The sequence below is a fragment of the Apium graveolens genome, chromosome 11, assembly GCF_009905375.1.
Source record: "Apium graveolens cultivar Ventura chromosome 11, ASM990537v1, whole genome shotgun sequence".
Taxonomy (NCBI): domain Eukaryota; kingdom Viridiplantae; phylum Streptophyta; class Magnoliopsida; order Apiales; family Apiaceae; genus Apium; species Apium graveolens.
This window is the reverse complement of record NC_133657.1, coordinates 160,488,770-160,632,948: the sequence shown is the minus strand read 5'-3', so window position 1 is coordinate 160,632,948 and position 144,179 is coordinate 160,488,770. Positions and strand designations below refer to the sequence as shown.

At 34.4% G+C, this 144,179-nt stretch overlaps 5 protein-coding genes and 1 pseudogene across 8 annotated transcripts; 3 read left to right on the top strand and 3 right to left on the bottom strand.

Annotated features, from left to right (window-relative positions):
- Positions 1-18,640: 18,640 nt before the first annotated feature.
- On the bottom strand, positions 18,641-20,167 carry LOC141696061 (exocyst complex component EXO70H1-like). Its single transcript, XM_074500249.1, has one exon. It carries the CDS (start codon positions 20,165-20,167, stop codon positions 18,641-18,643), a length of 1,527 nt encoding a protein of 508 aa, XP_074356350.1.
- LOC141698317 (UDP-galactose/UDP-glucose transporter 5B-like) lies at positions 20,141-33,250 on the bottom strand. 4 transcript variants are annotated; one of them, XM_074503000.1, is made up of 12 exons: positions 32,974-33,250; positions 32,155-32,268; positions 31,858-31,950; positions 31,605-31,670; positions 29,580-29,678; positions 29,030-29,109; positions 27,920-28,032; positions 27,545-27,633; positions 27,292-27,378; positions 27,124-27,192; positions 26,892-26,996; positions 20,141-20,396 (listed from the first exon to the last, which is right to left on the bottom strand). In XM_074503000.1, the coding sequence occupies exons 1-12, from the start codon at positions 33,079-33,081 to the stop codon at positions 20,274-20,276; spliced, it is 1,146 nt and encodes a 381-aa protein (XP_074359101.1). In that variant the 5' UTR covers positions 33,082-33,250; the 3' UTR covers positions 20,141-20,273. The 4 variants fall into 4 exon arrangements, with proteins under 4 accessions (XP_074359101.1, XP_074359102.1, XP_074359104.1 ...); XM_074503001.1 differs by lacking the exon at positions 20,141-20,396 and adding an exon at positions 21,532-21,561 and having other exon boundaries at positions 32,974-33,248; XM_074503003.1 differs by lacking the exon at positions 20,141-20,396 and adding an exon at positions 22,393-22,608 and having other exon boundaries at positions 32,974-33,248.
- A 40,542-nt stretch (positions 33,251-73,792) lies between these two features.
- Positions 73,793-75,379, top strand: LOC141696060 (pyrophosphate-energized vacuolar membrane proton pump 1-like; annotated as a pseudogene).
- Positions 75,380-75,723: 344 nt separating this feature from the next.
- On the top strand, positions 75,724-77,767 carry LOC141696059 (RAF-like serine/threonine-protein kinase 20). The gene is made up of 5 exons (XM_074500248.1): positions 75,724-75,767; positions 75,851-76,012; positions 76,106-76,253; positions 77,193-77,372; positions 77,648-77,767. The coding sequence occupies exons 1-5, from the start codon at positions 75,724-75,726 to the stop codon at positions 77,765-77,767; spliced, it is 654 nt and encodes a 217-aa protein (XP_074356349.1).
- A 30,133-nt stretch (positions 77,768-107,900) lies between these two features.
- On the top strand, positions 107,901-116,962 carry LOC141696677 (ABC transporter B family member 20-like). The gene is made up of 11 exons (XM_074500790.1): positions 107,901-108,630; positions 109,721-109,775; positions 109,871-110,046; positions 110,158-110,358; positions 110,689-110,948; positions 111,049-111,359; positions 111,445-111,668; positions 111,756-112,096; positions 112,702-113,483; positions 113,608-113,849; positions 115,415-116,962. The coding sequence occupies exons 1-11, from the start codon at positions 108,250-108,252 to the stop codon at positions 116,645-116,647; spliced, it is 4,206 nt and encodes a 1,401-aa protein (XP_074356891.1). The 5' UTR covers positions 107,901-108,249; the 3' UTR covers positions 116,648-116,962.
- A 56-nt stretch (positions 116,963-117,018) lies between these two features.
- LOC141696678 (uncharacterized) lies at positions 117,019-121,092 on the bottom strand. Its single transcript, XM_074500791.1, has 2 exons — positions 120,957-121,092; positions 117,019-120,061 (listed from the first exon to the last, which is right to left on the bottom strand). Exons 1-2 carry the CDS (start codon positions 120,993-120,995, stop codon positions 119,174-119,176), a joined length of 927 nt encoding a protein of 308 aa, XP_074356892.1. The 5' UTR covers positions 120,996-121,092; the 3' UTR covers positions 117,019-119,173.
- Positions 121,093-144,179: the final 23,087 nt, after the last annotated feature.

Here is a 144,179-nt window from a genome sequence, read left to right as displayed (position 1 = left end):
CCCGACGGATGAGAAATATCCATCGAGTTAGTAATTTAACTATCCGATGGATGACTGTTGTTAGGCACATCCGTCGGGATACAATCACTACTCGACGGATGAACAATATCAATCGAGTGAGTAAGAATGAATGAGTTTGGAGTGGAGATTATTATGGACTCTGTGCAGATTGATGAAAATTTTGGCACAGATGTCTCGACAGTCTCAGAAAGAAATGGCAAGTGAGCCAACAAATTATCTATAAGATGATGCTCACTTGCATGGATTTTTGGCTTCTCCAACAGAGTTAAAAATGGAGAATATGGTTGTGATGTTTAAATCATGTCAACATCCAAAGAGTATGTGGGAGAATTTGGTGTTTGAGGTGTTTCAATTTGTACTGATTTTGGCTGTGACTCCACATTTGTTGGAGCCACATCAATTTGACTTTGAGATGGTGCAGTGACTGGGTCTTTAGCTCCAGTTTGCACTGTGTGTGTACCCTGTGCATCCCCAAGGGTTTTAGTTTCTTCTTTCTTGTGTAGGTTTGTGGTGAACTTGTCCCTACCCCTTTGTTATGTGCTCCTGGTTGAGAGCTGTTTCAATAGTTACATCCTTTTGGGAGGATGAAACTAGAATTGAGCTTTTATCCTTATTAACAACCACAGTTTGTTGGGAAACTGTGGTGTGGCTTGGTTTGGGTACACTATGCTCACCATCCTTATCCTTAGGGCTTCTTTGATTTTCACCATGTCCCTCACCTGTCTTTCCCACCTTCACACTCCCCTCTTTGTGTTTAGTAGATTTTACAACTGGCATCTTTTGAGAGACACCAGAGGGGACTTTTTTTGTCTTTGGTTTTGAAACTTTGGTTTTGGTAGCTTGGGTAGGCATCTGTCTGGTCATTGACATAGATGCCCTGCTACACTAGAAGGCAAAGAAGTGTTTGAGGTTGGAAGAGTAGGGACAGTTGAAATTACCCTCACTTACCTGAGGTACCTCCATTAATGGAAAGTAGAAGAGTGGCACCTCTTTGTGGTGATCTGCTCTATTGAGATCTGTAATAATTCTTCTCTCTTGAACCCAACAGTTTAACTTATTGGTTGGGTTCTCAAGCACAATGTCCTCAGAGAGGTGGTTAGCAAGCATCATGAAAATCTAGCATAATAAACACTCTTACCCCTCTTATTAAGCTCTCCTAACTTAAACCCTAACTCAAACAAGACTAGATCACTAAAATTGAAGTATTTATCAGTTACTAGCATGTAAAGCATGTTGAGCATGGAGATATTATAGAATCAAAATTGCTAATTTTTCCAGAAAATACTTTAGTAACTACATCACACAGGAAACTCCATTCTTTCCTAAGACCCAATCTCCTAATTTCACTTAATTTAGAGATGGTGGATGAATAACCCATGGAGTTTAACATGTTAACAATATCAGTGTCTGTGTGTGGGGTATAGACAGTATTATCAGGAATCCTAAAGCATGCTTTAACAATGTCATTATTAACACAGAATTCCTTATCTTTATTAGTGAAAGTGATGGTCTTGTCAGTTGAGTTGTACACTGCAGTCTTCCATATTTCCTCCACAACCACACAGTAGATAGTGGTAGACTCTAGTATGGCATATTTGAGCTTACAGCCTTGCACAAAATCCATCATTTGTGGTAGTCGCCAGACTGTTGAATCCCCTTGTTCACGAGAGCCGTGAAATTGTTCTTCTCTTAGATGAAGCCAGTTTGAGACATGATTTTGACGACTGGTGCCATTGTTAGAGAGTAAAAATTGCAGAGAGAGAGGGTAATTGCTTTTGAGAAAGAAAGAAGTTAGAGCAGATGGATTGAGAATGATAAAAGAAAAGAAATAAAAATGAATTCTGCTTTTATACCTTAAAAGAAAACTGTCAAAAATAATAAATTAACCAATAAAAATTTCCCAAAATAGCTGTTAAAATAAAATAAACTGTAAAAATCCATCAATTATCCGTCGTGTTATGTTTATAAACTGTAAGTATACTCGATGGATAATGTTCAAAAAATTAACGTCTAGGATTTAGACAATTCGACGGATGAGGATAAACAGTTATCCGTCGAGTTATAAAAATTCCAGAAAAATAATTGATTTTATTAACAAATTGTATTCCGACGGATGATCGAACTCGATGGATAATGATCATCCGTCAGGATGTAAATTTTGACTTAGCCAAAACTTCATCCAGGACTGAAAATTAATTAAATTTCTGGCTGTTTTACAACTTGCAAAATATCTGAAAAGATTCAAGAGTAATTAAGCATACCTAACTCACTTACCAACCTTGAAAAGGTGGATTCATCCAGTGGCTTGGTAAATATATCTGCAAATTGTTTTCACTTGGAACAAAATATAGTTCCACAGTACCATTCATTACATGTTCCCTTATAAAGTGGTACATGATGTCTATGTGCTTTGTTCTTGAATATTGTACTGGATTCTCAGTGATGGCAATTGCACTTGTGTTGTCATAGAAAATAGGAATTCTTTCCACTTGCAGACCATAGTCTAGCAATTGGTTTCTCATCCACAAAATCTGTGCACAGCAACTGCCAGTAGCAATATATTCAACTTCTGCTGTAGAAGTAGAAACTGAATTTTGTTTTTTACTGAACCAGGACACAAGCTTGTTTCCTAGAAATTGACAGGTTCCTGTTGTACTTTTTCTATCAATTCTACAACATGCATAATCTGCATCTGAATAACCAGTTAAATCAAAACCAGGATCTCTAGGGTACCAAATGCCAAGTTTTGGTGTACCTTTGAGATATCTGAAAACTCTCTTAATAGCAATTAAATGAGATTCTCTAGGGTCAGCCTGAAATCTAGCACAAAGACATGTAGCAAACATTATATCTGGCCTACTAGCTGTTAAATATATAAGTGATCCAACCATGCCTCTATAACTTGAAATATCCATAGACTTTTCAGTAGTGTTTAATTCAAGTTTAGTTGCAGTGGTCATGGGAGTTTTTGCAGATGTGCAATCCATTAGTTCAAACTTCTTTAAAAGATCAAAAATGTATTTAGTTTAACTAATGAATATTCCATCACTAACTTGCTTAACTTGCAAACCAAGAAAGTAAGTTAGTTCTCCCATCATGCTCATTTCATACTTACTTTGCATCAATTTGGCAAACTTTTTGCAAAGTTTTTCATCTATAGAGCTAAAAATAATGTCATCTACATAAATTTGAACAAGTATTCTAGAGCCATTAACATTTCTAAAGAATAAAATTTTGTCTACAGTACCTCTAATGAAGTGATTCTCTAAAAGAAACTTTGAAAAAGTGTCATACCATGCTCTAGGTGCTTGCTTTAATCCATAGAGCGCTTTCAAAAGATAGTACACATGATCAGGTAGATTTGGATCTTCAAAACCAGGAGGCTGATTGACATAGACTTCCTCCTTCAAATCTCCATTTAGAAAAGCACTCTTGACATCCATTTGATAGACCTTGTAATTGGCATGGGCTGCATAGGCTAAGATGATTTTGATGGCTTCAATTCTTGCAACAGGAGTAAAGGTTTCATCAAAATATATTCCTTCTTGTTGACAGTAGCCCTTAGAAACCAATCTAGCTTTGTTCCTGACTACTATGCCATTTTCATCCATCTTGTTTCTGAATACCCATTTGGTGTCTATTGGATTCTTCCTTTAGGCTTGGGTACCAGCTTTCAAACATTGTTCCTTTCAAATTGGTTTAGCTCCTACTGCATAGCTAAAATCCAATCAGGATCCAACATAGCTTCTTCTACCTTCTTTGGTTCTTCCTTAGATAGGAAACTGCTATATAGACATTCTTCTTGAGTTGCTCTCCTTGTTTGAACTCTAGAAGATACATCACCAATGATGAGCTCAAAGGGGTGATCCTTTTTCCATTTTCTTTATTGAGGTAGATTAGCTCTAGATGAAGAGGCCTCATTGTTGTCTTGATGTGTGATTGAGTTTTGATTATTAGAAACTCCCCCTGAGTTTGTAAATCTATGATTTGAGAAAGAGGAACTTTCTGTAAGTGATATATTCTGACTTTCACCTTCTTTTGATGACCCGATGGATGGTGTATTTGAGTTCCGATGGATGAAGCTGATTGTCTCCCGATGGATGATGCAGATTGTCTGTCGACGGATGAAGCATTTTGTAACTCGATGGATGTTGAGTTATTAGCTTTATTGGTTATATATTTTTCTGCACTATTCTTAGTTGTAGTTTCTTGATCACTTTCATCATCACTGTCATCACTAACCATCTCCATATTGTCGAATTTGAGGCTCTCATGGTAATCTCCATCTTGTAGTCCTTCAATCTTTTTATCATCAAACACAACATGTATTGATTTCATAACAATGTTGGTTCTCAGATTGTAGACTCTGTATGCTTTACCAACAGCATATCCAACAAAAATTCCTTCATCTGCTTTAGCATCAAACTTCCCATTTTGATCAGTTTGATTTTTAGAGATATAACATTTGCAGCCAAAGATATGAATAAAATTTAGAGTTGGCTTCTTGTTCTTGAACAATTGTTAGGGAGTCATGCATTGTGCTTGATTAACCAAAGAAATATTCTGAGTTGCATGCAGTATTTACAGCTTCAGCCCAGAAGTATGTTGGTAACTTTGATTATTCAATCATTGTCCTTGCAGCTTCAATAAGTGATATGTTCTTTATTTCTACTACTCCATTTTGTTGTGGAGTTCTTGCTTTTGAAAACTCATGCATAATCCCATTCTCTTCACAGAATGCTCTCATAAAAGAATTCTTGAACTCACTTCCATTGTCACTCCTAATTCTTCTAACTTTGAAATCAGGATGATTGTTGACTTGCCTTATGTGATTGATGATGATTTCACTAGCCTCATCTTTAGACTTTAGGAAATATATCCAAGAAAAATTTGAGAAATCATCTACAATTACTAGGCAAAATCTTTTCATTGAGATGGACAACGCATTGACTGGTCCAAATAAATCCATGTGTAGCAGTTGCAAAGGTTCTTCAATTGTTGAATCAAGCTTCTTTCTGAATGATGATTTGATTTGCTTCCACTTTTGGCAAGCATCACACAGTCCATCCTTAGAAAAATCCACTTGAGGAATTCCTCTAACCAGTTCTTTCTTTACCAGCTCATTCATGGTCTTGAAGTTCAAATGGGATAGCTTCTTGTGCCATAGCCAACTTTCATCTTGACTTGCTTTACAGAGAAGACAAATAACAGATTCTGCATTTGATGAGTTGAAGTCAGCTAGGTACACATTTCATTTTCTCACTCCAGTGAGAACCACTTTGTTGCTCCTCTTGTTTGTCACAACACAGGCTTCTGTATTGAAGGTTACTGAATTGCCTTTGTCACAAAGTTGGATGATACTCAACAAATTGTGCTTGAGACCATCCACTAAGGAAACCTCCTCAATTATGACATTGTCTTTTGAAATCAAGCCATATCCCACAGTATAACCCTTGCTGTCATCTCCAAAAGTATTACTTGGGTCAGCTCTTTCCTTGAACTCTGTGAGCAGGGTAGAATCTCCAGTCATGTGTCTTGAACAGCCACTATCCAAGTACCACAGATTCTTTATGTTTCCCTACACACATTAAAATCAAATCAAGTTGATTTTGTTACCCAAGTTTCCTTGGGTCCATCCTTGTTAGCTTTCTTTTTTTGTTTCTTAGGTTTGATCTCATTTGACTTGGGGATAACAGATTCATCTTTAGTTATCTGAGTTGGACCTTTGAAACTATTCATTAAAACAGAATTAGCATGCACATTTTGATTTACAGGAAATGGCATGCTATTTGCAAACATGTTATTCCAGTAGGGCATGCTAAGTGGCATTTGAGGCATACTAAATACAGCATAATGAGGATTAGGTGCAAATGGCATGTTAGCAAATTATGCATTCATATTCTGTGCAGACATAGCATTCATAAGCATAGAAGGCATATCACTCATGTTGGGAAAAGAAGGTGGTACTGTCATGGAAGTAGGCATGGCAATTTTACAATTAACAGGCAGATGATTAACACTTCCACACTTAACACGGATTTTTCTTGGAGCATACTTATCAGGTGTGTAGTGTTATGTTTTTTAATCCCTACTTTCCCAATTCTATTGTTTTTTTTTTTAGCCTCTGTTTTAACCTCAATCTTTTCTAGTCTGTCATTCAATTGCTTGATGGACAGATGACCAACATTCACTTTCTTCTCCTTCTTTACTTGGCTTGATTCTTCTGAAATAAAGTTTTTGAAAACTGGTCCATATTTTTCATTTAACTTGGCAAGTTTGACTTTACTCACAGGTTTGCTCACAGCCGACGGATGAGGATTTATGTCACTCGATGGATAACCTTTTTGATTATCCGACGGATGACTCTCATCATCCATCGAGTCTACATCTTTTAGCAATCCTTTAACCAAATTGGATTCCAGCTTCTCTTTACTCTTTTTCCAGGCTGCATCACAGAAAGACTCAATTCCTTGAACTTTGGTGATTTGAGCATGGACATCTCTAGATGATTCCCATGCCTTAATCACCTCCTGTTCACGATCAAGCCGTTTCTTCAAAATTTCTTCTTTCTTCAAGGACTCAGTTAATTCCTCCTTAGCAATCTTACATTCTATTCTCAATTTTTCAAATTCAATATACTGAGACTCTAGCACATTATTCCTCTCACTTAAAAACAAATTGTTTTCTTTTATTTTAGCATTTTCCTTAGTGAGGGACTTAAGTGTAACACGCAAATGATATAATTCTTTAGACATGTCATTTATTGCATCATTACACTCAGCTTTAGATAAATGTGCAAGGTTAGTGGTGATTACCTGATTACTTGATGAACCTGTCTCTGTTTCATCAGACGTAGCCATTAGGGCTAGATTGACATAGCTGATATCTTCATCCTCATCCAGACCATCTGCTGCCCAGTCATTTTCTTGTGTAATAAAAGCTCTTTCCTTTTGTTTGAGAAACTCAAAAAACTTCTGTTTATAATCCACAGGCTCAAACTTCTTCTTGCTGGAATCTGACTTTCTACACTCACTGGCAAAGTGCCCTGCCAAGCCATATTTGAAACACTTGAATTTTGATTTATCCACCATGTTTCTATTTGGATTAGTTGCTCCAAAGTTCTTCTTGAACTTGATCTTGGAAAATATTCTGTAAATAAATGCAAGATGTTTATCAATATCATCCATATCATCTTGGCTCAAAGAATCTTCATTTTCTGCTACCAGCCCCTTGCCCTTGTTTTCACAGACCTTTGAAGTAGACTCAATAGCTTCTATCTTCATCTCCTTCTCTTTCTCAAACTCAGCAACCAGTGCAATGGACCCTCCTTTCTTTCTCCCTTTCTCCATTCTTTCATCTTGCTCTATTTCAAGCTCATAAGTCTTTAGAATGCCATACAGTCTCTCTAGTGTAAACTCCTTGTATTCTTGTGAATTTCTCAAGGAGATTGTCATTGGTTTCCATTCTTTTGGAAGGGATCTCAGGAATTTGATCTTAGAATATTTGGTTTGGTAGACTCTTCCATGCAGCTTCGGAACATTTAGTAGCTTTTGAAATCTACTGAAGATATCAGTGAGAGTTTCACCTTCTTCACATTGGAAATGCTCATATTGCTGAATCAGTAACTGCATCTTGCTTTCTCTAACTTGTTCAGTGACATCACAAATTATTTGAATGGTGTCCCAAACCTCCTTGGCTGTCTTGCAATTGATGATGTTGTCAAACATGTCACTATCAACTCCATTGAATAAAATATCATGGCCTTCTTGTCTTTCCTAACTTGTTCAATATCAGGATCTGACCATTCATGCCTTGGCTTGGGAACTGATGGCTCATTTCCAGTTGTAGCTCTCATTGGTACATGAGGACCTCTCTCTATGCAATCCACATAGGCCTCATCTTGAGAAAGTAAATAAAGATGCATCTTTACCTTTCAGTGATGGTAATTATCTTTGTCCAGAAAAGGAATCTTGACACCAACATCCTTCTTGTTCATCTTGTTGTTTGTAGTGATCTTTAAACTCTTTGTGCTTCAAGAGCTTGCTCTGATACCAATTGTTAGTCCCTAACAATGCAGTAAAAATTACAGAAGGGGGGTTGAATGTAATTCTAGTAAACTTTTTCTTGAACTATAAAATGTTCTAACTCAAACTATGTATATATATATGTATTTTGATTTGCAAGGTGCAGAATAACAAGTTAAGTGAATCAAAAACACAAAGTAATAAAAACACAAGCTTTTAAAACTTTCTGGTGGATTTAAAAGTATCCACCAGATATATATATATATATATATATCGATTTAAGAACTCTGTGAATATATATATATATATCGATTTAAGAACTCTGTGAAGAACAAGTTGTCTCACAGCTGCTTTACAAGTGAACAAACAAACTACAGAGAAATTTTTAACAGTTACATCATTTTCTATTTCTCTTCTAAAAGTGTTTGCTTGGTTGTTTGTTTCACTAGCTACACTTGGTTCATATATCACCAAGTTTACATGGTAATAAGACAGGATAATAAAACAAAACTATCGAGTCAAACTCCATGCTGCTTCACTATTCTATTCCAGCATCTTTGAAAATCTTCTTAACTTGCATGAAAGTGGTAATGCTTTTTTGTTCTCCCACATTCCTTTTGTAAACACCCAACGCATGTGATTGTCTTGTCACTGTCAACAGATGTTTGAATTGATTATCCGTCGGGTACATGCTTGTCATCCGTCGGGTTTCCTAGTTGATCATTCATCGGGTAGCTTTGTTGATCATCCGTCGGGTAGCTATTTGACACTTGACTTCCTATATTTATAGTTAATCAGCCTATTCTGCATATCTAATAATAGTCAACATGGCTCATATGCTACTGCAGGATCTATACAAAGTTGTCCACAAAAATGTGTTACAATACTTATTGTTACATAAGTTACTCACTCGATGGATTTCAAGTCATCATCCGTCGGGACTATATCTGATCATTCGTCGAGTGCTACATTTTTCACTAATTTAAATCTACTAAGGTGTTTTGTTAATGTAATCATCAAGTTTACAACATATTCCCAACAAAAGCAGCAAGGTTTCCTCTAGGAAACTAATCTCTGATGCAAACAAATCTTCTATTCAAAAGAAGACAAGTTCTGAAGTTGCTCAAACTCAAAATCTGATAGAAAGTACTGATAATCAAAATCTGATATCAAGTTCTGATGTTCTGATTCAAGAAGGAAGTAAAGACTCTCAGAAGTTTTTGCAAATTCTGAAGCTCAAAGGAAAGGAGACTACTGTCTACTACAAAGATCCCAAGATTCAGACAATTGATGAAGAGATTGCTAGAAGATTATTTCTGAAACATAATCCTGGAATGGATTTAGAAAATCTCAAGGAGGAAGAAGCTAGATTTAAAGCTGAAAAGACAAATCTAAAGTCTAAAGCTTCTGTTGCAAAGAAACATCCAAGGCCTAAGGAAAAAGGCACTGTGATCAAGGAGAAATCAAATACTGAGGCATCTAAGCCCAAGATTAGATCACAAATTGAGATTGATCCCAAAGATAAAGGAAAGGGAAAAATTGATGAACCAATAAAGCCACATGAGATAAAAATTCCTCAAATCCTTATGAAACTTGTGTGCAAACTGGTTCAAGTTCATGATAATACTCTTGTTGAAGATGAAGATGTTCAAACTCTGAAAAGAAGGAAGATAACTGAAGAATCCAAGACAACCTCTGACAAGGATCAAGTTGTTCAGAGTGAAGAACAGCAAGCTACAGAAGAAACAGCAAGTTCTGATAAAGTCATCAAGACATCAACCTCTGACATAGCTCAAGTTGATTTAGACAAGATGAAAGTAGCTGACAAAAAGAAACTCCTATGGAAAAATGTCAAATCATTAGATCCAAAGAAAAGCCAATTGTTGTCTGATTTCATGACTATTGGGTTAAATGCTAGAGAACCAAGAGACAGAGCAGGCTAGGTTCTGATGAAGCTAAGATCAAGACAGGAGTTGAAGTTGCTACTATAGATCCATTTCTATTGACTGACAGACCTCTTGAAGATGTTATACAGAAACACCTTGATAAGGTTATCTCTGTTCAAGTGGTACTGGATGCTCATGACAAGAATAATGTCAAAGAAAATCTGATTCTATTTTTTGACGATGGAAGGACATATCAGATGTCAGAATCAGATGTGCTGAACAAATCCCTGAAAGAACTTTAATTCTTTCATTATCTTTTAGAGATAAAGTCTAATATTACCAGGAGATGGTCAAATTTCATATCGAAGACTATAAGAGATAAAGCAAGAATTTATGGTTCAAGGGTTACAGAATTCATTCCTAATATAGTTGAAGATGATGGAAGTGAAATTCCAATGAAGAAGGATTCTGTTAAACTTGAAGTGATACTGAAAGAGAAATGTCTATGCTACAATGAAGATTCTTCTCATCCAAGGACAATAAGACTGGGTGATGGTTTAGAAAGAAACCATATCTCTGCACTAAGAACTGCAATCTACCAGATTGGAAGTCAGGGTGAAGAGTTGAAGCAAGTCAAGACTACACTATCTCAAGTCCTGAGGAATAAAGAAGAAAAGCTGATATCAAACTTTATCAAGAATCACTTTGGATTCAGATTGACTCAGTGAGATTGGTAAAAGCTACAAGGACTGTAAGTTGTAGTTAGTTATATAGTTAAACTCTTATTGCATTTGTACTTAAATGTTTTTGACATCATCAAATCTATTAACTTGTATATTTTGCATAATTTACAAGTTGGGGGAGATTGTTAGATATATTTGAGATGTCATGTCTAATATGATTTGTGTTTAGTTTTCAGAACTTAACAACAGGACATATCAGGACTTACTTGAAATCAGGACTTACTGAAGTCAGAGCTTAATATCAGAACTTAAGATACATATCAGTACTTAAGTGCGGGAAGACTATCAGATAAGGAATGCGGTTGATTTACAGGAGAAGATCGAGACTAAAACAGTAGAAGATATTCATGGAAAGAGTTAGAGGACTAGAAGACTTGTACAAGATATCCGATTGATATCTTCTATTGACTGACAGACCTCTTGAAGTTGTTACACAAAAACACCTTGATAAGGTTATCTCTGTTCAAGTGGTACTGGATGCTCATGACAAGAATAATGTCAAAGAAAATCTGATTCTATTTTTTGAAGATGGAAGGACATATCAGATGTCAGAATCAGATGTGTTGAACAAATCCCTGAAAGAACTTTAATTCTTTCATTATCTTTTAGAGATAAAGTCTAATATTACCAGGAGATGGTCAAATTTCATATCGAAGACTATAAGAGATAAAGCAAGAATTTATGGTTCAAGGGTTACATAATTCATTCCTAACATAGTTGAAGATGATGGAAGTGAAATTCCAATGAAGAAGGATTCTGCTAAACTTGAAGTGATACTGAAAGAGAATTGTCTATGCTACAATGAAGATTCTTCTCATCCAAGGACAATAAGACTGGGTGATGGTTTAGAAAGAAACCATATCTCTGCACTAAGGACTGCAATCTACCAGATTAGAAGTCAGGGTGAAGAGTTGAAGCAAGTCAAGACTACACTATCTCAAGTCCTGAGGAATAAAGAAGAAAAGCTGATATCAAACTTTATCAAGAATCACTTTGGATTCAGATTGACTCAGTGAGATTGGTAAAAGCTACAAGGACTGTAAGTTGTAGTTAGCTATATAGTTAAACTCTTATTGCATTTGTACTTAAATGTTTTTGACATCATCAAATCTATTAACTTGTATATTTTGCATAATTTACAAGTTGGGGGAGATTGTTAGATATATTTGAGATGTCATGTCTAATATGATTTGTGTTTAGTTTTCAGAACTTAACAACTGGACATATCAGGACTTACTGAAATCAGGACTTACTGAAGTCAGAGCTTTATATCAGAACTTAAGATACATATCAGTACTTAAGTGCGGGAAGACTATCAGATAAGGAATGCGGCTGATTTGCAGGAGAAGATCGAGACTAAAACAGTAGAAGATATGCATGGAAAGAGTTAGAGGACTAGAAGACTTGTACAAGATATCCGATTGATATATTTTAGGAGACAGAATTATATTCCATATCAATTAGAATATATCTTATAACTGTGTATTATATAAACACAGTTTAGGATTTACACTATATGTGTTATCATTATCGAGAAGATTATACATTGTAACCTAGCAACTCTTAGTGATATTTGTTCATCACTGAGAGAGAACAACAGTTCATATTGTAACAGAGTTTATTGAAGATACTTGATATTTGTAACATACTTGTGTTGAAATCGATTTGATTGTATAAACACTGTATTCAACCCCCTTCTACAGTGTTGTGTGACCTAACAAGGGTTACAATGATGCTAGCTTCCAGACAGACAGAGATGATTCGGTATCTCAGTCAGGTTTTGTGTTTTACCTTAATGGAGGTGTTGTAAGCTGGAAGAGTTCAAAGCAAGAGACAGTAACTGATTCTACAATGGAAACTGGGTATATTGCTGCTAGTGAAGCAGCCAAAGAGGCTGTTTAAATACAGAAATTCATAACGGGGCTTAGTGTTGTTCCATCAATCACAGATCCGGTTAATTGGCTAAACAACCAAGGGCCCATTCCAGAGCAAAGCATATACTTAAAAGATATCACCTTCTTCGAGAGATTATTGAGAGAGGAGATATACATATATGTAAAGTGCATACTGATGATAATGTTGCAGATCCACTGACTAAAGCATTGTTGTAGCAGAAGCATGACGGTCATACTAGTTCTATGGATATTAGATACATGGGTAATTGGCTCCAGTGCAAGTGGTAAATTGTTAGTGTTTGTGCCCTAGAGACAATACTATTATGTTTTGTTTATGATATTTGGATTATTGATATTTATGTTCTATTGCTTATTCTTTTAAATAATTTATTAAGTCTTAATTTATTATGATATAAATATTAGATTAATAAATGTCCTTGGAATATGATATGAATTCTATATCTCTAAGTATGTGACTTAGAAATGAGATTATGTGAATAGTATCGATATTCCCAAATATCCATAGTCGGGTATTATTATTAAGGGACAATAATGTTGTATTAAGACTGGTGTGTTTGTTGACTGATGATCACATCTCATTGATCATAGGTATAGTGATACTAAAGTCGAAAACATAGGCAGATGTAAAAATACATGATGCTGCATAGAACCAATGTGAGATTCTATATGTATGTTGTGTAATAAGTAATTCTTACAGTGATAATGATGTAATGGTCCTTCGACTTGAAATCATTATATTTCTATACGATGATTAATATACTTTGATTACATAAAAAAGTTGCCTTTGACCGGGTATGAAATCATTATATTTCTATATGAATGATCTAGAAAGGATTTAACCCTCCTAATTATTGGAGAGATATTATTGGCCTCTTGTGTGAGCTAGACTATGAAATGCGTGGCGCCGCGCTCAAATGTTGATTTGAAATGATAGTCTACTCATTGATCACGAAAACTTGGATTAAACCATGAAGAGGATGACACATAATATGCCTCGAGTTTAATCTATAATATTTGGTTAAAGGGATTATATTACTTCATACATTATTAATGAAATATTTAATCGATCACCGATTTAATTATTATTACTTGGGTAACAATGATGTATTAATAGATGTTACTCATTGTTTATAATTTAAATATGAGATACTTAAATTATTGCCAACGTAATAATAACCTATAGGGTCCCACAAAGAAAGCATGGAGGAATATTCAATTTAAATTCGTATATGAATTAAAAAAGAAAATTTAAATTATTTATTATTAATTAAGTTGGACTTAATTAATGGGATAAATGAATTTCGAATTTGTATATTATTAAATCCAAAATTCAATTGTTATTTAATAATTGAGTTCAACTTAATTATTAAATAAATAGAATTTCAGATTTTAATAAACTCTAACTTGGACTAGGGTTAGGACTGTTTTTTGTCTCTCTATATAAACATCCTTAAGGCTAAAATGAGGGTTACATTTTTATTAGATAAAAAACATAAAACCCTAGCAGGTAAAGGTGAGAGAGAGGGGGGGGAACAGGTCCATTCTTGGTGCTAGTACACGCCTCCTCCGTACCAGCTTTCGTGTGGATACCTCTACGGCGTAGATCGTTAAGGTGGGATACGTCGTGTTCGGTTAAAACTAGGATCTCCTTTTGACAACCATAATCGTAAAACTCTTTAAGGTAAATATCTCATCCATGAATTAAATATTATTTTTCGCATGGATCCTGCGGTGGGTTTCGGCTTATTCTATTTTTACGATTTTATTTATTATTTTCGCTGTGTTTTATGCCTCGAAACCCAACATGTGCTTCGTCTACTGTGAAGAGTCTAAAACAATCTAGTTGAGCTCTTATGTGTCTTGATGTTTTAGGAAAATTAGAAATTGCATCGACTTGATAAATTGTGTTTATTATAGAAAATGGATTCCTCTTTCATTCAATTGCTCAATAATGGGGTACATAATGAAGAGTGCGTTTAGAATCGCCTCCATTATCCCAAGCACAAGATGTAACAAATTAAAAAGGCAAAGGGTCGGTCAAAAATTTCACGATTCAAGAAAAAATGTTAATTATATCCGCCTGGAAAAATGTGAGTTTGGATTCAATACAAGGAAACAATCAAACACAACAAACATATTGGAGTAGAATAACAAGCTACTTCAACGAGCACAAATATTCACAAGTGAACGAACCTCAAACTCTCTATGTAATCGTTGGTAATCAATACAACTTTGTGTGAGAAAATTTCATGGGTTTTATAATCAAATAGATGGAAGAAATCAAAGTGGAATCGGTGAACAAGACAAGTACTTGTACGTGTATAAATTTCTGCAGTTTATCAATTTGTTTGCAGCGTTGTTTTTGTCAAATTCTGCAGCATTCTATTGAAAATTTCTGCAACTATTCAATGGTTTGCAGCAGTTTATCATTTTTACGCATTAATCGAATAATATTTGACAAAGTGTTTGCAAGTATAATAAATTTTGATTGAATCCTATCTAAAATTTACAAGTAGTGATATATATAATATGAAAAAATGGATGTTTAAAATATAGCTGTTGGAATTATAGTCGTTGGAATTATAAATGTTGAAATTATAGTCGTCGGAACTATAGTCGTTTAAATTTAAATGTGAAATAAAATTGATAAAATATTGATTTTGAATTATAGATAACTAATATGAAGAATACCATTGGAGACACACACCTTTTTGATTATCTATAATTTAAAAAACCATTATTATACATTATTTTAGATAACCAAGAGAACGTGGTTGGAGTTGCTCTAACTCATCAACTTATATTTTTGTCTCTTTCTTAATTATACTTTTGGCACCTTTCTTATCAAACTTTAGAGATCAAATTATTCATATACAAGTATAATTTAAAATAGATACGATGGTACATGTCTTTTTTAGGACATATAACCTTATTTCACTTTAAGAGGATATCAAAAATTAGGAAAAATACCCCAAATGTCACTATTTTTAGCTTAAATGACTCTCAATGTCACTAGACATTTCTGAAAATTTGAACCCAAATGTCACTTCTATAACATGGTCCCGTGTTACGTTTTCAAACGAAATGAAAAACGCAAAATTGGTTCACGTTTTCAACTTTTTCTTCTTCTTTTTTTGTTTTTTCTTCAACTTATTTCATTACTTTAAGTCATGTTTGGAGACTTTAAACAACACATGATGTTACGTTTTTAACAATAAAACACAAATTAAAAATAGGTTTTCAATTATTTTTAATTAATATTTATTTTCATACCTTTTTATTGGCTTTCAAAAACATTATAATTTAAAAAAAAAAAATCAAGCGTGGGTCCTATTTTAACAATTTTTAATTCTTTTGGGTTCGATAATCCCCCTTCAGTTTTTAAAAATATTAAAAAATTGAATAAAAACACGTCTAATTTAATAATTTTTAACATTTTAGGGTTCATCAATTCTATTTTGGGTTATAAAAATATTTAAAAAAATTAATAAAAGATACACCGATTTGGGGTTTAGGATTTAGGGTTTGGGGAGCCTAAACCCTAATTTTATCTCGGTTCCTAAATCCTAAGAACCAAACTCTAATTATTAACAATTTTTAATATTTTAACTTTCACCGATTCTCAATTTATGTTTTAAAAATATTAAAATATTTAAAAATATTATTTAAATAAGAACAAACCCCCCCCCCTATAATAACGTGTTGAATTTTGAAAAATAGCAATATCTAGTATTTTTGGTAAAAAAAAATGAAAAACGGGAGTATATCTCGTGTTTCTCTTCAAAACGAAACATGAGATAACATTTTATCATAAAAATAAAAAAAATGTCATTTGAGATATTTTTTTCGAAAGTGACGTTTAGATCATTCTCCCCAAAAAGTGACATTTGGTATCCACATCCCAAAAATGATTTAAAAAATTGACTATTTTAATTAAAAATTCTATTTTAATAAATAGTTAACAAAGATATCATGTCAAATCATGTCATATAACATTTTATCGCTCTTTTTATCATCCGATATGCTCTGAGCGTCGAGTGGTGATTTCCTAAGAATATGCCTCAAAACTCAAAAGCATGCACAAGTTGAATATCATTATATCAATACATTAATTGTCGTTTTATTGTTATTAATTTATGTATTCTTTATGTTTGAAATTGTTTTTAATTGTGTAATTAAATTAAATAAATTTCAATTACTTCATTACGAGAAAAAAAGAAAATCCCATTTTTCATAGTTTCAAATTGACGTACTTTTGTTATAAATATAAATGAGAATTAAATATGAAGAAATATCAATGAAACAAGTTTTTATAACTAATATATACAAAAAATAAAGAGATCAATGTAATTAATATTAAAAAAATAAAAATGTAACCTAAATACAATTTTTAACATAAACTTGATTATTTATGAGCATGTTTAAATAGGGATTTCAAATTGAATACATGACTAGGACTTGATACTAAATTCGTTCGTAAATAATTTTCAAACCATTGCTTAATTAAAAATTATTTTGTGAGTTTCGCGTATTCTGTAAAATTGTCAAAATTTGATTTCTCGAAATCAAGATAGAACCGCAAAAAAATCAAACGAATCAACAATAAAATATCAAAATTAATCTAATATAAATTTAATTCAGCATAAAATAAAATTAATTAATCTCATTCTACATGGGCTTATCATGGGCTTGTATTACCACTGCCTCAGGCTACGACTTGCAAGTGGGCTGTTGGATATATATTTTACAAATGAAAATTATTGTAATAATTATATGGGCTGGGCTAAAATTACTCTTTTGTATGTTGTTAAGGTTCATAATTTTGCACTTATTGTGGAGCGTGGAGTCCTGATCGTCAAAATCGGTTAAGAATTAACCAACTTAATGAGAAATATTTGAAATAATAATAAATGATATATTAATATTTTTAAAATATTTAATATATTAATCTTATTTGGTAGTGAAATATACAATTTATAAGTAACATATAGGGACTGATCGAATACTGAAAATAATTCGGTAATTTTTAAAAAAATTAGACGAAGGGTAATCGGAAATTTTTGAAAAGTTGAAAATTTTATCAGTTAGAGTGTTTAATAATGCTAAATTGCTAACGTGTTGTAATAAGCGCTTTTTTCTATATGCTTTATTATTTATTTTAGTTATGTAGTTTATTTTAACTTTTTTAAATTATATTAGATCCAATTCTAATTCTTGTATTGTATTAATGTACTTTTTGGAAACGATATAGTGTTAATTTTTGTATTTGCAAGAAATAGAGTACTTCAAATGTGACAATTTTACCTGATTATCAAATAATTTTAATTCGTTCATGCTAGTTATATATAGGGTATTATTAGTTGTAGTCATTTAATAGACAAAAAAAATAGTACATTACTCTTCTTCTTCTTCTAATTTAGGTGAGATGAAAAATATTTTTTCTTTTCGCGTTAATTTCACATAATTTAGATTTTCATTATTGAACACGAAGGTGGCAGCTAGATTGTTATTGCTGGATGCATCAATTGGAGACTTGGAGATGATCTAAAAAGTAATATTTTCAAAAGTTAGAAATGTGTTTTTGTTCCCTCCCTGCGGCCCGGTCAATATTTTACGTTTGATTTGAACACGGAACTTAACAAATATGTATAAAATAACAAAAAAGAGATTAGGAGATAGTGAAGTAAAAGTAGTGTGAAAAGTTAGGAAAAGTGGGAAAGTGATGGGATTCATTGACTATTTTTGATAAATTTTGAAATATAAAGAATTTGATATGACATTTTATAAAAAAAACTGTAAAGAAATAATTGGGATAACTGGGATGGAGAGAGGGAGTATTTGAATTAACAGACGACCAACAATATCGATCTTGCCATGGAAGTCTGTCAATTTGTACTAGCAACGAAGTTGTGGAATCAATTTTTATTATTAATTAATCTAATATATTACAATTCCTGGACTTTGCTATAGTCAAATTATCTGATATTACAACAAAACAAGAAGCTATATATTTTCAGTGTAGCGGTCAAAAGCCGAGCAAAAGATCCTCTTCAACGACGTCGTAGTTCCCTTGCCGCCAAAGAAGTATTTGAGGATCCACTCTCCCCTCCTCCGGTCCCGGAAAGCAAACCAGACAAACAATTTTCCAAATCTTCCGGGGCATATTTAATATTTGACACAATGCCGACTTCTCTTTCGAAAAACTGCCTATTCTTCTCATAAAATTCCTTGTACGCAGGAACAATTCGGTTTTTAATCGATATTTTAATCTCGTCCCGAAGTTCTGGATCCGTCACCCTCCACTTATATTGCTTCCGAAACAATTCTTCGAAACCCGAGTTAAACAAATCAAAACATTTCTTCGCCACATCAGGTGAAATATTATCGGTTGGTTTTTCGGGCAACATTTTGATCAATTTACTCCAACTCATCCTCTCAAAATTTGATGCATATCGCTGTACTTTACTTTGATGTTTCAGAAGCCATTCATCGCCGAACAAAGCCTTAAGATTTGAATTTTGAACTTTCGAAACAACGTAGTTTAAGTTGTTTGCTAAAAAAAGATATGACAGAGAGACATCTTTGTAAAGTTGTGAAATGCTGTCGAGCTTACATAACAAAACGAGTATAATCCACGCAAAACGCAAAGAAATCGCAGATGAATTTTCAATGGCAGAGAAATAAGACTCTGGCATCGAAGACTCTGTGATCAAATGTTCCTCGACGATTATTTCTGGTAATATATTACTATAATCTGCGAGGAGAACAAAATAGTTCATGACGTAACGAGTTAAAGGATGTACACTGCCACCTTGAAGTATCTTTTGCGTAGTGTGCTTTTGAATTGCCAATTCGAATTCGGATAATGTAACACGGATAGCATCACCGAGTACTGATAGCGACGAGGCTGCTTGCGATAGGACGGCTGAAGTTGAATTGAAAGAGAAGATAGATACAATGTCTTCCATGTGATTTGAAACAGCGTCGTAGAGATCAAGTAGTCCGAAGATTTTCTCCGGAGATTTTTTACATTTTGCTACATTTTCCGGGAATGAAAACAGCATAAGTCCTCCAGATGCTGAAATTTCTGCAAAACATGATTCCCTAGTTGTGTCAGACGCCGCGAAGATGTGATCACAGAGGATTCTTTCTCCGTGAAACAGAATTTTTGTCGATACTTTTACTGCGTTAAGCCATTGTTTGATCTTGAGCTTAATCAGCTGCGAATCAAATTTTTGGATTTGGGAGGAACTCAGACTCTCAACTCCTAGGTAATATAGTGTCTCATCGACTACAGATTTTCGAATAACTTTGTAAATCTTGGCACATTCTTTTCCATGACCATGTGAAATCATACAGTCCGAAATTGTTTTTAAATCAACCATTGCTGCATCAAATTGATTGTCAGATTCCGAAACATCTTTATCCAAACTTGATGATGCGGAATGTAGGAAGTCTCTATGAGCTGATAAGATAATGTAGAACTCCTTTTGGAGCCTTTTCATTGCAATTTGCATGAGATTTTGAGCGTGGATGAGTTTGTTGGAGCTGTGATTCTCCGATATAAAGTACTTCATAGCGAACTGTAAGTCCTTGACAGACTTGAGAAACGCTTTAGATTCACCGCGATCATCGTAAAACAGAGGGTATGCTTTTGCTTGTGATAATGAGTCAGTGTTCCATTTAGCGATAACCAATGCTGCCAATTCCATGTTTTCGTCGATTATGGAAGAGCAAAAGGTGGTACGAGTTGGCATTGATGGAGATTTCGGTGCAGAAAACCAATTCTTCATGATCATTCGTCTCCTATCCAAAGATACTTGTAGTATGTGAGTTGTGGAGTTTATGAAGTTGAGGATAGAGAGGGCGAGGAAGAGGCACACTGTATACTTGGTTGTGTGTTTCACATTTTTGTTTGGGTACGGTTGAACGCGGATACAAGGAAAGGTTAGGAAAACAAGTGAAGTGGAGAAGGAATAGCAGGAGATTTGTGTGTGTTTCTTTTGAAATTCAACACTTTTTTTTAACTAGTGTCAACTTCTAACTAGGATTTTAGTATCTTTCTTTTGTATTTCATAGCATATATATTCACATTGTCTCTGAAAATATCGATCAAAATTTGATTAGTACAGGGAGAGCGTTTGAATCTCGCTTTTAAGTTTTACACATCCAAAACAAGGAAGAGAGAAATTATGATAGATTTTCTTCGATTTATAATTTATTTCATCTAAGCTTATAGTAGGCTATGAAGTGTGATACTATAATTGAAAAATTGACCTTGGAGCAGGCTAAGAAAGAGGACAATTCCCGAACTTGAACTATTTACGACAATTTTGGACACGACACGAAACAACACGAAAATTTAGTATTTGCCCTTTTAGTATACGACAAAAAAATACACGACCAAGAGTTAGTGTTGGTTTTGTATTTTTCCTTCAAGTACACGATACGACATGAAAAATACGACATAAATAAATATTATAATAAAATTTTAATATTTATAATAAATATATGTATATTTATAGTAGATATATGCATATTTATATTTAAAACAATTACCTAATTTTATAATATGTATATAAATGTAATCTAAATATATATTTTTAATATTTTTCGTAAAATTTTTACCTAAAAACTCGTATTTTTATTTATTTTTCTATTTATTTTAATTAATACTAATATTCGATTTTACACAATAAATACGATACGAAACGAAAGTACACAAATATGAATATACACAAATATATTTGACCTTCAAGTACACAAAATACGAAAATACACGACATAAAAGTATGTGACACGAACAAATTGTCACGACGTCTAATGTGAACTAAGTAAATGTATGTCAGAGTGAGTAACCTACCGGTCTGTATTGGTAAGTGTTATCCATTAATGGTTTTGATCAGTTGTTATCGACTTTTTTCTCAAGTCTTCCACTTCTGTAATAACTTCATTTTTAAGAATTTCTGACCTGCGATATGCAAGTTGTATACTTGTAGTGTTATATGCACAGATTAACACAGGTTAATGGTCTAGCAATCCAACACAGATACATAATTTTGTTACCAAAATAGCATTCTTATAACTGTTTTTCTTATCAACACGATAAATACAAATTTTCATGAATTCAGTTTATTTTGATTAATATAATTAATTTAAATGTTAATACACCCCTGTTGTATTCATATAAATTTTATCAATAAAAATAAGTTAAACTCATGATAATTTATGGTTATTATGTGTCCATAGAAAACCCGTATAACGAAATTAACATGATTAAAATGGAAACAGGGATTTTGTGACAGATAAAACGCCAAGCATGATATTCCGTTAGTATTATTTGTTAGCTAATTGAAATTTAAACGTCTTGTGAATTTTCAAAATTATAGTATATCATACTTGAGCGCTGCTAATTTACGTAATGCATTTCAATGTACTCCAACTAACAACAATGATCAACTAAAGTATATATTTTATGCATATGTATTAAAAAAATTGGCCTGTTTGTGACATAAATTAGACTTACCTCTGAGAATTTTGATTATCCATTCTTTTTGATGCATGATATGATTGAGAGTTTAGACTATATCAAAATAACGTGTGTTTCTTAAAAAAATTGATTTGTTGTTGTGATGATGGAAATATGATGCCCTATTCACTCAACTGAGAGTAGTATTCAATAATACTAACACTAGCAAACACATCGCCATCTAATAGAAAAGTAAAACTATAAGCTTGCAACTATACGAAACTATCAAGTAGCAAAAAATTAATTGTTAGGGTGTTGCAGTTTCTCTTATAATATCAGTTTTCTTAACCGGATTTTCTTTCGACAAGTACAGAGAGGGATGTGGCTTCATACATATTTGGTACATTGCAATTAACTCTTAAATCTATGAGGCAGGTAGAAAAAACAGTTTTGTATCCGACCGAGTGTCATGAAAAGATGGATATGAAACCGCCCAAGTCTAGCCTCCGCCCCACTAGTATTATTATAAGCTATCCTCGTATGTGGTCACTAAAGCAAAAAACAAGAAGAAAAATGATTCCGAGATTCATAGTATATTAGACACCATTTATATTCTTTAAGCAATTTTAAGACATTATATTACGTTCATGTACGCTACAATTACGCGTTGCTTTTTAAGACATTAAATTAATAAAGGCCCCAATTGTCACTTTTGCTTTCTGAATAATTGGTCTCAAATGTCACTCAAAAACGGAGTTTTGGGTGAAGTTTTTGTTATTAATGAAAAACGCAATTTCGTTTCTGTTTTCAATTTTTTTAAAAAAAATAAATTTGAAAACACAACTTCAATTCGTGTTTATGGGGGCAAAACGCAATCTCAGAATGAGTTTTTCATATTAACTCATTTTGGATCTGCGATTTGAATTATTTTTTTTTGCATTCTGAGAAAAACTCGGTTTGAAACTGCGTTTTTACGAAAAACTCATTTTAAAACGCCGTTTTTATATCCATAAACTCAAGACGAGACTGCGTTTTTTACCGAAACAATTTCTGAAATTGCGTTTTTAGCAAAAACTCGGTTTGAAATCACATTTTTCAAGAAAAACACGAAACGAAACTGCGTTTTCCTTTTATTTAAAAAATAAATTATGGAAAAACTCAATACGAGACTGCGTTTTTCGTCTATTTTTAAAAACTTCACCCGAAACGCCGTTTTCAAGTGACATTTGGGGCCAATAATTCAAAAAGTGATATTGAGGGTCATTTGACTCCAAATATTGACATTTGGGGCCAACACCCTTAATTTTTATGTTTAAAAAGTAATTTAACATTTATAACACATTGTGATTCACGGTTATTTCAAATGAATATTATTTCAATATTTTGTTTCTTAAATTTTTCAAATGAATCTGTGTGGATGTATCTTCTTTCGTTTTGTTTATTATATATACTAACCTATAACCCATTACCATTCATGGTTATTTCAAATGAATTTTATTTCAATATTTTGTTTCTTAAATTTTTTATGCCTGAATAAATATAATCGAATATATATAGAGAAAGAGTGTTAAAGATCTATTGAGTGCACTATTTCATTGGAATTCTTGAAGTCCGTATATATTCTGCAAGTAAAATATAGCTTAAAATATTGGAAAACATATTATTTTTCGACAAACATCACTATCCTATTAAAAATTTTGTAGATTGCATATATTTCACAAGCAGAACATTGCAAAATATATTATTTTATAAAATATGTTTAGTTTGCAGAACATAAATATTCATGTTGCAGAACATGCATAGAACATACATATTATATATGAGATTTGCATGATTTTGTTGAATTTGTGCTATTTGTGTAACATGTTTTGTAAAATAAAACATTTTACAATATATTTTATTTGTAAAACGTAAATGCATTCCGAGAACTCCGACAAAAAGGTGGTATCCATAGAACTCGGCCCAATATATATATATATATATATATCATTAAATTTGAAAACAATTATTAGGCATTTGAAAATAGTTAATTAAATTTTTAAAACAATTATAATCATTAAATTTTGTTTTAAATAAATAAGTTCATAAATAATCAACTAAATAAATCTTGAAATATATAAATCACGTCCAAGTAAATAGCTCATGTGTTTAAATTAGAATATTTTAATTTTGAATCATTCAAATTGTTGGTGAGATTCTATTCTTATAAACTAGTATGGATATTATAAATATAGAAAAAAATACGTAATTACGTAGGTCTGGTGTTCTTAAAAGAGCAAATTGGTCCTAAGCGGCTGGAGACCTTCTAGCGCTTAACTATGTTTAGTTTATTTTATTTTAGCTCAGATAAATAATATATTTTTATTTAAACCATGACAAATAGTATGCATGGATTATAATTATTTTGTGAATATTAATATATTAATAAGAGTGTTTTAAGTTAAATATAATTATGACCGGAAGACTACCACCGACAAAATTTCCAATTTTATATCAACCGAATCCAAAAAATTATATTTATTTAGTTTGCTTTTAATTTTCTCTTAACTTGGCTTAAAAATTATTTTGTATCAGCCCCGGATGAGCATGAGCAGTATATATTATTTGTTTTAACTTGATGTCATTATTACGACCAACAAATTATCTTTCAAATTTTAGTTTTGTTTTAGCGTGGTTCATTAGTATAATTTTTTTTACCGTATCCCTAGTATTTATTATTTTGTTTTAGTCGAATAAATAAATTTCAATTAAGAATATTTAGTTTTTTTTAATGTTAACCTATATTCAACAGTATAATTTTGTTTAAGTACGGATGAATAGAGTATAATACTTTATTTTATTCTAGCGCCATTATACCTAACATCGAAGTACTTTTTGATTTTAATTTTGTTTTGAACCAGTTCAATAGTATTTTTTTTACCCAGGTGAATAGCATATATAATTTGTTTTGACCCGAGCCATTATACAAATTTTCAATATTTCAATATTTCATCTTTAATATAATTCACTATTTATTTATTTTTATTTAATTTAACCCGGATCAATATTATATTTTTATTAGGCATCAGCTACCGACAAATGACTGATGAGTGATGACTGAAAATTAGCTCAATAGGTAAAAGATTTTATCCAATAACAATTTTTTACACGTTTTTATACCAATAAACAGAAGTCGATTCCAAATAGAAGAACAAATATAAGCCAGTTCCAATCTGAATTAGTTTAATACTATATTATTTGACAATTGAGTAAATCTAGTAATTCCCTAAGTAAATCTAGTAAATTACCTAGTACGAATAATTAGATAATTTCAACAAATACCAACCGACTAATTACCAAACTTGTAATATTTTCGTTAATTAAAATATAGTATAGATAGATTGTATATAGATTTAGATTTCCGATTGATTTTATACTAATCCACAACCTAACACTTTCACCTGATATTAGCACAAAAGGAATTCTTGATCACACAACTTAAGGATTTTTTTCATACTAGTTCTAGACTTTTAGGTGCCGTTTTGGCTTTTAAAACGTTGGAATTAAAAAAATATGCACACAACTTAATTTCAAGAAATCTATGTTTCCGGTTCATGTTCATTTTCATTTTTAACGGAAATAAATTCACAAACAGCCTCCCACTCTCCGTTTCTGGAGAGTTTGTCTTATAAAATAAATAAATTTGCAGAGTAGAAAATGAAATATGCATACATGGTCATTCTGTTTAACAACGAAGCAACTTACAGCAATATACGATAGTTTTTACATTTATTTCCGTGCTTAGTTTCGTTTATATGGTTATTATGGTTCAGTCTGGGCCTCTGGCTATTAAAATTTTGAAGGTCCCACTTTGACACTTTCGGGTTTTTTGGTGGTTTGACTTGTCAGTTCTTCAGGTTAAATCTCTACCATAATATCTAGAACAGTCGAGCCCTTCAAGTTCCAGGGTTCTCAAGTAAAGACGAGCCAGACAACTAGAACACTCACACAAATTTATATTCCTCTTAAACAAATAATACTCTGCAATGGAATAGCAGAACCTGTCTCACACTATTCTTTTTTTTTTAAATTCATTTTATCCCCTATTTAAACACTCATACACCCATCTTGTCCTTGACAAGGTTCGAACCCTCAACGTCTCGTAAAGGGAGCGTGGGAAATACCGCTAGACAAAGAGGTGTTGGTGACTCGCACTATTCTTTAAAGCATAAACTTACAAAGTAGTTCAAGTCAATACCTACATAACAGCCTTCACTTTGTCAGGTAATACAGTCTGCTATTTCTACCACTACAGGATTTACGTCAACTGGCAAAATTAGAGAACCATCTTTGAGTGGGAAGAATAATGCTGTGTACGATATTTTGGGACAAATGAACTTGAAACATCAACATGTTCATTATAATCATGTAATAAAATTACTTCTATAAAAGTTTAGCCTTCGTCAGTAACAGAATTATATTAAAAGTTGGTGATGACAAATTATATTAGAAGTTATTACAAATCTTGGTAAAGTTCTATAATTAGGAATACACTAATCTACATTTTCCTATTAGACGGATAATTCAACAAAAGAACAAGACGAAAACAAAACAACTCTGTGTTTACTAGGTATACTTTCATCTTTCCTCGGGAAAAAAAGGGTGAAAGACTGGTTAGCTAAGTTATAAAGGGAGTATGAAGCACATGTTGCTGTTTGAGGAGTAAGAATAAAACTACACCTCGCACCGCCTTGCAAAAATGTCATTGCTCACAGGCAAAACTCATCCAAGCAACCATGTATGACAGAGAAGGAAAACTCACCAAACAAGGCTATGTTGGGTTATGAACTCACCTTTAAAGGAACAGACTCCGCACTTTCCTCGTCTTTTAAGGGTAAAGGTGTTCTAGGCTTATCTTTCAGAAACGCTCTTGCATAAAGGGTAGCAAAGACAATAACCTAGTAATAAATGAATAGAAACGACTATGAGTTGCATTTTTGATATTGAGAAATAAAACCAGCTATGCGAAATACTATATATATACTAATATATATTACTGAAAGGAATTAAGATTAATTCACTTACAGCACCGATAAACTGCTCCCAGCTTAATGGATGACCAAACCACAAACATGAAAGCAAAATGCTGACCAACTAAACGAGATCAAAGAAAATGAGAGAGCAGCACAGATTAGACTCCTGATCTACAAAGCTAAGAAACCAGACTCTTGATCATTTGACTAATGACATTACCTGTCTTGTGGTCATTATGGTAGCAAATGTAAGTGCGCCGAATGTGCGGATTGTATAAGATATGAAGAATTGACTAGCTGTTGCTACCTGCAAGAAGCTTTCCATTAGCTGTTCCCTTCCAAATTGTATAGATGCATTTATTTACAGTATCATCTATCATAGATGAAGAAAGGAACAAAAAAGATGATATAAAAGATTTTTGCAACAATTTACACATTAAACTTCCTAAAGATTAGTTTCAAAGATGACTTACAGTTGATAAAAATGCAATGTCCAAGAAACAGTCATTATGACGGTAAACAAAATCAACTGCCATTATAAGATGGTTCTGTAAAATAAGACCTACCAACAACCAGGGAAAAAAATTAATTATCATTTCATGCCCATATGAGGTGCACCACGTATGTGTAGAAGCAATAAGAGGACAGGGACTGGGCTGACATTCTCTACAGGGTAAATAATGAAGGAGTAACTTCGTGAAATAAATTATATATTATAACCAAATCAAGGGTACGAGTCAAGTAACCGTATCTCAATTGCCATATTCCTTAATAAATGAAAGAAGCCATTAGCATATTATAAGCGATACATTTGGAACTTGATAACATTAAAATACAAGGGGACAAACCGATGAAGCTGAGTATGCAAGAACATAGTGTTGTATAGAATATCTGATTGTGTATTTCCATATCATAGCCCTTGAATAGTTTATCTTGAAACGTGCTAGTAAACCCGTCAAGCCTGAACAATTGAATATAAGGATACAGTTAAGGCCATGGACAGCATCTGAAATGTGATACTAAAGTCATCAAGCTTGTAATTAGCAAGTAAAGAACACAATTGTAATATTAGTAGGATTCTGCAGCACCAAAACTTCTAAATGTTCACATTTGAAATTTCAGAAGATTCAGACTCCCATAGAACACTCGTATATACCACGGCAACGTCTCACGAAAAAATTACATATAGTTGTCATAATATTAAGGAACTACAAGTATGGTAGCACAAAGAAAATTTGCCCTTCAACAAAAGTGACATAGGGAAAGTAGTGACTGAAACAGAGAAGGGGTAAAAAATATTACGAGTGTGTGTATATAACAATCTCTTAGTGGCTTACTTGCTTCAATATTGGACATCTCTCAGAAGATTAAATATTTGGTGTTATAGATATAAAAATATAGCAGTTTTTCTTTTTCAAGATTAACTGCCAGAATAAATTGCTAATTTTGTTTAAAACCTGGGTGTATGGACTGAATTAGGATTAAGATTACTTACAATTAAGGTGAGACTTCTTTATGAAAAGTAACATGTGTTTCTATAAACATGTACAGAATTTGATGCTGCACCAAATGTCACAGCATTTTTAATCACAAAAGAAACTAGAAATTGCAACAAGCACCACTTGTTGGTTTACCATAACAAGTAAAAATTTATATTATTCTTGTTCCTGGAAGCCCGACAAACTTCAGATAGACAGATAACTTTGCTCCAGTCAGAGAGTGATGAATACTAGGTGGTTGAGGAGCTTTCAGAGTTAAATCATTCTACGTGGACACTTAAGCATATATGTTCTGAACAGCCTATGCTTATTAAAATTTAAGTTGGAGAAGAGCCTCTAGTACTCTGGGGGGGGATTAACCAGACTAACCTTTGTGCAGCTAAAATAATTCAATACAGAGGCATATATAAAAGGGAGGAGAGCTTCCCGACAAAAAAAGGGAGAGCTTTTGGTATATACCCAAGATAACCGGCCATCAAGGAAACGCCCCAAACTGTGCTTTCTCTTCCGCTTCTGTCAGGGCTTATATCACCAGCTGCCTATAAGCAAATCACTTCAAATCAATATCATGTACAAGCTAGTGAAGACCATCGACATGACTTGTAGCATGTATCATCCAACTAAAACATACCTGCTAAAGAATTATAAGAACGACCTAGACCTTTTAAACTCAACTCAGAAATTTTGATTTTTAAAGTAGTAAATTTAGCTGAAATGCAATTTCAGATAGATAAAAGGTAGAAGATTCAAGGGAGGGGAAATACGAGATAGATTAAAATGAGTATGATCAAGGTTGATAAGGAAGTAAAAATCCATATTTAGTCCTAATTCAAGAGAAACCTAAATATCAAGTCTAATGCTAAAATATATAAATAAAATATCAGGTAAATGTTCAGAAATGGCCCTCGATCGTGAAAATATGAGTTGTAGCTTGTAACAAAGCATAAACAGATAGACAGCAAAACAGTAAAACCAATATTACTATAAAGTAAAGGCAAATAAATTATACCGGATATAGAATGAATAATGCACACCCAAGGGTAACTAGCAACGCGAACAAATATTCTTGTCCCTTGTATTTCTTTTGCATAATGACAGTGCTCCAAACCTGGATAATTGGGAAGAGAATAATGAGTTAGTAGTTGACTGGATAATCAGAAAGATAACTCAAAAAGTAGGTAAAGTTAGAATATTGATTATTTCAGCAAGGTTCAAAGATACCCTAGAGATAACTTGGAAAAGAATATAGGTAATTATTCATGTTGCATGGCAGCTGACAAAGGTACAGCACAGGTTGCTTTACATTAGAATCAGCAAGCAGTACAGATGTAGTTCTGAGCAAGGCACAGGCTTGGTTTATCAAGATATGAAACTTCTTTATATTAAAAATTATAGTTAAATAGCTTTTGTTTGTTGCAGTTATATATTATCTAAAATTTTAATAGGCTTTCTATGTAAATTCACAGACAAAGATAACATGTTTTAACTCTAATAGGATACTAATGTAACTGATGGATTTTATTTCTAACAGAATTCTAATTAAAAGGATAGTATTATTGTACATGTACATGTACATACATACAGATATATATATATATACACACACACACACATAATGTTAACCAAAAACTGTACCGCAGACCAACTACGAAAGATCTAATCTGCAGCCTTAATAGCATAGTACATATGGACTATTCATGTCAATCTGATAAGAATGATAAAAAAACGTAAGCAAGTAAATACGAGCAAAGCAATGTTGACCTCCACATCAATACATAATACCATAATCTTAGTATCATTAATAGCTCTTGTATACGTAATGTTGGATAACGCAAAAGTAATGCTTCACTACAGAAAGAAGCCATGGCCAGTCCTTGACTTTTCGACAATAAGTAACTTTATATGCTTAACAAAAACAGAATTGTGAGTTTATGAGCCAGTTGAAAATATTTACGAAATAGTTTAGATGCTTTAAAATACATAATCAGTTTTAAGTGAGAACAAGATTTTTCTCGTAATATATATACACATGTGTGTGTGTGTGTGAAACAAAAAAACAATAGGGCCTATGCATCAAATATAGGACAATACGACGGGATTTCTCCAATAAAATAGAGGCAAGCATGGAACAATAATCAAATAGTTGACAGAACCGATCCTCCATTACACTGTTTATCAGAGTCCTGAAATGAATGGTTATGCATTGTCATATTGTGCTTCTTCACTACCTGTTCTGTATGTGTTTTTGTTTGCTCAAATCTCCTCTTTATGCATATACATTTTCTCTTTTCAGTACAAAGAAACAGTTATGACTACATTTAAGATATATGAGGTAAAAGTTGTAAAAAGGGAATATCACTTCATCAGGAGATGACAAATAAGCAAAGTTAGGATCTAGGAATGCTTCAAAAGAGTGGTGGTTCTTTTGTCTATGCTGGTTAAGCTCCTCGAAAACATATGATTTACCTTTAACATCTAATTGCAGTTAGATCAAACGTGCAAATGAACTCTAAATTAACAAGAGTATAGCACAGAGTGATGTTAAAACAGTAGGGGGTGAAAGATGGGTCCGATATATAAGTATAGCGAAAAACTTATATATTCAGCAGAGCTAATAGAATATTGACATTTACAAAAAAAAAATCCCAGATATAGAACAAAGAGGTAAAAAAAAGTTACAAATTTGCTATTGGTGGGCTGTAAACATGCATGATTGTAATAGGTTGTCAAGCACAATATTCCAGTCTTAACCGGAATACTATAGATTTGTAGATCAAATTCAGTATGACTACAATTAATGAAGCTAACCTTCTTAAAGCTTTACTTTTAGGGTAAGCATAGTAGATGTCCGAGCTAGAGGTGGTAACATATTACTAGAACAGAAGGTAGATATCATACCAGGTCAAGAAAAACTATTAGTAACAAAGAAATATATTGAGAGAATAGCGACATGCAGAATAAACCAACCTATCCTACAATGAGATCTTTAGATGGGTCTAACAGTAAGATAACCAAAACAATTATTGTAACCTACCATTACGGGTATCATTTTAGCACACTTAGCCAATGTCTGGACAGGAAAGCTGACATATTTGAGAGCCTGAACAAGCATTAGTAAAGAATGTCAATGCAAACAGATATTTGTAGCTTTCCAACTATCATCTATAACAATATACTGAAATAAAAAATAAAGTGTTACACTATGCTTCCAAGGAACTACATTTGAAAAGTACATATATAACAAATGGTGAAAATTAACAAAAGGTCTGAAATTGATGATAGCTTACCTCATACTGACATGTTGTTGTTAATATGTTGGATACTGATACAACACAATACTTATATACTGGTGCAACAGGGTCCAGGGTCTTTTTACTCGCCTAACAATAACAGTCCACAGATTCAGTTAATAGGATGTTGAAACCTTCCATGAATATCTATTAGTATTGTATAAAAGAAAAGTATCATTCTACTATGTGAACATACTGAAGTACCATGCTTACTATGAATATGGAACACAAGCAAGTAAGCAACCATATATCGTATTGTGCCTTCTGAAAATGCATGACTTAGTAACAACTTACTAATAAAGTGCCTGCAGATACTGCGGATGTCATAATGCGATTGCAGAATACAAGAAATAATGAGTGTATGAAATATTCTTTGTTGGGTCCATATGGAACTCTCATGATCTTCTCCTGCAATAGAGAAAAAGCAATTTTTATTTCTACAAATCCAAGAATGACCAAAATTCATCAAATCTAGAACTCCATCTCCCATAAAATCTTTAAGAGCCTACGGGGAGAGTTGATAAAATCACCAAGTACTGAAGATAGTCAAGGATGAGCCGAACAGAATACATTACATCACTACGATCCACCACCTAAAATATACATCATACTTCGACGATACCATAACTGAGGTGCAGATTATGAGAAAAGACTTGAAGTTAGATACACTACTGCTGTGTATCGTATTCAATCAAACACATTAACATTGTCAACATAAACAATCCAACACAACGAAACTACAATACTTAACCCTAATTAACTACTAGATCCGATCCAAATTTATCATTAATCGAATAAATAACAAATCTTTGCGTTCCACGTCTTTCTTACACACAAGTACCAAAATCGCATAAAGCTAATCCCTTTTTGTTTTCCCCATTAACGAGAACCAGATAATACGAAATGGGAATTTGTAATGTCGATTTCATGTACATTCAAGTACACAGTTAGAGAACACCTGAACAATAACATTATTTTGAACAAATAGAAAAATGCACTAAAAATTTGATATTTGATTTCTTAAAACATTTCAACACAGTAATTTAGCTAAAAAAATGTACAATGAACAATTTACGAAAATGAGAGAGAGAGAGAGAGAGAGAGAGAGAGTACCTGTAAAAGGCCATAAATGACAAGAGTGGACATGATTCCGGTGACGGCGAAAGCCCCTTTTAAGAAAATCCGATCTTTACCGGCGGGAGTTGACGGTGGTAGTGCCATGTAACATAAACTCCTCCGCCGCCAAACGATCAGATGAATAGAAGTGGGGAGAGTGCGGACTTAAAAAGAGGGAAACAAAGAAAGGAGATTTCAAGAAATATATGACAATGACAAACAAACGCTGTCTTGTCTTTTGACAAAACACTACTGTGGGAATTTACAATGTGGTCTCCCCTCTTGTTTTGATATTTCATTTTTTCTAAAGAATTTAAGAAATAATGATAAAAATAACTTTTTTTTTGGGACTAAGTGACAAAAATACTTATTTTCAATATTTTGGTCATTTTTACTAATCAAATACCAATTCTTAGATTGGGTATCTCAAAAAAAAAAATTAAAATACTCAATCTGAGAAAGCGTATTTCATATACCCAATCTCAGAAAGCGTATTTCAACTTTAAAAAAAAAAGAAATTAGTTGAAATACCCGGTCTGACATTGGGTAATCGAGCATATAACTAATCTGAGAATGGGTAATCGGGCGTATACCCAATTTGAGAAATCGTATTCTAAATACATAATCTTAGAAAGGGTATTCCGTCGGTATTTTTGACCGCATTTCTCAAATTTGGAATTTTGGTCACAAATTTCAAAATTGTATTTTTACCTATCATCCAGAATTTGAAAGTGAACCTAAGTAATGCTGAATTACAACTTTAACCTACATACAGTAGTTTTCAACGTTACTGCGCAGTATCCCTTTGATTTATCAACAACATGAATAATATATATCCTTTTGATTTATCAGGAACAATAGTCTGCTTTATCTTTTCATACTTTTCCATAAACAAACTCATTTGACATTTAAATTTCATATTTAATAATGTGAATACACGTGATTTTTAGTCTAAAATATTGGTGATACTTTTATAAATGTACTTAATTTTCTGTTATAACAGTAAGTACGATACTGCCCTCATATTTTTAAATGCGCTTTTTTTTTTAACTTGGAAAATTAAGGTGAGATAATCTCAGCAAAATTATTCTTTTTAATAATTAATAAGCTATAAATGTTTTATAATTCTACATATAAACAAAAACAAAAATAAGCACAATAGATTTGAAAACTTATACTTAACTTTTAAAGAAATATATATTGAAATTTATTTAATTATGCTTAAACATAATGTTATTTATTTCAGAATATGAAATTATTTTACTTTTAGTAAACATATGATAATAAATTATATCATATTCATATTTTTCACATAATTATATAAACAAATTAAGCTCTTTCTAGTCTCAAATTAATTATCATATTATACAAATATTATGATAATTATAATGTACTTTCAAAAAAGTAAAATTTTTGTTTTGAATAAAATGTTTATTTTTTTTCTATTCAATTTATATGTATTCTGAATCCTTTTATTAAAGAATTAAATATTTTTCTAAGAAAATTTGATAATGTCCAAGATTTTAGGATAATATAAAAGAGAATAAGTTATATATATATATATTCCGTGCAATGCACATTTTTTTAATATTAATAATCATGTGAATTTATGATATTTTAAATTTGTAAAGATTAAGTTTTATTTTAATATATCTGAATTATGTCAAACTTTATTTTTATGGTAAAACTTTAAATTTATCCATCTTAATTTTATTATAAATACAAAAGAAATTAATATAAACTTTTATTTAAAGATAATTGAATATACAAATAAAACGAGTTACAATAAAATGAATATATAAATTAAAAATGTAAAATCAAATGGGTGAAAACCAAAATATCAATTATCATGTCAATCAGTACCTAAATACCCCTAGGCAGGCAGGAGGTTTCACCCGAAATACCCCTGAGATGCGTTTCAAGCACAACTGTATATCACTCTCATGCCTCATCATGGGTCGGTTTGATTTGGTTTTCGAGAAAAATCGGAATCGCAATCATATATCTTCGGTTTCTAAAATCAAAAATCGCAATCGTTGCTACGGTTTTGGTTTAAAAAAATTCCGGTTCGGTTATAATCGGCTCGGTTCAGTTATAAAACCGACAAAATATAAAATGAAAAGTAATATTTAAACGAGACAAATGAGATTTTCTTAATTATTGTTTTCATTTTTAAAATGAGAATCTAGTATGATGATGTTGCAGATTGCTTTCAAGGCGGTCGGTATAAGGTTCACCAAGTTGGATTTCAAAGGTATAATGCACAATTGAGAACAAATAATATCTAGAGTCATAGTGCATTGCAAAACAACCAATAAAATGAGTCACATAATTAGTTAGTTCTAACTAAAAATATAACTTACACAAATCCAACGGTACAACAACTTACACAAACAAATTTGACCCAGTTATACACGAACTACGACCCAATTTCTATTTACAAGTTGAAATAACAGTAAACGTAATTCTTCAAATTTTTAAATTTATTTATTAATATTGATTATATTATATAACATTTAATTAATATTTAATAACCAATTAAGTTCGATTTTTATCGGTTCGGTTGAGACGTAAAACCGAAACTCAACCATTCAAATCAGATCGTTTTTTATTTTCCAATTTTTGTTTCAAATCGGGTTTTGTCGATTTTTCCCGGTTTCGATTCGATTTTTTACTCAACCCTAAACATATCAATGTATTGCGCCTCCTTCTCAATTGTATTTCTTGCCACGCCATCTATGGAAGCATCATCATGCATTTTTCGCTTTTCACAATTTTAGATATTACGCTTGTACAGGAGAAGTAGCAATTTGTTGCACCTTTATAAGAGAAGTAGTACATTGTTACGCCCACGGCGAAAACATATCATCCGGATATGTCGGGAAATTGAGATTCCTAAAAAATTGAGAAATTATTATAAATAAAGAAATAGCAGGTCACTCTGTAATTATCTCAAAAATTACATCATATTGCTACCATCTGCTTCCCTATAGTAGATGTATATTGCTGCTTACGGGTTATGATACAATCCCAAAATACAACCAAAGAAATTAATCCAATTAGTTATGTAAAGCATAATGTAACATAATATATAACCAAGGAACTATAACTCAACATGAAATAAAAATAGATAAATAATATTAAACTGTGAAGCACAAGAACCTTGAAGATGAAGACTGGATAAATACAAATAATCAAAAGATGAAATTAATACTCTAAGTCTGTAACCAGGTCATGGGAAGAAGTTCATTAATATGTTCAAGCCTCCATAAAGAATAAAATGTCAAAGGACTTCTAGTGTTAGTGAAATGATTTGATTTGAAGTATTAAAGGTCAAGGGTTCAAGATTATAAAAGAAAATGAATTAAATCAATTCAGTGTTAGTTGTTTGTGAACCAGACAAGTGCACCAAGCATCAACACATCAGAAGGGAATTAAAGAACTCAGAGATCTGGATAAGCCATTATACTTATCGAGATGTTAGTTCTCTATACAAAAAAACTGGAGATCTCGATATGAACCTCAAGTACAGAATGCAGACAAGTTAAATATTCAAAATTATCAATCAACAAACGATCTAATCACTTAGATTGAAAAGTCAACAAAAATAGCTTGAAGAGTGCAAGATCAAAGGTCAAGATTAACTAATAAAGGAAAGTCACAGACCTACACGATTTTGCAAAAATTCCCTAAGCCATAAATGGAAAGCTTTAGAGATAACTTAAAGTAGGGTTTATTACATCTTATTGAATGTTGTGTAAACCTGTGTTTACTAATCTATAAAATTAACACCGGTCCTTTATTTTAGATGTAACAAATAGATCTATATTTTCTTATACTCTTTCAAGACAGAAGATGAGTTCTTTACTTACATAGAACCCATAAATTTGTAGCAAGACATACTTAATTTTTAATACAAAGTTAAGTGAGTTTTGAAAATACTGTTTTTGTTGTGCATGCTTTATTAACTCTGTTAAACACAATATTTCTACAAGTTAGATTGTTTTGTTCACCATATCCAAATAGTTTGAAAAAGCCAAATATTAAAGAAAATACATTCACCCCCCTCTCTATGTTGCACTCAATATCTAACACCTATGTAGAAAATTAGAGATATCGACAAGTCATTATACATATAGAGAACTGGAGACCTCGACAAGTCAGTAACACATGTAGAAAATTCAAGATATCGATAAGTCATTATACTTATCAATATGTGACATCTCTACAGAATAAAAAGAGACCTCGACAAACTATCTTACAATTCAAAATACAAACAAATTGAAGATTCAAGATTATCAGTCAACAAACAATTCTATCACTGAATTGGAAAAACTATAAATGCAACTTAAAGAATACAAGATCAAGGGTTAAAATTTACTGGATAAAGGATGGTCACAGACCTAATAGATTCTACACATATTTGCTAATACTATAAATGGAAATAGACGAAGTAAGTGTACAAACTATGTTAGTACATTTTGGTACAAATTTTGTAAACCTTTGATATTGGTCTATAAAGCATGCACAGGTTCTTTGTTTAGAAGTAACAAACTAATCTATGAAAAATCTTGTATTCTCTCTCAAGAATTGTAGCCGAGTTCTTATCTTTAAGAATACAGAATTTGTAGCAAAACAAATTTGATTATTATAATCAAGTGAGTTTTTGATAATTTATTTGTGTGTTTGCAATTAAATATTTTATCACTACGAGTTCATATCTGTTTTGTTCAAATATAAGCCAAATACTTTTAGAAGTAATTAAAATTCAAGAAAACACATTCACTCCCTCCCCTTATGTGTCGTATTTCACTGCACTTAATATCTAACAATTAAGATCATGAGCAATCATTTTTACGGGCATTTTTTTTATAAAATTATTAATAATTGTATTTACATTGATATTCTTCAATCTTTCTTATATTCAATCTTTATTTGTACATCGATCATTATTTCAAGTACTTTTCAACGATTTAATTTTAAAAATTTGCTTTTAGCTGATGCAACACATAAAATACAAATAATGAAGCAATTGCAATATTTAAGAAAAAGCTAAGAATTATTATCTATATATTACACCAACATATATATAAAAATAGTGAGATATTTTAATCATGAGTTGAAATGACTAATGTGCCCTTAAATATAAAATTTATTAAAAAGATTTGTCGTCGGTAAGAATCAAAACTAAGTCATGCAATTACTTTATACTATATTATACCACCAAGCCACTCAACAACATATGTTTCTAATCATACACATATTAAATGTGCTTGTGTGTCTTAAATAAGTAAATATTTAATGTTATATATATATATATCAGCATTCTTATCTCTCAGGTGAGAAGGGTCATCAATGAAGTGGCGTGTTATGACTAAAATGAGTTGTGCTACTGATCCTTGGATAGGGTTTCCTTGTTCATCTAAAATGGGTTTTCCCGCTTCATCTTCCCTAATGGAATTTAGGATTTCAAGATAATTTTCAGGGGTAAGGTGATAGTCCCACCAACCTTTTAATTGGCCAGAGAACCTTGCTATGAGTAATTCAGCTATAGCTTTATATGGGGTTCCTATTTGGGTTGTATAAGCATTGGCTGCCATGGTCATTTATTGTAAATGATTTAGAATGTTATATTCAGACATTCCGTCTATATTCCATTCATAAACAGAGGATGCATTGAATTTAGACTGGGTTAAAATTTCAGGTATATTTTCAACTCCAATGTCTGGGGCTGTGAATTTTGGAATCATTTATCGGAGGTCATGAACTTGGGATATTTCATTTATGAAAGCATCTTCATCTGAGTCATGATGTATGACATTCAGTTGTTTAGATGAAACACTGTCAGCAGCTATTTGGATTATGGAAGAGGAAACTTCAAGTCTGCTAAGATGGTCTTTGATGGCTTTAACGAATTATGGTCTATTTGTTTGAATTTGTTGTTGGTTTTGTCTAGAAACTTGTTATGGCTTAAATATGGGTTCTTGGTTACTAATACTTTTGGGGAAATCTATTGTTTTTTGAATCCGGTCTTCTATTCGGTTTAGTTGACGTCCTATGCTATTTAGGTGGGTGTTTGTATAATTAACAGCAAGGATTGTATTCCTAGTATTTTTTAGTATGTCATCATCTGGTCTCTTGATGGGGTGTGCCTCAATTTTTTCATTATGAACAGTTAGTATGACATTTCTAAAAGGTGGATGGTGTGATTCTATAATTCCGTTGCTTATTTCCCATTGTTTCTATTTTTGGCTCATGCTTTGAGTGATGGGGTTTAGGTAATTTGTGAATGGAAAGAATAAGTTTTGGTCAGAGGAGTAAATTTCCAACCAATCAAAGAATAACATTTGGATTTTATTTTGGTTGAGAAATTCATAATAAATTTCTTGAAGTTGTGTCTTTTGTTCTTTGAAGTTGGTAAAAAACCAATTTCTTTTTTCAGTCTTTTGGGGATAGTAGAACTCTTCACGGAGAAAAGTTTTATTAATTTGAAATTCTATTTCAATCACATTTAGCTCACTTGGCATTCCCATATTCTCAGTTATAGCAGAGAAGGTTGGGGATGTTGGTGATGAAGGGGAAACCGTGTTTTGGTTTGGTGGTAATTGACTTTGTTTATAGAAAGGGTGAGGTATATTGGAAGAATAATCCACACCACCCATAGAGGTATTGGGTATATCTGATGTATAGTATCTTGGTCTTGAGGAAGTGTTAATGATAGAAGGGATTTGAGAAATCCTTCCTAAATTTAAGGTTCTTGAGGAAGCATCAGAATATCGAGAACTAATAAAAGGGGCTCGGGATGATCGATCAAATGCAAGAGTGACTCTTCCATTGTCATCTTGGTGAACTTGGTGTATTTGTGTGTTTGGTTCTAATCTTTCCGGTAATCTAGGGCTAGCTACCCCTTCTAAAACCCAGTCAGTGGGAAGGGAAATGTCATGCCATTTTATGGATCGAGGAATAACTGTGTTAGACCTTGAAAGGTCAGTTTGAAGAAGGATGATTTCTCCTTTGACGAAAACATTTTTATGCCCATCATCACCAATGGACATTATAGCTTTGTAATGAATTCGAAAGATTAAAGAAACCGGAATTGATCCTTCTAACATTTTATAGTTGTGAGTTTTAACTTGGAGTGTCATGTTATGGATAACATTCCTGTCTTTAAGATAAATGGATAAATTTGGATAGCAACTAAGAAGAGATGGGTCTGTTACATAGACTTGATTCTGTGGAACTTAATAGAGAGTCACTGAACTCAAGGAATCTAGCATCTCTTAAAATGGCTAATATTGAGGTGTCTAATCCTTCTTTGGTTAAGGGCTTAATTCCTACTTGGACTAGACCTATATGGATGTAATTGTATGATTTTGCTAGTTTTGCTAGGGAACTTTTGGTGAGAAGGTGAATTGTTTCGAATGATTTTGATAGGTGTATATCCCTTTCTTCGGTTTTGATGGAAGAACTTGAACTATACCATTTTGTATCATAAACTTGGCTTTTTGGAGATTTTTGGGATGTCCCAACGCTCTATTGCTTTTTGTACGTTTTCGAATTTGGTTTCCTCACTATGTGTAATATTTCTTGAGTCTGACGTACTAGTGGAAGAGTTGAAAGAGATGTAGTTCTGCAGAATACAGAATCCATGTTCTAGGTTCAAAAAAGACGTAGGCTAAGCTTTTGCTTACAATTCTAGAGAAAGCGGGTTTACTGCCTTCTATGGACTTATAACCGATAAACTAGGCAAAATGACTCTGCAAGGGCTTAACTACAAAAGTTAAGAACTAAGAACAGAGAAACAATAGGCAACAATATTACAACTCCCTGATGGCTCTGATACCAGTAATATTAGCCATTTTAAGAGATGCTAGATTCCTTAAGTTCAATAACTCTCTGTTAAGTTCCATAGAATCAAGTCTATGTAACATACCCATCTCTTTTAGTTGCTATCTAAATTTATCCATTTCTCTTAAAGACAGGAATGTTATCCATAGTATGACACTCCAAGTTAAAACTCACAACTATAAAATATTAGAAGGATCAATTCCGGTTGCTTTAATCTTTCGAATTCATTACAAAGCAATAATGTCAATTGGTGATGATGGGCATAAAAATGCTTTCGTCAAAGGAGAAACCATCCTTCTTCAAACTGACCTTTCAAGGTCTAACACAGTTATTCCTCGATCCATAAAATGGCATGACATTTCCCTTCCCACTGAATGGGTTTTAGAAGGGGTAGCTCACCCTAGATTACCGGAAAGATTAGAACCAAACACATAAATACACCAAGTTCACCAAGATGACAATGAAAGAGTCACTCTTGCATTTGATCGATCATCCCGAGCCCCTTTTATTAGTTCTCGATATTCTGATGCTTCCTCACGAACCTTAAATTTAGGAAGGATTTCTCAAATCCCTTCTATCATTAACACTTCCTCAAGACCAAGATACTCTACATCTGATATACCCAATACCTCTATGGGTGGTGTGAATTATTCTTCCAATATACCTCACCCTTTCTATAAACAAAGTCAATTACCACCAAACCAAAACACGGTTTTCCCTTCATCACCAACATCCCCAACCTTCTCTGCTATAAGAGAGAATATGGGAATTTCAAGTGAGCTAAATGTGATTGAAATAGAATTTCAAATCAATAAAACTTTTCTCCGTGAAGAGTTCTACTCTCCCCAAAATACTGAAAAAAGAACTTGGTTTTTACCAACTTCAAAGAACAAAAGACACAACTTCAAGAAATTTCTTATGAATTTCTCAACCAAAACAAAATCCAAATGTTATTCTTTGATTGGTTGGAAATTTACTCCTCTGACCAAAACTTATTCTTCCCATTCACAAATTACCTAAACCCCATCACTCGAAGCATGAGCCAAAAACAGAAACAATGGGAAACAAGCAGCGGAACTATAGAATCACACCATCCACCTTTTAGAAATGTCACACTAACAGTTCATAGTGAAAAAATCGAGGCACAACCCATCAAAAGACTAGATGACGACATACTAAAAAATACTAGGAATACAATCCTTGTTGTTAATTACACAAACACCCACCTAAATAGCATATGACGTCAACTAAACCGAATAGAAGACCGGATTCAAAAAATAATAGATTTCCCCAAAAGTATTAATAACCAAGAACCCATATTTGAGCCATACCAAGTTTCTAGACAAAGCCAACAACAAATTCAAACAAATAGACCAGAATTCGTTAAAGCCATCAAAGACCATCTTAGCAGACTTGAAGCTTCCTCTTCCATAACCCAAATAGATGCTGACAGTGTTTCATCTAAACAACTGAATGTCATACATCATGACTCAGATGAAGATGCTTTTATAAATGAAATACCCCAAGTTCATGACCTCCGACAAATGATTCCAAAATTCACAGCCCCAAACATTGGAGTTGAAAATAGACCTGAAATTTTAACCTAGTCTAAATTCAATGCATCCTCTGTTTATGAATGAAATATAGACGGAATGTCTGAATATAACATTCTAAATCATTTACAACAAATGACCATGGCAACCAATGCTTATATTGAAGGGTTTCGATCACATACACGGAACGGAACACAGTAAATAAAAACGTGAAAAATCAAAACTTTCGAAACCCACCGCAGGATCCATGCGAAAAATATATATATTTAATTCGTAGATCAGATTGTTTATGTTGTGTATATGTTGTGTACTTGATGATTTTTTTTAAAAAAAAAGAAAGAACTCGCTTAACTCGCTAGGCCTCATGAACAAAACACCTTGGTAAATTTTACTTAGTGAAATTATGTAGCACTCGACGGATAAGATTTATAGTCCCGACGGATGACTCATTATAGTCCCGACGGATGATGACTTATTATCCATCGAGTGAGTAGCTTATGTAACAATAAGTCTGTAGCACATTTCTGCATACACCATTGTATAGATTCTGTAAGTAGTATTCAAGTCATGTTGACTTTAACTAGATATGCAGAGTAGGTTGATTAATTGTACATAGATGATGTCTTGTAATTCTGCATAAATGAAATGAAGTCAAGTGCCAGATTGCTACCCGACGGATAAACTACAATGAAGTCGACGAATGATCAACTAGACAACCCGACGGATGATCAATAACTCGACGGATGATCATGAACCCGACAGATAAAGAATTCAAATATCTGTTGACAGTGACAACACAGTCACATGCGTCGAGTGGATGCAAATGGAATGTGGTAGCCTATTCAACTGGGTTTTTGAGAATAAAGAAGCATTTCCATTTCCATGCTATTATGAAGATATTCAAAGATGCTGGAATAGAGTAATGAAGTAGCATTGTAATAGACTAGATACTTTTTGTTTTATTATCCTGTCTCATTACTTTATAATCTTGGTGATATATAAACCAAGAAGTAGCAACTAAGAAACTATCGAACTAAGAAACAAGCAGAGAAATATTTATAAGCAGAATTCTTAGCATTTCTCTGTACTCTTAGTTGTTCAATTGTTGTAAGCAGCTGTGAGCATTTTGCACACAGGGTTCTCTCGATATATAATATATATCTCTGGTGGAATCATTCAAATCCACCAGAAAGTTTTAAAGACTCATGTTTTTAATTACTTGTGATTTGATTCATTTAAGTAACTATTCCGCATTGTGCTAGTCAATTCACACTTATATATATATTCGAGTTTAAACATTTTTATTTCAAGAAAAAGTTTCAAGAATTCCATTCAACCCCCTTCTGTAATTCTTGTCATATTGTTAAGGGACTAACAATTTACCTTATGAAGCTTTACAAATTGGTTGACTAATGGAGATCCAAGCTTTTTCAATCACCACGCATCCCACTCTCGCGATTTACGCTCTATCGGTATCCACACGAATGCTTGAACTCAAGGATTGGATGTGTACCAGCACAAACTCGTTTCTTCTCGTTCGCTCCATCTTCTCTCTTGGTGGCTAGGGTTTTAGTAAAAGTCTTTTTTCTTATATCAAAATCAGCCACACAAGAGATATTATATAGAGAGTAAAAAAACGGATTATAACTCTTAACTAATTAGGAGTTATTATTAATTCGAAAATCCTATTTGTATTATAATTAAGTCTCACTTAATTATTTAACAAATAAATTTCATAATTAATATTAGTAAATTCGAATATCAATATTTATCTAATTAATTAAGTCATACTTAATTAATATTATAAATAATTCGAATTACTTTAATTTAATTTAAATCCAATTTAAATTAAATACTCCTTCAAGCATTCGTTGTGTGTGACCCTATAGGTTATTATTACGTTGGCAACGAATTTTAAATCTAATTTAAAATCGTAAACAATGAGCGGCATCTAGTAATACATCATTGCTACCCAAGTAATAATAATTGAATCGGTGATCGATTAAACCTTTTGTGAATAATGTACAATATAATATAATCCCTTTAATCAAATATTATAGATTAAATTAGAGGCATGTAATGTGTCATCCTCATCATAGTTTAATCCAAGTTTCCTTGATCAATGAGTAGACTATCATATCAACATTTGAGCGTGGCCACGCATTTCATAGTCTAGCTCACACAAGAGGCCAATAATATTTCTCCTAAAATAGGAGGGTTAAATCCCATCTAGATCATTCATATTTCTCATACGATTCATAATATACCCAATGTCCACTTTTATCATTACCCGGTCAAGAATAACTTTTAATGGAATCAATGTATATTAATTCTCGTATAGAAATATAATGACTTCAGGTCTAAGGACCATTACATCATTATCACTGTGAGAATTACTTATGACACAACAGACATGTAGAATCTCACATTGGGCCTGTCCAGCACCATGTACATATACATCTGCCTGTGTTTTTTACTTTAGTGTCACTATACCTATGATCAATGAGATGTGATCATCAGTCAACAAACACACCAGTCTTAATACATTATTATTGTCCCTTAATAATAATACTCGACTAGGGACCTTTAGGAATATTGATACTATTCTCATAATCTCATTTCTAAGTCACGTACTTAGAGATATAGAATTGCATATCATATTCCAAGGACATTTATTAATCTAACATTTATATCGCAGTAAATTAAGAATTAATAAATTATAAATAGAATAATCGATAGAACATAAACATTAATAATCCTAATGTCTTAAACTAAAACATCACAGTGTTGTCTCTAGGGCACAAACACTAACAAACTCCCACTTACACTAGAGCCAATCATCCATGTATCTAATACTCATGGAACTAGTATGACCATCGTACTTCTGCTGCGACAAAGCCTTAGTCAGTGGGTCTGCAACACTGTCATTACTATGCACTTTACATTTATATCTCCTTGTTTATTAATCTCATTAATAAGGTGATATCACCTAAGGACATGCCTAAACAGTCTCTTTGGATGTTTCAAAAAATATCAATATATTCGACATCCTTTATAGAATCTTCAATGTTCTTGCTGTGAACTATTCCATCTAACAACACTTATATTTAGACAAAACACAAACCAGACATAGACACATAATCATCCTTGTCTATCCAGAAATTAGGTTAAGAAACTAGTATCAGTGTAACCCTTTACAACCGGTTCCCTATCTTCTCCATACACCAAAAATAAATCTTTAGTCCTCTTTCAGTACTTAAGAATATTCTTGAAAATTATCCAGTGACCTTCACCTGGATTAGACTGGTATCTACTCGTCATGCTCAAAGCATACGAAACATCAGGATAAATATATATCATTATACACATTATAGATCCAATTGCTAAAGCAGATGGAGCTTTCTCAAAAAGCCCTTGTCATCTAATGATTTAGGGGGCAATTATCTTTTGAGATCACTATCCCAGGAGACATCGAAACATATCCTTTCTTTATCTCCTGCATCCTAAAATGATGCAATATTTTATCAATGTATGTACTCCGACTAGGTCGATTAATCTCCTTGATCTATCTCTATAGATCTTGATCCCTAATATATAGGCAGCATCACCTAAGTCCTTTGTAACGACCGGGAAATTTACGTTGTATTATATCATATTTATAATAAAATATGTGTATTAATATGTCATTTATGTGTGATTATCTGTTAAACCCTAATTGTTATGTGTTACGTGTATTCTGTATCATTGCTGTATTTTTAAGGTATTTTTCAGATGTTCTATATTGTATTCATAGGTTTCATTTCAAACGTTTTACGACCCACACGATGATTTTAAAGCCGGTATTTCAAATAAAATAATGGGCCTTATTTTTCATCAAACGGCTTTTACAATGGCAATATTCTGAACATCTAGATATTTTATAAATTTTCTCGTTTTACGAAAAATGACTTTTCCGGGCCCTATTGGGTGTTAAAAACCCCACAAAAATCACTTTTTTATTCTTATAAAATTATAGGACTTTTATTTATACCATTTCTTTGTATTTTTGAATTATTCACATTTTTTGGGATTTTTTGGCATATATATTGTATATATAAAATATTTATAAATTAAATTTTAATACCCAAAAATTATGAAAATTAGGGCCAAATATTTTTATTAGGAGTGTAATTAGACCCTTAATTTTTTTAGGGGTATTATTTTACATAGTATAAATAGTTGATTTTTCAGTAAATAATTATTAATTAATTATAAAAAAATCAGAAATTCAGTTGAAAATTCAGAAAGGGGGATTAGGGTTCTTGGAGTTCTTGGAATCAAAGCCAATTTTCATAGTGATTCTGTGCACCGATTTTATCATGTAAGTAATGGTTGTGAAACTCTTTCAATTTCCTATTCGTTTCTGTAAATAATTTTAGTGTTTGATTGTTCGAGTTTTAATTCGTATTTTCGGGAATTTAATTCGAAGTCGGGTTTTGAGTTTGAGATGAGATTCTGTGATTACGAACGTAAAGATCGTTGAATCCTCGTTCTAACGACACCGGTTTTGTCGAGTTTGGCTTCGGGTTTTGTCTCGCCGGAAAAATGGCGACGCCGCCGCTGTTGTCGGTGGTTTAGGCGACGGGGACGGATGAAACGAAGGAGGAACACGACAGGGGAGGCCTGAGAACGAAAGGGAACGAAGCAGCAGAAGAAACGAGGCCGATTGATTGCCGTTTTTGCTTCGTCGGAAGTTTCCGCCGGGCCGGAATCTGGGCAACGACCGGCTGTTCTTCCCGACCCGATTGGGTTGGGGACGACCCGGTTTTTAACCCGGTTTCGACCCGGGTTTGATTCTAAAAACCCTAATCTGAAAATCTGTTATGTGTTTCTGATATTTTTAATATTTATTCTATTTTCTAAAATCAGAAAATTAGTTTTAAAATTTTTAATAATTAATTAAAAATCAGTTTTAAATTCTGAAAAATTATATTATTAATTTCTGAATTATTTTATTAAATTATAAATTCGAATTTAATTATTTAATTAATTATTTAATTATTTATCTAATTATTTATTAGGTATCTAGTTAATTAATAATTAGGTAATTAATTAGTAATTAGGTAATTAATTAAAGATTAAATAATACGATTAATAATCTAATAATTAGTTAATTTTGCGAATAGTAATTCGATAATGAGAATTATTATTCGAGCGTTAGTTATTCGAATAATATTGCAGTAATTATTTGTATCGTATAATTAAATACCGATAATTAGTTGGTTAATGAATCATTTAAATTCCAATAATAATATATTAGTTCGGTAGTATTCGAGAATAGTGCGTAGCTCGTATTTATATGAGTGATTAATCGTTGAGTTGGTTTATAATTCGAGTAATTCGTAGTTATTAAATAAATAACGTATCAGTTAATTAAATCGATTGATTATTTGTAAATAATCGATCTAATCAAATAAATAACGATGAGTTGTAAATATTTGTAATAAATTGTGATTAATCCTAATAATTAGGGATTAATTATTTTAAATTAGTAAATAATTATCTATTAATTATTTATTAGTTATTTATTTATTAAATATTTAAAAATTGATTAATTATTTCGATAATTAGTCACATAATTTTCAATAAATCATAACTTCTTCATTTTAACTCCAAAATTTATAAAAAAAATATTTTTGACTTTGATTTTTCTTAAACAATTATTTAAAAATTATTTTGGGATTTAAAAATTAGCAATAATTAGTTATATTGAATAATAAATTGAATTATCAGTGTTTAATTGATAATAATTCAACCGTTAGTCCGATTTGAGCGAAACGAAAGCCTGTTAACTCAGAAAAATGAATTCTTTTCACAAAAAATAATATGAAGACCTAATTTCTTCTCGAAATTAGTTGATTTTATTGATTGGTTGATTATCAGTCGAAATGCGTGCCTAGACGAGTTCGAAAAATTTCAGAAAAATGGGAAATGAAGCAGAAGGTGATCAACGGAGCAATCAGCGAGTCGATTTCGATTCTAAAAATTATTTTAACTATAAAAACGATTATGTGCTTATGTGCTTATGTGTATTATGTGGTTAATCGAGTCTTACTTGCTTATATGTAATATTCGAGTTGGTTATAAGCGTATGGGTAGATAGTAGGAACAAAATGAAGTCGATTTAAGGTGCAACCGAAGTACAAAATGAATTAACCAGTCTATTTTGCTAACAGAAACTAAGCCCGCAAGGCAGGTCAAGTAGGGGATAGACGGAAGTGATTTAATTACAGTAAGTCACTCAGAAGGCAAGTTTCTCCCCTATTCTATATTCCAGAATAGTGATATTCTCTTCAGATTCTTATTATATTTGTATTACTTTAATTCCTTTATTCATATCTCAGTTCGATTCTTGAATTATTCTTTTCATTTGAATTTATTATTCATATTTCGATTGTTACTCACAATTATTGATATATATTCTGATGATTAGAATATATCAAAGTATACCGATTGTTCCGGTTGCTATTCCAGGGACTGGATAACATTACTTGTGGGGATTAAGTTTACTTAATCCTAAGGACCGGGACATAACCGGATCCTTGAGATGGGCCGTAGTGCCTGGGTGCCCGACGGGATCTATATAGTGAGATATAGATCTGTACTGTATCCTGGCTGATCAGCAGGGTATAGCTGCGAACTTGAGTCCAGTGTAGTTCGTTTGTATTCGCCAACAATGGCCTTCTTTTGATTCTTATGAGGTTATATCTTTGCAGATATACCTGGGATACGGATTCAGTTATATTACTTTAACATTGTGTATGTTTTGTAGACTTGTTGAGCAATTTTGGCTCACCACTTTTTGTTGTTATTCACCTTATTGTTTCAGTTAAGAAGAAATATGAAACCCGTCAGGACACGAGTGGTAAAGAAGCGGGTCAAGCCTCGAGATCCTCTTATACCCAAGGTGTTGATCCCAATCCAGGAAGAAAGCTTTGAGTTGCCCGAGCAGGTGGAGTGTTGATAGTTAGTATGTGTGTTTGAATAAAAGCTGAACTTAGTTTAAAATGAATTAGACAATGGGTTGTAATAGAGAAAGTTTGTGAGATTTTGAATGTTGGTTTGTAATAAAAGTAGTTAGTGGTTCTTGTTTTCATACTTCAACCTAAAAAGGTCCTGGTAGTTGTTAAGGGGTTTAGTTTCATTTCTTTATTATTTATTAATAAGCTTGTACAGGTTTGGTGAGTAGCTCGTAACCCCTAGACTTATACCCCGGGTTTGGAGGGTGTTACAGTTTGGCATCAGAGCTGTAGGTTTGGTCCCTGAAAACAAGAACATTAGGATTAAGATAGGATAGGGAGATCACATAAGATAGGGATAGTCAGATTAGGAAAGATAGTGTTAGGATTTGGGTCAGATTAGAATAGGAAAGTATAAATCTTAGAATTTTTTAGTGACCTTTTCTTTTCTTTGGTATATTATCAGATGGCATCTTCTGGTTATTCTGCATCTTCCGAGAGGACAGTCACTGGACCAGCAGTACCAGACATACCTCCAGTATCTGAGCATATATTTCCTCCTCTACCACCTCCACCACCATTGCCACAAGAGCCGGTACCCCCAGTTCAGGGGATAGTTCATGACCCCATAGAGATGTTTGATCTTTTTGAGTTCTTCGAGCTGATAGTTCCTTTACCTATTGAGCATCAATTTATACCGGGTATTGAGCATGAGTTACCACCACCACCATTGTTACCTCCTTTACCAGTGCATGCCCCAGAGCCAGACATAGTTCAGATGATTCCAGTCGAGGGAATGGGAGAGCATGATGTGGATCTACAGCTAGGCTTACCACATCCGGGTGCAGGTATTCCGCGGGTTCCTTCCTAGGAGTCAGTAGGTTAGGTTGCTCAGCCGCACATGGTACCATACCATGAGTATAGAGTTATGAGGGATGATATGGAGTAATGGCGGGCACAGTGTCGTGAGATTATGCATCTGTTTGAGCAGAGGGACAGAGGACCGTTAGCGGCCCTACAACCGGATTATTATATGAGACAGCGATTGCAGTCAGTGTTGATGAGCGCTACTTGGGAGCTGGATGATTTGACTCATGATGGACCTCCTTCTTTTGCAGAGTTCTACAGGGTTTTCCGCTTGGCACAGACTTTGGTCCAGGCACTTAGAGAGGAGCTTAGGCGTATTCCGCTTGGGTTCTGAGACAGGGATAGTTGAGATAGTGACTTCAGAGTATAGATGTATATAGAGGCAGCATAGTATAACCTAGTGAGTAGTGTGTATGTGTGTACTAGTAGTTTAACCTGTAGTAGGATTTTGACCTGTAGTGGTAGTATGACTTGTAGCCCCGATGACTTCCAGCGGAGTGAGACTTTTTGTATCAAGCATTTACACCTGAGGCTGGTGTTATATATATATAAACTGAACTTTTCAAATTTCTTTTATTTAAATTTCAGTCTTTACAGTTTTACAGCATTTACTTTCACTTTATTGCTTTACAGTCTTTTATACTATAATTCCTGTTGAAAAAAAAACAACAAACAAACAAAAACAGAAAAGGACAACCATGATTGTTTAACTACTTACATTTCTAGTTTTTATATTCAGCAATTGTTTTATTTATATAAATCATGTTATTAATACCGGATAAATTGTTTTCTTACATACTGTCAATTGTTTATTAAACTGTTAAATAAATATCATCTGTTTTATTATCAGAAGAAGATGGCACCAAAAAGAAAGACTAGGGCTGAGACCTCTAACAACAATTCCGAAGGTCAGATTAATGAAACCATAAACCAAATGTTCCATCTGATGCAACAACAGATGGTAATGATGAAGCGGCAGATGCAGCATCAGCAATAACAGATTCAACAACAGATGTTACAACAGCCACCTCGTCCTGAGCCTCAATTACCACCAGCATTACCTGTTGTTTCTTTTAAGCAGTTTCAGTCGGTTAAACCTCCAGAATTTGATGGGTCTACTAATCCTATTAAAGCTACCACCTGGTTAAAGGAAATAGAGAAAGCTTTTGTACTAGTGAAGGTAGGTGAGGACCAGAAGACTGATTTTGCTAGTTACTTGTTGAAAGAAGAAGCAAATTATTGGTGGGAATCTAAAAAGGCTTTAGAGGGTGAAGATGGTATTGCTTGGGATAGGTTTAAAGAGTTATGTTTAGAAAAGCATTTTCCTCGCTACGTAAGGAATTAGATGCAGATAAAGTTTTTAGAGCTGAAGCAGGGAAGTATGTCTGTAACAGAATATGAAGCCAAATTCAATGAATTGGCTAGGTTTGTTCCGGAACAGGTAGACACTGAAGAGAAACGAGTGCATAGATTTCAAGAGGGATTACGACCATGGATACACGGACAAGTTGCAGTTTTTGAATTAACAACATATACGGCTGTAGTTCAGAAAGCTTTGATCATCGAAGGGGAAAGTGAAAGGTCTCAACGAGACAGAGGACAGGGAAGTTTCCAAGACCGTTCCAACAGGAAGCCGGGATTTTAAGCCCGAACAAATCTGAATTTCAAAAGGATAGGACAGGGTACACAAAAAGCAGGTAATCGTTTCCAAGTCTCCAACCAGCAGGGAATTGTTAAAGTTCCAGTGCCGTATTGCAAAACTTATGGACGTAAGCATACCGACGTATGTATTAAAGCAGACGTGACATGTTTCAAATGCAAGCAGAAAGGGCACTACTCTAACGAATGTCCGACAGGAAAAATAGCAGAAATTACTTGCTATCAATGCGGAAAGAAAGGGCATATCGCTAGGAATTGTAAAGGACCAGCAATGGTAGCCAGTATTCTGAAAATATTGGCATTACCTCCGCCACCACCGCCAAATCAACCCAGAGCAAGGACTTTTAACATGACCATGAAAGAAGCAGTACAAAATCCAAGTGTGATTGCAGGTACGCTTTTGGTGAACTCCGTAGATTCAAAATTATTAATTGATTCTGGAGCTACTCGTTCATTTATTTCTGAAGAATTTCTTGATAAGTTACATTGCGAAATTGAATGGTTGGGCGAGACGTTAATTATAAAATTAGCGAATGACGACCAAGTTCCGGTAGATCGAGTATGTCTTGCATGTGATGTAGAAGTAGCCGGACATTATTTTTCTGTAGACTTAATTCCTTTTAAGCTAGGAGAATTCGATATCATTTTGGGAATGGATTGGTTAGCATGTCATAAGGCTCAGATAGATTGCGCAAATAAGAAAGTTGAATTGCGAACTGCGGAAAATGCAACGGTTATATTCAAGGGCGAAAAGTAGCAGAATAAATTTCTCACTGCAGTGCAGACCAAACGATTGCTTCGACAAGGATGTGAGGCGTACATAGCTTACGTGTTAGATACTGAAAAAGGAAGTCCTAAAATAGAAGACATTTCAGTTGTATGTGAATTTCTGAACGTCTTTCCAGGCGAGCTTCCAGGGTTACCGCCAGATCGAGAAATCGAGTTCACGATTGATTTAGCACCAGACACAGAACCAGTTTCGAAAGCTCCGTATCGAATGGCTCCAGTCAAGATGAAAGAATTGTCAACGCAACTGCAAGATCTTCTAGACCGAGGCATTATACGACCTAGTGTATCCCCATGGGGTGCACCAGTGTTATTTGTGAAGAAGAAAGACGGCAGCATGCGATTGTGCATTGACTATAGGGAATTGAATAAACTCACTATTAAGAACAAGTATCCTTTACCGAGAATCGACGATTTGTTCGATCAGCTAAATGGAGCTGCATGGTTTTCGAAGATAGATTTGCGATCAGGCTATCATCAATTGAAGATTAAAGCTGAAGATATTCCAAAGACTGCGTTTCGTACGAGATATGGGCATTACGAGTTTTGGTAATGACATTCGGCTTGACAAACGCACCAGCTGCATTCATGAATTTGATGAACAGGATATTCAAGAAATATTTGGACAAGTTCGTGATTGTATTCATTGATGACATCTTGATTTACTCCAAGACAGAAGAAGAGCATGCAGAACACTTGAGGATAGTTTTGGAAATTCTAAGAAAAGAGCAGATATACGCAAAATTCTCAAAATGTGAATTCTGGTTAAGGGAAGTACAATTTCTAGGGCATATCATCAGTAGAGAAGGCATCCAAGTTGATCAGCAAAGATTGAAGCTGTGTTGAATTGGGAAAGACCAAAGACGCCGACAGAAGTTCGAAGTTTCTTGGGATTGGCAGGATATTATCGAAGATTTGTCAAAGATTTTGCGAAAATAGCAACGCCGCTGACCAAGTTAACCCGAAAAAGTGAAAAGTTTGAATAGAATGATAAGTGTGAAGAAAGTTTTCAAGAGTTAAAGAATCGGTTGGTGACCGCACCAGTACTTGTACTGCCAGACGAGCAAGGAAATTTCGTCATATACAGTGACGCTTCGTATCGCGGACTAGGATGTGTATTGATGCAACACGGTAACGTCATTGCATATGCTTCGAGACAACTTAAACCTCATGAACAGAAATATCCTACGCATGATCTAGAATTAGCAGCTATCGTATTTGCATTGAAGCTTTGAAGACATTAACTCTACGGTGAAAAATGCGAAATCTACACGGATCATAAAAGTCTGAAGTATATCTTTACGCAAAAGGAACTGAACATGCGACAACGTCGATGGCTGGAATTGATTAAAGATTATGATGTCACAATCAGTTATCATCCAGGAAAAGCAAATGTTGTAGCGGATGCGCTAAGCAGAAAAGAAAGATTGAATCGGTTAACTTCATGCGAAGAATTGATTAAGGAATTCGACAAATTGGAAATCGAGATTCGTATTCCCAATGAATCTGCAGGAACTATATACGCTATGACTTTCCAACCGGAGTTGCTAGAAAAGATTCGCCGTTGTCAAGATGAAGTGATGAGTCAAGATGACGACCTGACGGGAGAAGAGATCACAAATCACAAAGATAATGAAGGAATTTTACGCTTTGCATCGAGAATCTGGATCCCTAACGTGGCAGAATTAAAAGAAGAAATAATACGAGATGCGCACAATTCGAAGTATTTCATTCATCCAAGAAGCACAAAAATGTATCATGATTTGAAGGAAAACTTTTGGTGGCCCAATATGAAGAAGGAGATAGCAAAATGGGTGAGTAAATGCTACACCTGCCAGCGAGTTAAAGCGGAATATCAACGTCCGAGCGGATTATTACACCGTTAGACATTCCAGAATGGAAATGGGAACATCTAGCGCTAGATTTCGTAGTAGGACTGCCAAGGACTAAGGCAAATCATGATGCGATATGGGTAATCATTGACAGACTTACGAAGTCGGCACATTTTCTACCAATTAATGAAAGATTTTTGCTCGACAAATTAGTGCACATGTATCTCAAGGAAATTGTGATGCGACATGGAGTTCCAATATCTATCGTGTCTGATCGAGATCCCCATTTCAATTCAAGATTTTGGAGACAATTTCAAGAATGTCTTGGAACTAAATTAAACATGAGTACCGCTTATCATCCGCAAACCGATGGGAAAAGTGAAAGAACTATCCAAACGATTGAAGACATGCTACGAGTTTGTGCGATCGATTTTGAAGGCAGTTGGGATGAGCATCTACCCCTAGTGGAATTTTCTTATAATAACAGCTATCACGCCAGTATTGGAATGCCACCGTATGAAGCACTATATGGGAGAAAATGCAGATCACCAGTGCATTGGGATGAAGTTGGAGAACGTAAAATTTTGGGTCCAGAATTAATTCAGCAAATGAAAGAAAAGATTGAACTTATTCGGAAATGACTCGATGCAGCGCAAAACAGGCAACGCAAATATGCAGACCAAGCAAGGAAGGATATGGACTATCAGGAAGGGGAACACGTATTACTTAAAATATCGCCATGGAAAGGATTGACCAGATTTGGCAATAAGGGTAAATTGAAGCCACGATACGTCGGGCCATTTGAGATTTTGAAGAAAGTAGGAAAGCTTGCATACGAATTAGCGTTACCGCCTCATATGCAACATATTCACAATGTGTTTCACGTGTCAATGCTTAAGCGATATAATCTTGATTCTAGACATGTAATAGAATATGAACCGATAGATATCCAACCAGATTTGTCTTTTGTAGAGCATCCGGTAAGAACTTTAGATCGGCGAGAGAAAGTGTTGAGAAATAAGTCTGTATATTTAGTGCGAGTGTTGTGGAGAAACCCAGTGGTTGAAAAATCAACCTGGGAACTTGAAAGTGAAATGTTAGAGAAATACCCTCAATTGTTTGCGTAAAAGATTCTGAGGACAGAATCCTATTAAGGGGGGGATAATGTAATGACCGGGAAATTTACGTTGTATTATATCATATTTATAATAAAATATGTGTATTAATATGTCATTTATATGTGATTATCTGTTAAACCCTAATTGTTATGTGTTACGCGTATTCTGTATCATTGCTGTATTTTTAAGGTATTTTTCAGATGTTCTATATTGTATTCATAGGTTTCATTTCAAACGTTTTACGACCCACACGATGATTTTAAAGCCAGTATTTCAAATAAAATAATGGGCCTTATTTTTCATCAAACGGCTTTTACAATCGCAATATTCTGAACATCTAGATATTTTATAAATTTTCTCGTTTTACAAAAAATGACTTTTACGGGCCCTATTGGGTGTTAAAAACCCCACAAAAATCACATTTTTATTTTTATAAAATTATAGGACTTTTATTTATACCATTTCTTTGTGTTTTTGAATTATTCACAATTTTTGGGAATTTTTGGCATATATATTGTATATATAAAATATTTATAAATTAAATTTTAATACCCAAAAATTATGAAAATTGAGGGCCAAATATTTTTATTAGGAGTGTAATTAGACCCTTAATTTTTTTAGGGGTATTATTTTACATAGTATAAATAGTTGATTTTTCAGTAAATAATTATTAATTAATTATAAAAAAAATCAGAAATTCAGCTGAAAATTCAGAAAGGGGGATTAGGGTTCTTGGAGTTCTTGGAATCAAAGCCAATTTTCATAGTGATTTTGTGCACCGATTTGATCATGTAAGTAATGGTTGTGAAGCTCTTTCAATTTCCTATTCATTTTTGTAAATAATTTTAGTGTTTGATTGTTCGAGTTTTAATTCGTATTTTCGGGAATTTAATTCGAAGTCGGGTTTTGACTTTGAGATTTTGTTGGTTGATTCTGTGATTACGAACGTAAAGATCGTTGAATCCTCGTTCGAACGACACCGGTTTTGTCGAGTTTGGCTTCGGGTTTTGTCTCGCCGGAAAAACGGCGACGCCACCGCTGTTGTCGGTGGTTTAGGCGACAGGGACGAATGAAACGAAGGAGGAACACGACAGTGGAGGCCTGGGAACGAAAGGGAACGAAGCAGCAGAAGAAACGAGGCCGATTGATTGCCGTTTTTGCTTCGTCGGAAGTTTCCGCCGGGCCGGAATCTGGGCAACGGCCGGCTGTTCTTCCCGACCCGATTGGGTTGGGGACAACCCGGTTTCTAACCCGGTTTCGACCCGGGTTTGATTCTAAAAACCCTAATCTGAAAATCTGTTATGTGTTTCTGATATTTTTAATATTTATTCTATTTTCTAAAATCAGAAAATTAGTTTTAAAAATTCTAATAATTAATTAAAAATCAGTTTTAAATTCTGAAAAATAATATTATTAATTTCTGAATTATTTTATTAAATTATAAATTCGAATTTAATTATTTATTTAATTATTTAATTAATTATTTAATTAATTATTAGTTATCTAATTAATTATTAATTAGGTAATTAATTAGTAATTAGGTAATTAATTAAAGATTAAATAATACAATTAATAATCTAATAATTAGTTAATTTTGTCAATAGTAATTCGATAATGGGAATTATTATTCGAGCGTTAGTTATTCTAATAATATTGCAGTAATTATTTGTATCGTATAATTAAATACCGATAATTAATTGGTTAACGAATCGTTTAAATTCCAATAATAATATATTAGTTCGGTAGTATTCGAGAATAGTGCGTAGCACGTATTTATACGAGTGATTAATCGTTGAGTTGGTTTATAATTCGAGTAATTCGTAGTTATTAGATAAATAGCGTATCAGTTTATTAAATCGATTGATTATTTGTAAATAATCGATCTAATCAAATAAATAACGATGAGTTGTAAATATTTGTAATAAATTGTGATTAATCCTAATAATTAGGGATTAAATATTTTAAATTAGTAAATAATTATCTATTTATTATTTATTAGTTATTTATTTATTAAATATTTAAAAAATGATTAATTATTTCGATAATTAGTCACATAATTTTCAATCAATCATAACTTATTCATTTTAACTCGAAAAATTATAGAAAAATTATTTTTGATTTTGATTTTTCTTAAATAATTATTTAAAAATTATTTTGGTATTTAAAAATTAGCAATAATTAGTTATATTGAATAATAAATTGAATTATCACTGTTTAATTGATAATAATTCAACCGTTAGTCTGATTTGAGCGAAACGAAAGAATGTTAACTCAGAAAAATGAATTCTTTTCTCTAAAAATAATATGAAGACCTAATTTCTTCTCGAAATTAGTTGATTTTATTGATTGCTTGATTATCAGTCGAAATGCGTGCCGAGACGAGTTCGAAAAATTTCGAAAAAATGGAAAATGAAGCAGAAGTTGATCAACGGAGTAATCAGCGAGTCGATTTCGATTCTAAAAATTATTTTAACTATAAAAACGATTATGTGCTTATGTGCTTATGTGTATTATGTGGTTAATCGAGTCTTACTTGCTTATATGTAATATTCGAGTTGGTTATAAGCGTATGGGTAGATAGTAGGAACAAAATGAAGTTGATTTAAGGTGCAACTGAAGTACAAAATGAATTAACCATTATATTTTGCTAACAGAAACTAAGCCCGCAAGGCAGGTCAAGTAGGGGATAGAAGGAAGTGATTTAATTGCAGTAAGTCGCTCAGAAGGCAAGTTTCTCCCCTATTCCATTTTCCAGAATAGTGTTATTCTCTTAAGATTCTTATTACATTTGTATTACTTTAATTCCTTTATCATATCTCAGTACGATTCTTGAATTATTCTTTTCATTTGAATTTATTATTCATATTTCGATTGTTACTCACAATTATTGATATATATTCTGATGATTAGAATATATCAAAGTATATCGATTGTTCCGGTTGCTATTCCAGGGACTGAATAACATTACTTGTGGGGATTAAGTTTACTTAATCCTAAGGACCGGGACATAACCAGATCTTTGAGATGGGCCGTAGTGCCTGGGTGCCCGACGGGATCTATATAGTGAGATATAGATCTGCACTGTATCCTGGCTGATCAGCAGGGTATAGCTGTGAACTTGAGTCCAGTGTAGTTCGTTTGTATTCGCCAACAATGGCCTTCTTTTGATTCTTATGAGGTTATATCTTTGCAGATATACATGGGATACAGATTCAGTTATATTACTTTAACATTATGTATATTTTGTAGACTTGTTGAGCAATTTTGGCTCACCACTTTTTGTTGTTATTCACCTTATTATTTCAGTTAAGAAGGAATATGAAACCCGTCAGGACACGAGTGGTAAAGAAGCGGGTCAAGCCTCGGGATCCTCTTATACCCAAGGTGTTGATCCCAATCCAGGAAGAAAGTTTTGAGTTGCCCGAGCAGGTGGAGTGTTGATAGTTAGTATGTGTGTTTGAATAAAAGCTGAACTTAGTTTAAAATGAATTAGACAATGGGTTGTAATAAAGAAAGTTTGTGAGATTTTGAATGTTGGTTTGTAATAAAAGTAGTTAGTGGTTCTTGTTTTCATACTTCAACCTAAAAAGGTCCTGGTAGTTGTTAAGGGGTTTAGTTTCATTTCTTTATTATTTATTAATAAGCTTGTACAGGTTTGGTGAGTAGCTCGTAACCCCCAGACTTATACCCCGGGTTTGGAGGGCGTTACATCCTTCATCGAGAAACTATTTCCCAACTAAGTCCTAACAGCCTGTAGAGAAGGTATGTCATTCCCTATTCATCTACATATAGTACTAGGAATGCCACGTGGCTCCCACTAACCTTCTTGTAAACACATGGTTCATCTTCATTTTGAATAAAGCCAAATTCTTTGACTGTTTCATCAAAATGACGATTCCATCTCCTTGAGGCTTGCTGCAATCCATAAATAGATCGAAGCAACTTACATACCATCTTAGCAAACTTGGGATCGACAAAACCCTCAGGTTGTATCATGTATACATCCTCTTCAAGGCTCTCATTTAAGAAAGCGGTTTTGTCATCCATTTGCCAAATCTCATAGTTATAGTAAGCAGCTATTGCTAGAAAAATCCTGATGGACTTGACCATAACAATTGGTGAAAAGGTCTCATTACAGTCTATACCATGAAGTCGTTTGAAACCTTTTGCCACCAGTCGCGCTTTATAGGTCTGTACTTTACCATCCATGTCAATTTTCTTCTTGAAAACCCACTTGCACCCTATAGGTTTTACCCCTTTAGGTGGATCAACTAAAGTCCATACTTTATTTTATACATGGATTCTATTTCGGATTTCATGGCCTCTAGCCATCTCTCGGAGTCTGGACTGTTCATAGCATCTTGGTAGGTAAGAGACTCATCATTATCTATGAGCATTACATCATCATCTTGAGTCAAGAGAAATCCATAATATATCTCTGGCTTATGACGAACCCTAGTAGATCTACGAACAACTTGTGTTTTCGGAGCATGAACATCTTGATGTACTTCCTGCCCATTTTCCATCTCTGGTTCAATATTATTTTGTACAACTCGATCTTCATCGAGATCTATAGTCCTCCCACTAATTTTCTTTGAAAGTAACTCTCTTTCAAGAAATACAGCGGTTCGAGCAACCAACACTTTGTTCTCGGTAGGATTATAGAAACTATACTTTTAGTTTCTTCAGGATATCCCACTAAATATCATCTATCTAATTTTGGTCCAAGCTTGTCAGAGGCTAAATATTTTACAAACGCTTCACGTCCCCAAATTTTCATAAATGACATGCTATGACGTTTATCAGTCCATATCTCATACGGAGTATTTTGAACCACTTTAGTCGGAACTTGGTTAAGTGTATATGCAGCCGTTTCTAGAGCATAACCCTAGAAACTGAATGGAAGATCCGCTTGACTTATCATCGATCGCACTATGTCCAACAAGGTATGATTTCTTCTCTAAGAATCTCTATTCCATTGAGGTGTTCCAGAAAGAGTAAGTTATAATACACTATCACACTCCTTCAAGAAACTCTTGAAATTGAGGTTTAAGTATTCTCCTCCACGATTTGATCGTAAAACTTTTCCCTTGTTTTCTTTTCTACTTCGGCCTTATATTCTTTGAACATTTCAAAAGAATCGGATTTGTTCTTCATAAGAACCACATATCCATATCTACTGAAATCATCAGTAAATGTTATGAAGTAGTATAAGCCCCCTTACCATCATACGCATTCGACCACATACATCATTATGTATAAGTCATAATCGTTCGGTGGCCCTTTCACCTGATCAGGTAAAAGAAGCTTTAGTCATTTTGCCAATGAGACAAAGTTCGCATCTTCCGTATGATTCAAAATCAAACTTATCCAAGTATTCATCTATATGTAACTCAGAATTGCGTTTCTCATTAATATGGCTTAACGACAATGCTAGAGGAATGTTTGATTTAATTCAACTTAGACATTATAAATTGTTAACTAATTGTGCAACATTATAAGTCTTATCATTAAAATAGAATAAACAACTATTGTTTATTTATTAAAATGAAAACCTTTCTTGTCCTGACAAGAAATTGACTTAATGTATCCGCTAAAGTCAGGCACGTAATAACAATTTATCAAGTTCTCAATCTCGCCTTATGGGCAACATTAGGTATCGAGTTCCTTCAACTAGAGCAACAACTTTTGCTCCAATTCTAACCCTATACCTGAAGCTTGACCATTGCTAGTCTTCTTCTTTAGATCTTCCAAATAAGCTCGACAATTTAACTTCCAATCATCTGGTTATTTCCACAAGCATGACAATCATCTCTTTTAGCAACACCACTATCAGGCTTCAAAAGCCCTTTTAGATTGGACTTTGGTTTGGCACTGAATGAGATCAAATCTTTACCTTGCCTGTCCACTTTCCTTCCCATTTGAATTCCATAAGTACATCATCAATATGGACGTAATTCATGCCTTTACCGTGTTATTTTCAGCAGTTCTAAACATGCTTAACAACTCAGTGAGTGTTCTGTCTATCTCATTCCTTTTGTTCTTAACAAACTAAGAATAGAAGTTGTTCAAAGATTGTTTGATCAAATCAAGCTGAGTCTCTAGACTATTCTTTAAACCCAAAATATCAAGGTACATATACCTATCATCTTTAGAATATATGGTCCAACTGGATATCATTCTTCCATTTATGCAAAAGTATGGTGCCTTATTATTGTCAAATCTTTCTGACGAGTCTATCCTTCAAACATCCTTTGAAGGTGCTCAATCATATCATAAGCATTATTATTCTCTTGTTTCTGACGAGTCTATCCTTCAAACATCCTTTGAAGGTGCTCAATCATATCATAAGCATTATTATTCTCTTATTGCTTCTAAAGCTCAGCACTCATAATTACAAGCATGAGACATGAAACATCAGTTGCATAATAAATTTGCTTCTCGTAAGCATTTTGTTCAGCACATATTTCATTCTCAGCTAGAAGAAATAAATGAGGGGTTTGAGTGACATCCTTGAACCTGAGGACAATCCTCAAGTTCCCGTGTCAATTGAGGAAATTATTTCATGTCAGCTTGTCCTTCTCAGGGACTATTATATAGAGAAGTTATTTGTGTTATTTGTCATTTGATATCTACAATATTAAAGTGCATAAAATGACTTAGTCTACAGATGATCATTAAATTATGTTCAAGTGATTATTCATATATATATATACAATATATATCTCCCACTATTTTTATCAAATCAATAGCCCTAACTATTAATTCGGAAAGAACATCTTCTATATCCTTTCCAGTGAGCCAAGATCCATATTTCACTATGTGTTAGGTCAGCTTTGGCTTTTCTCCTAAAACATGATTATTTAGGTAGATAACATTTGTCAATTATATCAACAATAAAACTCTTGGATAGCTTGGTGGAACAACATTTGTTCATATTTATCTAATAAATCTCACCAAACTCTATGCCTCTAAGTTCACAATCCTATTGTGGTAACTTAGTTAAGTCAAACCCAATAGTCAAAAAGTGTCAATATACTTCAACACATCTCTCACGATAGATAGGAGTACTTCGCTTTGGCGAACCCACTCCCGGTCGATCTAGGGGTTAACGCATTGGACTTATTGGAAGGCATCTGATCAACTTAATATTAACTTTAGGGTTTTGTTAATTTTAAAACGATCCTGATCCCATCATAAAGAGATTCCCAATTTTTCCTTGAATAAAATACATCAAATCAATATTCGTCAATGGTTTGATTTCCAGGTAGTGAGGGAGTCACAACGGTCTCGCTTAAAACCCACAACCTTACAAGTTCGATGAACTCGCTTTTGACAAAATCGCCCCATATCAGAAACAAAGAAAATTTGTATTTTATTTCGTGTTTCATAAACACAAGAATCTCATAATCGTTTGTTCATTTTAAAATCTTGAATCGTTACAGATTTTATCTTGTTTAGCAAGCATGGCATGGGTGTCGTATCTAATACATACATCTTTAATCTAATTAAGCATGCATTTTTATAAACTACTCTACACATACATTCATCATATGCGCATATATATGTAAAGTGCAATAAATAAACGTGGTTGGTTATGGCTTTATCCAATGTGATCTTCATCAAGCTAATGACAAAGATCTAGGTCATACTAAGGTGTAAAATAAATACAGGCTAACTATTACATGTCTTCTTTCTTGTATTGCTTCCTTGGATGGCCTCCATGTGAGATTACCCTTCCTTGATCTTCAAATCTTCATGTCTTCATGTACATTACACGAATGAAAAATAAAAACTAATCTAATGTACTTACAATAAGAACTCGAGTTACATTCGAGATTTAATAATTACAAGATCAAACGACATGCAATCCGTATTTAAAAAAACCAAAACCATTATCCTAAGGTCATAAGCCATAACAATCCACCATGCTCAATTAACGCATAAGAACATGTCAAAACACATAATATGATCTTAACATATCATACCCATCATTATCTAATCATAAAAACTAAATATAGCAAAAATCAGAAAATTCGAAATTAAATCTGATAACATTAAATCGCAGATTACAGGGTCTAAACGACGTCAAACGCCTTACAGATCAGTCGCAATGAAACGAAACCCCTAGACTCAGAAAAATGAAACGAATCCAATAAAAATCATTGTAAGTCATAATTTCCTCCGAAAGAGAGTGGTCTTGTGATAATTAATTGTTTATAGGCCCTATTAGGGGTAGAATCGAGTCAAATAAATCCTGAAAAATTATAATAAAATCAGATAGGGTTAGTTATTTTAGGTATGAGTTTAGTATCGATTCTAAAAATATTTATAGGTCCAAAAATCAATTATGTGCTCATGTGCTATGTGATTTACGTGATTATGTGAACCTTATGTGTTATATAATTATATATGTGTATATGCGAGTCATGTAGAGATGCATGGGTATATTGATAGGGTTTCGTAGTATCAATTTGAGATACGCGTATGTATTAAGTTATCTAAACGATTATCTTTCTATGATTGGTTTAGTGTCAGCAAGGCAGATCAAGCTCGAGACCGAAGGCGGTGAGTTGAACCAGGTTAAGTACGCGCAAGGCAAGTTTTCCCCTATTCTAAATTCAGAATAGTGAATTATACCCCATTTTCCATATCAGTTACACTTTGATAATTCTTGTTCATATACACTATACCCAATTATTGATTCTTGTTTATATTTTATTTCGATTCTTGATTTCTCCCAATTTATTGAATCCCTATTCATATTCCAATACTTTTACCCTTGTTACATATACTTTGATATATCCTGGTGTTGGGATACATCAAAAGCATTCCGATTGTTCCGGATGCTACGTTTTGGACTGGATGGTTACTATACGGGCTGGGTTTTACCCAGACCATTAATTAATAGGTCGTGGTTGCCTGAGTACTCTTTATGTTGGTCGGGTCTATGCAGTTGGGTGTAGATTCGCACTGTATCCTGACTGATCAGCAGGTTATAGTGTATAGTTAGTTCTTGTTTCCGGTCTTATTCATTTGGCACTCGCCATCAATGGTAAATTATTATTCTACTCAGAAATAGATGGTTGTTCAAACCACCAGATTTTCGGTTCATTTATTCTTCTCTCTTTATACTATATATATTGTTTCAGGCTTGTTGAGCAATTTTGGCTCATCCTCTTTTATTATTATTCCTATTGTTTTACAGTTAAGGTAGAAAATGAAACCCATCAGGACCCGCGTAGTCAAGAAGTGAGTCAAGCAATGAGACCCTCTTATACCAAGGGTGTTCCTTCCTATCCCCGAAGAGAGCTTTGAGTTACCAGATCAGGTGTAACAGGATAAGTAGTATCATGGTTTGAATAAAGGTTTTGTGTGGTTTGAATAAAAGTTGTGTGGTGAGAATGTAGATAGAATAAAGTTTTGTAACAAAGAGAGTTCTTGAGACAGATTGTTTTATTTGGGATTGTAATAAAGTTAGTGTGTGGTTCTTGTTTTCAACTCTTAACCTTAAAAGATCCTGAGTAACAGTAGTTCGGGGTAATTATCATATTTATATTCCGCTTATGCAGGTTTAGTTTGTAGTTCTTATTAGTAATGCCCCAAATCTATACCGCGGATTTGGAGGGTGTTACACATCCCTTATGAAATGGTACTTGATATCTATATGCTTTGTCCTTGAATGTTGTACTGGATTCTCAGTGATGGCAATTGCACTTGTGTTATCACAGAAAATGGGAATCCTATCAACTTACAAACCATAGTCTAGCAATTGATTTCTCATCCATAAAATATGTGCACAGCAACTGCCAGCAGCAATATATTCAGCTTCAGCTGTAGAAGTAGAAACTGAATTTTGCTTTTTACTGAACCAGGATACAAGCTTGTTTCCTAAAAATTGACAGGTTCCTGTTGTACTTTTTCTATCAATTCTACAACCTGCATAATCTGCATCTGAATAACCAGTTAGATCAAAACCAGAATCTCTAGGGTACCAAATGCCAATTTTTGGTGTTCCCTTGAGATATCTGAAAATTCTCTAGCTATTAAGTGAGATTCTCTAGGATCAGCCTGAAATCTAGCACATAAACATGTAACAAATATTATATCTGGCCTACTAGATGTTAAGTACAGAAGTGAGCCAACCATGCCTCTATAACTTGAAATATCCACATACTTTTCAATAGTGTTTAATTCAAGCTTAGTTGCAGTGGCCATGGGATTTTTTGCAGATGTGTAATCCACTAGATCAAACTTCTTTAAAAGATCAAAAATATATTTAGTTTGACTAATGAATATTCCATCACTAACTTGCTTAACTTGTAAACCAAGAAAGTAAGTCAGTTCTCCCATCATACTCATGAATATGATTATACAACTCTCATGAATATCATATATTCAAAAATACATATATATATACGCATATATAAACATAACAACATGTAAAAGATACAAAATCACATACATAACAGTCATGGAATATTGTATACATGTTATCATCATAAAACCAGTAAACACATAAATGAATTAAATACTTTTTGCAAGTAGCTCTGATGCTATTGAAGGGTTTCGATCACATAAACGCAACGGAAACAGTAAATTAAAACATGAAAAATCAGAACTTTCGAAACCAACCGCAGGATCCATGCAAAAATTATATATATTTAATTCGTAGATCAGATTGTTTACCTTATGAAGCTTTACAAATTGGTTGACTAATGGAGATCCAAGCTTTTTCAATCACCACGCATCCCGCTCTCGCGATCTACGCTCTATCGGTATCCACACGAATGCTTGAACTCAAGGATTGGATGTGTACTAGCATAAACTCGTTTCTTCTCGCTCTCTCCATCTTCTCTCTTGGTGGCTAGAGTTTTAGTAAAAGTTTTTTTCTTATATCAAAATCAGCCACACAAGAGATATTATATAGAGAGTAGAAAAATGAATTATACTCTTAACTAATTAGGAGTTATTATTAATTCGAAAATCCTATTTGTATTATAATTAAGTCTCGCTTAATTATTTAACAAATAAATTTCATAATTAATATTAGTAAATTCGAATATCAATATTTATCTAATTAATTAAGTCATACTTAATTAATATTATAAATAATTTGAATTACTTTAATTTAATTTAAATCCAATTTAAATTGAATAATCCTTCAAGCATTCTTTGTGTGTGACCCTATAGGTTATTATTACGTTGGCAACGAATTTTAAATCTAATTTAAAATCGTAAACAATGAGCGGTATCTAGTAATACATTATTGCTACCCAAGTAATAATAATTGAATCAGTGATTGATTAAACCTTTTGTGAATAATGTACAATGTAATATAATCCCTTTAACCAAATATTATAGATTAAATAGAGGCATGTAATGTGTCATCCTCATCATAGTTTAATCCAAGTTTCCTTGATCAATGAGTAGACTATCATATCAACATTTGAGCGTGGCCACGCATTTCATAGTATAGCTCACACAAGAGGCCAATAATATCACTCCTAAAATAGGAGGGTTAAATCCCATCTAGATCATTCATATTTCTCATACGATTCATAATATACCCAATGTTCACTTTTATCATTACCCGGTCAAGGATAACTTTTAATGGAATCAATGTATATTAATTCTCGTATAGAAATATAATGACTTCAGGTCTAAGGACCATTACATCATTATCACTGTGAGAATTACTTATGACACAACAGACATGTAGAATCTCACATTTAAGTCTGTCCAGCACCATGTACATATACATCTGCCTGTGTTTTTGACTTTAGTATCACTATACCTATGATCAATGAGATGTTGTTAGGTCACACACACACTGTAGAAGGGGGTTGAATACAGTGTATAACACAATCAAATCGAATTCAAATAACACAAGTAACAGAAAACAGACTTTATTCAAAGCAATAAACTCTGTTACAATATGGAACTGTCCTCTCTCAGGGATGAACAAATATCACGAGAGCTTCTAGGGTTATAATGAATAATATTCTCGATAATAATAACACTTATAGTGTAAACCCTATGTCTGTGTTTATATACTACACATTTACAAGATAATCGCTAATTGATATGGAATATAATTCTGCTTCCTAAAATATATCAATCAGATATCTTTTCTTCCAAGTATTCCATTCTTCATAGAATTTCTTCTTCATGCATATCTCTTCTTACGTTTGTCTTGATCTTCTTTCCTTTCAATCAGCCGCCTTCCTTATCTGAACGTTTCCTTTAAGTCATGATATTATCTCCTGATAAATATCTCCTGAACCTTAAGTACTGATGACTTAAGTTCTGACTTCAGTATAAGTGCTGATTTCAGTTAAGTACTGATTTGTCCTGTTTAAGTAAGATCTGAAAACTGAACATAAATCATATTAGTCATGACATTATCAAATATATCTAACAATCTTCCCCAACTTGTAAATTAGCATAATATACAAGTTTAACAGATATTTGATGATGTCAAAAACATTAAGTACAAATGCATGAGAAATTGACTAGATAACTACAACTTACGGTCCTTAAAGCTTTACCAACTTTAACTTCTGATAACAACTTCAGTCAGTATACATATCAGAATTTGAGCAGTTGTAGATCTTGACTTGGCTTCACTTTCTGATCTCTCTGATGTCAGGAGTTGTTCTGAGATAGTTCTTTAACAAATATCTCTCAACATATCCGAGTTCATCAACCATCCTCCTTTTAGCATCTTTGAGTTCTGCAGAATCTTCACCAGTTTAGAAGATAGCAGCCCTGAGATCATTTATTCTAGCTTTCCTTATGTCCTGATCCAGTCTGATCAAATACGCCTTGTCAGACTCAAGATTGAATTCTACAGCCTTATAACCCAAAAAGGTAGTTATAATCTTAGCAGAGTTAGGCTTCATCTCAACAATATCACCCTTGTGATCTCTGTACTTTGGAAGATATGTGTTGTAAGACTTTACAGAATAAAGCCTTTTCTGTCTCTGAATTTGAGTCTTCAAATAGTTTGCAGCACTTTCTGTTATTCTGTCATTCACTTGAAGTAAGAATAATACATGTTCCAGTTCTTCAAAATACTTCAGTGGAATAGCATTTTCCCTTATATGGTAAACCCTACCATCTATCATGAAATATAACAAGATGTGTTCTTTCAAGTAAGTATGGTAAACCATTTGTACAGATTCTAGTTGATTCAATCTTTCAGGAGTTGCTCCAACACCTGGTTCACTTAAGGAAGTTGGATCATTGGTTGTGTTCAGTACACTTCTTTCATCAGCACTACCCAATCCAGATTTATCTCTTGCTTCCTTTCCAGTAACCACTCTTGCTTCAAAACCACTGGCTGCAGTCTTCAAAGGTTGAGTCTTTTTGGCTTTGGTGAAACCTGGTAGGAGTATCTTTGAAGGTTTAATATGAGCAATGTCAGAGGTTTCCTTTTCCTTATCTTCTGATATCAAGTCAACTTGAGCTATGTCAGAGGTTGCTTGCTTCAAGATTATATCAGAACTAACTATATCTTGACTCTGAACAACTTGAGCCATGTCAGAGGTTCTCTTAGAAATCTTTCTTGAAGTTAGAGTAAGATCAGCATCTTCAATAGAAATTTCATCATCCACAGGAGGCACATAAACCTTTATAGGTTCACCAACTTTTTCTTTGCCCTTGGACCTTGGATCTATCTGTAATTGTGATTTAGCCTTGGTTGCCTCAAAATTTGTCCTTTCTTTTATCACAATGCCTTTGGCCTTAGGAAGTTTCTTTTTACCAACAGAAGCTTCAGATTTAGAATTGACTTTTTCTGACTTAAGTCTAGCTTCTTCTTCCATCAGACTCTCAAAGTCCATTCCTGGATTTTCTTTCAGAAATAACTGTCTTGAAATTTCTTCATCAAGATCCAAAAGTTCATCAGAACTTATCCTTTTACCAGTATCAGAGGTTATTCTTCTCCCAGTATCAGAACTTGTTCTATGACTTGTAGTTCCAGCTCTTCTTGATGAGAGACTTCTGCCTTGACCATGACCTCCACCCATTCCAGAGTTTCCCTGATCATCTTTTTCATCATCATTCCCCTTCAGTGTCTTAACATTTTTGCATTTGGACTTAATTTCTTTCTCCCCATTTTTGGTATCAGCAGGTAAAAGAAGAGAGACAAGCAATTCCACTGAGGATTGGATTTCATCGAGTTGAGATTGCTGAGAAGCTTGATTTTTCAAAATTTCATCAATCTGAGATTGTTGCTTCTCTTGGGTTTTCTCAATGTAAGCAACTCTGTTAAAGGAAGGTTTGAAAAATCTTTTCTTTTCAATTTTCATAGTCATTTCTTGCTTGAGTAAGGCTTCTTGAATTTTACGTAACTCAGCTTGAGTTGTTGAGTGTTGACCTTGAAGATGTCTTGTACTCAATGCAGTAACTCTCAGCTATGTCTTGAAATCATCATTAACTAGCATCTCATCAGCTTTTTCCAAGTGCTCAGCAAGAATATTATAAGATGGAACAAAGGTAACTGTGTTCCACTCCTTAGTCCACTCCTGTCCTCTAGGAGTTTCACTCCAAGGTACTGGTGCATCTCCTCGAACAAACTTTTTGACTAGTTCAGATTTAGGAACAGTTTGTTGAGGTGCATGTCCTGAAGGACCAGCTTCATCAGCATCTGCATTTGTAGCAGCATCACCAGTATCATCAGCATTTGCAGCATCAGAACTTACAGATTCAGCATCCTCTGATAAAAGAACAGTATGAGAGGCTATGGAGGATTCAACATCATCCTCTAAGTGTTGATCTGCTTCCAAGTTCTGATCAACAACCATATTCTGATGTTCACCTATAGTCTGATCTTCAATGTCTAGATGCAGAGAAGGTGTTGTAGACAATTCTGGAGTATCAATATCATCAGGAATTGGTGTTGTTAATGGATTGAGTGGAGCTGGTGGAGCTTCTAAGTAAAGAACCTCAGGCACAATTAGGTTGTGAATATCAATCTCATCACTTGTTCCTGGGTCTGCAGTAGATACTGGTTCATGTACAGGAGACACATGTGGTGTAGATGCTTTATCTGTAGCAGCTTCCTGAGTTGGTGACAATGGAGGTGGAGATGCAGTAGCTTCAGCAAATTCTGGCTCTTTTGAGATCAGAGATTCCTGATCTCCTTCCTTAGCTGCTTCATCCTCATCCTCTGAAACTGGCCTGTGAGCTCTCTGTTTCTTTCTTTTCTTTGAAGATGGAGATACCTTGGGTGTTTCATCAGAATTCATCCTTCTAAGCCTTTTGAGAAGCTTAGATCCCCCAATTCCAGTATCCTTCTGAGAAGAGACCTTCTCAGCTTCTTTAATAACAAGTTCTGATATAGAAACTTGTTCCTCACTGTCTGACTCATCTCTCAGAACAATCCTCCTTCTCTTCTATGGTGTCTGAGGTACAGTCTTTGTCCTCTTGGGCTTGGAAGATGGAGGCTTCACAGTATGTGCTGATGATGAAGGTTGAGTTATCTGTGAAGGTTTGAGATGTGTTCGGATAGAGGGTTGAGTAGTTTGAGGTGTATTGGTGGTATGTTCTGATGGTTGTTGTGGTGTCTGGGATGTGGTGGTGGGTTGAATATTAGGGTAAACAGATCTGTAAGTTTGAGGATCAGCATTTACCAGGATCTGTTTTACAGACTGAGGTATCTGTAAGGGTCTAACCACCTTCTTCTTAAGGTCAGTATTTACCAAGTCATTAAAAGCCTGTTTTGCAAGTTTAAAGGGTGGAAATAAAGAACTGGCTAGTTGAGGTTCATCAGCACAGCAAAAAGTATATATAAGCTGACAGAATCTAGCAAAGTATACTACATTCCTATCCTCTGTCATCCTATCCCCTATAAAGCCTAGCACAACACTTGCAAAATCAAAATGAGTTTGGTGAATAATAGCATACCCGATGTGCTGACTCATAATATGAACGGCATCAAAGTTTGAACACTTATTGCCGAATGCTTTAGTGATGCAGTCGAAGAAAAAGCTCCATTCCATTCTGATATGTGCTCATTTCAACTGTCCAAGCTTGGCCAAACTCTTCTCATACCCCAAATTGGCCATGAGCTGTTGTAGAACGGGTTCCTCCGCTGTTGAGAAAATGCAGCCTTCTGGTAAATGTAGAGCTTTACGAACTGCTCCAAGAGTTATTATGCTCAACATCATTTACTTCAAAAATAATGCTTGGAGTACCAGTAGCACCACCATTATCAAAATGCCCAGTCCGCCAGAACGTCAGAACTTGTTGGCTGGAAATGCTTGAGGTTGGGTCAATGCATACCCAATCTCACTGTGTGCTAGAAGATCTTGCACAAAGTGCAAATCAGATGGAGCTTCATCATGGTTTAAGATTGCAGCATAGTTGTTGGGTACAAACTTGGCTCCATCTATAATCAAATCCTTAGGTGTCATGAGAAAAATTGAGAAATAAGGTTGCCTGTAAGGTATTTGATAAAATGTCTGAATGAACTGTCTTGAAATTTCTTCATCAAGATCCAAAAGTTCATCAGAACTTATCCTTTTACCAGTATCAGAGGTTATTCTTCTCCCAGTATTAGAACTTATTCTATGACTTGTAGTTCCAGCTCTTCTTGATGAGAGACTTCTACCTTGACCATGACCTCCACCCATTCCAGAGTTTCCCTGGTCATCTTTTTCATCATCATTCCCCTTCAGTGTCTTAACATTTTTGCATTTGGACTTAATTTCTTTCTCCCCATTTTTGGCATCAGCAGGTAAAAGAAGAGAGACAAGCAATTCCACTGAGGATTGGATTTCATCGAGTTGAGATTGCTGAAAAGCTTGATTTTTCAAAATTTCATCAATCTGAGATTGTTGCTTCTCTTGGGTTTTCTCAATGTAAGCAACTCTGTCAAAGGTAGGTTTGAAAAAACTTTTCTTTTCAATTTTCATAGTCATTTCTTGCTTGAGTAAGGCTTCTTGAATTTTATGCAACTCAGCTTGAGTTGTTGAGTGTTGACCTTGAAGATGTCTTGTACTCAATGCAGTAACTCTCAGCTGTGTCTTGAAATCATCATTAACTAGCATCTCATCAGCTTTTGCCAAGTGCTCAACAAGAATATTATCAGATGGAACAAAGGTAACTGTGTTCCACTCCTTAGTCCACTCTTGTCCTCTAGGAGTTTCACTCCAAGGTACTGGTGCATCTCATCGAACAAACTTTTTGACTAGTTCAGATTTAGGAACAGTTTGTTGAGGTGCATGTCCTGAAGGACCAGCTTCATCAGCATCTGCATTTGTAGCAGCATCACTAGTATCATCAGCATTTGCAGCATCAGAACTTACAGATTCAGTATCCTCTGATAAAAGAACAGTATGAGAGGCTATGGAGGCTTCAACATCATCCTCTAAGTGTTGATCTGCTTCCAAGTTCTGATCAACAACTATATTCTGATGTTCATCTATAGTCTGATCTTCAATATCACTACCTGAAATAGTAGATACAACATCGGTGTTTATACATCGGCATGTAATGCACCCGATGTTAAAAGTCTGTTTAACATCGGTTTAAAAATAAGCGATGTTGATTATAAATGCTGACATCGGTTTCACATAGTAGCCGTTGTCTATATTCAAAAATTAAAAAGGCCAAATATATATTTTTAATTTTGACATCGGCTGATTTTGTTAACCGTTGTCTATGACTATGTTAAAAAAAAATTAAAATTTTACTTATTTTTTTCCCCCGGTTTCAGTACTTCCCCCCCTTTAATTTTGACAAATATTCACTTTATTCTTATTCCCCCTTTTCCAAAATATACCTCACCGGCTTCCCTCGTCTCTCCCGAGACCCTCGTCTCTCTCACCGTCTCTTTCTTGTCTCTCTCACCTCTCATATCTCTCTCATCTCTCTCCTCTTTTTCTCTTACCTTGAAACTCCCGCTCATCTATCATCTCTTTTTCTCTTTTTGCCGAAACCCTAATTTCAGCCCCAATTCAAATTTAAGCTTTGGAGTTTCAAATTGAGCTTCAAACTAGTAAGATTATAAACAAGTAGAAGCTTTGGAGCATCCAGAGGTTCACATATTTGATGCTTTGGAACTTTCAGGTTTTGGAGCATCTGGAGGGTCACAGTTTGGAGGTTTGGAACTTTGAGGTATATTCTTCTATCTCCCTCTTTTGTGCATGTATATAAGAAACATTTTTTTTGGGTTTTATGTTCGGTTTTTTTGGGTGGTTTTTGGGAGTTTTCGGTCAGATTATATACTTGGAAAAGACGGTTTTGGTACTGTTTACAAGGGAAATATTGATGAGAATCTTAGAGTTGGTTTGAAATATTTTCCAGTTGCGTTTAAGATTCTTATAAGGAAGGGCTCCAGGGTCATTGTGAGTGGCTTGTGAGTCTTCAAATTCATATTACTTGTTGTTAGTCTAATTATTATGTATTGTGATGTAATTGACTTTTGGTTTGTTTTATATACTGTGAATTTTCTAGGTGAGCTAAGGCATCTGAATCTGGTCATGTTGTTTGGTTATTGCTGCGAGGATGATCATAGGTTACTATTTTTTTACAGGTGTTGTTCATCCTGTGTATGATATCGAGATTTGCTTTTATCCTCCGTTATCGAGATTGTGATATCATTATAAATCTTGTCGTTAAAGTTTGTCATATACAATCGATACTAGCTAAAACTTGATAATTTTTTTAACTTGTGTTTTCAGGCAGTTGTTTTTGTGTGTGTGCGTTGGTCTCTGGGCAGGGCTTATTATTGGTTTTGTTACTGAGTACTACACGAGCAATGCTTACAGGTAATTGTCCAATTGTTGATAAAATAATGTTATGCAAATTTATATGTCAAGTTTGCTATCATTTCCTTGTATATCTGAATTGATTTTTTCTTCTCATGGCAGCCCTGTGCAAGATGTAGCTGATTCCTGCAGGACTGGAGCTGCAACAAATGTTATTTTTGGCCTTGCACTAGGATACAAATCTGTCATTATTCCCATTTTTGCCATTGCAGTCAGTATTTTTGTTAGTTTTAGCTTTGCTGCCATGTATGGTATTGTCGTGGCTGCACTTGGTATGCTGAGTACAATTGCCACTGGACTGGCTATTGATGCATATGTTCCTATTAGTGATAATGCTGGAGGCATAGCTGAGATGGCAGGCATGAGTCAGTGGATTCGTGAAAGAACTGATGCCCTTGATGCTGCTGGGAACACAACTGCTGCCATTGGAAAGGTACAATGATCCTCTCTTCCTACATAGTGACTTTACTTCTTATCTCTAGACATATGCAATTAGACAGAGTGTTGTAAGTTCTTCCATATTTTTATTATAATGCATGCTGTAATCGTTAGATTATTAAATTTTCTATTTCTATGTGAGAGCACTACAATCTCTTCTTACCCATGCATTGATCTAGTTTTCTATTTTCTATTTCAACTGATGCGTCTCTCAAGGAAATGATTTCTCCTGGTGCCCTTGTGATGCTTACACCCCTCATTTTTGGAATCCTATTTGGAGTGGAGACCCTTTCTGGTGTTCTTGCTGGTTCTCTTGTTTTCGGTGTTCAGGTAATTTTTACTAGCCAGAATTAGGATAGAATGAATTATCTGCATGTCCAAAAATTATTTTATTTTTAACCCTTTGGAATGCTGGATCCATAGATTTTCTTGCTAGATCACTGTCAGTCTGTTTTTCAAATCCGGACACTAGAAATTGTAGTTCATTACTTGAACTTTTTGCCAACAGATAGCTATTGTGTTTAGAATAGAAAATTTCATAATAATGATGAGGTGCTGCATGTATTCTATAGTACTAACATTTTTGGAGCTAATTAATATCCAGGATTTGAAATTAAAACTGCCAGAGAGGGTGAAGTCTGAAATTCCTGTATTAGATGGAGTTGGTGGCTTGCAGGTTGGAGACTTTTTTAGCCCTCATTTCACATCACTTTTCATCTAGCAAGCTAACAATTATCTTTTTTATGTGTCCATGTGTCAGAAAATAGAATATAGTGATCTCGAAGAGCTTCAAGAACTAGATTCCGGTACTGTTGGCACTGTCTACTATGGTAAATGGAGAGGTTCCGATGTTGCCATCAAACGGATTAATGATAGGTGCTTTGCTGGAAAACCTTCAGAGCAAGAAAGGATGGTATGATTTCTTCCTTTGTATTTGATAAGATTTAGGTATTTTTTTTTAATTTCCCTCCAACTGTTGGTAACATATATGTAGAGTGCTGACTTCTGGAATGAGGTAATTAAGCTTGCAGACTTGCATCATCCAAATGTAGTGGCGCTTTATAAGGGAGCACGTGATGATACCAGCGGTTCTTGGGCAACTGTGACAGAATTCATGGTTAATGGTTCTTTAAAAACTGTGCTTCAGAAAGAGTACAAGTAACGTGTCCAGCTAGTATTCTAAGCCCTTTCAATTACTTCACTTTTTGCAAGATAGACATGCTAAACTTAACATCTGAACCTCTATTTCAGGAACCTTGATATGGGAAAGCGTCTCTTGATTGCTAAGGATATTGCATATGGAATGGAGTACTTGCATGGAAAGAATATTGTACATTTCGACTTGAAAAGTGACAACTTGCTTATCAATCTTCTTAATCCACAGCGGCCTGTATGCAAGGTTAGTTACATGAAACTTCCACAATCAATTTTGTGCATTGTTCATTAATTAGATGCATTTGTCATTTGGAAAACATCTTTACACAGTATTAGGAAGTGCTACTTTACGTGACTTGATTTAGCTTCGAGTTAAGTTTAATTTTATAAATTTTCATAAAAATATGTGCTTCAGTCCTAGTTCTCTCACTTTTGTTTACCACAGCTTCTTTCCAAGATGACACACTAGTTCATAGTGATTATTTCTTGTATTGTCGCTTATATGCTGACTTGCATGGGAGCATGTAAGAATTTTATCAAAAAGAATTGACAATTAGGGGCCATGGGCCTTTTATCAATGATCAGTCGTAGTGCATTTTAAGTATCGAAAACTGATTCTTAGGTTCATTGAACAGAATCGTGATATAAATTTAATTTACTGAATCATATTAATTCATATAGACATGTTTGTATTGACATGTACCTTTTAGTTAATACATATATAGAGGACAGTTTCCCTAGTTATTATCTGATATGGTCTAGATAGATCATAGATGTACTAGATTATGCAGGTCAGTCTTTTAGAAAAGATACACCTTTAAGTTATGATATTTCTGCATCAAATTTTTCTTGACCTTAAAATTTACATCTTTAATAACGTCAAATGGAACTCTCTCTTTTTGTCTGTGTGTTGCTTGTTCAATTCAAGTACTTCAATGGTAGGTTAGTTTACTGAGAGTATTTCAGAAGGAACCTAAAAAGCTAACTTCTCCTTGTAACGAGCATTGTTGGTGATCTTATGAACTGGTATACGCCAGTGGACATTAATGTCATGAAACATTGGTATTATTAGACCAGTCCTTGTGTTATTTTGGGAGATACTGTGTTGGTTAGAATAATGACTTTAACATGCATAATTCTTCAATGTAAACAGTTCGTTGTTCCTCATTTTAGTTTTTATCAGGTTGGTGATTTAGGGCTCTCCATGTTTAAAAGGCAGACACTGGTCTCAGGTCGGATGCGGGGAACACTTCCTTGCATGGCCCCAGAGCTTCTACATGGTAGCATTGACGAGGTCTCTGAGAAGGTCTCATTTATGTTTTCATTTGATACATTTGTGTTGCATACCTTATGTCTCCTGCTAGTACTATATTTACGTTTCTGTTGGCACGGTCTCTTTGGATGCAAAACATTTTCTAGCCTAGACAAAGGCAGTGTTATTCAGTACTTACCGCGTAGCCTGATTTTTAGATAACTGCATTTTATGTGAATACTATACTACGCTGCAGAATTGGATTACATAATGTTGAAATATAAAAAAATTATAGATCTGAACTAGATAATGAAATTATATGAAGTTGCCAAATATTTTACAGTGCTTGTATTTTGGCTCCCCTGACCCTCAATCCTGGCTTGTAGGCGCCAATGTGTGCAAGCATGGATGAACAATTGTTGAATGCTATGTGTGAAGGTGATCCAGTTGATGAAATGCTTTTTGTGATGCGTGGAAAGGATTTGACGATGACCACCAATGTATAAACTCTTGACAAGTCCTTAGTTAAAAGAGTCTGGATAACTAAGTTATTTTATTATTATTGGTTGGGATGTTTATTTTAGACTTGGAATGTATGTCCGAATTGATTGTTGGAATATTGTATGTTAAGATATTTGGTATCAATGTAGCTTTATGTTTCTGTTGGATGTTTTTGGTTGGATGTTTCAATATTTGGTATTTTTTTGGTTGTGTAAATACAATTGGTTCATGTGGCTGTAAAACAGGACCCGGATGGCATGTAATTTATACCACATTAACATCACAATGGTAAATGTAAACCGATGTAAAAAATGTACAAAAGACATCATGTAAAATAATATTAAATAAAAAAGAACTAAAAAAACCGATGTGAAATAATCATTTGACATCGGTTCTGAGAAATTGGCCGATGTTAAACAAAAAGATTTAACATCGGTTTCGTGAAGAACACCCATGTCTTATCCATCATTTCACATCGGGGGGCTAATTTAACCGATGTTTGATCAAATATTTCACATCGGTCAACTAATCTAACCGATGTCTGATCAAACATTTCACATCGGTCAACTAATCTAACCGATATATAGCACTGTAATGGACATCGGCTGTTAACCGATGTCAAAGACTAATGACATTTAACATCACACGCGAAGACATCGGTTCAGATTTTTTTTAACATCGGTTTTGAACCGATGTCTGATCCCATATTTCTAATAGTTGTCTAGATGCAGAGAAGGTGTTGTAGACAATTCTGGAGTATCAATAGCATCAGGAATTGGTGTTATTAATGGATTGAGTGGAGCTGGTGGAGCTTCTAAGTAGAGAACCTCAGGCACAATTAGGTTGTGAATATCAATCTCATCACTTGTGCCTGGGTCTGCAGTAGATATTGGTTCATGTACAGGAGACACATGTGGTGTAGATGCTTTATCTGTAGCAGCTTCCTGAGTTGGTGACAATTGAGGTGGAGATGCAGTAGCTTCAGCAAATTCTGGCTCTTTTGAGATCAGAGATTCCTGATCTCCTTCCTTAGCTGCTTCATCCTCATCCTCTGAAACTGGCCTGTGAGCTCTCTGTTTCTTTCTTTTCTTTGAAGATGGAGATACCTTGGGTGTTTCATCAGAATTCATCCTTCTAAGCCTTTTGAGAAGCTTAGATCCCCCAATTCCAGTATCCTTCTGAGAAGAGACCTTCTCAGCTTCTTTAATAACAAGTTCTGATACAGAAACCTGTTCCTCACTGTCTGACTCATCTCTCAGAACAATCCTCCTTCTCTTCTGTGGTGTCTGAGGTACAGTCTTTGTCCTCTTGGGCTTGGAAGATGAAGGCTTCACAGTATGTGCTGATGATGAAGGTTGAGTTATCTGTGAAGGTTTGAGATGTGTTCGGATAGAGGGTTGAGTAGTTTGAGGTGTATTGGTGGTATGTTCTGATGGTTGTTGTGGTGTCTGGGATGTGGTGGTGGGTTGAATATCAGGGTAAACAGATCTGTAAGTTTGAGGATCAGCATTTACCAGGATCTGTTTTACAGACTGAGGTATCTGTAAGGGTCTATCCACCTTCTTTTTAAGGTCAGCATTTACCAAGTCATTAAAAGCCCGTTTTGCAAGTTTAAAGGGTGGAAATAAAGAACTGGCTAGTTGAGGTTCATCACCACAACAAAAAGTATATATAAGCTGACAGAATCTAGCAAAGTATACTACATTCATATCCTCTGTCATCCTATCCCCTATAAAGCTTAGCACAACACTTGCAAAATCAAAATGAGTTTGGTGAATAATAGCATACCCGATGTGCTGACTCATAATATGAATGGCATCAAAGTTTGAACACTTATTGCCGAATGCTTTAGTGATGCAGTCGAAGAAAAAGCTCCATTCCATTCTGATATGTGCTCGTTTCAACTGTCCAAGCTTGGCCAAACTCTTCTCATACCCCAAATTGGCCATGAGCTGTTGTAGAACGGGTTCCTCCGCTGTTGAGAAAATGCATCCTTCTGGTAAATGTAGAGCTTTACGAACTGCTCCAAGAGTTATTATGCTCAACATCATTTACTTCAAAAATAATGCTTGGAGTACCAGTAGCACCACCATTATCAAAATGCCCAGTCCGCCAGAACGTCAGAACTTGTTGGCTAGAAATGACTTGAGGCTGGGTCAATGCATACCCAATCTCACTGTGTGCTATAAGATCTTGCACAAAGTGCAAATCAGATGGAGCTTTATCATGGTTTAAGATTGCAGCATAGTTGTTGGGTACAAACTTGGCTCCATCTATAATCAAATCCTTAGGTGTCATGAGAAAAATTGAGAAATAAGGTTGCTTGTAAGGTGTTTGATAAAATGTCTGAATGAAAAAAATGTCAGGAGATGAGAGAGAATAGAAGTAAAGGAAGAGAGATAAAGTGTGAAAGTAAATAAAAGATTTTACAATCTTCTCTCTCTTTTACTTATACACGGTGGAAAAAGTAACCGTTGGACACTTGTCAGACATGCAGCAGTAAAGAATAATTAATGGGCACGGGAAAACAGTAATCATTACTTATCACATGCAGTTTTTGAAGGAAAAACCGTTTCATTTATCAAGTAATCCCATTAATTAAGGTAGTTCAGTTTTAATTTTAAAATTTAAAACTGTTCCCACTTAGTAAATCATTTTCACTGCGAGTCCAATATCCTGTAAGAATACAATGAGTGAGAGAATGACCAAAAAAATAAATCAAGTAAACAGGTACTGCCACGTCAGAATCAGAACTTGATTTGTATCAGAGATAAAACGGTCATCAGAATATGGATAAATCAGGATTTAAAAACGCATCAAAATACCAAACAACTCAGAGACAAAATCTTGCAACAATATAAAATTTCATTAATATATTGAGTGAATACATTTCATGAAATTTAAATTACATCACAAAATTACAAGATTGTCCTAAGCTACAACTCCTAACATCAACAACTATTGTCCTAAGCTAAGAAGCCTGACAAAGCTGACGGTGAAGAGAAACAGGGAGCAAAAACTATTTCTTCTTCCTACTCTCAACAAAAAGAACAGCGAGACGAATGATTCGCTCCTGCTGTAGAAGACGACGGAGATGTAGTTCTCTTCGAACTGTCAACATATCACGTTTAATAATCTCTGGAAATTGAATCCAGAGATTGTGAGGGATGTTGTTGATAGGGTATGGAGTTGGAATTCAATTTATAAAGACATGTATAGTTTCATCGCCATAATTGTAAAACCAGCCAAATGCAGCCATTTTTGGTGATAAGAATAAGACGAGTGTGAGTTTTGTGAGTAAATGATATATGTGTTGGCTGGAATGAAGTGTTGGTTTTTATAGCCAATGGAATGTCAGGAGACGCAAGGAAAAATTAATGATTATAGGTAGAAATAATTCTACCTCGTCTCCCTAGACTTAGGAGAAGAAAAACAGTCATTGGAAGTGTAAAACAGGATTTAATGTGCACATGAAACAAGTAAAATTACTGTGCATAGCCGTGTACCACTAATCTAAATTATATTGACTGTTAATATCTCACCTAAACATATTCTGATTTCAAATACGACTGTTTCAGAGTTTAACCACAAATAAGTCAAGTAAAGAATCATGTGTTAATATCATAACTTAGACTTATATCAGAACTTAGCAGTCATCAGAACATGATTTCTTAACTCGAAAAGTGAATGCCTATCTCTGTAATTCTTCACACAAATTCTGATTTCGGTTCTTCAGAACTTAATTATCAGAACTTTCATCACAACCTGTCCTCAGAATGTATGCAATCTGACACATAAACTGTTCATCTAAAACATTATTTATCACCACAGTAACTTTCATCATTCATATGGAGTGTATGTGTGTGCAGTAAGCTAAATATCAGATAAAAATTAAAGTCTGATTCACTTCAGTACATCTTAGAAATAAGGCATAACTAAGAACTTTTCTCAAAATCTGTGAAAATTCTAAAGTCTACTTTAGAATGAGTTCGTGCATGATTCTACCTCAACTTTTTTGTGCTCATTTTATGCATCTTTTGAAATTCCATTTTACAGTGGCTTTTCAGTGTAAGTGAGTCACGACTACTTATCAGAATTTATACTATTATCAGAGTATTTCTCCAGTAATCATAAAGTGTGAAAAGTCACCAAGAAAATTTTATTTGCTTTTCTGATGCATATTACTTAATACCAGCAATGCACTTGGGTCATCCCTTTCACATTCTTTACTCTAGATCTCAAAGGAGTACCCGATTTTTATTCCTTTTTTTTCCTTTTTTTTGATAAGAGAGGTTTATCAGCACTTAGTACATCCATTAAATTTACTAACATCAGAACTTAACAGATAAGAAGCATTATTCTAGTTTTTGTCTTAGTAATAAGATACACAAAGTAAATTGAACTAAGCTCAATATCAGAATTTGCTTGTGTTAAGAGATTTCCACATAAACAATTACTTCAAGCATGGGATCTTTAGCATATTAAAGACTATTGGGTCAACATCTAGCACAGTTATCCTCATTGGATTGACTAATCACAGAAACATTCATATCACTATCAGAGTTTAGAATTTCACATCAGACAACAATCAGTACTTAAGCAATTTTCAATTAAGCACAGAACATACAAAGATAGTAATATCTGTAAATACTGATTCATAAAGTCTGATGCATCAAAAATAAAAGCTAAGCAGATTTAGAGAAAGAACCTGAAACCATTCCAAGTTCATTTACCAATCTTGTAAAAGTAGCTTCACATAGTGGTTTTGTGAAGATATCTGCTAGTTATTGATCTGTTGGAACAAAGTACAATTCCACTGTACCTTCATCCACATGTTCCCTTATAAAGTGGTACCTTATGCTGATGTGCTTTATCATTGAGTGTTGAACTGGATTACCTGTCATAGCAATAGCACTTTGATTATCACAGTAAATAGGGATTTTAAAATATGTTAACCCATAATCCAGTAACTGATTCTTTATCCAAAGAATCTGTGCACAACAGCTTCCTACAGTAATGTACTCTGCTTCTGCAGTTGATGTAGAAATTGACTTTTGTTTCTTGCTAAACCAAGAAACCAATCTGCCTCCAAGAAATTGGCAGCTTCCACTTGTGCTCTTCCTGTCAATTTTGTAACCTGCAAAATCTGCATCTGAGTAACCTATTAGTTTAAAATATGATTCTCTGGGATACCACAATCCCAGATCAGCTGTTCCCTTAAGATACTTGAATATTCTTTTCACAACTGTTAAGTGAGGTTCTCTTGGATCTGCTTGAAATCTTGCACAAAGACAGGTAGCATACATGATATCAGGTCTACTAGCAGTTAGATAGAGTAAAGAGCCAATCATACCTCTGTAATCAGTAATATCTACTGATTTACCAGTATCCTTATCCAGTTTTGTTGCAATGGCCATGTGAGTGGATGCACTTGAACAATCTTGCATTCCAAATTTCTTTAGCAAGTTTCTGGTGTACTTGGTTTGACAAATAAAAGTTCCTTCTTCATTCTGCTTGACTTGAAGGCCCAGAAAATAGCTAAGTTCTCCAATCATACTCATTTGATATATTAACTGCATCAGTTTGGCAAACTTCTTGCAAAGTCTGTCATTTGTAGAACCAAAGATGATATCATCAACATATATCTGAACCAAAAGTAAGTCCTTTCCATGGTTGAGGTAGAATAGTGTTTTGTCTATAGTTCCTCTGTTAAATCCACTTTCCAGAAAAAAACTGAGCTAAAGTCTCATACCTCTTGGAGCTTGCTTAAGGCCATAAAGTGCTTTATCAAGCCTGTAGACATGATTTGGATATTTGGGATCTACAAAGCCTGGAGGTTATTCAACATATACTTCCTCCTCCAATTCTCCATTGAGAAAAGTACTTTTCACATCCATTTGAAAGACATTAAACTTTTTGTGAGCAGCCTAAGACAAAAATTTTCTTATGGCTTCCAATCTTGCAACTGGTGCAAAAGTTTCATCATAGTCAATTCCCCCCTGTTGAGAATATCCTTTTGCAACCAACCTTGCTTTATTCCTTGTAATTATGCCATCACTATCAGTTTTGTTTCTGAACACCCACTTTGTACCAACAATAGATCTGTTCTTTGGTCTTGGCACTAGGGTCCAGACTTTGTTTCTTTCAAATTCATTTAACTCTTCATGCATTGCTTGTACCCAATCAGCATCTTGAAGAGCTTCTTCCACTTTCTTTGGTTCAGTCTGAGAAAGAAAAGAATTGTAGAGACATTTGCTTGAAGTAGCTGTTCTAGTTCTGACACCTGCATCAGGATTTCCAATAATTAAATCAGGTGTATGTGATTTAGTCCACTTCCTTGCAGATGGAAGGTTTTCTCTAGAACTGGATGCTCCCCCATGATCCATGCCATCTTTATCAACATCTTCTGATGCTCCCCCTGAAAGTATGCTCTCCAAATTGGATTCTTCAAAATTTAAATTTTCAGAATTTAAATTTTCAGAATTATCAGAACTTGGCTTATTAGAACTTGATGAATTAGAACTTGAAGAGCCAGTTATATGTTCTGATGCTTCTTGAGATGTGGTTATATCTTCAGTATGCTCCCCCTGCACAGGTGCATTTTTCTTTGGCGTAGTCACCACAGTTTCAATAATATCAGAGTTTAATCCATCAGAGTTTGCTGTATCAGAATTTAGGCTGTCAGGATTTTCAGTATCAGAATTTAAGTCTTCATTTTCGAATCTTAGATGATCATGATCATAGAAATCTTCAAGTCCAGTAATCTTCTTATCATCAAAAGAGACATTGATTGATTCCATGACAACTCTTGTTCTTAAATTGTAGACTCTAAAGGCTTTTGTGGAAAGTGGATATCCAACAAAAATTCCTTCAGCAGCTTTTAAATCAAATTTAGATAGCTATTCAGGATGAGTCTTAAGAACAAAACACTTGCATCCAAATACATGAAAATACTTCAGATTTGGCTTCTTTTTCTTCACCATCTCATATGGTGTCTTTCCATGCTTATTAATGAGTGTTGCATTCTGAGTAAAACAAGCAGTCTGCACAGCTTCAGCCCAAAAATAGGTTGGAAGCTTTGCTTCATTAAGCATAGTTCGTGCAACTTCAATAAGAGTCCTATTCTTTCTTTCAACAACTCCATTTTGCTGTGGAGTTCCAGGAGCAGAAAATTCCTGCTTGATTCCATGGTTTTTGCAGAACTCTTCCATTATCAAATTCTTGAACTCAGTGCCATTATCACTTCTTATTTTCTTCACAGAATCTTTGTCCAATTTATCCAGTTGCTTGACATGATCAATCAAGATAGATGGAGTTTCACTTTTTTTGTGCAAGAAATACACCCATGTGTATCTGGTGAACTCATCCACTATGACCATAACATATTTCTTCTTTGCAATAGACATGACATTTACTAGACCAAATAGATCAACATGTAGTAGGTGATAAGGCTCAAGAATTGATGATTCAGTCTTGCTCTTGAAAGAAGATTTTCTTTGTTTAGCCTTCTGACATGAATCACAAAGGCCATCAGGAGCAAATACTGACTTTAGCAGTCCTCTCACAAGATCTTTCTTGACTAATTCATTTATATTGTTGAAATTTAAATGAGAGAGTTTCTTGTGCCAGTTCCAGCTTTCTTCAATTGATGCTCTACTCATCAGACAGATTGCAGAACCATCAGTACTTGTTGAAAGCTTGGCTTCATAAATGTTACCATGCCTTTATCCTTTCAGAACAACTTTGCCTTTAGATTTACTTACAACTTCACAGTGTTCTTCAAAGAAATCCACATGATAACCTCTGTCACAGATTTGACTAACACTTAGCAGATTGTGTTTAAGTCCTGAGACCAGAGCTACTTATTTAATGATGATATTCCCAAGATTGATATTGTCATATCCCAATGTTTTTCCAATGTTGCCATCTCCATAAGAAACACTTGGGTCATCCTTCTCCACAAAGTCTGATAGCAGGGCTTTATTTCCAGTCATATGTCCTGAACACCCACTGTCCAGAACTAGGATGTTTTTCTTGTTGCCCTGCAATCACAAAGACCACTAATGATTAGTTTTAAGGACCCAAACTTGCTTGGATCCTTTGGCCTTATTAATTTTGTTAACATTTGCAGCGGTTTTAACATCAGAGTTTATGTTAACATTTTTCTTATCAGAATTTACACTATCAGACTTTGAATCAGAACTTACACTAGAAGGAACAATGCTAACTTTCTTTAAAGAAGGTTTTATTTGATAATAATTATAGTACAAACTATGATATTCCTTACAAGTATAAATGGAATGCCATAAACTACCACAATGAAAATAAGGATTTTGTGGCTTATATCTAACAGACTGACTCTTAACTCCTGACTTTGAAGGTAAGGAGTTTATGTTCTTATTCTTCCTGTAAAAAGAAGTCAGATGGTTAGAACTTCCACAGTTATGACATGTTTTTCTAGGAGCATCAGGAACAGACTTATAATCATTGCTTTTATTCACACCTTCCTTTCCATTCCTATTTTTCCTAGGTGATTTTACCTTGTTTGCATTCTTAACATCTTTCAGCTTATGCTTAAGCTGCTTCTTAGTCATTAAGCCTACGTTTACTTCAGTTGTCTTTTCCTGTTTTAGTTTGTCAGAAGTTAATTCCTTTTTAACTTCTGATTTCTCAGTATCAGACTTTACAGCTACAAACTTAACATGTTTTAACTTTGGCTTTTGTTTAACAACTATAGGCTTAATATCTACAGTTCCTTTATCATTCTTATCATCTCCATAACCTAAGCCCTCTTTCCAGTTTCCAATACTTAACAAATTCTGAGTTGTTCTGCCAGAGTTAGTCCAAGTCCTGATAATCTCTCTTTTCTTTTCTAACTCAGCTTTTAGAGATTCATTCATTTTAAGTACTTCATCCCTAACATAGAAAGCATCATCTCTATCTTTCTGAGTTTGATGGAACATGACTAACTCTTTTTCTAAATAATCATTTGTAATATCCGGGATATAACGTGTAATTATTTTTACTATTAAATAATTAATATGTGTGTTCAGTATCTATTCTGTGAGTTAATTGTTAAGTGATATATGTACTTGAATATTCAAAAATAATATTAATTGAGTATTTTAATTTTTATATGTCCAAAATAAAATATAGATAATTGTCATATCTTCCTAATTATTTTTATGTTGATTTATAGATTTATAAGAATCATATGAAATTTTTAAAATCTTTTTCCGGGTAATTAAAATTTATTTTATAAAAACGGGAACCGACCGACGTCAACCGTTGTTACGTTTTTGGAACCCGAAACTCTTCCGAGAACTCCTTCCTAACCTAATTATAATATTCCGAGCATTTTCCATGTTTCGACTTTTTCGATCCGGCGTACGGTTTGTCCTGCGCGGGTCCCGGCACAGCATTTTCGATACAATATTCGTTTCGGTAAATTAATAAAACCCGTATTTTCGATAAACGGGAGCTTTTTATTAAACTATCCCAATTATCATTTCGTAGTACGTGTAACTGGGTGCTGAGACCAAGACCGCAGTACAAGTTGTACTGATTTGGATAATTATCCCGAAAGCCGATATCGTTTGGATCAGTTTTTATAAATAAACGTACCATTTTATATCCGGAATGATCCAACAGGATACTAATTTTCCGTAATTATAAATAGCCTTTTACCGTATTTTATTTCGTATCAAAATCATTTGCAGACAGATAAATATATAATTTTACAGAGAAAAATCATATATTCATAAACCTTTCCGAGAATCAAACCACAAATTCAAGGCGTTAGTGAAATCCGTTTGAAAAGTTGGAGTAACCGATTTGAAGGTCTCAAGGAGTACTATCAGATTCTGAGCTTTGTTTCACTGCATAATCAAAGGTTTAATTTCTAAAAATTTATTTATTTTCGAATTTATTTTATTAAAAATATGAATTTTTGTTCGGATGATTGTTTGTATGATTTGATGATTGCATGTTGTAGAGCTTGTTTTCCTGATGATTTTCATATGTCATACGTCTGATTTGGAGTTCAATAACATGTTCAAATTTGAGTTTGATTTTCGAATTTTAAAAATTAGGGTTTATAACCCGTATGAATGTTCTTAATTGAAATTTGGGGGTTTCTTATTCTGTGATAGATTGATGTTGTGATATAGTGGGTTGTGTTCTCTGTGAAATTAGCAATCCAGTCGTATAAGTTTCATGAACCAACGAGGTCTGTAGAGAAGGGAGTTGTGTTTTGAATATTTTCGATGTTCGCCGGAAACCGGCGATGTTCTTGGCCAATTTCCGGCCAAAACATGAATGATTATAATGATTTGATTGCATGAATATGTTCCTGGTGAGGTGTAGTTGTGATCTGGACAGTTTGGTGGCCTGAGGTGGCCGGAATCGTGTTCTCCGGCCACACTCCGGCGAAGTCGACGGCGGGATTGGTAAAATTGCAAACAGGTCCCTGAAGTTTTGGGGACGATGCAGTTTGGTCCCTGTAATTTCCAGACTTTGCAAAAATAGGATTCCTGTTTTAAAAATGTTTAAAAATTATATTTCCCATTTATTTTTATTATAAAAAATCGTTTTTAATTTCTGAAAATTCTAAAAATTATTATTTTAATTCCAAAAATTATTTTTAATTCACAAATAAATCTAAATTAATTAGTTAATTAATTTCAGTTAATTTTTAATTGATTAATTAGTCAATTAATTCGAAAATTAATTGATTAATTGATTTAATTAATTATTAATTGATTTTTAATTAATTATTTAATTAGATTTAAATATTTAAAAATGATTTAAAAATTTAGAAAAATAGTTTCGAGCTTTAAAATATTATTCTAAATTATTTTCAAGGCTCGATAATTATTCTAAAATTATTTCGGAGCCAGAATTGGCCAACCGAACCCTGTTTATTAACCCGAAATTGATCCAACGACCCGTTTTAATTCCGAAAAATGTTTTAAAAATCACTTTAAATACCAGAAAACCTATTTATGACCCGAGACTTCTTTATAAATGATATGTCATTGATTACGTGATGTATTATGTGTTATACGTGACTTGTTGTTTGACTATCGGTCTATATATTCGATATTTACTCGGTTATTGCATAGATTTCAATCCGTTAATCGGATTTGGGTAAAACGAAGGGTAGATAGAAGTGTGTGTTGAATAGAATCTTGTGAGTTGATAATTGATAGATGCTTATAATATGTGAGCAGAAAAGGCAAGACGTAGGAAAGGAAAACAGATAGTTGAAGAGTAAGACGGTTGTGATTGAAAGTCAGTGCAGAGTAGTAAGCTAATACCAGGCAAGTGTTCTGAACTTTCTCGAGATATTGTAATTCTTGATAGTCTTGTTGACATTGCAAGTGCTTTGAAGCACGGAAACCTAAATCCTGATTTCAGTTATTGTTCTTGAGCCATGAACCATATTCTTTCTAAGCCATTGATTATTGTAAACCCAAACTCGAACCTCAAGTATACAATACCATTCTATAAATACATGCAAACAAAATCCCAAACACTGAACTGAATTACTTGTACATTCAACCATTGTATCCTATGCTTTGAGAGCCCAAATCTTTGAAACCCTGGAATATTGATTCTTTTGTTATCCAATTCTTTCATTACCCAGCATTCAAGCTTTTAAACTACTTTATTGATCCTTACAAAGATTGAAACCCTTTCATTGTTAAACACTCATTGTTGTTAATGATTCTGGTTATTGTTTATTATTGCATATTCTGTTATTATGTTAGAATTCGATTGTTTTTATAAAATTATGGACCAGATTCGTGGTCAGACCATATAATGGTCAAGTTAGGCCAATGTGTGCCTTGGATCCAGTAGTTAGAGCAATGCTGTATGCCTTGCTCGGGGTTAGTGCATGACTGATCAGCAGCCTAACCTTGGTTTTTAAATTAAAAGTATATTATCCAATTCTAAATCATAATCCAATATTCACTTGATATCATAATCATAGTCACCTGATGATCATTATTCTCAGTTTTATCATTGTGACTTGCTGAGCTAGTTAGCTCATTTGTGCGATATTGTTTATATTCTTTCCAGTTAAAAAGGAACCAGTTGGTAGCGAGGATCTCCAGTCCAGCGCGAGAGCTAGGGGTTCAGGTTGAGGAAGCTGAGCTAGTAGGCTTCTTTTGGGATAATTTAAGTTTGTAAAAGTTTGTAATAATGTTTGATACTCAGTGTGAGTTTGAAATAGTTGGGATTTGAACGGTTTGTAATATATTAGTGTGTTTGGCTTGTGTGCATACTTTAACCTGTTGCGGTCCGTGGTGGTTGATAAGTAGGGTCACTGCATATATTATTATTATCTTTATTATTGTTTTAAACAGGTTATAATTAAGGTGTGTGTGTGGACCCCAAACTTCTGACCCGGGTTTGGAGGGCGCCACAGGTTTGGTATCAGAGCTACAGGTTATAAGTCACTGACACAAGCCTAGGTTAACGGGAATGGGTAGAGGGTTAAGATTAGAAGTAAGGCATAGGATGAGAGAACGTTGAGAGGTTGAGTGCTTCGGTATATCAGGTATTAGTATAGTTTGCGTTATGGAATGAGATTCTTATATTGCGATATGATTTCAGATAGCAGAGATGGCCGACTCTTTTATTCCCGTATCAGCTGATCACTCAGAGCCTTCAGTTGGAGTGCCGTTTTCGAATCCACGTTCTATTGTTCCACTAGCATTGGCTATTCTACCTCCACCGGTGTTGCAGCCCGTGCCACTGCAGGCTATTCCACCTCCAGGCATGAGGCCACCTGCTAGAGGACCCCCACCAGCTGATTCAGATTCCACTGGGCATTCAGTAGCGAGTGCCCCATTCCAGTCTACATTGCCCCCAGTTCCTTATTACCGGTATGAGGCTCTCCTGTTGGAGCGTGATTCCTTGTTGGCTCAGATCAGAGAGTTACAGCATATCATCAGGACTACAGATGTTGATCGTGGTGTGAGGGAGCTTCGAGAGGAGATTCATGTGACACGGAGGGTTCTTGAGGCTAGGCTACATGGAGCTACACTACCTGGCAGAGGCCCTGATGCACTGATGGGCTGGGCTACTGAGGTGATGGAGGACTTTGAGAGGCTGGCAGGACCAGAGTTTCCTTGGAGCTGAGTTAGAGATTCAGAAATGGAGATGCGGAGCAGTGTTGTATGGTTATATAGCATGTACAGTAGTGTGTAGTGTGTATCGGTAGACTTTTGAGTTGTATTTATAGACTAGCTATGCTGACTAGTGATTAGGTTGTTGTACCCTTTTTGCTTTTACTTTCGAAGCGTCTTTACGCTTGTACTACCCTAAAACTTTTGATCTATATATATCAGTACCTTTTTCCTTTCCAGCACTGTCATTTATTTTATTGCACCTGTTTTATCTTACCTTATTTATTGCACCAATTATACCCTGTGATGCCATGTACCCTGTTTTCCATAACTGTTTATATTCTGTAAAGAAGCATGTAATTTACTTAGTTACCACTGTTTTCAAAAAGAGATATTCCTGTTTTACAAAACTTTTCTTTTATGCAAATATTTGATTCAAAAGCTAAATAAATTGATTGATTCTTTACAGAAAATGCCTCCCAAAAGAAATACCCACACCAACACCAGAAATGAAGAAACCAACAACAACAACAATCAAGATGATACAAATCCGAATGTGAACCCAGGACCTATGGACCCAGCAATAGCCCAGATTCTTCAAATCTTGGCCCAACAAACAGTTCACCTAGCACAACAACAACAAAGACAGACCAATCCCCAGGTAACCTTCAAAACTTTTCAGGCAATAAACCCACCAGAATTCAAGGGTTCCTTAGAGCCAATTGAAGCAAATGTTTGGTTAAAGGAAATAGAGAAGGCATTTGCCTTAGTGAAAGTAAAAGAAGAACAGAAGGTTGAGTTTGCAAGTTACTATCTGAAGAATGAAGCCACCTATTGGTGGGAGATGGTGAAGACATTGGAAGGTACAGATGTTATTACTTGGGAAAAGTTCAAGGAATTGTTTCTAGAAAAGTATTTTCCTCAGTTTGTTCAGGATCAAATGGAGTTGAAGTTTTTAGAGTTAAAGCAAGGGAATATGTCGGTAACAGATTATGAGGGGAAGTTTGAGGAATTGTCAAGGTATGTGTCGTCGTATGTTGATACTGATAGAAAGAAAGCTAAGAGATTCCAGCAAGGCTTGAAGCCATGGATCAGAGGGAAGGAAGCTATTTTTGAATTGGATACTTATGCCGGGGTTGTACAGAAAGCTATGATCGCAGAGACAGAGAGTGAGATGTTCCAGAAAGATAAGGAAAGCAAGAAAAGGAAAGTTGAAGGAAGTGAGGGTCAGTCACAATCAGGGAAGTTTCCAAACTTCAAGAAGGGCAAGTTTCAGCCAGGGAGAAATTTTAATTTCAGGAGACAAAATGCAGGAGACGGAGGCCAGGGCAATCATCCAGCTAATGTGAATCAGCCGAATCAGTTGAGATTAACTTTTCCAGATTGTCAAGTTTGTGGAAAGAAGCATGGAGGGGTTTGTAACAAGTTGAATGTGATATGTTTTAAATGCAACCAGAAAGGGCACTATTCAAGGGAGTGCCGAAATCAGCCAGTAAGAGAGCCAGCAAATAAGGATCAGCCTATCCGGAATCCAGCAGTGAAGGTTCCAGTCATTGGATTTACATGCTTTAAATGTGGGAAGCCAGGACATATGGCCAGGGATTGCAAGACACCAGCCCCAGTCAGTAATGCATTGAGGATTATGGGATCTACCCCAACAATGAATGAGACTCCAAGGGCTAGAGTTTTTGACATGTCGGTGAAGGATGCGATCCAGGATGCGGATGTCGTGGCAGGTACGCTTAATGTGAATTCTTTATGTGCCAAAGTGTTAATAGACTCGGGAGCAACTCGATCGTTTGCTTCACAAGATTTTGTTAGTAAATTAAACTGTCCAGTTGAGTGCTTAAATGAAATAATGACTGTGGAATTAGCAAATCAAGAACGTGTAACTGTAAACCAAGTTTATGGAAATTATGAGATTGAGATTTCTGGTAGTAAGTTTTATGTAGATTTGATACCATTTAAGTTAGGAGAATTTGATGTGATATTAGGGATGGATTGATTATCTAAGCATGATGCTCAGATAGATTGTCGAAATAAGAAAGTAATGGTGAAAACGCCAGACGAAAGAATGGTAACGTTCAAAGGTCAGAAACAAGTAAAGAAGTTCTTAACAATGATTCAAGCCAAGAAGTTACTACGACAAGGATGTGAGCATTTCGTAGCATATGTAATCGACAGAAGTCAGGAGCCAGCAAAACTTGAAGATATTCCAGTAGTGAATGAATTTCCAGACGTATTTCCCGACGAGTTACCAGGACTTCCTCCAGATAGAGAAATTGAATTTGCGATCGACTTAGAACCTGGAACAGAACCGGTGTCCAAAGCCCCGTACAGAATGGCGCCTGTTGAGATGAAAGAGCTAGCAAGGCAATTACAAGAATTGTTAGAGAAAGGAGTAATTAGACCCAGCGTATCCCCGTGGGGAGCCCCGGTATTATTTGTCAAGAAGAAAGATGGAAGCATGAGACTGTGCATTGACTATAGGGAGCTCAACAAGCTGACAATCAAGAACAAGTATCCGTTACCCAGAATCGATGATTTGTTTGACCAATTGAAGGGAGCCAAGTATTTCTCCAAAATTGATTTAAGATTGGGATATCATCAACTAAAGATCAAGCCAGAAGATATACCAAAGCCAGCTTTCAGAACAAGGTATGGGCATTATGAATTTCTAGTGATGTCTTTTGGATTGACCAACGCCCCAGCAGCGTTTATGGACCTGATGAATAGAATTTTTAAAGAGTATTTAGATAAGTTTGTTATTGTGTTTATAGACGATATTTTAATCTATTCCAAGACAAAAGAGGATCATGCGGAACATGTGAGAACAGCTTTGGAGATTTTAAGGAAGAAGAAGTTATATGCTAAACTGTCGAAGTGTGAGTTTTGGCTACAGGAAGTTCAGTTCTTAGGACACATAGTCAGTAACGAAGGGATCAAAGTGGACCCGGCAAAGATCGAAGCAATTACGAATTGGGAGAGACCGAGAACACCCACTGAGGTAAGAAGTTTCCTAGGATTGGCGGGATATTATCGTCGATTTGTTCAGAATTTCTCAAGGATTGCCACATCATTAACAAAGCTTACACGAAAGAATGAAAAGTTTATATGGAACGACAAGTGTGAAGAAAGTTTTCAAGAATTGAAGCAGAGATTAATCACGGCACCTGTTTTGTCACTTTCAGACGATCAAGGGAATTTTATAATTTATAGCGATGCTTCTCATAAAGGATTAGGATGTGTTCTTATGCAGCACGACAAGGTGATTGCTTATGCGTCAAGGCAATTGAAACCACACGAACAGAAATATCCTACTCATGACTTGGAGCTAGCAGCTATAGTTTTTGCTTTGAAGATTTGGAGACATTATTTGTATGGAGAAAAGTGTGAGATTTTCACGGATCATAAAAGTTTGAAATATATATTTACCCAGAAGGAACTTAATATGAGGCAAAGGAGATGGTTAGAATTGATCAAGGATTATGATTGCTCGATTAATTATCATCCCGGTAAGGCGAACGTTGTAGCAGTTGCGTTAAGTCGTAAGGAAAGGTTAAATGTGTTATCTGTACCTGAAGAAATATATAAAGAATTTCAGAAATTAGATTTGGAGGTTAGAATTTGCAAGCCTGAGGAAGCAAAAGTGTACAGTATGATTTTCCAACCGGAGTTATTGAAGAAAATAAAGAAATGCCAGAAAGAGGTAATGGATTAAGATATAAATAGTTTGGTAGGTGAGGAATTATGCACGCAACAAGATGATCAAGGTATTCTTAGGTTTTCTTCAAGAGTTTGGATTCCACCAGTGACGGAGTTAAAGAATGAAATTTTACAAGAGGCACATAGTTCAAGATATTCCATCCATCCAGGGAGTACCAAAATGTACATAGATTTAAAGAAGAATTATTGGTGGCCAAATATGAAGAGGGAAATTGCGGAATGGGTTAGCAAATGTTATACCTGTCAGAGAGTTAAAGCAGAGCATCAGAGACCAAGCGGATTGCTACAGCCATTGGAGATTCCAGAATGGAAGTGGGAACATATTACCATGGATTTCATAGTTGGATTACCAAGGACAAGATCTAATCATGATGCCATTTGGGTTATAGTGGATAGACTTACCAAGTCAGCTCATTTTCTGCCTATAAATGAAAGATTTTCGCTCGACAAGTTAGTCCATATGTACCTAAAAGAAATTGTAGTTCGTCATGGAGTTCCAGTGTCTATCGTATCTGATCGAGATCCAAGGTTTAATTGAAGATTTTGGAAGAGTTTTCAAGAATGTTTGGGAACAAAATTGAATATGAGTACGGCCTATCACCCGCAGACGGACGGTCAAAGTGAAAGAACAATTCAGACAATCGAGGACATGCTACGTGTTTGTGCTATTGATTTCAAAGGAAGTTGGGACGAGCATTTACCCCTGATAGAATTTGCTTATAACAACAGTTATCACGCCAGCATTGGGATGCCACCCTATGAAGCCCTTTATGGACGCAAATGTAGATCTCCATTATATTGGGACGAAGTAGGAGAACGCAAAATACTCGGACCTGAATTGGTACAGCAGACAAAGGAAGTTGTTGAACTTATCCAGAAAAGATTAATAGCCGCACAAAATCGTCAGAAGAAATATGCAGACCAGTTAAGGAAAGACATGAAATTTGAAGAAGGGAGCTTGGTATTATTGAAAGTATCACCGTGGAAAGGACTAACGAGGTTTGGTAAGAAAGGGAAGCTAAGCCCAAGATATGTCGGACCTTTTGAAATCCTAAAGAGTGTTGGCAAAGTCGCTTACGAATTGGCGTTACCTCCGCACATGGAGCACATTCACAATGTTTTTCATGTATCGATGCTCAAGAAATATAATCCAGACTCCAGGCATGTAATAGAATATGAGCCAATAGAGCTTCAGGCAGATTTATCATATGTAGAGAATCCAATAGAGATTTTAGAGGAAAGAGAGAAAGTATTGAGGAATAAAGTGATAAAGTTAGTAAGAGTATTGTGGAGAAACCCAAAGGTTGAAGAGTCAACCTGGGAGTTAGAAAGTGATATGAGAGAAAAGTACCCTCATTTGTTTTCTTAGGAGATTCTGAGGACAGAATCCTTTTAAGGGGGGAAGGATGTAATATCCGAGATATAACGTGTAATTATTTTTACTATTAAATAATTAATATGTGTGTTCAGTATCTATTCTGTGAGTTAATTGTTAAGTGATATATGTACTTGAATATTCAAAAATAATATTAATTGAGTATTTTAATTTTTATATAGATAATTGTCATATCTTCCTAATTATTTATATGTTGATTTATAGATTTATAAGAATCATATGAAATTTTTAAAATCTTTTTCCGGGTAATTAAAATTTATTTTATAAAAACGGGAACCAACCGACGTCAACCGTTGTTACGTTTTTGGAACCCGAAACTCTTCCGAGAACTCCTTCCTAACCTAATTATAATATTCCGAGCATTTTCCATGTTTCGACTTTTTCGATCCGGCGTACGGTTTGTCCTGCGCGGGTCCCGGCACAGCATTTTCGATACAATATTTAATTCGGTAAATTAATAAAACCCGTATTTTCGATAAACGGGAGCTTTTTATTAAACTATCCCAATTATCACTTCGTAGTACGTGTAACTGGGTGCTGAGACCAAGACCGCAGTACAAGTTGTACTGATTTGGATAATTATCCCGAAAGCCGATACCGTTTGGATCAGTTTTTATAAATAAACGTACCATTTTATATCCGGAATGATCCAACGGGATACTAATTTTCCGTAATTATAAATAGCCTTTTACCGTATTTTATTTCGTATCAAAATCATTTGCAGACAGATAAATATATAATTTTACAGAGAAAAATCATATATTCATAAACCTTTTCGAGAATCAAACCACAAATTCAAGGCGTTAGTGAAATCCGTTTGAAAAGTTGGAGTAACCGATTTGAAGGTCTCAAGGAGTACTATCAGATTCTGAGCTTTGTTTCACTGCAGAATCAAAGGTTTAATTTCTAAAAATTTATTTATTTTCGAATTTATTTTATTAAAAATATGAATTTTTGTTCGGATGATTGTTTGTATGATTTGATGATTGCATGTTGTAGAGCTTGTTTTCCTGATGATTTTCATATGTCATACGTCTGATTTGGAGTTCAATAACATGTTCAAATTTGAGTTTGATTTTCGAATTTTAAAAATTAGGGTTTATAACCCGTATGAATGTTCTTAATTGAAATTTGGGGGTTTCTTATTCTGTGATAGATTGATGTTGTGATATAGTGGGTTGTGTTCTCTGTGAAATTAGCAATCCAGTCGTATAAGTTTCATGAACCAACGAGGTCTGTAGAGAAGGGAGTTGTGTTTTGAATATTTTCGATGTTCGCCGGAAACCGGCGATGTTCTTGGCCAATTTCCGGCCAAAACATGAATGATTATAATGATTTGATTGCATGAATATGTTCCTGGTGAGGTGTAGTTGTGATCTGGACAGTTTGGTGGCCTGAGGTGGCCGGAATCGTGTTCTCCGGCCACACTCCGGCGAAGTCGACGGCGGGATTGGTAAAATTGCAAACAGGTCCCTGAAGTTTTGGGGACGATGCAGTTTGGTCCCTGTAATTTCCAGACTTTGCAAAAATAGGATTCCTGTTTTAAAAATGTTTAAAAATTATATTTCCCATTTATTTTTATTATAAAAAATCGTTTTTAATTTCTGAAAATTCTAAAAATTATTATTTTAATTCCAAAAATTATTTTTAATTCACAAATAAATCTAAATTAATTAGTTAATTAATTTCAGTTAATTTTTAATTGATTAATTAGTCAATTAATTCGAAAATTAATTGATTAATTGATTTAATTAATTATTAATTGATTTTTAATTAATTATTTAATTAGATTTAAATATTTAAAAATGATTTAAAAATTTAGAAAAATAGTTTCGAGCTTTAAAATATTATTCTAAATTATTTTCAAGGCTCGATAATTATTCTAAAATTATTTCGGAGCCAGAATTGGCCAACCGAACCCTGTTTATTAACCCGAAATTGATCCAACGACCCGTTTTAATTCCGAAAAATGTTTTAAAAATCACTTTAAATACCAGAAAGCCTATTTATGACCCGAGACTTCTTTATAAATGATATGTCATTGATTACGTGATGTATTATGTGTTATACGTGACTTGTTGTTTGACTATCGGTCTATATATTCGATATTTACTCGGTTATTGCATAGATTTCAATCCGTTAATCGGATTTGGGTAAAACGAAGGGTAGATAGAAGTGTGTGTTGAATAGAATCTTGTGAGTTGATAATTGATAGATGCTTATAATATGTGAGCAGAAAAGGCAAGACGTAGGAAAGGAAAACAGATAGTTGAAGAGTAAGACGGTTGTGATTGAAAGTCAGTGCAGAGTAGTAAGCTAATACCAGGCAAGTGTTCTGAACTTTCTCGAGATATTGTAATTCTTGATAGTCTTGTTGACATTGCAAGTGCTTTGAAGCACGGAAACCTAAATCCTGATTTCAGTTATTGTTCTTGAGCCATGAACCATATTCTTTCTAAGCCATTGATTATTGTAAACCCAAACTCGAACCTCAAGTATACAATACCATTCTATAAATACATGCAAACAAAATCCCAAACACTGAACTGAATTACTTGTACATTCAACCACTGTATCCTATGCTTTGAGAGCCCAAATCTTTGAAACCCTGGAATATTGATTCTTTTGTTATCCAATTCTTTCATTACCCAGCATTCAAGCTTTTAAACTACTTTATTAATCCTTACAAAGATTGAAACCCTTTCATTGTTAAACATTCATTGTTGTTAATGATTCTGGTTATTGTTTATTATTACATATTCTGTTATTATGTTAGAATTGGATTGTTTTTATAAAATTGTGGACCAGATTCGTGGTCAGACCATATAATGGTCAAGTTAGGCCAATGTGTGCCTTGGATCCAGTAGTTAGAGCAATGCTGTGTGCCTTGCTCGGGGTTAGTGCGTGACTGATCAGCAGCCTAACCTTGGTTTTTAAATTAAAAGTATATTATCCAATTCTAAATCATAATCCAATATTCACTTGATATCATAATCATAGTCACCTGATGATCATTATACTCAGTTTTGTCATTGTGACTTGCTGAGCTAGTTAGCTCATTTGTGCGATATTGTTTATATTCTTTCCAGTTAAAAAGGAACCAGTTGGTAGCGAGGATCTCCAGTCCAGCGCGAGAGCTAGGGGTTCAGGTTGAGGAAGCTGAGCTAGTAGGCTTCTTTTGGGATAATTTAAGTTTGTAAAAGTTTGTAATAATGTTTGATACTCAGTGTGAGTTTGAAATAGTTGGGATTTGAACGGTTTGTAATATATTAGTGTGTTTGGCTTGTGTGCATACTTTAACCTGTTGCGGTCCGTGGTGGTTGATAAGTAGGGTCACTGCATATATTATTATTATCTTTATTATTATTTTAAACAGGTTATAATTAAGGTGTGTGTGTGGACCCCAAACTTCTGACCCGGATTTGGAGGGCGCCACATCATTCCTCTTTTTACAAGCAAGATTTTCAGAAGTTAATCTTTCACATGTTAAAGTTTGATCCCTATAGCTAATGAACATGGTTTTAAGATATCTTCTCAACTCATTAATATCATCAGTATGAAAGGCATAAGTAGTTTGAGGTACATTTAACTCAGCAGCTTCAGGACTGCTATCAGCATTTGCCATATCAGCATTTGCCATCAAGGCATAATTCTCCTCACTTTCAGAATCTGAAGTGTATGTCCAGCTTTTCTTCTTTGTGACAAGAGCCTTGCCTTTGTAACTCTTCACTTTCTTGCAATTAGGAGATTTGTGACCTTTCTCACCACAGTTGTAGCATTTGACATTTGTGTAGTCTCCTCTGTCAGACTTCCCTCCTTTGCCTTCAGATTTTCTGAATTTCTTCTTATAAGAACTTGCACCTACCCTGGAAAACTTCTTTCCCTTCCTGAACTTCCTGTATGCAGTCCTTGTGATTCCCTTTACCATAAGAGCACACAGCTTCATCATCAGCATCCATCTCAGGCGAGCTTTTAGTTTCTGAGTCACCATCACTATCAGAACTTGATGACTCAGTATCAAACTTTGTGAAGAGCGCTTTACCCTTGCCTTTCCTTGAGGTAGCTGCCTTGGGAGATTCTTCTTCAGCCTTAAGAGCAACTGTCCTTGACTTTCCTCCTTTCCTCTTGCTTCTTTGTTCCATCTCAAGTTCATGAGTCTTGAGCATCCCATAGATTTCATCAAGAGTTGTTTCTTCAAGACTATAGTTGTCTCTTATGATTGTGGCCTTCAAATCCCAGTTTTCAAGAAGAGCTAACAGGAATTTAAGGTTTGAATCTTTAAGATCATACTCCTTATCAACCGGTGACAAATCATTCAAGAGTTTGACAAATCTATCATATAAATCAGTCAATAACTCATTAGCCTTTGAGTCAAAGTGTTCATACTCTTGAGTGAGTATTGTCTTCCTGTTTTTCTTAATCGAATTAGTTCCCTGACATCTTGTTTCCAAGGCATCCCATATCTCCTTTGCAGTTTTGCAGTTTATTACCCTGTTTGATATTACATTATCAATGGCACTATGCAGCAAGTGTCGTACCTTAGCATCCTTAGCAATTGATGCGATATCTTCAGCAGTGTAATCACTCTTCTCTTTTGCTACAGACTTTGCGGCTTCACCTGCAACTGAAACAACGAGTTTTGTTGGATTGTGAGGTCCTTCCTTGATTCTATCAAGATATTCTGGATCTGTAGCTTCCAGAAACATAGTCATCCTCACCTTCCATATGGGATATTCAGATGGTTTTAATATGGGAACTCTAATAGCCTCATATCGACTATGGATTTGTGTCTTTGGAGGTTCTTCAGTTTTGGTGGGCTTAGTTGGAGTTTCTACTTCAGACATGATTGTTTTTGGATCTTAAACTGTTTGTGTGTTAACAGATCGGCTCTGATACCACTTGTTAGGTCACACACACTATAGAAGGGGGTTGAATACAGTGTATAACACAATCAAATCGAATTCAAATAACACAAGTAACAGAAAATAGACTTTATTCAAAGCAATAAACTCTGTTAAAATATGGAACTGTCCTCTCTCAGTGATGAACAAATATCACGAGAGCTGCTAGGGTTACAATAAATAATATTCTCGATAATAATAACACTTATAGTGTAAACCCTATGTTTGTGTTTATATACTACACAGTTACAAGATAATCGCTAATTGATATGGAATATAATTCTGCTTCCTAAAATATATCAATCAGATATATTTTCTTCCAAGTATTCCATTCTTCATAGAATTCCTTCTTCATGCATATCTCTTCTTACGTTTGTCTTGATCTTCTTTCCTTTCAATCAGCCGCCTTCCTTATCTGAACGTTTCCTTTAAGTCCTGATATTATCTCCTGATAAATATCTCCTGAACCTTAAGTACTGATGACTTAAGTTCTGACTTCAGTATAAGTGATGATTTTAGTTAAGTACTGATTTGTCCTATTTAAGTAAGATCTGAAAACTAAACATAAATCATATTAGTCATGACATTATCAAATATATCTAACAAATGTGATCATCAGTCAACAAACACACCAGTCTTAATGCATTATTATTGTCCCTTAATAATAATACTCGACTAGGGACCTTTAGGAATATTGATACTATTCTCATAATATCATTTCTAAATCACATACTTAGAGATATAGAATTGCTTATCATATTTCAAGGGCATTTATTAATCTAACATTTATATCGCAGTAAATTAAGAATTAATAAATTATAAATAGAATAATCGATAGAACATAAACATTAATAATCCTAATGTCTTAAACTAAAACATCATAGTGTTGTCTCTAGGGCACAAACACTAACATATATAACCGAAATAGGAACCCCAGACAAAGCTATAACTGAATTACTCATAGTAGGGTTCTCTGGCCAATTAAAAGGTTGGTGGGACTATCACCTTACCCCTGAAAATCATCTTGAAATCCTAAATTCCATTAGGGAAGATGAAGAGGGAAAACCTATTTTAGATGAACAAGGAAACCCTATCCAAGGAGCAGTAGCACAACTCATTCTAGTCATAACACACCACTTCATTGGTGACCCTTCTCACCTGAGAGATAAGAATGCTGAGCTTTTACATAATCTCAAATGTAAATAACTTAGTGATTTCCAAAGATATAAAACTACTTTCCTTACCAGAGTCATGCTTAGAGAAGACTCGAACCATGCAAATTGGAAGGAAAAATTCTTAGTCGGACTTCCAACCTTACTCGGTGAAAGAGTTAGAACCTTTTTAATAACTGAACACGGAAGCCCGATACCTTACAAAAACCTGATATATGGCCAACTCATAAGCAAAACACAACGAGAAGGCCTAAAGATTTGTCAAGATTTAAAACTCCAAAGACATCTCAAATGGGAAATGAAAAGAACAAAGCAGGAATTAGGTACTTTCTGTTAACAGTTTGACTATAATCCCAACAAAAGCTATTCAAAAACAAAATGTGATGGCGAATGCAAGCCATATCAAAGACCTTATCAGAAAAGGTCTTTCACAAAGTCTAAACATTTCTACAAAAAATCAACAGAACCTTTCTATAATAAACCTTCCTTAAATAATAATAATAAACCTTCCTACAATAAAAAACCTTTCAACACAAATAGATTTACTAAACCAACCAATAAAGATATAACTTGTTACAAATGCGTAAAAAAAGGACATATATCTAGATTCTGCAGACTTAATAGGAAAATAGAAGAGTAAATAGAAGAAAGCCTATCCAACAAAATCTCGGCTTTACTCCTTGAATCTTCCGACTCTTAGACATCTGAAATGTCTAGAAATGATGAACCTCTTCAAATAGATGAGATTGCAACAAGCTCATTTTCCTCTCACAATTCCTCCTCGGAAGACAGATGAATCAACGTCCTAACCAGAAATGAGGAACATTCTCTCGAAATTATAAAAAAGATAACTGATCCCCAAATAAGAAAAGAGCTCTTATAAAAATTACTCCAACGACCAATTGAACCCAAACCAGAACAAAAACCTTCTATTCTCCCATCAACAAAAACTACATATGACTTGACCAAAATATTAAAAAAACAAAAACCCAACCAGAAATCCGTTCCAACAATACAAGACCTACACAAAGAAATCAAAGAAGAATTAAAAATTCTTAAAGAACAACAGAAGATAGATTCTGAAGCTTTAAATGTCCTTATAGTTCATGAAGTAGAAGAGCAAAATACTGAACAAAAACAACTAAGCAGTTTAAACAATACTCCTGAACAAGATGGAGATTTCTTATATGAATTAAGACAAGTTACCTACCGGAAATATCTCATAAAAGTTAAAGTTGTCTTCTCAGATGACTTTATCTTAGATACCATTGTCTTATTCGATACAGGAGTAGATTTGAATTGCATTAAAGAAGAAATAATACCAAAAAGATTTCATCAACATACCAACGAAAAATTAACCGCCGCTAATAACTCAAACCTCAATGTAGTTAGTAAGGTTGATACCTTTATCAATAATAAAACCTTCCAAATTAAGACATCTTTTCTCCTAGTTAAAGGAATACATCATCTTGTCATATTAGGTACACCTGTCTTTAATTTAATAACACCCTATATTGTCACCTACGAAGGTATTACTTTCAAAACCCATGACACCAAACTTACCTTCCCATTTCTTGACAAACCCAAAAAAAGGAATCTCAATACAATAAAGGCATATTCTATATATAATAACGAGATAAATGCCTTAATACAAGGGAAATAGATACAATTACCCCATCTAAAACAAGACCTTTCCTCTCACAAGATTGAGAAGCAGTTACAAGACCGCTTTATCAAAGAAAAAATCTTAAAATTACTAAAACAAATAGAAGTGGAACTCTGTTCTGACTTACCAAATGCATTTTGGCATAGAAAACGACATATGATAGATTTACCTTATAAAAAAAATTGATGAGAAGGAAATACCAACAAAAGCGAGACCTATCCAAATGAACTCCGACCTAGAACAACATTGCAGAAAAGAGATCACCGATCTCGAATCCAGAGGAATCATATCAAAATCCAGATCCCCGTGGTCCTGTGCAGCTTTCTATGTAAACAAAAATGCTGAAATTGAGAGAGGGACACCAAGGCTAGTTATCAATTATAAGCCTCTAAATAAAGCCTTAAGATGGGTACGATACCCTATACCTAAAAAAAGACCTTTAACAAAAATTAAGATATTCGATAATATTCTCCAAATTTGATTTAAAATCAGGATTTTGGCAGATTCAAATCCACCCAAAAGATAGATATAAAATCGCTTTTACGGCCCCATTCAGACATTATGAATGGAATGTCCTTCCATTTGGAATCAAAACTGCCCCTAACGAATTCCAAAGAATTATGAATGACATATTCAATGACTATTCTACATTATGTATATTATATATTGATGATGTTCTAGTTTTTTCAGAATCTATTGAACAACAAACACCTTAAAACTTTCTGCCATGTATCTAGAAAAAAGATTTAGTCATATCAAAATCCTAGATTTCCCTATTTCAAACTTGTGTAAGATTTCTTGGCCACTACATATCAAAAGGAACAGTTACACCAATTGAAAGAGCCCTAACTTTTGCGAAAAAAAATTTCCGATAAAATCACAGATAAAACCCAACTCCAAAGATTTTTAGGAAGTCTCAAATATCCTAGATTTATATCCAAACATCAATAGGATAGCCAAGCCCTTACATGACCGCCTTAAAACTAACCTCGTCCCTTGGTCATCTAAACATACCGAAATTGTTCGACAAATCAAAGCTCAGGTTCTAGAAATCCCTTGTCTACACCTTGCTGATCCAAATGCTTCTAAAGTAGTTGAAACAGATGCTTCTGAGTTAGGATACGACGGTATACTAAAACAAGTAGTCAATGATAAAGAACAAATAGTCCAGTTTACATATGCACATTGGAATGATTGCCAAAGAAATTATTCTACTATAAAAAGGAAATACTTTCAATTGTTTTATGTATTACAAAATTTCAGAGTGATTTATTAAATCAAAAATTTCTCCTTAGAGTCAATTATAAATTTGCAAAAGAGGTTTTACAAAAAGATGTCAAAAATATTGCATCAAAACAAATTTTCGCCAGATGGTAAGCATTATTAAGCATTTTTTATTTTGATATTGAACACATTAAAGGAGATATGAACTGTGTCCCTGATTTCCTGACCCGTGAGTTTTTACAAAACAGATAGTCTCATGCCTCGAAAAGGCAGATGTGGGAGAAAAACCCCAGCCTTTCCCGGACAACTCTCGGTCACTCAACAAAGCAAAGCGAGTACTTTTTCAGAAAAACCGATCACATCCTGGATCGATAAGGTAATTGCAGATGAAGAAGACAATAACTTATTTCTAGCCCTTAAAACCATCAAAGCCCATGGCCTCAACATCCAAAATCCCTCAACAGCCTCCCAAAACTCTTCAGAAAAATCAACTAAAGTTACCCAACAAAACACTTCTTCAAGCCAACCTACAAATACTCCCTTTCAAACTACACAAACAGTCAGTTTTCAAAACCCAACCCTCTTAGTTCTTCAGAGACCTATGTCAAAATTAGAAATTGATACCCCAAAAATGCAAAATCAGGAGGTAGTAGTCAGCCAGTCAAACTTTTTAAAATCCAATTCTGATTACTATACCAAAAGAAACCATCAAAAAATAGTATCAGTCGAAAGAGAATTTAACAATGACGATGCCTCCCTAACAATTTCAAATGTTTTCCCCAAAGGATGGATGTTCAAACCCTGGGATCTATCAAAAAATAATAACTATTATCAAGCCATTCTCAACGCCTACTGAATCGGTCACGTTCAAACATTTTTACAACGCCCAGGATAGAGAACACTCAACGCCTTCATACACAACATGTCAAATACAAAAGGTCATCCACCCAAGTCAATGGGGCCAAGAACTCTATATATAGACTAACTAAAATTTTTTAATCATCTTTTTCTTTTTACATTTGTACTTTGTATTATATAGTTATATAATATAAATTAGTAATGTATGATATATAGTAAACTTATATGTTTTAAAATCATTCAACTTAATGATATAGTTTTAGTAGTAAATATTTTCTATATATAGACCATTGTAATATGTTAATTAGATATTTATTATTATTTATAAATTTAAACGTGATAATCATAAATTTTAAAAAATAATTAAAGTGGATAAATATATACAATAAAAAATAATTATTAAAATTATATTGTTCGAAAGTAAATGTAATTTAATTCGTATAGAATAAAATATTAAATTTTTAGCCATTTGGTCAAAATAGCCGTAAAAGGTGAGAAAAGTCATCAATTATGAGGTAGAAGTGGCATAAAGTGTATCGACAAGTATACATATTTTTAATTTTTATTTGGACTAATATATTTAAACTTATTTCGAAATAAGCATCGGAATGTCACTAAATTTTTAAAAATTACTCAAATTATTAGCGACTATATACTTTATTTCTCAAAAACACTATAAGAAAAAGGTCAATAGGCAACAATTCAGAACTGATGTCTAAAATGTTCAAAACTGACGTATTTGTGGGTGTAGTAAAAAGTCTTTGTTTTCACATGTGAAAGACAATATAATACATTATTTCTAGATAAATAACTGAGGTATTAGACATACCAAGACATCATTTGGTAACCGATGTGAAAAGTGATGTCATATGGTCATACAACAACGCTTCTGTAAATTGAAAAGATGTGTTATACACACACCAAGATATCGGTTATTGTCAGATGTAAAACACTCATATTATCAATAAAGAAAGCGATGTAATATTATAAAAATATATATGAGCGTGTTTGTGTTTTGAGAGTGTTGAGAGAAAGAAAAAAGATGATAATAGATTTGAGAGTGATGATAGACGGGGAGAATTGAGAAAACATTTGGGAAAAGAAAAAAAGAAATTTTAAAGAGATTTTTTTTATCAAATTGGGGTAAACTGTCTCCATTTTTTTCAGTTTTTTTTTAAAAAAATAGTTTAGGCATTGATTTTGTTTACAACTAATGTATAAAATCTCCTTTAACATTGTTTCCTAATTTATGGATGTTAAAAATATCTTTAACATGCCCGCAAGGGTTGACTCAGTTGGTTAAAAAGGGGATACTGGGTCACAAGTTTGAATTCCACGGGAGGAGAATTTATGATTATGACTCCTGAGTCGGAGTCTGTCGCTTAAATGCGGTTTACCTTGATTAACGTGATTTACAGGCTATTGCGTTAACCCGTGGGGTTTATCCGGTGCGCACCCGAAGGGTAGCGGCTGCGGTTTCCAACGATTAAAAGAAATTTATTTAATATCCATTGTTTTTAATAACAATATATATGAGATGATGTCCGTTGACTAATTTCTTGCAATGCAAAATTTGTACAAACCGAAATTTCAAAAATTATACATAAATTATATGCAAATTACACGTCCAATATCCCGAAATATAGCTAAATAATGAACAATAACTCACACGAATTAATATGCTAGTATTATTAACAAATCGAATTCCGCTCAATACATTTTTGTACATTTTTGAATTTCTAGCAGGAACAGAAGTCCCGTTAATGTTTAGGGTAGCAATGAAAATATCCATCAACTATTTTCATAATCATTTTTTATAATTTCTAGAAGCTTCGAAATTTATTTATTAACATGCACCTCGGAATTTATTTATTTACACAACTTGCAAAGCACACGAAGCCTGTTTGCTTGCATATTATAACGACGGCGGAAAGTAGAAGTAGGGCCCACAAAGGGTAGGCGGGAAGAAACAGACAAGCATACAGTCAAAATGCGTATACAAATTACACACACCACCTATACATACAAAAATAAGTACAATTTCAACCATTATTCAAACACGACGAACCAGTGTTCTGTTCTGTCTGATCATTCTACATTTTTTACTGTCTATACTTACAAACTACATATATGCCTGTTCATGTACTGTAACCTGTCTTTTTTTATACTTAAACACATGTTTGTATATAATATTATTTACTTCCACTCATAATTGACTACTTTTCAGCCTCTAAACAGCTCACCACAACACACAATTTGCTTAAACTTTACTTAAATTATGCTCATTTTTTATGAGATTATTTGTTGAAAGTTGCGTTGGATTTGTTTAACTTTGTGTAGTAATGTTATCGGTGATGCTGCGATAAGCGGGATATACTCGGTACTTTTGGTTCACAGGTTGTATAGTAATGTCATCTAGAGGTGTGTTTGGATGGGGACAACCGGATTTGATTCCGTTGACGCCGGTATCGGAGGTTTCGGAGCCTCCTGAATCGCCGTTACCGTTTATGTGCGAGAATTTTGAGGATGTAAGAGGAGTGGAGGAGGAAGATGAGGAGGAGGATGATGAGGAGAGGGAGCCTGAGTTAGCGCCCGAGGCGGTGCCGATTTGGGGATTGTTTGCTTGTGCGGATTGGATTGATTGGATTTTGATGTTGTTTGGTGGATTGGCTGCTGCGGCGCATGGTGTGGCTATTGTTATGTATGTTCATTTGTTTGGGAAGGTTTTGGAATTGTTGGTTGTCGATGATTCGATTACGAAGGATGAGTTGTTTGATAAGTTTACCACGGTATTCAATTGTTGAATGTTGATATATTATGCACTTGAGGTTGCTAGATGATTATATGTTTGATTAGATATTGATATGTGATATTGATATTTGTTGAACCTGGTTTCGTAATGATGAATTTGTTTGGTAATTGAGGTAGATTAATAGAGCACTTGACATTTTTAGAATTCTCACTTTGACAGTTATGAGTTATCTTTCTTAGGTTTTGAGTCATTAATCGTTTTATGTGCTAAAGAAGTACATTATACGGTAGTTATTTAGTTTTGCGAGGTACATAATCCGTAGAACGTTTGTTTTGCAATAATGTATTTGAGTTGTTGATTCATTAACATATAGCAACCTTTTTTTCAGAGAAGGGTGTTGGGGGCGAGAATTCAATTCAACCAACATAAAGGGTGACGTCTTCTATTTGATTAAAACGTTAATCAACTACTAATCTATTGTAGTACCTCTTTGTTGAATGTATAAAAAGTAATTACTCTATCCTTGCACAAGATGTTATGGAACCAGTACTCCCTTCTTCTAATAGGTTAGATTTATGAAAGACAAAAGTGTGCATTAAGTATACTCAACTTCTGTTGGGTTTAGGTATAATTTGGTTCCAAATATGGTAGGTCTCTGCGCTCTGTTAAGAACTTGGGAGTTACAACTGTTAGTTGCCTGTATGTAAGTTTTTAATTGCATATCCTTCCACCTGTATACAAATGCTGATTTGCGTATAGACTTGCAAAAATTATATAAGATTGAGTTGAGACTTGAGAATAAATTTTGCATTCTTTGACGATTTTTGTGTGAATGCTTACAGGAAACATTGTAATTTGTTCGGACATTTTTTCAACTTAGGTAGAATTTGTATAGCCAGAAGATTACCTTAATTTTTATAAAATTATAAATTGATTAATTGTAATATGTATAGGACTGCTTGTTATTTGTATCACCGGTTGAGGAGCTTTGGTCACAAGTTCACAAAAACCATGCCGTGTTAAGCAATTCTGTTCATGATAATTAAATTGCACGTGTTTGTTGAAATATTTTAATATTTCATATTTGCTATGCATGACACGAATATTTGATTTTCTTCTCTATGCAGCAAGCTCTGCATATAATGTATATAGCTTCGAGTGTTTTTGCTTCAGGTTGGATTGGTAAGTAAGAAATTGTGTGATATTTCAGTTCAGAATGTCAAGCTGTGGTTGATGTCTCTATCTATATGTTACTAATATGATTACTCTATGTATAGAGGTTTCATGCTGGATGCTTACTGGTGAAAGGCAGACTGCTATTGTGAGGTCAAAGTATGTTCATGTACTACTTAATCAAGATATGAGTTTTTTCGACACATATGGGAATAATGGGGACATTGTTAGCCAAGTTCTCGGTGACGTGCTAATCATTCAGTCTGCCATTAGTGAAAAGGTATGTCCGGATTGTAGAAAACGTGTGCAAAATATTCTAAGTGCACTACACCCTATATAACTTATATGGATAATCACTTTTGGATTTAATTTGAATGATCAATTGTCTCAGGTTGGAAACTACATCCACAACATGGCAACATTTTTCGGTGGACTTGTCATTGGATTCATCAACTGTTGGCAGATATCTCTTATAACATTAGCCGTAGGTCCTTTTATTGTTGCAGTAGGAGGGATATCAAACATTTTTCTCCAGAAACTTGCAGAAAACATACAAGATTCTTACGCTGAGGCTGCAAGTATAGCTGAGCAGGTTACGGCTATTCTAGTTCACATGCTAATATAACTTTGAAGTCCCTATACTTTATTTTTGATGAACCTTAAAGCTTATTTTAATTCTTAAACTATTTTACAGAATAACATAAACAGTTAAAATTTACATTATAAAGGTTAATACTTCATCAGTCTTTATTGTGCTCTATGTTGCTAAACTGTGACCTCTTTAATGTTTTTATATGATTGAACATGTAGTTATAGTTTTTTCAGTTACGAAAGAAATCTGACGCGATTTTTCTATGCAATTTTTTGTTCTGTGACTCCTGTCTTTGTCTCCATCTCACTTAATTTTTTGTTAAATGGTCAGGCTTTGTCTTCCACTAGAACACTATACGCGTTTACAAATGAACCATTATCTAAGTACTCTTATGCAAATTCTCTTCAAGCAACACTGAGATATGGTATATTAGTCAGCCTTGTGCAAGGACTTGGTCTTGGATTCACTTATGGACTTGCAATTTGCTTATGTGCTTTAGAACTTTGGGTTGGAAAGTTTCTAGTTACGAGTGGAAAAGCCAGTGGTGGTGAAATCATTGCAGCACTTTTTTCTGTACTCTTAAGTGGCCTGTAAGTTTTGGATATAGGCATCTATTCAAAAAATTCTGTTATCCTCTCAAAAAAAGTTTTCTGTTATCCTCTTTCTTAATCGCATGATGTTATTTTCTAGCGGGATGAATCAAGCAGCAACAAATCTCTATCCATTTGAGCAAGGGAGAATTGCTGCATATAGATTGTATGAGATGATAAGCCGTTCAAGCTCTTCTGTTAATCAAGATGGACTTACTTTAGCTTCTGTGCAAGGATCTGTGGAGTTTCGGAATGTATATTTTAGTTATCCATCTCGTCCGGAAGTACCCATACTAAGTGGGTTCTATCTTACTATACCTGCTAAGAAAACTGTTGCCATTGTCGGCAGGACTGGATCGGGAAAAAGTAGTTTAATTCCAATTCTGGAGCGCTTCTATGATCCTACTTTAGGTATTGCATGCATTTCGACCTAATCTTGTATTCTTGTTGCACATTTTATGTTGCTTTTGCCTAGCTTCGTTATTCTTTGGTGCAGGAGAAGTACTTTTAGATGGAGAAAATATCAAAAACCTGAACTTGGAATGGTTAAGAAGTCAAATAGGACTTGTGACCCAGGAGCCTGCTTTGCTGACTTCAAGTATAAGGGATAATATTTCTTATGGGCGGGTCAATGCTACTTCACATCACATAGAAGAGGCTGCCAAAGTAGCACGTCTACATGCCTTTATAAGTTCCCTTGATAAAGGCTATGAGACTGAGGTATTTGACTTAGTTTAACTGAAGGACAATATAACTTAATGGCTTTAAAAGTCGTGCTAAATTTTATTATAATCTACTATGTCTCAGGTGGGAAGGGATGGTTTAATATTAAGTCAAGAGCAGAAAGTCAAACTTTCTGTTGCTAGGGCAGTGCTTTTAAACCCTTCTGTTCTTTTGCTTGACGATGTTGCTGGAAGCCTCAAATTTGATATTGGGAGAAGTGTTCAGGATGCCATAGATGCCATTATGTTAGGACGGTCAACCTTAATAATTACACAGCGCTTAAGCCTGATTAAGAACTCTGATTATATTGCTGTGATGGAGGAAGGGCAACTTGTTGAAGTGGGTACTCATGATGAGTTGTCCAGCTTAAATGGCTTGTACTCGGAACTACTTAGATATGAAGAGGCGCTGAAACTTCCTGAAAGGTTGGTGCCTTTGTTCAGCTTTTATTTGCAATTAGTACTAATGACTAGGCTGTAGCATGGTATTTCGGAGATATGATGAAAAATGTGTCCGAGTACGCTCCAAATAACATAAAATAGGATGGTAGAATAAGTTATCTTATAATGGGGATTGACTAGTTGGCTAGGCATATGAGTTGCCACTTTCTTTTAGCTAGGTAGTCGTACATCTCAGGTAGGTCCCATCCAGATACCTGGAAGGCTCATCTGACTATCTCTGGCATCAAATGCACTTACCGAAATGATATTACCACGAAGCTCAACTGAGCACTCAGGCTAACAGCAACCAGTAAAACATTATCGTCTTGACACATATTTATTATATCAACCTCAATTAATTCAAAAAATTAGCAGAGTAACTTAAAAGATGGATGAAAGTGCCTCAAGGTACCTGGCTAGATATGTTCTACAGTAGGAGAGTTTTGATCTGGCATTATCCCGCTGCACAACACTGGATTCAGATATATTCCTTTCTGGATTTAATTTAGAGATCTCATTTCGAATTACACATCGGAAATATCTTTTGTAATATTTAATTTTCTTGTACCTAATATCTTCGTATCCTCTAGGTCGTCTGATAGGTACCAGAAAGAGATATCGGTCCAAATGAAAAATGATTTATCATCAAGCAACAGTTGTCAAGAATCTTCATTGCCAAATCTGCTCAGGTCTTCATCGTTTGGGGAAGGTAATAGCGTTCTTGTTATACAACCTGATGATGTGACCTATGGATCCCAGAGAGCATTGATTTCTCAGAACAAAGATTCAGAAAAAATGCCAGATGAGCGCTTGCAACCAGATGCAGTGGATAATATATTGTTCATAAAATCACAGGAAGGTTATGAAATAAGATTACCTCAGCTATCTATTCTTGATGGCGCTGCTGAAGGGAAACAAACTTTAGACACTAAAGATCCTAAATCCGCTGTCTCACTTTTATTGACCTGTGATCCCCAAATTGAAAATTGCAATTTAAAGACTTCCATTCCTGCTAATCGGATAGATGATGCATGTAGAAGAGAGGGAATGACTAGTAAAGCATCTCCGAGACTCCCATCTTTCTGGAGACTTGTAAAGCTTAGTTTCGCAGAGTGGCTTTATGCAGTTTTAGGGAGCATAGGGGCTGCTATCTTTGGAGCTTGTAATCCTCTCCTGGCTTTTGTGATTTCACTAATAGTGACAGCCTATTACAGGGATGAAGGTCATCACCTGCATTATGAAGTGAATAAGTGGTGCTTAATTATCACAGGATTTGGAGTGGTAACCGTGGTTGCGAATTTTTTGCAGCATTTCTACTTCGGCATTATGGGAGAAAAAATAACTGAGAGAGTAAGGCGGATGATGTTCTCAGGTGAGAGCTTTCTATCTTATGTAGCCTCTTAATATACTTCCTGTTTTTCTTTTGAAAAAGGATCTACCAATTGGAGCTTTGGATCTACCGACTGGAGGCTTATATCTTTTTCATTTTAATGCAGCCATGTTGCGCAATGAAGTTGGATGGTTTGACAAGGAAGAGAATAGTGTTGACATCTTATCTATGCGCTTGGCAAATGACGCCACTTTTCTGCGCGCTGCTTTCAGCAATCGCCTTTCAGTTCTTGTTCAGGATGGCACAGCTGTTGTTGTAGCCATTTCTATTGGGTTGCTACTGGGTTGGAAACTGGCCTTTGTAGCTTTAGCAACCCTACCTATTTTGATTGTTTCCGCAATTGCTCAGGTTTGCACCTCCCCCTCACCCCCTCCCCCTCTTTTGTAAACATTAATTGCAGAAATTTAAAAGCACACACCCTGCTCCAACTGGGGTTTGAACTCTCAACCTCTTATTACCAAGAGGAGAGGGGTAACCTGCACCTACTTTAATGAATCATATAGGAAGGAAATTAACGACTGCATATATCAAGTGTATTTGCTTTTGTTACCACTACCTGTTGGTGAGAATTCCAAGTGTCTACTTCAGATCTATTAGGTGATGTATATGAACCCTCTTAACAATATCTTTATATATATAATAAGGCCAAGGCTGCGTATATCAAGGCCTTCCCCAGAATGAGCTTCGTGCACTGAGCATGGCTTTACTATCTGTTGCTGTGTCTGTAGTCTGCACAACTACATTATAAAGTACATACTGTCTGCCTTCATGATACAGGCTGATCTTTGTGCATCCGTAGGTGGAGTTAATTATTTCCTCGGATTACTATATTTAAAAACCTCATTTGTTTCGGCTGTTTTCTTATACTCATATCTGTTCTTGAGTAGGTTAGGGTGTCGAGTTGGTTAAGATCAAGTGGGCTAAATTTGTTGGATTTGGTCTCTCATTTTTAAAACAGATTGTTTTTTCGTACTTGTGCTCTATATCCCCGGGAGTATATAATAGGCCAACTTAAACAAATTTACATTTAAACCAGTTTATATATATTAGTGACAGTAATCATTTTAGCTGCATGTAACTGCACTGTTCTGCTGATGCCCAATCTATATCCCCTAGCAGTGCACCACATCTAGCTCCTCTCCTATGATATTAATTACTTAATTTCCCATGATATTGTTAACATTTAATACAACAATTTTTCTTGACATAACAGGTTTATAAGTTAGACATTACTATTCATGTTCTAAATTTTAAGCAAACAAATATTAGTATTTCTTAAAGTAATGGAAGCAGATAACAAAAAATCAGTAGTAATGGAAGCAGATAACAAAAAATCAGTAATAGAAAACTTACCTAATACTGACCTTCACATATATACAATGAGATAAATAAACAAAACATTGCAATTTTTTTACTCCAGAAGCTAACAGGATTCGTTAATCAATAATTGGAGCTAGCAAATGTGAAAGTAATTCAAGATGATTGCTTATTCAAAATTAACCAGGGACAAACTTTAGCTTTCTTGTTAGCCATTAGAAAAAAATGCATAGAAACACGTTGAAGATAAGGATGCGACTCCAAGTATATTTAGAAATCAAAATTAAGTGGTCAACACTTCTATTTCTTTGTTTCACGTGAGTGCCAGCGTGGTAGAAGGTAGATGAAAGTAGTTTGCATATGGTCAAGGACTGAAGGTAATTTTAGTCTATAACCATGTAAACCCAAATAATGTCACAACTAATTTGATATTGGGTATTTGGGTTTAATTAGCTTATACTTTTTTTCAAACTCAAAACCCATGTCTGCAGCGAAAACAAACACCTCTATATTGCTAGGTCTAGCTTGATCACATTGTTGCTGAAGTTGTTTCCTGAGTAGTGCATGCCTTGAATTTCTTTTCCTCCTTTTTGTAGAAAATGTGGCTTTCAGGATTTTCAAGGGGTATACAAGAGCTGCACAGAAAGGCATCTTTGGTTCTTGAGGACGCTGTTACTAATATGTATGCTGTCGTGGCATTTTGTGCCGGAAACAAGGTTTTGGAACTTTATGGACTTCAGCTAAGGAAAATATTTAGGCAAAACATCCTACATGGAATGACAATTGGATTTGCCTTCGGCTTCTCACAGTTCCTTCTTTTTGCCTGTAATTCTTTCTTACTGTGGTATACTGCTGTTACGGTGAAAAATGGCTACATTGATCTACAAGCAGCTCTTAAAGAGTATGTGGTCTTCTCTTTTGTAACTTTTTCTCTGGTAGAGCCATTTGGTCTGGCCCCTTACATATTCAAACATCGAAAATCCCTCAGTTCGGTATTTGAGATAATAGATCGTGTCCCAGAAATCGACCCTGATGATAGTGCTGCAATAAAGCCGTGTAATGTCTATGGAAATATTGAGTTCAAAAATGTTGATTTTTGTTATCCAAGTGCTCCGAATGCAAAGATCTTGAACAATTTCAGTCTTAAAGTCAGTGGAGGGCAAACTGTAGCCGTCGTTGGAGTTTCTGGTTCTGGAAAGAGTACTATTATTTCATTGTTAGAGAGGTTTTATGATCCAACTGCAGGCCAAATTTCATTGGATGGAAGAGATCTTAAACTTTTCAATTTGAGGTGGCTGAGGAACCACATAGGTCTACTTCACCAAGAGCCTGTAATATTCTCAACAACCGTAAGAGAGAATATCATATATGCTAGACATAATGCAACTGAAGCTGAGTTGAAAGAGGCAGCTAGAATATCAAATGCTCATCACTTCATAAGCAGCTTGCCTCATGGTTATGACACTCATTTGGGTATTGGAGGAGTAGAATTGACACCAGGTCAAAAGCAGAGAGTTGCAATTGCCAGGGTTGTGCTAAAGAATGCACCCATACTGTTGTTGGATGAGGCAGCCTCCACCATTGAATGTGAATCAAGTCGCGCTGTGCAGGAGGCTCTTGACACACTGGTACTGGGAAACAAAACAACCATCCTCATTGCTCATAGAGCATCTATGATGAGACACGTTGATAGTGTTGTGGTTATTAATGGAGGACAAATCGTGGAGCAAGGTAGTCATGATTCTTTAGTACAAACCAAAGGTCTATACTCCAAGTTGATGCAACCTCAGTTTCTAAAGGGCCACCGGCAGCATTGGCTTGGTTCGTAGGATGGAGTTAGTCGGTGTTAAATTGATATTAACCCAGTGACATGTTCTTGATTATTGACAGATCTCCTTGATGGAAATTTTGGGACTCATAACATGCAAGAAAACTTTTAACGTAAGCTGTATGCTTCTAATGTGCAGATTTTGAATACAAACAAGAGCAAACGTTTCATTCGTAAACACATAGTTGGGGAGCATGAAGAAAGTTAAGTGAGCCTAGGAATATTTATAGGCAGGAGCAAATCATGAATTGATTTGTGCAGTCTGTAGATGTTTTTCCGTCAATCAGTTCAAGACATGTTTCTGAGTTATCTGTCCTCAGTTTCTTCATATGGGGTCAGAGATGACGATTTGGAGTAAATAGTATTTTATGTTTTTTTGGCTTCTTTTGTATTAATAATAGGTTTTTTTTGGGTATATATTTGTACATTCAACTGTAAATTTTTATTGGTCTGATTAAAAAGTAGTAAAGACTTCAAAGTAATAAATGAAATGAATTACTTAAATTTTGCGGTGCCTTTACTTTTGGATGATGTTCGTATATTTCTAAATTCATAATAAATTTGGGTTGGATTCATCCATCTACTTTACTTCTGGTAGTGCTTGTTGTTTGATACAAGTTTTTTGCATGTTTATGATGTACATTTTCATTCTTAGTGATAATGTATTTATAGCTTGCGATATCCACCAGCTTCTCGTTAAGATGATTTATCTTTCACCGCTTGTATCAATTTGGTATATGATCACTGGTAATTAGTAACTACAGTTTCCCTCCCTATATAGTTTGATGATCTATTGAAATTACAGTAACTGTTGATGATATGCTTGAACCTTTAATGATCTCTCTCCAGATTATGTGAATGATTTTGCCGGAGAGGCGATGGTTGTTCTTCACTGAAGTCTTCCATAGTCAAAGTTGCTTGCAAAGTATATGCACACTCAATATCAAAGATGTGGGCTCTGCAGAGGGGGCAGCTCGAGTGAGTTTGAAACTAGATGTCAATGCAGGCCACGTGGAAGAAATGAGAGCAGTTTGTAAGATGTTTTATCCAATCACCTTCTTCAAACTCACCCAAACAAACTGCACAATCTGTACCAGTTCCAGGTAAATCATCTTTTTCATTCTTCTTTCTGTACTGGACAATGGGAAGGGAGCGTGCAATATAGGAATCAAGTCCTTCACTATGGAATTGGAGAGATGGATAGTCAAGGTTGTCTTCATGCAATCTTCTCCTTCTTCGAACTTGGTTTCTGGACAAGGTTGTTGATCGAAATGCACAGCAGTGATGATGCACTAAGCGGTGGAAACTTAAAATGAGAAATACGGTGCAGAAAGCACATACCAGAGCTATCACTAACAAATTCCAACTAGAAGGATGTTCCGAGCTTGGAGATGGGGCTGGACTCTGAGGCATGCTATGAACTTCTCTGCAAATAAAACACGTCTTACTTGGCCGAAAAAGTTTTCAACTAATATAGCTCTTGCTGGAACAGGTCTTGAAGCTATGAGCCTAGATCTTGCTGAGACGAATTTTGAAGCTCCAAGTTGGTAGTTTTGTTCGAGCATGGAGACTTTGGCGTCGATGAAATCAAGGTGCACTTGAAAACAACATATGTAATTGGTGATGGTTTTAAAGATTAAATCGTGCAAAATGGAATGTGCTCTATTATCTTTAATTAAAAATGAAGAAACTGGATCCTCTGAGTTTTCGAGACCTATGTTAAACAACTTAATTAGAAGTAATAAAATAGAAAAGTACGAAATCAAATAACACTAGACTTGAAAAGTGCAAAACAGAAAGATGAAGGTAGAATTCAGCTGATCGTCCCGGCACTTGTGATGATAAAAGATGCCCTCCATTTATAACTGCAAAATGCCACAAACGGGACGGTCAGTAGATCCAAGAAAACTGAATCCATATAGTGTAGCATCTCTCTCTCTCTCTCTCTCTCTCACACACACACACACACATGAAGGAAGCAAAGTAGCTATTTCCTCTGTTGTGTAATCCAAAAAGCTCCTGCGCTTTATTTTTGGTTTGTATAGAAATCAACAAAATCTATATGTTATCATATCAGGTAGTTGGTTCACCTGCTTATGCATATGAATGAAATAGTAAAATGCATTTTGGTGGCCGGACTTTAGGTGGTGCTTTAGTTGATTGACGGAGAAATATGTATTTCGGTGATTAGACTATGAAAGATTTAACGGCAGCCATGATAGGAAAAGGCTGGTAGTCCGCTCGGCTTAATGCATATCCCTAAGTCGAGTCACCAATTCGATGAAAATATCATCTCAGCCACCAATGGTATTTTACTCCTGTTACGAGTTAAAAAAAATGGAAATATATCCATTCTCTTTCATTTAGAGCACACATGTTTAGTGCGAATACCCCAAAAGAGATTTCTAAGCTAGAGGAACTGGGAAGTCTGGAACCAAAAAATTCAACTAAATACCTAAAAGTCTTTCAAAGCCCAAAGCAGTATCTTTAACCATCAAAATCCAACTATTTTATACATAATACGATCTCAGTGGAACCTCTGTCTCTTGCCAGCCACAAAATTGTTAACTTTTCCTGCAGATGTAACGAAGCTTCCATTCCTAGCACATGCACTTGAAACCCCAGTTCGATAACTCATCACAGACGTTGAAATCATTTGAGAAGTCCCGCGAGATGTACCAGCATATGATTGTAAGTTCTTTAGTGAAGGTTCATGACTGGAGTTTTCACTTGCCTCCACACCAACATTTATAATATCACAACCTTTGATGGACGGTGGAGGAATATGAAAAGACTGAAGAGGTGGTGGATTTCGCCACTTTGGAAGTGGTCCAGCCGCATGAAATGTCTGGAGAAGTTGCCCTGCTTCTAGTACAGCTTGCAAGAGATTGCCTTTCTGAGGCAGAGTTTTGTCTTTTACAAGATTGTCAATTATCAAAGAAGCCTCATCAACTTTCAAAACTCCATTGTAGTCTTGAACAAATGGCTGCTGATTCATGAATGCCATGTTATTACTTGAATCAGCGATGTAATGATTGTTAATCTTTGACAAATCAGGAGATGTCACCGAGTCAAAAAACGATTCAGTTGGAGAAGAACTTTGAGAATGGAAACTGCATAGTTGATCAGAGAAATTGCGGGGTTCAATTATGCTCGAGTTAGCTCTTGAGGGCTTCAGAAGGGGATTTTCAGTGGAGAGTTGAGGTATGGTTGACAACATTTCAGTTCTTGGTATTGTTGAAGGAATCATAAGCTTGTTGAGTAGCTTATTAAGTTGATCTCTAGCTTCATCTCTTTCTTCTACAGCCATCTTCCAAAGTTGCATCAACTGCTTCACATTGTCCTTGCTCTTTCTCTTTTCTTCATTTAATTCAAAAGTTGTGTAGATAATCTTTTGCCTCAATTCATCATAACTCTGCAAATTCATGTAGATAAGTATATACATTCGAGATGTATATTAATCAAATAACCATCAGCATTTCATGTATATTTCTGCCTCTCTGGATCTAAAATGTATAAGCAAAACAAAATCAAGTGTAATAAAAGAAAACAAAAGCATGAAGCTAAGAGGGCAGTATTTAAGTCATGACCGAACTGGACCCTGTAACTAAAATTTTATCAAAATTAAGAGGAAAAAGTTTCGAGGGGCACGAATACAAATTTTCGCCCCTCCACAAAACCCTCACTACAACACAATTCATGAGTTTAAATTCCAACTTCCTCTGTCGTAAAATCTGTCGTATACGCTTAAAATCTAATGCATCGAGAATTATGTAACTTAGGGAAAAAAAAAACAAATATGGACCCATCTGGACCAAAAACATTCAAGTCAAATCATGACATTTTAAACACAAAAGAACATTACAGTATTCTTTGTGCCAAAACAATGAAAAGCTTCACCGGATTCCCGCCAAAGTTGTTAACTTAAGGCATTGGCTATTCCAAAATGATAATTTCATGTCAAACATAAGAAATATATAGGTGAAAAACAAAGACTTAACTCAATACTCTAGGATTTTCTATGCCATAGCATGAAGTATATATCTCCATGCACACATACAGAAACAAAACAAGTGATGAGAACTTGTAAAACAAGTTGATTGGTATATAAAAGATGAGTTGATGTAAGTATGTATTAAAATTAACAGGTAACAATTCAATGAACTTAATAGAATATTTTAAGAACCCAACTAAGAGAAGAAGATTAAAAAACAAAACTACTGTGTAAGTTTACATTGTAAACAAGTAGTAAAATCATATAAAATGATACATCCAAACTACAAAAAATGAAGCAAAACTAGGTGACATACCTCTTGATGAAATTGCCATAAAGAAGCCATTTCCTCCATTTTTAGTTTTTTAAAGCACAGGGCGTAGAAGGGGATATATGAATTAGGAGGGAGGAGTTTGATGGTGAGAAGATAAATTTATATACATATTCAAAGATAGAAAGATTTTTAATTTTATAAAGACAGGGAGTAAATAGCTTTCACACAAAGATCCACAAGAAAATTCACAAAATTAAATATGGAATCTATTACAGCTTTAGAATTCTTTACATAAGTAAATTGTAACCCCTTTTCTCATTCTGTTGTGAATATTAAATATTAAAATTATTATATAACCGCCTTCCATTCTTCCAGCGCTCTGTCCCCTTACCATACATGTAACGAGATCACTCATTTATCTGTTAATATTGTGTGGGTAATACGGTATTGACACATCATTCATGACTCATAAAAAAAATCATATAAAATATATGTTTATCTTAAGGAATTTGCTAAAATATTAAAATTGAATTCAATATGATATGTGTTTATTTTACTAATATTTTTATTATTTATATTAGTTTATAACCCGTTCGATGCACGTTCTTTTTAAAATTTATCTTTTATATTCTAAAAAATTAAAAAAATTTAATGTACATATATATATATATCGTTATATTTGACGTTGTTGTAATATTGTTTCCATTTTTGATAGTTTGTTTTAAATATTATTGCAACAAATATGTGTATATTGATATCTAATCATTATCTATTTATTATTGTAGCATTGTATGATATTATCATATTTTCGTATTTTAATAGTAGTAGAACAATGTAATCGTTTTATATTTATGATTGATTAAAATTCTAATCATATTCCATTCTGAATTGTATTTGGACATTGTATCGTAATTGGTGTTGAATAGTATTAATATAATATAATCATTTTCTATTCATGATTGTATTAGAAATATAATTATTCTAATAAAATATAATCTTAACCGTCTGATTTTTAATTATATTTTATCAATGGGTAAAATTGTTTTGGCGGTACATGACCAAAATTTTGGATAAAAAGTTCATTACGCTTTTTATATATAAAGAATCTAATGAAATTATTTTATGGTATCCAATGTTTATTATCCTCTACTAATTTTTTTTAAAAACGAAAAATGTTAAAAATTAATTGTTACGTTTTTTAACATTAGCACCTCTGATACCATTACGGAGGATAAAAACCAATTCATATCTCTCAGATAAAGACTAATAGTCGTGTATCCACCCTCGTGTTTGTCACCTTGTAACTTCATAAAAAATAGTACTCCCATGACTCTAACAAAATAACAAGGAAGTCTAAAATGTCCTTGAACTTATTACACATCAAAATATTTACTGTAACACGAGGAAATAAATTAAACATAACATAGATACGTGATCAAAGTTGACTGAGGTGACTCGGTTCTACTAATACTCCCCTCATGTCAGGAGGGAGTTCACTTGAAGCTTCAAGCTTGCCCGACAGATAATAATAATGTTTAGTAGACAAAACTTTGGTCAAGACGTCTGTAATCTGAGTTTGTGTTCGGACATATTTAGTGATGATTGTGCCCAAGTTGATTTTGTCACGAATAAAATGATAATTAAATTCAACATATTTGGTCCTCTCGTGTAATACGGGGGTTGGCTGTAATGGCGATGACAGCTTGATTATCACAGTGCTATATGGTGGGAGGAAGGTTCTGCAGTCCCATGTCTTTGAGAAAGATCTTTCATCCAAGTGATCTAATACAATACCAAAGCCATGGAATGGTATTCTACCTTAGCAGTCGATCGAGCAACAACATACTACTTTTTGATTTTTCAAGAGATGGGTGATGATCCAAGCAGCATGTAGAACCCTGTGGTTGATCGACGAGATATAGGACATGTAGCTCAGTCGCTATCACAATATGCCTTCATCTCAACTGCTGAAGAGGAAGATAAGAGAATGCCTTACCCTGGATTGAAGTTAAAATACCGTAAGAATTTTTTTGCAACATTCAGATGAAGAGTGCTGGGATGTTGCATAAATTGGGTCAGTATATGAATTGAGTATGAGATGTCAGGTCGAGTAACTGTGAGGTATATTATTTTTTCAATGATACGCTGGTATGGATGTAAGTCTTGCAAAAAATTACTACATCACCACTAGTAGCTGTTAGGCGAAGATGAATACACATAGAAAGTTGAAGTGGAGGTGCAGTGTCAGGTTAAAATTCACGAATGAGGTCCAAAGCATATTTCTTTTGTGAAACAAAGAATTCAACCGATGATCGATCAATCTCTAGTCCAAGAAAGTACTTAACATCTCCCAAGTCCTTCATATTGAAAGTTGCAGATAACATTATTTTTAAATTCTTAATTTTGACCAGATTATTGCATGCAAGTAATAAGTCATTGACATACACAAGAACAAGAGTAATGGACGCTGCAGTGGTACGTGTAAACAAACTATAATCAGACAAGGACTGAGTGAAGTCTAAATCTTTTAGGATTGAAGAGACTTTATTGAACTAGTTTCTCGGTGCTTTACGGTGGACATAGAGGATATTTTTAGTCTACATACCATCCCAAATGCTGCAGTTTTCTCCCCGTGATTCAGATTGATCTTGTTTCTAGGATGAATATACTCTTTTGGAAATTTCATATACACTGTCTCATATAACTTTTTATGTAAAAATGATTTATCAAGTCCATCTGCATTACACTCCAGTTTTGAAGGGCTGAAACAGCTAACAATGCTCGAACCATAGTCATTTTGGCCACGGGAGCAACTGTGTGCTCATAGTCCATACCATAAACTTGTTGACATCTCAAATGACTAGCTGTGACTTGTATCTTTCCACCTTTCCATCTGGAGGAAACTTCATTTTATATAGCCATTTACACATGATGTCCTTTTTATAATCATGAGTTAGAGTGATAATATCCCAATCATTGGCTTCCATTACCTCCAACTCAACTTCAATAGCCATTACCCAATTTCCATTATAAACTGCTTGATTAAAATTCACTAGTTATGTATGTGAAGTCAGAGAGGGAAAAAAATAATTCAAGACACAATCTATTGGATGATTTGTAACTGCCACCATGTTTGCAGACGAGGTTGAAAACGGTTTAGAGAAAAAAGATTCCATCAAAGCTGGTAGTTTATGAGCTCGAGTTGACCTTTTAGGTGCAGTTGTTTCTCTTTGAGTGGTTGCACTATTTATATTATTAGGCTAAGAAATCTCTTTTTAATTAGACGATAACGGATCATTCAACAAGTCCATATCATTTTCAATTATGGGCCCGGGAAAAATCACATCATCAACATATGATGGAGGTGTTAGAGCAGGCATTGACATTGTTGTTGGAAAATGCAACATATATGGCTTTGGTGTAGCTTAGTTCAAGGGGCAGATGCTTTCATTGAATGTCACATCTCTCGAGACGAATGACTTCATGGTTTTGAGATCAATGAGTCTATATCCTTTTTTAGTAGAGGGGTAACCCAAGAAAGAACACGGCGCTTCTCTAGCAAGCAATTTGCACTGCTATGAATAGGATTCACAGCAAACGGTAGGCATCCAAAGGTCCTCAACTCATTGTAGTCAACATATTTGTTATGCAACAACTCATACAGACATTTATTCTCAAGGAGAGAAGAAGGCAACCAGTTAATGATGTAGGTAGCCGTGAGGACTAATTCATCCCAGGATGACAGAGATAACCATGACTGAAACATGAGAGCACTTGCTACTTCCAACATGTGCATGTGATTTCTCTCCACACGAGCGTTTTGTTGAGGTCTATAGTTGCACGAGATCTGATGAATGATCTTGTGTATTTGAAAAAATGCTTTACATGTTGCATTTATTAACTCAAAAATGTTATCAGACCTCATAATTTGTATTGTGACTTCGAATTAATTCCGCACACAAATACTGAATCTTTCCCGGGACTTCAAATACTCTAATTTGCATTGTAAAAGATATATCCAGGTCATTCTCGTGTAGTCGTTTACAATTGTGAGAACTTTTTTCTGGTACACATCCTGTAGGGGCCCAAAATATATGTGTGTATCAGCTCAAAGGCCTTTACAGCATATGAATCACTTACTGAAAAATGAAAATGGAAGTTTCGTAAATTTTTCCATTGGGCAGATTATGCAAACTTTAGTATTTTCATGAGCATAATGTTTGATGCAGTCAGTGAGACTTATCTTTGATGCAGGGGCATGACCCAACATATTGTGCCACAAGGTGAATTGATCTGATATAGATACTTTGGAGATAGCCAGCGACATTGGGCTGTAGATGACATTGTCACTTCACAGTCAACCGAGTTTGACATGTGATACAAGTTATTGACCACTGTGCCCTTTACTTTAACTTTGTAAGAAATATCATTCACAATGGTACATGCATTTGAAGAGAACACATCATAACATTGATTGTCATGTACCTTACTCTCGAAGGTTTTTCACCATTTTATTTTCAATATTTCATCTAGTGGAATATCTGGATAAATCCTCCATCAACAAACAAAGATTTTCTTTAATATTATATAATACTTTTGTGAGATTTTTATGCATTGCATTAACAAAAAAAACCTTCCACTCAGAGTTCTTTTGAACAACTGTAATGAAGATTCATGTAAGTGTTTTCAATTAAAATACTACAATATTTGTAGGCAAAAATACTAATATAATTTCCAAAAAAAACTTGTGTCGAACACGTAACAATCGAAATAATATATGCAAGTTCTGATAGAATGATGGATATCGCCAGGTTAAATCCCTTAGCATCTCTGGTTTCATCTCCAGTTTCTTCTATTTTAAGACTGAATTGAAAAATATACACCGTTGTAATATGTTAGGTCACACAAAACTGTAGAAGGGGGTTAAATACAGTATTTAATACAATCAAATCGAATTTAAACACAAGTAACAATAAACAGATATATTCAATAAGATAAACTTTGTTATAATGGAACTGTTCTCTCTCAGTGATGAACAAATATCACTAAGAGCTGCTAGGTTACAATGTATAATCTTCTCGATAATGATAACACATATAGTGTAAACCCAAAGTTTGTGTTTATATAGTACACAGTTACAAGATAACTTCTAATTGATATGAAATATAATTATGTCTCCTAAAGTATATCAATCAGATATCTTCTACAAGTCTTCCAGTCTTTTAACTCTTTCCATGCATATCTTCTTTTATTTAGTCTCGATCTTCTACTGTAAATCAACTTCCTTCCTTATATGAAAGTCTTCCCGTACTTAAACAGCCCGCACTTCCGGACCATTAATTCTAAACTAAAACTAAAATAAAATACAATTTACTAATACAAAAATCTATTACAAACGCGCAGCTAAAAGCGAAGTCCAAAAGTCAATCTACTCCAATTCTAAGGTCCTCGAACTCCAATACTAACCAACTTGAGTCTTTTAGACGAAACCTGAAATATTAAAAGAATGAGCGGCGAAGCCCAGCAAGCAACTACCGTTTGACGACTCAAAATAATATTTTAAATCTTTTTCGAAAACAGAATTTAAACATGCTTGACACATAACACAGATCACACAAAATTATACATATATTCGATAACAAGGTGAACAAAAATGCACACGATATAATCAATAATCATAATCAAACATATTATATAATCCACATAATCAAAATTCTTAATCAATCAATAAATCTTAATAACAAATTTTTATCTTTAGTCCCACTGTCCTAAATCACACCTTATGCCACACTTTACCAGTGACCGGCATCTTATACTTTATGCCACACTTCCCAAGTGACCGGGTTCTAATTCTTATTCGATGGGGAGCTAGTTCACGTCCCTCGTCAAGTGCAACCAAAGCTTGACAAGGTATCGATGTGTTCCGAAACGTGCACAAACTAGTTCTAAGTTTTAAGTATCACACTGTCCAGTGATCGGATTCTAATTCTTATACGTGATTAAGACTGGGGATTTCTTTGAATTCGTTTCTTAACAATCACATATTAATTTCATACATATGACAATCAAAACAAATATTTGAGCACATGAATCAAACAATATAAGATACATTACACAATACTACGGAGCAATAAAGATTCACTTGCGTAATCAAACAGATAATTCAAGTTTCAAAATATACGGAACAACGAATAATCACTTACAGAACACGTAAGCAACAAATAATACAGAGCAACGAAAGTTACTTGCCTCAATCACGCAAATAGATAATTCACATTAGAATACACAATCAATCCTTAGCAACCCATCTAAAATGAAACATCTAAAATCTCGATCTTCTCCATGACTCCAATTCTGATCAGATCCTTATTGAGCCTTTTTGACCCTCTATACGACGTTATCTTAAAAAACACGAAACATGAAAGTTGTAGAGAACGAAAAGATCTTTCCGAAAAATCTAGAGTCACTGAATTCTGACTTACGATGAATTTTCTACGAGTTTTACAAGATTGCTGATTTATGAAGAAAAGCCCCTACGAATTTTGATATTAAAAACGAGGAAAATGAATAGGATGTATTTATAACGATACAAAACCCTATATCTTAATCTACAAGTTATCCATATTAGAATCTGATACAAATTTTAGGTCCATTAGTCTAATTCAATTTTAAATCCTAGTCATTATCTAATTTTAATTCTTTTTATTCTATTATTCTTTTATTAATCGAATTCTAAAAAATTACGGGATATTACATTGATATGACCTTAAGTTCTGATATTAAGTTCTGACTTCCAGTAAGTCCTGATTTCAGTAAGTCCTGATATGTCCTATTTATTAAGATCTGAAAACTAAACATGAAACATATTAGACATGACATCTCAAATATATCTAACAATCTCCCCCAACTTGTAAATTATGCAAAATATACAAGTTAATAGATTTGATGATGTCAAAAACATTTAAGTACAAATGCAAATAAGAGTTTAACTAGATAACTAACTATAACTTACAGTTCTTGTAGCTTTTACCAATCTCACTGAGTCAATCTGAATCCATAATGATTCTTGACAAAGCTTGATATTAGCTTTTCTTCTTTAATTCTCAGGACTTGAGAGAGTGTAGTCTTGGCTTGCTTCATCTCTTCATTCTGACTTCCAATCTGGTAGATTGCAGTCCTTAAAGCAGAGATATGGTTTCTTTCTAAACCATCATTCAGTCTTATTACCCTAGGATGAGAAGAATCTTCATTATCCCTTTCAGAATCACTTCAAGCTTAGCAGAATTCTTCTTCGTTGAAATTTCATTTCCATCATCTTCAACAATACTAGGAATGAATTATGTAACTCTTGAAATAGAAATTCTAGCTTTATCTTTGATGGTATTCAATATAAAGTTTGACCATCTCCTGGTAATATCAGACTTTACCTCTAAAAGGTAATGAAAGAATTGAAGTTCTTTCAGTGATTTGTTTAGCAAATCTGATTCTGACATCTGATATGTCCTTCATCTTCAAGAAATAAAATCAGATTTTCCTTGACATTGTGCTTGTCATGAGCATCCAGTACCACTTGAACAGAGATAACCTTATCAAGATATTTCTGTGTAACATCTTCAAGCGGTCTGTCAGTCAATAGAAATGGATCTATAGTAGCAACTTCAACTTCTGTTTTGATCTTAGCTTCATCAGAACCTAGTCCAGCCCAGTCTCTTGGTTCTCTAGCATTTAACCCAATAGTCATGAAAGTAGACAACAATTGGCTTTTCTTTGGATCTGATGGTTTGATATTTTTCCACAGAAGTTTCTTTTTATCAGCTACTTCAATTTTGTCTAAATCAACTTGAGCACTGTCAGAGGTTGACTTGATGACTTTATCATAACTTGTTGTTTTTGTTGTAGCTTGCAGTTCTTCACTCTGAACAACTTGAGCCTTGTCAGAGGTTGTCTTTGATTCTTTAGAAATCTTCTTTCTTTTCAGAGTTTGAACATCTTTATCTTCAGCAAGATTATCATCAGTAACTTGAACCATTTTGCACACTGACTTTATCAGAATTTGAGGAATTTTCATCTCCAGTGGCTTGGTTGGTTCATCAATTTTTTCTTTCCCTTTGTCTTGGGATTAATCTCAGATTGTGATCTTGTCTTGGCTTTAGATGGAAGGATTTTTAGCACATAAACGCAATGAAAACGTAAATTTAAATCTTAAAAAAAACCGAAACCCTCCGCAGGATCCATGCGAAAAATAATATTTAATTCGTAGTTTAGTATGTTTACCTTAAGAAGCTTTACGTTAATGGAAAGATGGAGGTCTTTAATAGCGATCCAAGAACGATGAGCGGAGATCCCTAGCAGCTGCTCCTCAAGTGTGAAGCACTCCACCGGTATCCACCAAGAGATCAATGTAATGGAGGAGGAAGAGGTTGAGAAAATTAGTTGCCTCCCTCTATTTCTACTTTAGAATTAGGGTTTTTTATTTGGGTTGAGGCAAATAGGGTTTATAATAGTATATTTATAGGCAAAATTTTCAGCTGAAAATTTTCCATAAATTATTATTATTATTAACCCTTTAATTGATTATTCTTATTAACCAATTAACTAATAATTAAAACACCTTTTAATCATTAATCCCTTTTCTAAACACTTTAGAAAAATAATTCTCTCACTTCATTTAATTTCCAAAATTAAATTCTTAATTAATAATATTAAGAATTAATTAAATCTCATTTAATCAATTATTAAATCTGCTAATTAATTATTTATTTCACAAATAAATAATTACCAGCCATTATTAATTAATTCCTCCACCATTAAATCATTCTCTTTTATGGTGTGACCCCGTAGGTTCAATATTAAGCCGGTAGTAGAAATAAATAATAATAAAACTATTTTATCATTATTTATATAAATTCTCTAATTCATTAAATATGATTAATTAATAAATTAATCATATTTATTCTACATCGTGAGGGATACTTCTCAACATATCGCGACTATCCGGATAATACGAATTCACTGCTTAGAATACCAAGAACCTATTCAGTGAGTAGTTACCGTACAATCAATTCCTTCTACCCTGCAATGTCATGATTAAATACAAGGCATGGAACTTGTGTCAAATCTATCTTATTTAATCATTTGCTTTCCCATTCACTATGCTTAGTTCTATTTAATGTAAATTAGAAACTCCTTTCTAATTTCATTCACTCTGGCCAGAGATTCCTGAACTAGCATAAGTGGATCAACATTGAAAATTCTCTTCCTTCACTGGAAGGGGTAGATCCTTTATTGATCATACACTATCTTCGTGTACAAATTCCTATACCCAGTAGAGCCCTTATAATTGTCCCTGGAGACTAAGAACTAAACCAAAGCATAGTTCAGTGTACACAAGATGACTATGATGACCTCAAGTCTAAGGATACTTGTACAACTATCACTATGTGAACAACTGTTGACACGTGAGTGAACTCCATCAGTTGTTCAGCTGTGTGAGTCATGTTCAGTGAACTTATTCTATAATAAGCACCTACATACTAGCTATAGTGTCACCACACAAATGTCTATGAGAACAGACATCCTTCATAATGAAGCAAGCATAGTATGTACCGATCTTTGCGGATTACTAATTACCAGTTAGTAATCCTACGACCAAGAAATATTTAAGTTTAGAGTTATCATCTTTTAGGTCTCATTATTATGATCTCATCATAATCCATAAAAAGATTTACTCTAAACTATGATATATCTTATTTAAACACTTAAATATATAAAGCCCGCAATAAAACCAAAACAAGTCTTTTATTAATATCAATGAAATCAAAACAGATTACATAAAAGTTATTCCTAAATCATCATACATGATTGGACTTAGGACACATCTCTTTCAATCTCCCACTTGTACTAAAGCCAATCACTCTGGTATCTAATACCCATCTTGTCTTTATGACGATCAAAGTGACTTTGAGAAAGTGGCTTTATGAGTGGGTCTGCTACGTTGTTATGTGTGTCAACTCTCTTGACGTCTCCTCTTTCAATACAACACAAGAAATGTTACCGCACTCCCACTAACCTTTTTGTAGACACATGGTTCATCTATGTTTTTGATAAAACCAAACTCTTTGATTGTCTCATCAAAACGGATGTTCCATCTACGAGAAGCTTGCTTTAAACCATATATGGTTCGCAGCAGCTTACACACTAGGTGTTCATTTCCCTTGGAAAGAAAACCCTCTGGCTGTGTCATATACACTTCCTCTTCAAATTTCCCATTGAGGAAGGCCGTTTTCACGTCCATTTGTCAAATCTCATTGTCGTAGTAAGCAGCAATCGCAAGCAAAATCCGAATTGATTTTAACAGGGCTCAAAAAAGTTTCATCAAAGTCAATCCCTTACCTTTGACTGAATCCTTTTGCCACGAGCCTGGCCTTATAGGTCTCCACCTGCCCATCTGCTCCAATCTTTCTTTTGTATACCCACTTGCACCCCATAGGCTTAACACCTTCAGGCGCCTCAACCAGAGTCCATACTTGGTTGGTATACATAGATTCCATTTCGGATTTCATGGCACTATGCCATTTCTCTGAGTCAACACTACTCATAGCCTCATTATAGGTCACAGGGTCGTCATCATCAATGATTGACAACTCATTGTCATTCTCAATGAGAAGGCCATAATATCTCTCAGGTTGGCGAGACACTCTCCCTGACCTACGAATGGGCTGTTCCACAGAAGGTTGTTCAGTCTGAGCAGGTGTTTCCACTTGATCCATAGTAGTTTGTGCTTCTTGAACTTCATCAAGTTCAATTTTGCTCCCACTATTTCCTTCAAGGATAAACTCCTTTTCCAAGAAGGTAGCATGTCTGGAGACAAACACCCGATGATCGGTGTAAAAGTAATACCCCAAAGTCTCTTTAGGATATCCCACAAAATTATATTTTACGGATCGAGATTCCAGCTTATCTGGGTCAACTTTCTTGACATAAGCTGGACATCCCCAAATCTTAACGTGTTTAAGACTCGGTTTCCTTTCTTTCCATATCGCATATGGTGTTTGAGGAACAGATTTGGAAGGCACCTTATTCAGTAAATATGCTGAGGTTTCCAATGCATAACCCCATAGGAATACTGGAAGATTTGCATAGCTCATCATGGACCGAACCATGTCTAACAAAGTTCGATTTCTCTTTTCAGATACCCCATTTAACTGTGGAGTATATGGAGGAGTCCACTGGGAGACTATATCATTTTCTTTGAGATAATCTAGAAACTCTCCATTCAAGTATTCACCACCTCGATCTGATCGAAGAGTTATAATACTGTGTTTGGTTTGTTTCTCCACTTCATGTTTATATTCTTTGAACTTTTCAAAGGCTTCAGACTTGTGTTTCATCAAATACACATATCCGAATCTAGATCTATCATCTATGAAAGTAATGAAGTACGAAAATCCACCCATGGCTTGCTGTAACAGCCCGCACTCCCGGACTATTAAATCTAAATCAAAACTAAAACATAATATAATTTACTAATGCTAAATCTCTATTACAAAGGTGTCTATTACAAAAGCGCAGCTAACGGAAACGGTCCAAAAGTCAATCTACTCCAAAACTAAGGTCCTCGAACTCCAATGCTATACAACTCGAATCTCGGACGAAACCTGAAATTGTAAGAATGAGCTATACAGCCCAGCAAGAAAATAATCGATCCAACTAGTAGGCCAAGTAACACATACACATATTAAAAAAATACGATAATTAATATGATACGATATAAGAAACAAACACTTTTGATACATATTCTTATTCTTATTCGATACACATAGCACATAAACAACAATAATTCAAAACCCATAATTTATGCCACAACCACTACAACCCGGTGATAACGGTCCTAAATTTTCACAAAACTGTCACTACAATCCGGTGACTGCGGTCCTAAGTTCTTATTCGATATTTTCACAAACCATGGCACAAATCAGAGATCCAAAATTATCGTCTACACACCACATATATACAACAATACGTATACTTGTAACACATAATACATTCAAAAATATCATCACTTAGCCCATATTTTGATAATCAAATATAAACGCATAACATACAATTTTGAAAACACTAGTAAGATCGATCGAAAACTTACCTTAAAATCTGACCAGATCTGAATATAGCCTTTTTGACCTACTAAACGACGTTATATTGGAAAACACGAAACACGAAAGTTGAAGATAACGAAAAGACCTCTCCGAAAAGTCTAGAATCACTGAATTCCGACTTACGATGAATTTTCTACGAATTTTACAAGACTGCTGATTTTTGCTGAGAAGAGCCCTACGAATTCTTATATAAAAAACGAGAAAGACGAATATGGTGTATTTATAACGATACAAAACCCTATTTCTTAACCTACAAGTTATCCATATTAGAATCTGATCCAAATTTTAGGCCCATTAGTCTAATTAAATTTTAAATCCTAATCTTAATCAAATTTTAATACTATTTTCTATTATTCTATTATTAATCGAATTCTAAAAAATTACGGAATATTACATACTACCCTCCTTAAAAAGAATTTGGTCCCCAAATTCACAACAATCCTAAAGTTCGAGACACATCTACCCCCTGATCTACCAAAGGTCAAACTATGGTCCACAAGATCGAATCCTAGGGAATGTACTAGTCCCATACCTAATACACTCCGAAAGACAGCCTGCTCTGAATACCAACTATAACAACCCGGTGATAACGGTCCTAAATTTTCACAAAACTGTCACTATAATCCGGTGACTGCGGTCCTAAGTTCTTATTCGATATTTTCACAAACCATGACACAAATCAAAGATCTCAAATTATCGTCTAGACATCACATATATACATCGATACATATTCTATATCACATAATAATATCAAATATATGATCACTTAGCCCAAGTTTTGATAATCAAATATACACGCATAATACACAATTTTAAAAACACTAGCAAGATCGATCGAAAACTTACCTCAAAATCTGACCAGATCTGAATTTAGCCTTTTTTGACCCTCTAAACAACGTTATCTTGAAAAACACAAAACACAAAAGTTGTGGAGAACGAAAAGATCTCTCCGAAAAGTCTAGAATCACTGAATTCTGACTTACGATGAATTTTCTACGAATTTTGCAAAACTGCTGAGTTTTATGAATAAAGGCCTACGAATTTTAATGATTAAAACGAGGAGGACGAATATGATGTATTTATAACGATACAAAACCCCATATCTTAACCTACAAGTTATCCATATTAGAATTGGATCCAAATTTTAGGCTCATTAGTCTAATTCAATTTTAAATCCTAGTCCTTGTCTATTTTTAATCCTTTTTATTATATTATTCTTTTATTAATCGAATTCTAAAAATTACGGAATATTACATACTACCCTCCTTAAAAAGAATTTGGTCCCCAAATTCACAACAATCCTAAAGTTCGAGACACATCTACCCCCTGATCTACCAAAGGTCAAACTATGGTCCACAAGATCGAATCCTAGGGAATGTACTAGTCCCATACCTAATACACTCCGAAAGACAGCCTGCTCTGATACCAACTGTAACAGCCCGCACTCCCGGACTATTAAATCTAAATCAAAACTAAAACATAATATAATTTACTAATGCTAAATCTCTATTACAAAGGTGTCTATTACAAAAGCGCAGCTAACGGAAACGGTCCAAAAGTCAATCTACTCCAAAACTAAGGTCCTCGAACTCCAATGCTATACAACTCGAATCTCGGACGAAACCTGAAATTGTAAGAATGAGCTATACAGCCCAGCAAGAAAATAATCGATCCAACTAGTAGGCCAAGTAACACATACACATATTAAAAAAATACGATAATTAATATGATACGATATAAGAAACAAACACTTTTGATACATATTCTTATTCTTATTCGATACACATAGCACATAAACAACAATAATTCAAAACCCATAATTTATGCCACAACCACTACAACCCGGTGATAACGGTCCTAAATTTTCACAAAACTGCCACTACAATCCGGTGACTGCGGTCCTAAGTTCTTATTCGATATTTTCACAAACCATGGCACAAATCAGAGATCCAAAATTATCGTCTACACACCACATATATACAACAATACGTATACTTGTAACACATAATACATTCAAAAATATCATCACTTAGCCCATATTTTGATAATCAAATATAAACGCATAACATACAATTTTGAAAACACTAGTAAGATCGATCGAAAACTTACCTTAAAATCTGACCAGATCTGAATATAGCCTTTTTGACCTACTAAACGACGTTATATTGGAAAACACGAAACACGAAAGTTGAAGATAACGAAAAGACCTCTCCGAAAAGTCTAGAATCACTGAATTCCGACTTACGATGAATTTTCTACGAATTTTACAAGACTGCTGATTTTTGCTGAGAAGAGCCCTACGAATTCTTATATAAAAAACGAGAAAGACGAATATGGTGTATTTATAACGATACAAAACCCTATTTCTTAACCTACAAGTTATCCATATTAGAATCTGATCCAAATTTTAGGCCCATTAGTCTAATTAAATTTTAAATCCTAATCTTAATCAAATTTTAATACTATTTTCTATTATTCTATTATTAATCGAATTCTAAAAAATTACGGAATATTACACTTGCGTAGACATTGGTCCACATACATCTGTGTGTACCAATCCTAGCAAATCTGCAGCCCTCTCTCTATGTCCACTAAATGGAGATTTGGTCATTTTACCCAATAGACAAGACTCGCATGTAGGATATGATTCAAAATCAAAGGGGTCAAGTAACCCTTCCTTATGCAATGTACGCAGTCTATTTTCACTAATATGACCTAGCTTACAGTGCCATAAATAGGTCATATTTTCATCATCTCGTTTTCTTTTATTAGTTTGTTCAATCTGAAGTAAATCATGCTCTACGTCACATACATACAGACCATTATTTAAAATATCACGTCCATAAAGAACATTATCTCTAAGGATAGAACATTCATTATTCTTAATAATAAATGAAAAACCATCCAACATAGGAATAGAAACAATATTCCTCACAATAGAGGGAACATAATAACAATTATTCAAAATAATAGTCTTGCCCGTAGGCATATGTAAACTAAATGATCCTACAGATATGGCCGCAACCCTTGCTCCATTGCCCATACGTAGAATCACCTCATCTTTTTCAAGAGTCCTACTTCCCTTTAGTCCTTGCAATGAATTGCAAATATGAGAACCACAGGCGGTATCTAATACCCAAGTAGAAATTTGACCTAGTAACATATTAACTTCGATCATGAACATACCTGAATCAGAAGCGGTAGTCTCACTACCCTTCATACTCATATTCTTTGAACTTTTCAAAGCCTTCAGACTTGTGTTTCATCAAATACACATATCTGAATCTAGATCGATCATCTATGAAAGCAATGAAGTATGAAAATCCACCCATGGCTTGCGTAGACATTGGTCCACATACATCTGTGTGTACCAATCCTAGAAAATATGCAACCCTCTCTCCATGTCCACTAAATGGAGATTTGGTCATTTTACCCAATAGACAAGACTCGCATGTAGGATATGATTCAAAATCAAAGGGGTCAAGTAACCCTTCCTTATGCAATGTCCGCAGTCTATTTTCACTAATATGACCAAGTCCGCAGTGCCACAAGAAAGTGAGATTTTCATCATCCCTTTTTTCTTTTTTTAGTATGTTCAATTTGTTGTAAATTATGCTCTACGTCACATACATACAGACCATTATTTAAAATACCACTTCCATAAAGAACGTTATCTCTAAGAATTGAACATTGATTATTCTGAATAACAAACGAAAATCCAACCAAGTCTCATATGGAATAGAAATAATATTCCTCACAATCGAGGGAACAAAATAACAATTATTTAAAACAATAGTCTTGCCCGTAGGCATATGTAAATGAAATGATCCTACAGCTTCAGCAGCAACTCTTGCTCCATTTCCCATCCGTAGAATCACCTCCTCTTCTTCAAGAGTCCTACTTCTCCTTAGTCCCTGCAACGAATTGCAAATATGAGAACCGCAGGCGGTATCTAATACCCAAGTAGAAATTTGACTTAGTGACATATTAACTTCGATCATGAACATACCTGAATCAGAAGCGGTAGTCTCACTACCCTTCTTCTTCTTCAATTCTGTAAGGTAAACCTTGCAGTTCCTCTTCCGGTGCCCCACCTTGTTACAGTGAAAGCAAATAGCTTTGCTCTTGGGGTCTTCAGCTTTTGGTGGAACCGGCTTTTTCTCACCTACTTTCTTCTTCTTGGAAGGGTTCTTCTTCCTTTTCTTAGGATTGGAACCTTCACCAGTTAGAAGAACAGAACTCTTAAAATTCAATTCCGCAGTCTTCAACATGTTGTGGAGTTCAGGCAGGGTGACATCCAGCTTATTCATGTGAAAGTTCACAACAAACTGCGAGAACGAACTCGAAAGTTATTGCAAGACCAAGTCTTGGCTCAGCTCCCCATCCATGGCAAAACCAAGTTGTCCAAGACGTTCAATCAAATTGATTATCTTAAGTACATGGTCATTCACAGATGATCCCTCAGACATCCTACAACCGAACAGCTCCTTCGATATCTCATATCGAGCTGTCCTCCCTACCACATCATACAACTCTTATAGATGCATAAGGATAGTGTTAGCATCCATATGCTCATGTTGCTTCTGTAGCTCAATGTTTATGGAAGCTAGCATGATGTATTGAGCAACATTTGCATCATCTATCCACTTAAGATACACAACATGTTCATCATTATGTGCATCGCTAGCAGGTTCAGTAGGCTTAGGTGAGTCAAGCACATATTCCAGCTTCTCAACCCTGAGAACAATTCTCAAGTTTCGAAGCCACTCAGCAAAATTAGGACCAGTCAACTTGTGAGCATCTAGTATACTCCGGAGTGATATTGCAGAAGACATAACGTATATAGTAAATCTGTAAATGATGAACACATAACAACACTTAGCAAATATTCAATTTCATTTCAAAACACCATATGAATCGGGTCTTTATTCATAAGTGGCTCCCACTAGTTTATCTAATTTATAAAACCCCTAAGTGAAAATTAAGCATTCATAATGCTAGTGGGAATAGGGATCCTACATTCCATCACACAACCTCGGCTGTAGCACGAAACGTCATGTGATGTTCAATAGGCAGACAACTCTTGTCAATTACATCTTATGTTATTCCCTAATATAACTTTAGCCTCTTGAATAATTGAGTCACGGCTGTGGCACGACAAACTCAATATTTTAAGTCAAGTCTAACCCAACATTTCGTACAATTGAATTAGTCTCCAACGGCCCACGGCTGTGGCACGTAACGACCTTTAGATTCTAATTCAATGTACACATCTCTGTGTAATACACAAGTATTTCTTATTTCAAAATCAAAGCCCTCGGCTGTAGCATGAAACGACAATGATTCAAAAATAAGAACTACTTTCTACCATGTTGGAAGGCTTTGACCGACACAAGCCCGTTGTGTCATTGGCCAATTACTACTTGATATTATTTAATTTTAGAGGGATTATATTATGTTACAATCATAATCATATTATAAAGAGATTCTTCCTTTTAAATTAAATATTTCAAATCAATAATCGATAATTAGATGATTCCCAGATCGGGTGGAGCATTGTCAAGAGGCGTCACTTAATAACCCTTTCTTACATATAGAAATCTGTTGTTGACAGAATCATCCTTTCTCTCAATATTGAAAATTCATATTCAATTACGTGTTTCATAAACACAAGAATCTCATGATCGTATTCATAATATTTATATTAAGGTCATGAAACAATTTCACTATACTAGATTGTCTAACAAACGCCTTATGTCAATTAAGTTCACCTAAATCTATCATCGCATGGTAAACATAGGCATATATCTCATATATAAAATTAAATAAACAAGTAAATGTAAAGTCCAATAAAGTAAATGTGTTTGGTTATGGCCCCATCCTATGTGATATTTATCAAGCTCATGATAAATATCAAGGTCAATATAATATGGTGATGGAAATAAATACAACTACTTATTACATAAGTCTTCTTCTTTGTTTAGACTTCTTGTATGCCTCGTCTTCTTCTTTGTATCACCTCCATTGGATAGCCTTCTTGAGTCTTCAATTACATTACATAGATTGAAAGTAAAACTAATCTAATGAACTTACAAGAATAACTCGAGTTACATTCAAGATTTATGATTACAAAGATTGACGACATGCAAGTCGTATTTAAAACCAAAACCAAAACCAAAACCATTACACTAAGGTCGAAAGGCCATAACCATCCACAATGCTCATATAACACATAAAAGCATGTTAAAACACATAATCTGATCTTAACATATCATATTATCCATGATCTAATCATAAAAAAAATATGACAAAAATCAGAAAAATCAGAATCAAATCAAAAAAACAAGAATCACTGTTTACGAGCAGTAAACGACGTCAAACGCCTTAAAAATGAGTCGTTGATAGCTTTAACTATCAGTTTTGTTCAGACGCTCGTTTACCTATGAAATAGGGTATTCGTTTGCGTAAATCGGACACCAGACCCAGATTTCAGCAAATCTGCAGCAGCCAATTCAGAATCCGTATCTAATATGATTCTCATAATTAGAACAAACATAAATCATGTATATATCAGTATATATACAGATTATATAATCATCTTATGATTATACAACTCACATGAATATCATATATTCAAAACCATACATATATAAGCATATTATATTAACATTAAATCATGGTGAATCACGTACATGCTCATATATCGAAAAAAGTTAAACACATAAACGAATTAAAAACTTTTCGCAAGTAGCTCTGATGTCATTGAAGGGTTTTTAGCACATTAACGCAACGAAAACGTAAATTTAAATCTTAAAAAAAATTGAAACCCTCCGTAGGATCCATGCGAAAAATAATATTTAATTCGTAGTTCAGTATGTTTACCTTAAGAAACTTTACGTTAATGGAAAGATGGAGGTCTTTAATAGCGATCCAAGGACGATGAGCGGAGATCCCTAGCAGCTGCTCCTCAAGTGTGAAGCACTCCACCGGTATCCACCAAGAGATCAATGTAATGGAGGAGGAAGAAGTTGAGAGAATTAGTTGCCTCCCTCTATTTCTACTTTAGAATTAAGGTTTTTTATTTGGGTTGAGGCAAATAGGGTTTATAATAGTATATTTATAGGCAAAATTTTCAGCTGAAAATTTTCCATAAAATATTATTATTATTAACCCTTTAATTGATTATTCTTATTAACCAATTAACTAATAATTAAAACACCTTTTAATCATTAATTCCTTTTCTAAACACTTTAGAAAAATAATTCTCTCACTTGATTTAATTTTCAAAATTAAATTCTTAATTAATAATATTAAGAATTAATTAAATCTCATTTAATCAATTATTAAATATGCTAATTAATTATTTATTTCACAAATAAATAATTACCAGCCATTATTAATTAATTCCTCTACCATTAAATCATTCTCTTTTATGGTGTGACCCTGTAGGTCCAATATTAAGCCGGTAGTAGAAATAAATACTAATAAAACTATTTTATTATTATTTATATAAATCCTCTAATTCATTAAATATGATTAATTAATAAATTAATCATATTTATTCTACATCGTGAGGGATACTTCTCAGCATATCGCGACTATCCGGATAATACGAATTCACTGCTTAGAATACCAAGAACCTATTCAGTGAGTAGTTACCGTACAATCAATTCCTTCTACCCTGCAATGTCATGATTAAATATAAGGCATGGAACTTGTGTCAAGCCTATCTTATTTAATCATTTGCTTTCCCATTTACTATGCTTAGTTCTATTTGATGTAAATTAGAAACTCCTTTCTAATTTCATTCACTCTGGCCAGAGACTCCTGAACTAGCATAAGTGGATCAGCATTGAACATTCTCTTCCTTCACTGGAAGGGGTAGATCCTTTATTGATCATACACTATCTTCGTGTACAAATTCCTATACCCAGTAGAGCCCTTATAATTGTCCCTGGAGACTAAGAACTAAACCAAAGCATAGTTCAGTGTACACAAGATGACTATGATGACCTCAAGTCTAAGGATATTTGTACAACTATCACTATGTGAACAACTGCTGACATGTGAGTGAACTCCATCAGTTGTTCAGCTGTGTGAGTCATGTTCAGTGAACTTATTCTATAATAAGCACCTACATACTAGCTATAGTGTCACCACACAAATGTCTATGAGAACAGACATCCTTCATAATGAAGCAAGCATAGTATGTACCGATCTTTGGGGTTAACTAATTACCAGTTAGTAATCCTACGACCAGGAAATATTTAAGTTTAGAATTATCATCTTTTAGGTCTCATTATTATGATCTCATCATAATCCATAAAAACCTTTACTCTAAACTATGGTATATCTTATTTAAACACTTAAATAGATAAAGCCCGCAATAAAACCAAAATAAGTCTTTTATTAATATCAATGAAATCAAAACAGATTACATAAACGTTATTACTAAATCATCATACATGATTGGACTTAGGACACATCTCTTTCATAGATGCCTCAGTATGTGACTTCTCCTTGATCACAATGCCTTTTTCTTTAGGCCTTGGAGGTTTCTTTGCAACAAAAGCTTTTGGCTTTAGATTTTTCTTTTCAGCTTTAAATTTAGCTTCTTCCTTCTTGAGATTTTCTAAATCCATTCATGGATTATGCTTCAGAAATAATCTTTTAGCAATTTCCTCATCAAGTGTCTGAATCTTGGGATCCTTGTAGTAGACAGTAGTCTGCTTTCCCTTTAGCTTCAGAGTTTGCATGAACTTTTGAGAATCTTGACTTCGACCTTGTATCAGAACATCAGGCTTTGTCATCAGACTTTTCTCATCAGAACTTGATATCAAATTTTGATTTTCAGTACTTGCTATCGATTTTGAGTTTGAGCAGCTTCAGAACTTGTCTTCTTTTGAATAGAAGATTTTCTTGCATCAGTAATTAGTTTCCTTAAAGAAACCTTGCTACTCTGCTCTTTACTTTGAACTTGACCTCTACCCTTGCTAGGGTTTCCCTGGTCATCATCTTCATTATCTCTCTTCTTTAATAATTGATCATTTGAGCATTTGGAAATAACTAAATTATCCCCCTTTTTAGCATCATTTGATAGTAGGAGTGAGAGAAGAAGTTCAACTGAAGATTGAATTTCATCCAATTGAGCCCGTTGAGAAGCTTGATTAGCCAGGACCTCAGAGATTTGGGCATGTTGCTTCTCTTGAGTTTTCTCAATTGCTTCTACCTTTTCAAGTGTAACTCATGATATGTCGATTCAAATTCAACATTTGTTTGTCAAAGTATCACAAATTATTAGTAACCACAATTTTAATCAAAACATTCATCAAGAAATACAGTTCAAGTAGATGAAGTAAAGATTAACAGGTTTCAATGAGAACATTCACATGCACGTAATACGAGATAAACGAAGACAAAATCTTGCAATCAAAAGAAATTTCATTTTAATATCCAAAGAGTACATCTTATGAAATTTGTAGATTACATGCAAAAGATTACAAGATAATCCTAGTCTAAGATCAGTTGCTCCTGTTGCTGACAACTAGCACTGCAAGACCGATGATCCGTTCTTGCTGAAGAAGAGCCTCTCTCTGTTCTTCTTCCAAGCGATCAAGATGGAGTTGATAGTCCATCTTAAAGAACAAGAAATTTATCTGAACCTCTTGTGGAACCAAGTTTCATATCTCATCAGGAATGGCAGTGACGTGCCATTCCTGTTCCCAATCACCACAACTGAACTCGACGTTGAAGTTTTCATGATTCATAAACATGTTTACAAGAACCATTTTTATGAAGGAAGAAAATGGTGAGAATTAAAAGAGAGAGAATGATTTTGTGTGAGAATAGAAGATGATTTGTCTGAGATGAAATGGATGTTAAATAGCCAATGGAATATCAAGGGACTAGAGGACTGATTAATGATTAAGTGTAGAGTTAATAATGCCTCGTCTCTCTAGACCGATGTGTAATAATAACAGTCAATAAAAATTAAAACAGGAGTTAATGGGCACGAGAAATAAGTAACAATTACTGTGCACATGTAGTTTTTCAAAACAAACAAGTTTACCACTAACCTTAATGATTATGACTGTTTTTATCTCACTTAATTATATTCTGATTAAATATGACCGTTTCAGTATTTACCATATATAAGTCAAGTAAAAAATAATGCCACGTAAGCATCAGAGTGTCCATCAGGATTTAATATCAGAACTTGACTATTATCAGATTTTAACAGTCATCAGAACATGGCTTATGTACTGAAAAAGTGAATGTCTTTTTCTGTGATACTTCATACAAATACTGACTTGTTTCTTCAGAGTTTAATCATCAGAAATTTCATCAGAACTTGTCCTCTGAATTTATGCATATGACACTTAACTGTTTATCTGAAACAACTTGATCACCACAATAATTTTCATCATTCATATGGAGTGATAGTGAATGCATTCGCAAAATATCAGATAAAGATTAAAGTTTGATAAACTTCAGTACATATTAGAAATAAGGCATAACTAAGAAAAGTGCTAAACATCTGTCATTAATAATGAAGTCTACTATAGAATAAATTTATGCAAGAATCCACCTCAACTGTTTGTGCTCATTTTATACATCTTTTGAAATTCCTTTTTACAGTGGCTTCTCAGTGTAAGTGAGTCACAACTGCTTATCAGAATTTATGCTATTATCAGAGTATTTCTCCAGTAATCAGAGAATGTGAAAAGTCACCAAGAAAAAATTATTTGTTTTTCTAATGTATATAACTTAATACTGGCAATGCACTTGAGTCTTCCCTTCCATATTTTTACTCTAGATCTCATAAGAGTACCTGACTTTAATTTCTATTCTTTTCTTTTCTTCAGATAAGTGAGGATTATCAAGCATGTGGTTCATCCTTAAGATTTACTGACATCAGAATTTGAAAGATAAGAAGTAAGAATCTAGTTTGTGACTTAGTAATAAGATACACAAAGTAAATTTGACTAAGCTCAAAATCAGAATTTGCTTGTGTTAATGAGTTTCCACATAAACAATTAATTCAAACATGGGATTTCTAGTATGTTAAAGACTACTAAGTCAGCATCTAGCACAGTAATCATCATTGGAT

Bases quoted from the DNA above. Each gene is read 5' to 3' on its own strand.
- LOC141696061 (XM_074500249.1), bottom strand. From the start codon at position 20,167: ATGAAGTACTTTATATCGGAGAATCACAGCTCCAACAAACTCATCCAC.
- LOC141696678 (XM_074500791.1), bottom strand. From the start codon at position 120,995: ATGGAGGAAATGGCTTCTTTATGGCAATTTCATCAAGAG. The intron at 120,062-120,956 runs GTATGTCACCTA...ATGAATTTGCAG, and splicing joins TATGGCAATTTCATCAAGAG to AGTTATGATGAATTGAGGCA.
- LOC141696677 (XM_074500790.1), top strand. From the start codon at position 108,250: ATGTCATCTAGAGGTGTGTTTGGATGGGGACAACCGGATTTGATTCCG. The intron at 110,359-110,688 runs GTTACGGCTATT...TTAAATGGTCAG, and splicing joins CTGCAAGTATAGCTGAGCAG to GCTTTGTCTTCCACTAGAAC. The intron at 110,949-111,048 runs GTAAGTTTTGGA...GTTATTTTCTAG, and splicing joins TCTGTACTCTTAAGTGGCCT to CGGGATGAATCAAGCAGCAA.
- LOC141698317 (XM_074503000.1), bottom strand. From the start codon at position 33,081: ATGGCACTACCACCGTCAACTCCCGCCGGTAAAGATCGGATTTTCTTA. The intron at 32,269-32,973 runs GTACTCTCTCTC...TCTCTATTGCAG, and splicing joins TCATTTATGGCCTTTTACAG to GAGAAGATCATGAGAGTTCC. The intron at 28,033-29,029 runs GTATATACCAAA...TCAATTGTTCAG, and splicing joins TTGATGGCCGGTTATCTTGG to GCTTGACGGGTTTACTAGCA.
- LOC141696059 (XM_074500248.1), top strand. From the start codon at position 75,724: ATGATAGGTGCTTTGCTGGAAAACCTTCAGAGCAAGAAAGGATG. The intron at 75,768-75,850 runs GTATGATTTCTT...ATATATGTAGAG, and splicing joins CTTCAGAGCAAGAAAGGATG to TGCTGACTTCTGGAATGAGG. The intron at 76,254-77,192 runs GTTAGTTACATG...AGTTTTTATCAG, and splicing joins CACAGCGGCCTGTATGCAAG to GTTGGTGATTTAGGGCTCTC.